The sequence below is a fragment of the Centropristis striata genome, chromosome 21 (genome assembly GCF_030273125.1).
Source record: "Centropristis striata isolate RG_2023a ecotype Rhode Island chromosome 21, C.striata_1.0, whole genome shotgun sequence".
In the NCBI taxonomy this organism is placed as follows: domain Eukaryota; kingdom Metazoa; phylum Chordata; class Actinopteri; order Perciformes; family Serranidae; genus Centropristis; species Centropristis striata.
In genome coordinates this window covers 10,152,026-10,296,204 of record NC_081537.1, presented here as the reverse complement: position 1 = coordinate 10,296,204, position 144,179 = coordinate 10,152,026, and the positions used below count along the sequence as shown (strand labels likewise).

General features: G+C 39.5%; 5 protein-coding genes across 7 annotated transcripts in view; 3 read left to right on the top strand and 2 right to left on the bottom strand.

The window, feature by feature from the left end:
- Positions 1-32,689, top strand: part of mpp2b (MAGUK p55 scaffold protein 2b) — a 52,634-nt gene extending 19,945 nt beyond the window's left edge. For all 3 annotated transcript variants that reach the window (XM_059324874.1, XM_059324873.1, XM_059324872.1), the window contains 11 exons: positions 12,259-12,359; positions 21,333-21,485; positions 21,793-21,948; positions 22,763-22,990; positions 26,162-26,293; positions 26,400-26,502; positions 27,536-27,604; positions 27,685-27,846; positions 28,837-29,039; positions 29,410-29,538; positions 31,211-32,689. In XM_059324874.1, coding sequence (XP_059180857.1) covers positions 12,259-12,359; positions 21,333-21,485; positions 21,793-21,948; positions 22,763-22,990; positions 26,162-26,293; positions 26,400-26,502; positions 27,536-27,604; positions 27,685-27,846; positions 28,837-29,039; positions 29,410-29,538; positions 31,211-31,387 — 1,613 coding nt within the window. In that variant the 3' untranslated portion in view covers positions 31,388-32,689. The remainder of the gene's footprint in view (positions 1-12,258; positions 12,360-21,332; positions 21,486-21,792; positions 21,949-22,762; positions 22,991-26,161; positions 26,294-26,399; positions 26,503-27,535; positions 27,605-27,684; positions 27,847-28,836; positions 29,040-29,409; positions 29,539-31,210) is intronic.
- A 5,056-nt stretch (positions 32,690-37,745) lies between these two features.
- abi3b (ABI family, member 3b) lies at positions 37,746-43,559 on the bottom strand. The gene is made up of 7 exons (XM_059324920.1): positions 43,291-43,559; positions 42,020-42,187; positions 41,705-41,884; positions 41,234-41,304; positions 39,109-40,246; positions 38,178-38,433; positions 37,746-38,043 (listed from the first exon to the last, which is right to left on the bottom strand). Exons 1-5 carry the CDS (start codon positions 43,429-43,431, stop codon positions 39,724-39,726), a joined length of 1,083 nt encoding a protein of 360 aa, XP_059180903.1. The 5' UTR covers positions 43,432-43,559; the 3' UTR covers positions 37,746-38,043; positions 38,178-38,433; positions 39,109-39,723.
- A 7,552-nt stretch (positions 43,560-51,111) lies between these two features.
- On the top strand, positions 51,112-73,435 carry ace (angiotensin I converting enzyme (peptidyl-dipeptidase A) 1). The gene is made up of 25 exons (XM_059325350.1): positions 51,112-51,735; positions 55,681-55,848; positions 55,968-56,055; positions 56,935-57,078; positions 57,265-57,456; positions 58,563-58,660; positions 58,843-59,012; positions 59,120-59,343; positions 59,438-59,582; positions 60,500-60,598; positions 61,245-61,367; positions 61,471-61,676; positions 62,075-62,211; positions 62,375-62,533; positions 63,178-63,265; positions 63,527-63,670; positions 64,089-64,280; positions 64,975-65,072; positions 65,438-65,607; positions 66,683-66,906; positions 69,656-69,800; positions 69,962-70,060; positions 70,290-70,412; positions 71,598-71,782; positions 72,920-73,435. The coding sequence occupies exons 1-25, from the start codon at positions 51,388-51,390 to the stop codon at positions 73,111-73,113; spliced, it is 3,963 nt and encodes a 1,320-aa protein (XP_059181333.1). The 5' UTR covers positions 51,112-51,387; the 3' UTR covers positions 73,114-73,435.
- A 2,238-nt stretch (positions 73,436-75,673) lies between these two features.
- itga3b (integrin, alpha 3b) lies at positions 75,674-114,661 on the bottom strand. Its single transcript, XM_059325229.1, has 26 exons — positions 114,333-114,661; positions 96,372-96,499; positions 94,271-94,353; positions 92,972-93,221; positions 92,663-92,761; positions 91,779-91,980; positions 89,856-90,049; positions 88,879-88,967; positions 88,270-88,406; positions 87,477-87,563; positions 87,320-87,387; positions 87,062-87,207; positions 86,759-86,905; positions 86,577-86,674; positions 84,958-85,129; positions 84,786-84,860; positions 84,613-84,692; positions 83,835-83,912; positions 83,578-83,680; positions 83,090-83,266; positions 80,913-81,044; positions 80,331-80,444; positions 79,120-79,218; positions 78,903-79,028; positions 78,483-78,638; positions 75,674-77,244 (listed from the first exon to the last, which is right to left on the bottom strand). Exons 1-25 carry the CDS (start codon positions 114,521-114,523, stop codon positions 78,528-78,530), a joined length of 3,186 nt encoding a protein of 1,061 aa, XP_059181212.1. The 5' UTR covers positions 114,524-114,661; the 3' UTR covers positions 75,674-77,244; positions 78,483-78,527.
- Positions 114,662-138,206: 23,545 nt separating this feature from the next.
- Positions 138,207-140,773, top strand: dlx3b (distal-less homeobox 3b). The gene is made up of 3 exons (XM_059324948.1): positions 138,207-138,677; positions 139,421-139,605; positions 139,901-140,773. The coding sequence occupies exons 1-3, from the start codon at positions 138,335-138,337 to the stop codon at positions 140,213-140,215; spliced, it is 843 nt and encodes a 280-aa protein (XP_059180931.1). The 5' UTR covers positions 138,207-138,334; the 3' UTR covers positions 140,216-140,773.
- The last annotated feature ends 3,406 nt before the right edge of the window (positions 140,774-144,179 follow it).

Below are 144,179 nucleotides of genomic sequence, written 5' to 3'. Positions count from 1 at the left end.
GTAAAGAAAGTAAAAAGATTTCAAGTGCTATTTTCATTATCGATTCATCTGTCGATTGTTTGCTAGATTATTTGGTCTATAAAATGTCACAAAATAGTGAAATGTCCATCCAAGTTTCTCAAAGTCTAAAGTGATGTCTTGTTTTGTCAGTCCAAAACCACACAATATTTAGTTTAATATGATTATAAAAGAGAAAAGAGAAATCTCCCTATTTGAAAGGCTGAAAACAGATTTTCTGCCATCTTTGCATTAAAAATTACTTTAAAAAAAATATATATATATTGCAACTCTAATAAGAAGCAAGGACCAGTCTGTTTAAAGCAACCATGTATTTGTTGTATTGAATGCTAATGCACGGATACTGTTTGCCCACACAGCATAAGCCACCATACATTCAATTCATTATTGATGTAGATCATTAATAGTGCATGTGTTTGCATACTCCACAGTAATATGGGGTGAGTCTATTTCTATTTATGTTCTTACATCTCTTAGGTGTTGTCGTTTAAAATTAGTTACGGTTAGAAGCATCATTACATCATTACAGAGTCTATTGCATGTCACACAGTACACCATGTTGCAAGATATCCTCTCCTCTGTAATGTAGCTTGACAAGACAACGGTGACAGCCGTAATGAATCACATTTTCTGTCAAACCAGTCGCATCCCGTCTATCAGTTCAGATGAGTGCATACGTGTGTTTGTGAGAGAGAGACAGAGAGAAGAGTAAAGAGAACGAGACCTCCAGTGCATTGTACATTCATAGAGAGTAGGTAGGGGGTCATTCATATGCAACAGTGTTCTGATCAGAGACAGCACGCTTGAAAGTGTCAGACTCGCAACCTTCAAATAACTCTGGCTGTCTCACTTTCACCCCCCCCTCCTCTCTCCACACACACACATTCCCACACACACTCTTCCCAGCGAACCCTCACACTTCCAGAGGAATATTGTGTGTGCTTACTGGACTAATGAAGCCATGTTCAAACACAGATGATGGATCATTGAGTACAGTGTGTTGGTAGGATTAGACTGTCAAAGATAATCGCAGGGTTTCTGGAGAACAGGACAGTTTAATTCTGTTCTGGCTGAGGGTCTTCGATAATGTGGTGACACTGGTAATTATTTCATCCGTATCACACCCTCACAATCTCTGTTTGCTCTTTCATTAACTGCTGCGGGGGAAGTGGATGCACAGGCAAAGTCAAAATGTTTCCTTTCGAAAAAAAACTCCCCTGAAAACTTTGAACATGAACTGATCCCCCGCCCGCACTCTCTGTGGCCAAAATCTGAGGTGTAATGGGAGCTGCTGTCCATTTGCAAAATGTCAACAAATATCACAAGTGTTGTCTCCAGTGGTGACCTTCAGCTGGCTAATAGGGCGATCCAGCCCGTACCCATATCACGCCAGCTTGGAACAAGCATCACCATGGCGATGGGGTGGCCTGAATGGCAGCTTTAAGTCCCTCATCTTGCTGATTTGCTACCCAACAGAGAGAGGAGGTCAGGGTTACAGTGCTTCCCCAGAAGACGTGGCCAAATGATCGATAGTGTGCAGGATTTCTGGTTCCTTTTCACTTTTCCTGGATTAATTAAAGGCCAGGAACATCCAAAGTCGCAGTGATTTCAATTATTTTGGCTGATTAGATGTCTTCTGAGGACTGTGTGGGGGCGGGAACACAATGTAGTTGATTGCCTCTCGCTCACACACTCCTTCGGATTAATCTTTATTGAACCTGTTGGGGCAGGAAAATGACCTTAATCATCAATGCTGTGTTCACATCGTATTATTTAGTGATCACAAGCAACTGATCGGAAAAAAACATTTATCAGCCTCGCATTTGTAGTTTCAAGCTGGAAATATAGAGATGGCAACAATATACAGCATAGTACCCCGATATTTTGCTTGGCAATATTATATATCAAACTGCTCTGATATCACTTTTAAGAGTATACTGGAGATAGTGGTATCATATGAAACTAGAAGATCTGAGGAATCTATAGGCACCATGCGTCAGGATATCGTGTTGGGAAGTTGTCAAAATAATGCTGCAAAGCTTCTTTTTTTTTTGTTCAAAAAAATTCAGAGCAGTGAAGCTTTAATTTGAGGAAAGTTTGAGAAAATGCTGCAGTTGTTGTCATCCATACATGTTTGATATCAGTTAAGTTTGACCTAATACTTTGTTGGTCAGTCTGCTGGTTTGACTTTCATTGTGGAGAAATAAAAAGACTGAAGTGACGTAATTAGACTGAGAATTTTCTCTTATTTGAAAAAACAATTCTTGATTAATTTTGTGGACACAAAATGCAGTAAAACAGTTGAATCACAATATATTGTATCGCAATACTCACCATATCGCAAAATGCTTAAAGTCACAATAGTATTGTGACTCAAGTACAGAGATAAAATCGTATTGTAGGGCCTCTGGGGATTCCCACCTCTACCTGATACCATATTTCGAAGAAAAGGAATATATTGTGTATTGTTCAATCAACACATTTTCTTTTGCCTGCCATGTTTCTTCATAATATGATGTCAAATCAGCAAGTCATGTACCAAAACTTTTGCCAACTTTCTGACTTGAGGGGGCGTACATGTGAATTTTTCCAGTCAGGAACTGATTTTTCCGATTATTCCGACATCCCATGAATGCAGGGTCAGCATTGATTTAGTTTGCCTATGCTAAAATGGTGACATCAGACCCTCGAGTCCTACGTAGCAGCTGTTTATTAACCCATTGACACCTAAACGCATGTAAAACCTCTGGGCGATTTTAAAATAAGCCCCTAACACCTGAAGTTTTTCTGGAAATTCAACAGAAGTGTCAATGCTTCTACTAAATAATAGATTTTTCAGCCTCTGTAGCACATAGAAATGAAATTCAAAAAGTATTGGAGAGCTTATACAAATACTACAAAACAACGTATCCGCGTTCCAGGCTTCAATGGGTTAAACATACGCATCTCTACAGCTACATTTGGACAGTATATAATTAAAAAATTGCATTTTTTCTATAATTCTACTAACCAGATGAGGAGAGCTATCGAAGCATGCACACAAGTACATTACACAATGAGAGTGCCCACACATTGTTCACACATGTTCTCTAAAGCTGTCATGATGGACTTGTCTTTTCAGTGAGCTCCTACACCAGAGCAGTAGTCACATTTTACCTGTAATAGCTGTATTCTGAATGCTCAAAAGAAAAGCTTCCAGCCACATAAAGAATCAAACACATACCGCAAGGACACATTAAAGATACACTTGAGTCATAAATGATTAATCTGTTCTGGTATGCACAACGGAATATTCTCCAATCCCATTTAATTCTCCACCACTGTCTTAGACATTCATCTTTTGCTACCTGAGGGACTGATAGTAATTATATTGTGCTGGAGATCAGGGAGGCAGAATCGAAACTAATAGCAACCTTAAAGTGTTTAATAATGTCTGTCGAGGCCCGGGAGTGTTTTATTACATAGAGGTGACTTTTGGTAATTTAAAATAGTTTCAGTGTCATCCGCAACATTTTTTTTTCTGTCTTTTTGTAATGGAATGACAGAGAAATAAAACTGCAGTAACTTCCAAATGTTTCCAGGAAACAATGAAAATATCAATGAGTTTTTGAGGAGAAGACTGCTCAGAAATCTGTCAGTGTTTTCACAGGACAGAGCAGGTGTTATTACTGCTGCAGAGTGACCATACTATTGAAATTACCCTGCATTATCACCACCAAGGTCTTCACTGTGACTGATTTTCACTGTTCTTCTCTGTGTAATTGTGATCATACAATGAATTTTAAGTCCATTTTCCAGACTGAAATATGTTTTGTTGTAGAAATTCCATGATACATATTAGCTACTTCTGAATACATTGTTCCTCATGGTGCATTGGACAGAATCTAATCCAGAACCTCTAAAATAACCAAAGTCGTATAAACTTGAAGGGCACTAGGAGAGTGCAGACCTCCGCCGAGGCAATGTTAATGTTCTGACTGGAGCCGCTCCAAAATGTAATGTTTTTTTCTTCTTGGCTCATGCTACAACCTTCCATTAAGTTTCATGAAAATCAGGTCTGTAGTTTTTTTGTAATCCTGCAGACAAACAGACAAACTGAAAACATTACCTCCTTGACAGCAAAGCAGATGGTGATGAGAGTGTTGAATAAATGTCCATAAAATCCATTTAAAAAAAAGTGTCTCCTGACCTGAATACGGCCAGTTTATTGTTTAAGATTTTGATTAAACAGATTCTAATAAAGCATGATTTACACACTTCAAGTGTGAGGCTTTTTTGTAGGGAGAAACATTTATATATTGCATATTACAAAGAGTTCTAATATTAAGGTTTGGGCTTGAGCATATTGCAAAGCATAAATATCAAAGTGACTTTAATTGATATTTTTGGAATAATTGTATCAAATGAAAAGATTTACTTACTGAATCTGCAGCTCCCCTCGGTTTTACAGGTTTGTTCTGTAGGGATTTTCAGCCATAGAAATTGAATAGGAGTAGAGCAGACATTAACCTATTTAGGCCTAAAATGCCTGGAAAAAATGCCTGGAAAACCTATGGGCGATTTTGAAAGAACCCCCTAAAACCTGAAGTTTTTCTGGAAATTCAACAGAAGTTTCAACGCCTACTAAATAATAGATTTTTCAGCCTCTGTAGCAGATAGAAATGAAATTCAAAAAGTATTTGAGAGCTTATACCTGTGGCTTTTGAACATGAGAGTTGAAAGAGACAGGAAATGGCAGTGAGAACTATGGTCTTAACACATGGGGCAGATGCTCTGCCAACTGAGCAGCACTATTTTCAATCAAAAATGTAAAAATAAAGTGTCAGTACAATATTTTTTTTTTGGTGTCAGTGCAGCATTATTTTCAATTAAAATGTAAAACATAAAGTGCACTAGTATGACAGTATATGGACTGTAAGCTACTGTTTACAGTTGTATGTGATGATGCCTGAATAAAAATACTATGCATAATATACTATCTATATTGAAATGACATTGGACTGTAAACTACTGTTTATACCTGTATGTGATGATGACTGAATAAAAATCCTATGCATAATACTAATACATGCCTATTAGCAAGATGTAAACATGATATGACCATTGGAAGAAATAGACATAGTTCTCATTAGCCTACTGTAATAAAAATAATAATAATAAAACATTTTATCTATATTGCACTTTTCAGGGTACTCAACGACGTATAAAGTAATATAAGACATAAAAGGTCATGATTTCTTATATCATCACAATCAATTAGTATTATTATTATCTCCAGATGGCCACAAATCTGTCTGTTCTTCTGTGAAAATATGTCGTCTAAAGACATATTCCTCATCCATAAATCCTGGTTGATTGGTTCCGAGGGTTCAAAGTCCAGATCAGCAATAAAATCATCGGCGCTATTTTCATCAAGATCGCTTCCGTCACTTACTTCTGAGCTCCTCCGCTATAGTCGTCCTCCGCCATGATTTCAAAGTTCTGGAATAGTCCCATGTTGCACTGCAACACACCCGCATGTAATCTGATGCATTTCATTGGCCAAGAGACCGAAATAGGTGGAAAAAACTACAAAACGACGTGTCCGCTTTCCCGGCTTTAATGGTAGAATAACGCAACATCGTTCCCGGGTTTAATGGTAGAAATGCGGTAATGCTTTCCCAGCTTAAATGGGTTAAACAGTTTGCGGTGGTCATTTGACGAGTTCAAAGGAAATAGTCCTGCAAGTTGACTCAAGTTAGTCTGCTCCACTGGTCACAGTTCTTTGCAATGGCAGCCATACACATAAAAATGTCCACTGCTCTGCAATGTTCATCCTCCTCTCATTCAATTTTTATGGTTTCAGCTCATTGTTTAAGCTTCCGGCCCACCACTTTACAGCAAAAAGCTGTCTTCTCAACCCCCGTTTTTAAATGTTATCACACAACTGAATGGGTGTTATCAGTGGTTATCACCTTCTCTGATATGATTTAGTAGGGATGGTAGGTTTCTGTTTTGTGACATTTTATTTTCTAAACCTATCCAGTAGTTTTTGGTGCTTAAACCTGACCAAACTGAAATTGAAAAGTACATGATTAGTTTAAGGTACAAACATCATGATTTCGATTAAATACCTTTTTTAACCTTACTTACCTTACATTCAGGATTTCAGGTTTTTTTCCTGTAGCCATTGGCCCTTTATACAATAACAAGCCATCAGTTGCATAGTAGTGTGGTAGGAAATCAATTGCACGTTAATTGGGAATTTACAAATTAAAGGTTGGCACTTAACAGGAAACTTAAATATATTTTAGCATAATCATGGCTAAAACAACCAGATTTACTCTTCATTTTTTCCTTTAACATTTTGAATGGGACTTGTGGGGGATTTTTGAAAGGGTGGGGTCGGAGGGATGAGTGCTATTTTACTCAACATTCATGTTCTTGTTGCTCAAAGAAATAATTGATTTTTCAATAAAGTAATTAAAACTTGATAGTTCTACTTACAAATAAATCTGTTGAAATGTCATGTTGAATATTTTGAATATTTCCAAAATTCTCAAGCTTAACTTCCCATGGAAAGTTTCTGGAAATTTACCAAAAATGTTCCAGCCCTTTGCAACCCTAGTCTTTGATACATGAGGCCCCTGGTCCCTACTAACCCTACCTGTGAAGATGATAACTGCTGATAACGCTCCATCGCGTGATAGCATCCAACCCGGGTGACTAAACAGCAGCACACAGTTAGTGACCAGCAGCTGAATAGTCTCTTGCAAGCTAGTGAAAACCAAACACAGACAACATCTCTTGTTTAGTTTATAGTCTGCCCCTCAACTGTTAATATGCTTCCACCAGTTGCCGTCATTTGTAATTTACTGTATTTTCTATTGTAGGGTTGTCACAATACTAAAATTTTAAACTCGATACCGATACTCAGGAAAATATTCGATACTCGATACCATTTTCGATACCACAAGGATAAAAACAAAGACCCCAAAATTTAACAGAAATATTTTGATTAAAAATAAAAATGCAACATGTAAAAATTAACAGAACCACAGGTTAAATATTCATAATAATTAAAAAAAGTTGTGCAAAAAGAAACTGCAACTATGATAACAAGCTTCAGATACTCGATACTTTTGAAAATGATTATTGTATCCGGATACAATGTTTTAGTATCGATACTTTTGACAACCCTATTCTATTGTAAGACCGTTTATCTTGAAGCTTTTCAGCAGAACAGAATGTTTTGATTAGCAGAAAGAGTCAGCTGCACACTGTACTCCTCTGTGTTTACGTCCCCATGAGGATTCAGCATGGAGAAACACCAACACAATCCCATCTCCCACATCTCTTCGTCCATGCTCCGCCCTCCCCCAGCTCCTCTCTGCATCCTCTCTGTGTTTCCCTAACCTCCGCTCCATAGCAACAGAACAACCTTCACTAAGTGCTGGCTAAGAGGTTCATGTTCCCCCGCCGTGCTCTAACCACAAACAATAACAGCCCAGATTGTTTGGCTGCCTCCATGACATTGAGTTTAATTGTAACTCTCCGTGGAGGTGAAGTCGCGCTCGGATGAGACTTTAAGAGACAAAAGCACCTTTTATTTGGGGTTGCTTGTGATTACATGTCCTCTGCTGTCACCATGACAAGGAAGCTCTTATTCTGCTAACCTTTTGTTAAGAGGTGACGCAGGAAGCCACTACAGTGTGTTATTACTGTAAATGTATAATTGACAAAGGTTTTCTCTAAAGCTGTATTAAAACTGAATGAGTCATTTCTGTTGGCTTCCTTAAATGTCAGTTTTCTTCTTTTGTTATTAACTTGTGTATTCACCATCTCAGCCTCTTGGGGACTTGGTTATTTTTCTCCACTTCTGGGAGTTTCCCCTCTTAAATCCAGTAGACACACTGTAAAAACAAGATTTTGTCAAGCATGAAAAGGGCTTTTAATTTGACAACATTTCCCTGGAAGGGGAACATACAGCTGGTTCAGTCTCTCTGTACACCTGGGCCCCTTTTTGTGCTCTTAAGCCCTCACCTGCTAAATGGAGTTCTCTAATGGCATCAAGTTACAGTGTGTAGAATGGGGAATTTAGATTCACTGGAGCGAAAAATGACTTTCGCCTGAGCTCTCACCTGTAAAGGCTCAGAGGATGAAAAAATAAAAACCACGACTACATTATTACGCAAATGTCTACATGCAATTTTTATGCTGTTATGAGACATGAGCAGAAGAAAGATCAATACTGTTAGGGATAAAAAATGCAGTTTGGTCCTGGCAGTGCAGTTTTATATGAGGTTTATGCAAGGGAGGATGGCTCTGACAGCAGCTGTGTACAACATAAAATACCCCACCTGAATGCTAAAGAGAAAGTTGTTCAAAAGAAAGTTGCAGAAGAATATGAATAATGTGTCTTAGCCAGACATTCAGAGCTCTTCCTGTCTGAACTTTGACCTGCATGACCGACCCTCTGTTGTCTTTGCTTCGGTGCTTGCTCAAGAAAATAAGGGAATCAACCATATTTATCTTTGTGTAGAGAGAAGAAAGGCGGAGCGACCCGAGAAGGAGGACAAGTTGGATTTTTAATGAACTCTATGCATAATAGAAGCACCCCAGGCATACTCGGCACTGGAAAAAATGGCTATTATTCTCCAGTCTCTTTCACACCTTCTCATAAGTCCTCTGTGACTTTCAAGAAATGACGATATCACCGAATATGTAAAGTGGACAAGAATTGGTCAGTTTTATCAGGATTGTTCTGTCTGATTGGGGCTGGAGTCAAGAGGAGGACATTATTTATTAGAGAAAAAAATGAGAAAAAGAAACTAACTCCTCACAAAGCGAAACCGCTTACATCGGGAAAAGTGCCGATGTGGCAACAACGGCGGCGTACAGTTGCGGTGATTAAAGAGAATAATGCAGGACCTGTAAGCCGAGCCTGCTGGTCTGATATTCTTTGCCAGGCGCAAATCTGGCAACACTCCTGCTGGAGCAGGGCCGGCGTTCAAGGGAAAAATAGGAGAAAAACAAGACTTCACTGCGGAAGACTGGTGTAATTATTTATTTAATTTACTCAGCAAATTATTCAGAGAGAGCGGAAGGACTGTATAATCGTCAAGGTCGCCGCCTTTTATGTCTTTTTGTCCTTTTAGTCTGAGTGGAAGCAGAGATGAGGATAGCTGTCTGTCTTTATGATAGCCTGAACATGGGCATATAGTAAATGTGCATGTATAAATACTCCAAAAACACCTCAGAAGAAGACCAAAAATAGTTTTCTATTCAGTCTCAAAATATCTATTACCTCATCACTCCTCTTTAAGCATTTCAACAACAAAATACTCCTCCTGCTCTGCTGAGCAATAGAAACATAAATCATTTGCCAGCTTCTTGACAGTCCAGAGCTGCACACAGAAACACACACCATGAGTTGTGAGTTAACCATGACAGCTACTGAAACTCACAGTCCAAATTGTTTGAATGTACTGCATAAATGGATACACTTTTATTATGTTTTTTTGTCTACCCCAACTTGTTTTCACTCCTCTCTATAGAATATCAATCTGAAACTGTGAGTCTAGTGATCAAAGGGATAATTATAAGGGGATTAGACAATGTCTTCTGTTAGAGATGATAGTGTTTGAGTCCTCAGACTAATGTTGTTGTTTCATTGTCAATAGAGCAGCTTCAGGCTACACATCCATGAATCCACTGACTAAATAAAGTCATCATTGTTTTGTTTTATGATCCCAAATCGTCACAAATCTCATTTTTCACAAGACAAATGTGATTCCTTCCGTTAAGTGAATCTCTGTGGATCATTGAAACTTTAATTACTGGTATGGCTAGATGGAGTGCAGAGGCCAGACTGAAAAATAGCATCTCTGTAGCTGTTGGGGTAGATTGTCATGAAATGCTTCACAGATCATAGACTGGTTCAGACATTCATGGTCCCCAGAGGATGAAGCATGACTTTTCCCAGAGGGTCACCAGCAGGTTGTCATTTGATTCTTTTGTGGTTGTGTGTGAACAACTTTTGGATGTAATGTTAGGAAATTTGGCTTTAATGGTTCAGAAGCACGTGTTCTGCCTAGAAACTATTGTTGTACGCCATCAGCAACATTTAACACAAGCAATGCATGACCTGCCTACTGTCCTACTCTGCCTACTAGCTTACCATGATATTCTTACCGGAACCAATCTCACTCCTCATGACTAAACCTAACCAACACAAACAATGAGTACAACGGGTTATAGCAATCAGAGGCAGAGTAGGGTGGCATGCTTTCTTGACATCCTGCGTAACAAATGACCAGTCCTGGCAGATATGGGTAACTTTTATGCACTGCTCATTCAGGAGCACAACTGAAATATGCAAAAGTTAGGAACTAATAAAGCAGAATCAAAATACACGTCTTGTCAAAACCATGGTTCTTGGAAATGTGGAACCAGTTCTAAATTGGACCAGGTTCCTGACACCAAATCCTACTACTGTTTGTGCAAAAGAAATGTATCGTTTTCCCCCTTTTTTCTTTGTTTTTGGCAATACGTAACATGCACTGAACTGAACCAGGACTTCTGTGTACCATTACACCCCTACCTTCTAAACATTGTCTTTGTGACCATGTTGCCATGCTGCATTTGCCCTGCTGTACCTAAGAACAGCCTCACAGAGCCACTACCATGGCTATAGACTTGTTGTTTATGGGCTTTTGTGCCAGTGGTCACTTTAAATGCATGGCTATCTGTATCAATGGAGCTGGACCCGACCATCAGTCTAATTTTTCCATTAATCGTGCACATGGGACTCATTTTTAAATATGCTAGCTTGCTTGCTCACTTCTATAACTCATTTTACACATTTTATACTGGAATAGACATTGTACCACAGAGTCACTGTAAAGGTTGCATAGTGTGGTGTACTGTATGCAAATCCCCACTTTATACGTACAGAGCTCTCATAAGATGTGTCATACACAGATTGTAATATGTGGCCATTATAGAAGATTAGGTCAATATACTTTACACTACTTGTAGGAAAAATACAAGATAGGCACTTTTTGGGATATATTGCTTTGCATGATCTCTGTCTCATGTTTTATTTATTTCATTTTCCTCTGCAAAGGTGCAACATGTTTTAAACATGGTTCTAGTTAATTGGGAGCAATTGGGACACAGCCTTCTTCCACAAAACTAATTAGCAGCCCTCTAATTGGACCATCCACCTCTTAATGCCCTGTTATGCCCTTATTAGGACATGAGGCCTACAGCATGAAGTGGGTCGTGCAGGATCTGTGGTGGATCACCAATCTGCCTGCTTTGTGAAAATTAAAAGCCAGTGTATATTTAGCTTTGGCAACAAAGACATCAGTGTCTGTTGAGTAAATTGCAGCAGACAAATGTTCCCTGTGAATAAAAATGCCCACTCTTCTGACAGTCACGTCTGCTGTGATTAATGCCTGCTGGTAGGTGATGTCAGTGTGTTTGGTACCTTAATGCGTCATATTCTAAGTAAGCGGTGTTGCTTTGAAGCCCCCCCCCCAACCTTCAGTGAATTGTTGTCGTCGACTTACATCAGCCGATTGATCGATCGCCTTATTGATTGACGTTGATTGAGAAGTTTGACTTTACATCTTTGAGATAGGGCTGTGTGTGCGTGCATGCATTTCCTTTATGGCCTTACTGTCAAAGCTGCTCCACGAACCAGAGGAAATAATGTAAGAAATGCTCTATTGACTCGTGCCATAAAATCTAGTATTATCCAGGTTTTAAAGCAATGCAGCGTAGTGTGGTGCAGGCATACAAAATCCTGAAATTGGATGTTTATTCTCTCAGCAACTTTGTTGATGTTAAGCTGCTGTGCGTGCGTGCGTGCGTGCGTGCGTGCGTGCGTGCGTGCGTGCGTGCGTGCGTGTGTGTGTGTGTATGAACATGCGTAGGAGGGAGGAAGTTGGGAGTTGTGGGAGAAGGATAGAAGGATACTGTCGCTTCTGACAGACATGAGAGGAGGGTGACTGACGGAGGTGAAATTGCTTGGGAAAGGATGTGAGGCAGCTTCCTCCCCCTCGGCCTCCTCCCTCCTGCTCACTTCGCCTACAGCCTCCTCTCGTAGTGTGAACTACTGTAAATCTTCCCTCTCTCCCCCACTCTCTCTCTTTTTCATTGAGGTGGTCTATTTAGTCTATTTCCCATGGGTCCCTGTAGAATATGGAGAGGAGTGGAGTGAAATAAACTCTTTTCATTCCCTTTTCTTTCTAGCCATGCATCAGGCCCTCGACACACTGAGTGACAGCACAAGCTCCACAACTGCCAATGACCTGGACCTCATCTTCCTCAAAGGCATCATGGAGAGCCCGGTGGTGAGAACAACTTCATACTGACATATTACAATATGTGTAACAATATGATATGATGGCACTGTGTCCAGACTTGAAAGGACACATAGGCTACTGATATTAAGTTAGGTGCTGGTTAGTGTATCGTCTGCAAAATGAAGGCTATTTTATGCATGCAAATTTAAAATTTAAATGCATTTTGACTATACAATTTTACATTTTGCCGTCACATTAAACTTTGATTTCAACATAATTTACATGTGCCGTTTCCCTGCATTAACACTGACACAAAATGAATAACAAATCATTGTTTTTACAGAGATTAGCATGCGGTATGAGGAGCTTTATTAAAATGATGTTGCAAAATGGAAACTCACACCCATTATTACATTTAAAATTCAGATTTTGGCTCGCAGTAATTATCCTAAAAAAAAAAAAAAAAAAGGCTTCAATTCATCAAGTGCAATCACATTACCATGTTAATGGTCTTGCTCTATTGTCTTCTCATAAGTTGAAAATGCTAATTAAAGAGAGAAAGTTTATTTTTACTAATGTTATTCTGCACAGGCAGCAAAAATTCTAAAAATGTAAAGAGTCATATAGCATCTTGCCTCATTGCTACTTAGTCCCATTACCAGAACTGTGTTTACCCGACAATAGTGATTTAGTCATTTCATAACTTTGGTTGTTTGATGTGTCTGAAACAGAAAGTTTGGATAGAAAGCTTCAGAAAGCATTACGAGGGTTTTTAAGTTCAAACCTAGTGGGCACAATGGAGGCAAGATGATTGCCATTAAAGATTGCTTGCCCCCTCATCTCTCACTGTTACAGAGAAGGTAGATGAGAACTGACATATTTTTAATAACAGAGCTGCTGATGTTATTGATGATAATGGTCAAACGCAGATAATACACACATCATGAAGCTGCAGCCTGCAGCTTATTGAACCAGCAGGCTTTCTGTGATGGTACTGGTTGGATGGATCAGTTTATTAAATAGTGTGAATATGAGCTTGGATCACTGTAATCCTTAGAAATGGTTTTTATTTTCATACAAAAATACTTAAAATATATTTTTGGCATATAACAATATTAAGCTGAACAACACCGAAGACATCTCTCTTTATAAGGCGCTGCTAACATTTCCATTGTTTCCCAGCTGTCAGTCATTTTAACAAGGCAATACGAAACTTCTATTGCAAATCAGAGCAAAAGATTGAAATAGCAGCCAGTGAGCTGCACAGTTACTCTTGACATGTTTGACAGGTTGACAAGTGCAGGTGGAACGGGATCAATGGAGGATCATGCCAGGAATGAATGGCAGACATTTGGTTTAATACTGTTTGAATGCTGCAGTTGAGGATCTTTACTTGGTTTATAATAACAACACAGAAATAAAACTGACTCAGTGAGACATTATTCAGAAGATTTTGGGTGGAATGTTCCTTTAAAAAGAAAACTATTGTTATGGCCAGCTAGTCAAGTTGCAGTTTACGTCCAACGTGTCCGTCCAGACTCACAAAATAAATGTAGTGGAGACTTTGAAGGAATTTAATAGGCATTATTAAGTGAAACATGAATGATTTGCACACATCTTTTACCCGGTAGCACAGAAGATCTCGACAGTCACCACAGTTTCAAGGTGGGCATCAAAGATTAGTGTGGCCAATTCAGTATCTAACTAGTCTGACTCAGCAGATGTAGACTGATCCAGATGGAATTCTCCTTCCCCCTCCACTGTAATCACTTCATAATTTTATCCTGTTAGACATTTGTGTGAGATTTTGTCCTAATAGTGTAACCTGTGGAGGATACTCTGCGTTGTGTAAAGAAGCCCAGACCAGATCTCTTTTAGAGGCGATCTTTATTCTGACAGATACAGTAATCAACAATACTCGAGTCAATCCTGCCCTCAGCTTCAGCTCCTACGCAAAGGTACAGAAAGTATATTATAATATATTTCAGTATAACGATCATTTAAGATAAGCGAACATGCAGAGAACAATGCAGCTTACCTCTCCCATGAAACACAGTGACAAAAGGGGAGACGCTAGCGAGACGGCCCAATGTATACATACATATACACACAAAGATGTCCGTGGGTTAGAGGAACTTAATATAAAGCATTCCACAAGCTGACTCAGGAGGATAAACATGTCAGATAAGAACTATATATACAGATTTCGGGTAATTATAATACAATAAATCACAACTAAATATTTAACACTCTTATTTGCATTACTGCTATACAATTAGCCTTGTTATAATAGAAAATATACATTCTTGAGTTACAGCCAAAAGTGTTTTTCTGAGCTTTGACCACCGAAATCTAATCCTTTCATGTTGATTCCAAGTTGGTGTTTGGGCAAAATTTAAAGAAATTCCCTCAAAGTTATTCTGAGATATTGCATTCATGAGGATGGGATGGATGCATGATTTCAATCAATGCTTATGTGGCAACAATCTCCTACTAAAACTTGTACACCTACCTATATAGTGGCACTGGTGAATATTTCGGATCAGCTCCACCTTGTAGTTCAACACAGTAATACACACACTAATATACTTGCATTACAGTACTGAAGAGGGATTAAAAGGGTTGCCATAGCACCTAGACATACTTGATAGACCTGCATTGTTATTTTTGTCCACAGCATGTATACTTGTAAAAATGAACAAGATACATTTTCAAATCAATGTTGCATTTGCACAGATTTATCTTGGGCAGGTGCCCAGACGTTGGATTAAAGCTTGTCCGAGATGAAAGCAAATATGTGAAGTTATTCCAAGAGCACTCAGACGTGGCTTGCAACTGCCTTTTGTTGTTTTGACTGGTCTTAAAAATTTCCCCCCAGAATAATAAACACATGTGAAACAGCAACTCTTAATATGATGTAAGAATGGTTTTACACTATTGACCCTTTGCTAGAACTGCCACTGTCTGGTCCTATATGTTAGCGTAACTTGGCATGGGAGGCCTGTCAAGCTTTCAGGTTTTGTCTAATTCTAGCCTATAGATGATTATAGACATTTATTCCTGTGTTTTAAAAGAAAAATGCAGAAACGGAAGTACAACAGCACTCTGAAGCTGCTTTAAAACAGCAGGGATAAGGAGTTGAGCTCTTCTCGCTTTTTTCGTTTCCCTTTTTGATAATGTCACATGTGCTTTAGCATGTTGGATGTGTTTCCTTTCACATAAAGTTACCCTTCAACGGTTGAATAACATCCACACATCATCCTCATCTTTACACAACTCTCTCTCCATTGCTGTTGTAGCATGCAAACCCACTAGCACTAGTTGTGCTAACCTAACAGCGTACAATTAAGAGTTTCTGATGCTATATGGAGTCATAACTTTCATTGTTGTTCCTGCATAAGTTTGTCCTTCATATGACCTGCTAGGACTTGTAGCACCTGATGCTTGCATTGGGACCTGGTGAGCTATTACCTCAGTTTTAATGTCCTCTTCATTTGTGAATATAGCTCCCAAATGCATACTGCCGTCCTCTCTGTCTATTTCTCATTGATATCATAGAACTATTATTCCAGAAAATGCTTTTATTTCCTTTGGCATATCTTTCACTGACATTGTTGTTGCTGTATGAGACAAAACAGAAACATTTGTAACTCTTGTGTAGACATGCATTATTCTGTTAGAGCTGATTTAAACCAGTACAATCAGCTGTTTGTTTTAGGTCTTGCTACAACTTCTGGACTTTGACCTGAAATCTTTTAAATTCTTTGTTGAATTACACTCGAATGGCTCAATAGTGAATAGATCCAAAACAGCGTTCCTAGTTTCATAATTTATGGCAAATAATGTGTGTCTGGAGCAGTGAGCGTACCTTAACAATATCTTCCTTTATACCTAAGATGAACCAAACCATGTTTATTTTATGCTGAAGACAGTGAACTGCTAGACACCACAAAATGTTTTTTTTTTTATATTCTGCATAGAAGCAAGTATTTAAATGAATTTTCTTGGTTCTCCTTATGAAGCCAATCCCAAGTAGTTCTCCATATTCCCTTGAAGGAGGAGAAGGGGAGAGAGATGTGGTTGTTACAGAGTACAGCTTTTTGAAGTGAAGAGAGAAGAGTGAAAGAGCTTAGCAGTGGCAGACAGGCTTTTCAGAGTTTCATCCCACTACGTCTTTCTCTGGTGTCTCCCCCTTCCACTTCTTGCCAAGAGCACAATTTCACATAACTTTTTTAAAAGTGTGGACTTTTTCAAAAGCAACAGGAAGAAAAGGAAAACGCACACTGCTGTGCATTGCAGAAGTACAGAAGGAGATGCTGTTCACGTCGTGTACTGAAATTCATCCTCTGCCTTTCCTTTATGCTGTCAACAGCCATTAGTATGGATTACCACATTTATCTTTCTAACTTTGCACAGTCAGTGCTAGCTGAGTTGCGCTGTGGAGGTTGCCGTTTGTGGCCATGAGGTTTCTCTGTCCAGGGAGATGAATTAGTCTGCAGGGCTCAGAGTCCGACAGAGCCAGAGGTAACGCTGCGCAGTCTCATTCAGTAATTCAGAGGCAGTTCTGTTCAGGAAATTTGGAGATGGACTATCCACAGGGAGCAGTGGGGAGTACTGCATCAAAAGCCTCCTGTATTGCTGAAAGCAGAGCCTCTTCTGCTCCTTTCTGATCCTATTCCTCATGCTGTCTCTTTGTTGATGGTTTCTTTTCACTAAAGACTAATTTATTTCCTGTATCTGTGCATCCCAGCGACACTGGTATTTGTACTGTTTGTCTGAGAGGGTTCGTGATGGTGCTGGCGTATTGACTAGCATTCTCATAAAAGATTAATCTGCTGATGCACAATATGAGTTAAGTCGCCTTGCTTAAGGATGTGGATCCATGTTTATAGATCCACAGTGGATCTATAAATGTGCTGAAAGTGGAAAGGACATGCTAACAGAGGGACCGAGTCAGGGTCTGTGCTGCTGTGCATACTGGATGTTGACTTCATTGTGCTGATTGCACCTCACTCACTACAGAATAATGCAATCAGCACAACGTATAATTCTGTAATGAATCTGAATGATGATTAGGCCACAATGGGCAGATATTGACAACAGGAGCTATCATCATGCAAAAGAGCTTCCACAGTGCTCAATTATTATCAGTTATGAGTGTGGCACTGACTCAATGCTTGGCTCTGACTATTGAGACATTTAAGACGGCTAAATGAGCTGCTTTTAGGGAATTAGGTACGCTATTTAACCTGACTTCCAAACCACCATATTTATCTCTGTTTAGACTGTAAATTGCACTCCAAGGTCTGTGTTAAATAGTGCCATGTAGCCTCCAAAACAATGACTTCTGGTTTTACACATAATAACTTGTGCAAAACAATTTAGTTCGAATGTGACAAGTGGTCAAATCCTTTCGATTATCGGCCCATTTCCTGCCAGCTATTGACATTTAGCTGAAAGAGCGGAAACAGAAATCATGCATAAAAGCTTCACAGCATGCCATAGTACACCTTATCTAATGTAGCACTCAGCACTCACCATGGAATAATAGTCTGCTTTCAGAGAAACGCCTAATGTCCTCAATGCTGAATGATACATCTCAGTCAGAGCCATTCTATTACATTTACATAACTTTTTCTGTATGACACTGACGGTAGACATAAGTAAATGACAATGAAATGGTTCATGGTAGGTAGTGTAACAATTAGTGACCTGACTCAGTGATGTCAGTTGCACAGACATATCTATATAAAGTCTGCTAAAATTAGAGTTAGTCATCATAAGCTACCAGTCATACCAGACCAAAGACTCCAAGATATTTCGGTATTAGGAGCTGCTATTTTGTGCATTTTGAAGCATTTTGAGCATCTGCGCAGTAGTAATCGGGAAAAGACCTGTGATATTGAAGTCCCTCCCACACACCAGATCGATCAAACTCGATTCACGAGTCACGAGTGTCCGTAATGGCGTCACACTCCCACCCTTCATAGCAACAAAAAACTGTGTAACCCTATGAAAACAGACCTCCTGTGAGAAGCATAGGATAAGGTACTTCAAGAAATGTCATGGAAGTGACCGATAAATACCAATTTAAGAACTAGTGGAAATAATTACATTGCGCTGGCACTCTTGCTTGTAAAAAATTGCATATTTCAAAAACAAAAAATTATATGGTTAAAATATCTTGGTGTATTGAGAAATATTTTATTAATGTTTCTATATTTAGAAATATTTTGGGTCAATATTGTATGTGTTTATAAAAACTTGATGAACAAATTTGTCTAAGTTTTTTTTCTTCTGGTTATCGCATAATGTCAATATTTTTATTACTAAGTTGTTATTATTATTATTATATTTAATATTCATTGAATAACATAACCTTTTAACTAAATTTAACAGATTTTGGGGATATGAAGCAGCAAGAAATGACGTATTAATGAAGTACCAATGTAGGTACAAGCAGACTATTTCTACTGCAGAGTTTAAAGGGTTAAAACCAAAAATAAAAACTTGAATTAACAGCATAGAAGTACTAAGAACAAACTAAAATGACAGAATTCCTCTTTGGAAAAAAATGTATTTGAAGTGTGCTTTGATTTTTCTTTGTTTGGCCCATTTTCCATCAGCCAACATAGAGGGGGCTGAAATTATGACCTATACTGTAGCCAGCCACCAGGGGGCATTCATGACGTTTCTGGTTCACCTTTGAGAAGTGTCGTTTTGTTTATATACGGACTATAAACTAGAACAAGTAATGCTGTAGTGGCCAAACCCTCATAGTATATTGAATTGCGCACTGGTGTTTTTTTACTGCTTATAAATGAGGAATGTGTTTTATCATGGATGTCACAAGGTTGCTTTAACTAACCTATTGCTACTATGGACCAATAAATTGATCAATGACAGCACAAGCCACTGAGCTATAGTAATGAGATTTTAAAAGGAGAAAAGAAGGCTGGCTAAGTAAACCATAAATCTATCAAAAAGCATCTCATGGAGATGCAGAGTACAATTAAAACACTGCTTTGTCATTGCGGGCTTGCCTTGAGAACAGCAGTGCTCATTAGCCTTTATAGCTGTCATGTCAAGGTGCAGAAGAGGAAGATTAGTAGTGTCTTTTAATTACAATAAAATGGGAATTTTGAAAGCCACACATTTTCGTACTTGGCAGAGTAATTGCTAAATAATTGGTATCAATGATAGAGTGTATATCAACAACGTGAAAGGCTAATATAGCATACAATGCACGATATAATAGGGCAGAAAGAAAACAGGCTTATATTAGTCATTTTGACATAAATAGTATTTTTTCCCTTCAAATATAACCAAGTAAGTGGCGTCAAAACAGACAGATTCCTCCGAAAATTTCAAAACAAATCATATAGCACAGCATCCGTGCCGGCGTGGCTGACACTGACGGCTCGCTCCATCAGGTTACAAAGAATTCTGCCAAACACCAAATGAGCAAAAGTCCTTCTGCCGCATCACTGAATCACTGTGTGTTTAAGTCCATGTGCAAATAACTTTCTGTGTGGGGGTGTGTGTGCTGTCCTTCTGTGTGTGCAGAATGTACGTATTAGATTAATTGTGCGTGAGGTTGTGTGCACGCGGCATTAGTGAATATCTGTGTATCTGTTTGTTTGTATCCGTGCACCACATCCTGTCTCTCGGCAGGGATTCTTCCTCTCTTCCGCAGCAAACAAACAATGTGGCTGCCAGAGTAGCCGTCGGTCCCACTGGACGAATCCTCTGTGGGATCGCCTGACAATGTGAATCTTCAAATACAAGATTGCTTGGTGTACAGTTGCAAGTTGTGCTACTGTAAATGATAGAAAAACATTGTCTGTAATTAGGTTGTAGTATTTGAAGGATTTATGGAATATCTATTGTTTTTTAGGGGATCACAAGACCTTTTTTGAAAAACTATATACTGTATCACATGAGGAATATCCCAAACCAAAAGCAGGCCCTCGATACAAAATGCACCAGATGGGGATGGATAAAGCCGTTCATTCTTTATCTGTGATCCCGCACCAGAAGGTGTGGAAGCCATATCCAATAACCACCGACTCCTATGTCCACGGCAGCAGTGAAGGGGAAAGTGAAAAATGAATGTTGCTTGAAATATTGATGTTTCGCAGCAACACACCGAAGAAACCTACAGGGCGCAAGATTTGACTCAAGTTTGTGCTTAGTTTTCTTGGGTTTTGTACCTTTCATTGAGGATTTATGAGTGCTGGCTGTGTGTTGCTGTCAGCAGGGGTTAGCTTAAGGTCGCTGTTTTCGTCGTTTGTTATCGTGCCCTTTTTCTGTGCTACTGAATCAAAACAAACAGTCCAGCAGAACTCAGAAAACATTGCACAATAAGTCAGCACGGTGCATTAACTGCTCACTGAGAAGGTGGATTAATGGAACTATATGTCATATTTCTGGAATTTTGTGAAATGTACGTACCAAGGTAGTCACAATAGCAGAAGTTTTAACTTTACAAAACTAATATTGCTTTTTACTGATATTGCGACATGATTCACACTATTAGTGGGAATAATTATGATGTTATATGAATCTGTATCAAACAAAGATTTGTTTTTTTATCCCTGCAGCCGAAAAATACTTGATTCACAATGGTGTATTGGCACTTATTTTGACTAACAATTATTTCGCTACCTGCGATTTTAATATCTCACATCTCCATACTGTGATCTTGATAAAATGTCAATTATTTAGGCAACATATCATAATTCATGGCCAACTTGCAAATATTGAAATGAACGTGTTGTTTGGACACTATATGCAATAAAATACAACATATTGCAGCATCAATGTTGTTTCCACATTAGGACTGAAGCCTCAAAAACACACAAAGCTGGATGAACGACCTCTGAACTTGGGAAATGTGACCATCAGAGGAGCATGTGAATGCACCATTAGCCGTGGAGGAGGTCTGCCCCTCAGAGCGCCATTCAAGTTTTTTACTGTAAAGTCGAAGCTAACATCTGCTTTATATCCATTAAATCCCAGGCCCATGAGCAGTTTGAGGAACACAAGCTGGAGGCTGTGAGGGAGAACAATGTGGAGCTGGTCCAGGACATCCTCAAGGAGCTCAACCCGCTCGCCAACAGGAGCCAGGCGGCCGACGAGCTGGTCCGCATCCTGAAGGAGCCTCACTTCCAGGTCTTGCATCTCACACTAAACTGTAGCTTTTAATTAACATGCACTCAGGCTAAGCCTTTGATTACTCCTCAAAGTGATGTTCACGCTTAATGGTGCATGTTGTGCTAGCATGGATTGGATTGATTTTGAGCTAAAATATGTGTTTCAGTCCATGCAGTGTGTGACAATAGCTCTGCACAGACCAGAGCAAGAACACCTGATGTGCGCAGTATAGCATGATTCTATTATCATCAAGTTCCTGCAGTGGAAAAAGCCTGTTTATCATTGTCATCATCAGTGTTTGTGTCCCCTGCTGTTGTGCTCACAGTCCCTCCTGGAGACCCATGATTCTGTGGCGTCCAAAAACTATGAGACCCCTCCCCCCAGCCCCTGTTCCTTCATGGACGCAGCCCTCAACAACCAGCCCGTTCCCCCAGACGCAGTCAGGATGGTGGGCATCCGCAAGGTGTCTGGAGAGCATCTGGTAAGTCACTTAAGCAGCAGCCCACTGTAATCAATGAGGCAGGAGAAAGCCGCCTGTAAACTGTATACAGATAAAACTCCACAATAAATGGTATGATTTGTGTTTTGGGCGCAGCATATGCACTCAGTATAATGAGAGCCCTTTGTAGCATTGTTAAGAGACACCAGTCAGATATATACTGCCTTCCAGCACAAAAGGGAGGTTTATCTGCAGCATCATGGCATGCCGATTAATAACAAGGATTCAGTGATAACTTCGCCAGATGCTCTTTTATCTCACTTTAAACCCATAAACTCAGTCTGCAGCACAAAATTTTCTAAAGTCTTTTCACGTCACTTTACCATGCAGCAAGTTACTAGTACCACGAAATCCAAATTGTATCGAAGGTGAGGATGCACATGTGGAGCCTAAATGGGACAAATAAGGAGCACAAACAGAGTAATAAAACTGTCAAACAAGCAAAAACACCCTAAAATATATCTTTATTTAGGCCATGATATCTCCCTAATGGAAGAGTTGGAACAGTTCTTGCAGCCAGCATCTGGTGGCCATTACAGTAATTGCACCTTAAGATATTCTGCATTAACTTCACCACTCAGCCATGGGAGTTTCTGCTTGTTCACAACACTTCACCCCTACCGACTTGCCTTTTAAACTGCTGAGCAACGGAGGACACTGTAGGACCGTTAATTATTTAATTGATAGAAGTAATACTGTAATTGCTCTGATGAGTTCATATTTGTGTTTGTGCAAAACATGTTTTGTGCTAATTGAGTCGAGTAAACCCACTTAACAAGTTGTGTTTTGACTGCAGGGAGTGACGTTTCGAGTGGAGAGCGGCGAGCTGGTGATTGCCAGGATCCTCCACGGCGGCATGATTGACCAGCAAGGTCTGCTCCATGTGGGCGACATCATCAAGGAGGTGAACGGCAAGGAGGTGGGCAACGACCCCAAAGTGCTCCAGGAGATGCTGAAGGAGGCGAGCGGCAGCGTGGTGCTGAAGATCCTGCCCAGCTACCAGGAGCCACACACACCGAGACAGGTCAGCAAATCAAATACATACAGTGCTGTAACTCGTAAAATAAATATTGTACAGAAAGTTATGATTAGTTTGAAAGGATACTGCCATTTTCATCAGTCAAGTAAGTACTGAGTGTCCTCCCTGGCACTCTCCCTGCTGCCTGTAACCTTGTCTGCTGTGCCAAGAATCATTTATCTAATTCGATAGCAGGACTTTGTAGATGACATTGGCATCTAGCTGTAATACCTGCTTCATAGTTTTGTCACTTATCCAAATGAGTAATTTTCTTCTCACACATACATAATGTATCAATAATTGAAAAACAAGAAAGACAAAGAGGGATCCCACAGACAGCTGTAGTGACACTGGAGTCTTTTTCATTGTGTCCTTTTCCTCCCATGGTCATAAAGTTCACATCAAATTGAATATTTTAGTTTGTTGGATATCAAATATTTATAGGAAATTACTCAAGGCAGCATGGAAAAATCAGGGTGTAGTCGTGGCTCTTCTTGTCTTATACTAGCAGATGAACACAAGCTTTCTAAGAGCCAGAGGAGGCTATTCATACTGAAAGTGTGACCCAGTTTACAGTGAGGGGAAATAGAAAGGTTACGTTGCCTGGTGATGCCAATAGGATGGAAAGATGGAGCACCTCGTAGGATGCAGCACATTCAGCCTGACATGTGTTAGGCACAGGGATCTGTGACTGATTGCTCTCAGCAGAAGAGAAGAGGAACAGTAGAGCTTGAAGAAGCCGTGCCAAATTAATTCCTTACACTAGACCAAAATATACTAGAACATATTCTACAAGAAAATGATGTAGAGAGGGTTTATGTGCTAGGATTATCAGCACAGATGTACATGTATTTGAAGCCTATTATTGCAGCAGGGTGAAAATATTAGTTAGTTTTCCACTGGATGAAAAACATTTTTTAGCCTCACATACAATGTCAGTCAGTTGGTCAGTCCACCACTTTATCCAGACTAAAATACCTCAACAACTGTTGGATGGACTGCCATGATGGTTTGGACAGACCTCCACAGTGCCCAGAGGATGTCTCCTACTGAATGTAGTGATCCCCTGACTTTTTATCATCTGTGCTTTTGAATGAAAAAACGTCTTAACTGTTGGACAGATTGCCATGAAATTTGATACATTCATCCACAAGTCAACGTGCATTAACTTCAGCTAACTTATCTTAAAAATGATCATTTCTAACAAACCTAACCTAACAAATAGAACATAATGTGATCATTTGCTATGTGATATATATTCAAATGAAAACTGTACAAAAACAATATATACAATCTAGGGCTGGGCAATTATAGAAAAGTAATCAAAACCAACATTTAGAACGTCTAACTGACGCAATCTTGCCCTTGATGATTATTTTAAAATAATCCGTTACATGAAAGCAACAGGAGGAAACTCAAACACTGAGCCAACTGAGTAACTTGAGCGGCTTGTACCCAAGAAATATGCCATGTCTTTGGCTTTAGAAGATGACACAAAACAAATATAAGTCAAATGTAAGCACTGCAGGAAAAACATTTGCAAGACATGCAAGTTTTTGAGAGTGAGAAGTTGATTTCTACTATGACGGTTTCTTTTCAAGCATTTTTTTTTTAAATTTAAATTCAAAATATTCTGTAAATAACCACAGAATAGTTCATCTGTGTGTTTCCTTACTTTCTTTAAAATCACAAAGATTTGCACTCTTTCATTAGAAAAAAAAATATCCCAGCTTTAATAGAGCATATTTACAGTAGAGATCATGTCAGTGTAGTAAGGCAAAGGCAAAAAACAAAATCTATTTGAGGTCATATCGCCCAGCCCTAGTTTGAACAGATGAACCTTTTTGGAATCAGGTTTGTAGCAGGAGAGTGAATGGCAGCTCCAGAGACGAACAAGCTAGGTTGTACTTCTGTCAGGACATAGTGACAGTTCAGCCAATATAACAGCCTACTGAACCTTTAAGTGCAGCCTCACAGAGCTGCTTCTGTGGCTTACACTGTTCTCTCGGCCTTCAATTAGCCTAAGAGTTCAGAGAATTCCCTCAGCTTGCAGAGAAACTGTGTAATCTTTTAAATGAAAAGATGTAAACGAGCAAAACCAGTAGTTGTAAAAAATATATAAATAAAAATCACACTTCCAGCTGTTTTTGTAAGACCTGTGGAAACTGAGGGCAGCAGCCAATTTGGCAGAAATCCACTAAATTGCTTTCATGTAAGAAAACGTAACACCCTCCCATTTCTTTGGGTGATTAACTGAAAAGACTATGTTCTGAGTCACGGCTCTTTGGAACATTTCCTAAAGTGAAGCCTTTTCTGAAAGAAGACATTTCTACAGTATGTCTTCTTAAGACCTTTCACTTTATGAAACCAGAGTATACAAGTGTTTAGTTTTCCTTTCTTGTGCTATCAGCTCTGGATACCAGAGTGCCCACTTGAACACTTAATAGCGGCTGTCAGTCAGAGATATTAAAGAATGATTTGGCTGTGCTAGCTCAGTAAAGTGCTGTGTAGGTGGATGTTGTGCTGTGCAAGGAGTTGTGACGATTCGAGCGAAAGTTCTCTCCGAATGTGATCCAGCTGTCGGCGTTTCACGCGTTGAGCTGTGCCATCGCACGGTGACTCAACTGACGGCTCCCTTTAGCCAACTGAGACTGAGTGTCCATTGTCTGCTTACAGGAGAATGACACACACACGGTACAGTAAGGGCTTGCAGCTTCTTTTTTTATGTTCATGCATCAGTTCAGCACAAGTAAAAGCGTCAAGTGCAATGGGGGAAGGGATGGTTGCCATGGCTACAGATTTTGGCTCTCTCTCTCTTTATTTCCATGTTTCTCTCTCACTCTGTCTGTCTGTCTGTCTGTCTGTCTGTCTCTCAGACTTCTTGTCCTGTCAGTGGGGGTTGGGATACAGGGTTTGGTGTATGAGCTGAATCCTGTAGCCTTGAGATGTCGGGAAAGTGAGCTGAGAGATGGAGTGGACTTTAAGTGCGCAAGGCTGTTTCATAGTGACGGACACTTACTCACACAATCCACCAAGCACACATCATGTACTGCTCGTACACCACACCAGGAGGCATACATCCCCAGCTTGTGTATTCAATAAAATGTGTCTGTTTTGACATCCATTACTGCAATTTAACTGACACTTTTCCCCTTCTCAACATCTTTATCCATTTAGGCCTTTGTAAAGTGTCACTTCGACTACGACCCATCCCACGATAACCTGATTCCCTGTAAAGAAGCGGGGCTTAGCTTCAACAGTGGAGACATTCTGCAGATTTTTAACCAGGAGGATCTCAATTGGTGGCAGGTTAGTGGACATTTCTTTGCAGCAGTTACTTGAACAGAGAATAGATGGTTTTTCATTCACTGGCTTGTTAGCTTGTTTCCTCATTCTTTGTGTGTTTACCTAACAGGCCTGCCACATAGAAGGAGGCAGTGCAGGTCTAATTCCGAGCCAGCTGCTCGAGGAGAAAAGGAAAGCGTTTGTGAAGAGAGATCTGGAGCTCGCAACCACAGGTACACACCTCTCAGCAGCACGCAGCAGAGCAGAGAAGCACTCCTCATTATGCAGATTCGACACAGACTCCTCGCTGCACAAACACACCGGCAACAAAGACAACATCTGTTCCTCTCCATATCATACAAGCATTTCATCTGGCGCTGGCCGCTCATCCTCCTCTCACCTCAACAGTCTGTTAGTCTGTCAGTGAGCACTGAAGGACTGGAAACGAGCACCGGGGCGACTCAGGGCAGCCTGATCCAATCTGCTTGTTATTAAGCCGCGGGGTCTGACATTCGCAAACAGCCCTCCGCGAGAAGGATGATGGAGGAGTGGTGATAAGACCCCCGTAAATACGAAACTGATCAATAATCATCTCTTCTCTTATGAGATGCGGGGTGAAGAGAGGCTCTGCACCTTTTCGATTTATCTGCTCTGTGCAGAGTCCTCAGCAGAGACAAAACAGGTGGTGAGTCACAGCCAGCAGCGTGCCCTTCATTTGTGGAGGAGAGGAAGATGACAGCCCAACTGTAATGCCCTTGGAGCCTGGGAAGGACACATCTGTCTGCTAGCACGCTTTCCACATAGTACACCAACTTAGAGCATGATTTGAATACAAAATAGTTTTTTGGATGGGGAGGTTTGAATTGGGTATCCAATTCATAGATTGATAAATCATAATTTAGCACTCTGGCTGTAGGGTGCACCTCTGACATGATAATGAACAGTTGAGCTCATGTTTGCTTCTATTTTCATCACTGTTCATAAGACATTCTCCCTCTTGGGCAAAATTATCTGCCATATTGAACAGACGGTCAGCAGATCTCATAGTCACAGGTGTTCTCTGGCAGCAGACTGGTTGCAAAGCGTGATCAGTATTGGTGCACAGTGCCACCTGGTGGAACAGTCTCCCTATAACCTAAAGACTTTGGATTTATAACTCAGCGGTGCTTTCAGAGACACTTCACCTTGATAGTGCATCGTTTTGACTTTCAAGTGGCTGCCAGAGACGAGGTTGGAAGTCACACTGTGTGTTTCTGTCCTTCTCAGGTCCTCTATGTGCCGGAATGGGTGGTAAGAAGAAAAAAAAGATGATGTATTTGACCACCAAGAATGCAGGTAACTTACCTCACAGAGTGTTACATCACAGTCTCTTTTTTTTAATATGTACATATTCCTAACTACTGATTTCTGACTAGAATTCGATCGCCACGAGCTGCGGATATATGAAGAAGTTGCCAAGGTCCCACCCTTCAGGAGGAAGACGCTGGTTCTGATTGGTGCGCAGGGGGTCGGCCGTCGCAGCCTGAAAAACAAGCTGCTGGTGTCGGATCCCCAGCGGTACGGCACCACCATCCCCTGTGAGTGCAGCCATTCATCATCACACTAAACCACACAGACAATGATACAAAATCCATCTGTCATTTAGTATGATGGGTTTTTTTTCTGCAGTGCATACTGTGTGAGTGTTGTCATTTTGTGTCTTTTTACTTAAAGGGATAGTTTGCATTTATTCAAGTTGGGTTCTATGAGGTACTTATCCATAGTCTGTGTGTTACCTACAGTAGACGGCGATCGGCATGGCCCAGTTTGCAGTTTGATGCTAAGCAATGTACTGCTGTGGACAGGGGCAGCAGCAGGACACATTTTAGCTCTCAGTATGCACTATATTCAGTGCCAAACTGTTAAGTTGTTATTGAATGTTTTATTGATGGGACATTGTACTATGAGAAAAAGACAATAAATATATTGGGGAAAAAAAAAAAAAAAAGTATGCACTATATTTAGAATATTTTCACCACTTTACCTTGCTGTCTGATAGCCCTGTTTAAGTTTACATCAGCGCTCCGAAGCCATTATTTATGCTCTCTTCAAAGAAATTCTCCTTTGACAAAAGCAATTATTTTACCTCGCAGAATGCAGGAGTTGCTGGTCTGCCGCTGCCTTAATTGGGTAGTTTACTCGTGTTATTGTGTGACTTTGGAGTTTTAAAGGGTTAGTTCACCACACAATAGCACAAACAAACTAACAAGGCAGTGGTAGGCCAACAACTCCTGTGTTCTGTAAGGTATAAATACTGTTTTTGTCAAAGAAGTCTAGTGACTTCTAAACATACATTGCTTAGCTTCTATGTTCTTCTTCTATGGTCCTGCTTTCTTGGTTACTGTAGGTTATACACTGACTTTGGAGAAGTATGTCATACAACCCCACAATAAATCCAAACTATCTCTTTTAAGTTAATTTCTTTCTTTTTCATCGTTCTGTTCCTTTGTGTTAAATTTGAAAATATTTTTTTTTATTGTCATAGTTTCCCCTTCTAAATGTTCTTTTTTGTCTTTGTTGTCCTTCAGTCACCTCCAGAAAACCGAAGGTGGACGAGCGGGATGGCCAAATGTACTCCTTCATGTCCCGCAGCGAAATGGAGTGCGACATAAAAAACGGTCGTTTCTTGGAGCACGGCGAGTATGACGGGAACCTGTATGGCACTAAGATCAACTCAATCCACGAGGTCATAGAAACAGGAAAGATCTGCATCCTGGACGTCAACCCGCAGGTAGAGGAAGCTCTTCTCTGCTTTCATTGCTCGCTCCTGTTCCTTTTACAGCGTAAATGACAAGTATAAAATTTTATGTCCAAACCAATTATGTACAGCTCATTGCTACTGAAGTATTTTCAGGTTAAGCGCATCATAAATATTTATAAAAACCATCTCATAATGATCAGCATTATACGCTGGTAACACTCAGCTAATCTTATTTACACACATTAGCTTGATAAATGTGTTAGATGAAGCTGCTGCAGCTGCATTAGAATCACATTCTCAGCGTTATAATTGCGTGTGCGTTTCAGCTATTCCCTTTGCTTGCTGTGCAGTCATGCAGTGATTGTAAAATGTCTCACATACGTTTGTTTTTCTCCGAAAGGCTCTTAAAGTCCTGCGGACGTCAGAGTTCCTGCCCTATGTCGTGTTCATTGAAGCCCCGGACTTTGAGGTTCTCAAAGCCATGAATAGGTCAGCAATTGAGTCAGGAGTGGTCACGAAACAGTTAATGGTGAGTTTGTGTTCTTTTAAGGGCCTGAAAACCCATTTTCTCATTAATTTTGTACTAGGAATGCAATTCGATATCAATTTACAAATTTATGAATTATGTTAAACTTACAAATAAAAACTAATAAAAAACATGTTACTTGAATGAACTAATAAAAAATAAAGTCCTCATTTAAAATTTGGGAGCTCCCGTCGCGCTATTCAAAAAACAGCTGCAGAGCAGGAACCATGTCCGAGGACAAACTCTGCTGTCACTCCAACTTTATTCGTCCATTAACTGCTGTCGCTAAAATGCGTTTATAGTGAGAGCAGGGGAGTGTGTCTGATTCAGCTCAATGCTTTTGTGTTGATTTTTTTTTAAGCATACACTGTTTAAAAATCAGACGATGTGTCTCCACTTCCTCCCTCTGCACAGTGATGCTCTCTGGTGGAGCTGCAGTATTGAGGTCCCGCCCATACTCATGCCCAATCAATTTCTGGTCAATCACAGCTGTCAGTCATGTTGTTTTACACCCATTTTATGGTAACAAATAAATAATTTAAGCCATACTTATCACAAAAATGAGCATTTGAACATTCATCAGCCCGATAAAAACTACCTAAAAAGAAACAAAATCATCTTTGGGAAACTTTTATTCGATGTGTACCCATTCACTAACAAGGAGGGGGCGTGGCTTATGACGTATACTGCAGCCAGCCACCAGGGGGCGATCAAGATTATTTGGCTTCACTTTTGGGGAGCTGTCAGGCTGTCAATTTTTATATTTATTTATGTATGTATATTTTTTATATACAGTCAATGCTTGGAAGAATGTCAGCTCTTAACCTGCGTAAACTGAGCAGCTTCCTCTGTTCAAGATGCTAGTTCAGCATTAGCCGCAGTTAGCTAAACCACACCAAACAACACCTTCGTGGAATTTCCAAAACTTTATGCTTCAGAATTCATCAACAGGACTGGCTCAGTGAGCAAAGCGAGCCACGTTGCCATTTTTTTCCTTGGAGTGCAGGGAAGTGCGTTTGTTTTATGGTATGTATGGCTTTACATATGCTGCTCACCAAACACACCTGTACCTTAATGTCATAAAATAGTAGAGGCTTCCTCTAGTGGCGCAGCCACATGCTACGCAAATCTACACATTTTCTGACATTTATGCACACAGTTAATATTGGTTAATATGTTAAATTATCAACGGCAATAAAATAAACACAATTATCACTTTTGGTGATTAAGAGATTGCTGCCAATTTTGTCTGTGGTGTGTTCACACTGTTTTGATAATAAATTATGTTTCAAAATTTTCACTTTAATTTAACTTTTTGTCATACATGAGATAAAAAAAGAGCAGAAAAATAAGTTTAAAATCACGTCTTCGGGGACTTTAGAAGTCACTACCTTTTGGAATTAACCAAAAAGTTACATGTTCTACCCTGAAGCGGCATCAGATGAAAGCTCATTGTGTTAGTAATTGGAATACCTAATGTGTTTGATTTACTCAGCATAGCAAACAAGAATGTTGCATTTTTACCATTTAAATTATGTAAACTCATTTGACTTCAGTTGCGCACCAATTTCACTGTTTACTCTGTTCTTCCATCCAAGTAATAGCCTGCTCATTTTATTTATTTTCGCCTAATTGTCCCACTGTCTTGCGGCTCTCCCTGAGATGCTCCCTACAGGACTCTGAATTAAAGAGGACGGTGGACGAGAGCGAGCGCATCAAGCGGGCCTATGGACATTACTTTGACCTCTGCATCGTAAACGACGGCCTGGAAGCGGCGTTCCGAAGTCTACGGTCAGCACTGGAGAAACTGTCGACGGAGCAGCAGTGGGTGCCTGTCAGCTGGGTCTTCTGAAAGTTGCCAAGGGCTCACCGGCACGGTGTCCGGCCCACAGGTCGAAGGTCAGAGGACGGTTTGGTAACTCCAGAGGGGCTGTCTCCATGGTGGTGGAGGGCTGTAGTGAAGGGCCAAGCGTCATGATTCAGTGCAAATGACCAGCCTCATGTAGAGCGTTTTTGTACAAACTTAGTGTTCCTCTGTTGAGCCTAATGTCAAGTTGTACTTTATTTGTCAGAATTGGAATCATTTTCTTGCTATCTGTTGAGAAGGATTTAGAGTTGATTATGAGGTTTAGTGCAATAGTGTGAGTGAGTGTGCGTATGTTCTCATAATCGTGGAAATAGACTTAGAGTAAAGAGTATGTTTGCTCTATTGAAGGTTTTCGTTGAAGGATATTAAACTTTTTAGCCTTTCCTACTTTATGTAGTGTAATGTTTACATTGGATTGGTAGGACAGATTGGTGAAGGAAAGATACCAAATGTCATATTTGTGATTTAAAAAAAGAACTCTATATTTTCCCATTTGATCATACAGTATGAATGTATGTGTTCAGAAATGTGCTTTATATTGTGCGTCTTCACTAATTTGACAAAACGAACAGCAATAGATAATTTTAGACAAAAACATATATGTGCAATACATCTATTCACACTAATGAACACAGACAACGATATAAACATTTTGCGTTTATCCTGCAGTCTTAATTTCTTTTGTTTCCTTTTTAATGTTGATTCCATTGTACATTTCTTGTCCTATGCTGGTAAGGCATGAGAGGACCCAGCGATTGATCACTGTCCGACCACTGACTGCTTGATTCTGTTGGAGTTGTATTTGTAGCACTGAGAACAACAACAAAAAATGAAGGAAAAAAAACAACTGAAGAAGTAGCCTACAATATGCACTGATTGTATAATGAAGGCAAATATTTTACTCAACATTACAGGTTGGACAATTAATGGAAGTTGTCACATTTTTTGTTATTATTAATGTACAAAAAGTAAAAATATTTATCAGTGGTTTTAAATTCATACTTACTTTTTGCCTTAACATGGTTCAAAAGCCAAGGAAACACTATCACTGTACATGTTCCTTCTTAGAAAATGGAGAAAAATAATACTGGCAACTCATTTAATATTTATTTTATTTTCCCTCAAACTTGTAAGTACTGTATTGTAATAAAGAGTATATAGTATAACATAGAGAAACACTTGGTGCTTTATGATTCTGCTGGTTTGTAGATGCAGTTGCACAACTACACTGTAGTTTTGATGTTCATATAAAAATGTATTAAAATTGGAAATGTTGAGAGTACTGCATCACTGTCTACAGTTAATATTATTGCAAATTATTTTTAACTTAAAATTGCAGCATAATATAAATGACAATACTATATTTAAAATACACAAACAACACAAGGTGTGTCAGCATTTGGTGGCAGTTAACTGGATTTTAGCGGCTAGGTGGCTGATGTAACCTCCGTGTCTGTGTGCTGTGATGGGTGCTGGTTGAGGTTGATGGAGTTGGACGTCGAGGTCCTGCTGGTGTCACCCAGTGATGAGGGGCCAGAGGCAGCGTTAGCGGATACATCTCGTATTCAGGTGGGGGGCCCCCTGGCCAGACAACTGTCAGCTTTGGGTCAAACTGCATGGAAGTGAAGAAAGATACTGTTGTAACACTGTTCATTTAAAAATTGTCATAGAAACGGCACAGAATATTTTTGATATTATTTCTTTTTGAAAGCATTCTTATTTTACAGCATTTTTTCGCACCTTCCCAAAACTTTCGCATACATCTTTTAAAGCATTACTTTTTTACCTCTTGCCCGATCAGACAAGTGAATTAATAGATTTACTAGTCCGAAGTGGCATTTGACTTGACCCAGGTAGTCCTTATGGTTGAGCCCTGTTGCATGCATAAAAATAAGTCATAATTGACTTTTGGTTTCCAGCTGCTTCCTGGGTGGAAGTGCTGTGTGTGTTTGTCCCGTTCTTCCACCCTAATCTCCTTGGAATTTGATTAGTAAAGAGCTACAATGACCCCAGTGCAGATAAGCGGTTAAGGATAATTAATGAATAATTAGTAAAGTATATGTGATACATAAAAACAAACAATCTGGTTTCCCTCTAACATAATTGAGAATTCAGTTTAGTTGTAAAGACAGGGCTGGTTGAACAAAATAATTCATTGATATATTTAAATTACTATTTACTGAAGCCAACTATTGACCAACCATTTGGCATTCCTCAGCGGTCAATTATTAGACCACTTTTGTTTGGTTCTATGTTCAGTATACAATCTTTGTCACAAAAGCAAACGAATAACATGATATTTACGGGAATAATTAACTCTGTGAAAAAGGCTTATTGGCTTTCTTGCAACGGTCATTTTTATTTTTGGCTGTTCTTATCATTTTAAAATGTGGCCAATATCAAAAATCAGTGAATTTATGAGCAGATGATGAAGACGACAAGGATGAGGACAAAGACAGTTACATTTAAAATTATGGCTTTTTGTGGAGAAAAAAATTATTGCTGGATGTGAAGTCGGAACCAGGAATGTTGGATTGTGATATGAATGGTTTAACCGAAACAGATTTCATCCACTTTTCAGGATTCCAGCACAGAACTGTTACATGTGAATCAAGAGTGACATAAAAGTTGCATGAATTTCAATATGACTGGTCAGACTAAAGTCACATTGCATAAAAAATCAGGCCTGTATCTGATTTAAGACTACATATGGCCCGAACCAGAATTTAAAGATTACCGGTAAGTTCCATGTGATTTGTGGGGTTCACACTGTTGTGAACACAGTTTCAAGTCAGATATGACTAAAAAATGTTTTGACTATTTTTGGTCTGAACAAGACTGATGCTCATAGGTAAATATAAAGCTACCGCTAGCAGCCACTTAGCAAAAAGACTAAGTGGCTTTGATTTTTGTACAAAGCTAAATAGTTTGCGCTCATCAGCAAGCTTCTCATGTGCAAGTAGGTGATTTTCACAGCCAGGCTTGCCATTCCCCTGTGTGCAGTCTTCATGCATAAGGTAAGTTAGCTGTAGCTTCATATTTAGCCTACATTATAAAAATTTACCAGTCTCAATCATGCTAAGCTAAGCTAGCTTCATATTCAGCATACATTAGAGAGTGGTATCAATCTTACTGATGCTAAGCTAAGCTAGCTCTGGCTAATTAGCGTGCATTAGACAGTTGTATCGGTCTCATTAATGGTAACCTAAACTAAGTTAGCTCTAGCTTCATATTTAGTGTACAAGCATGAGTGGTATCAGTCTCAAATTGAACAATTGTTGATTTTCAGAAACACTAATGGGAGTTAAAAAATATTGATTGGAGAAATATCATCCAGCTACAGAACCATGGCTCTGCCTGGACTACCGAGGTGCTCTTCTATGTTACGATTTTATGTCGACAAGTAGATTAAATTTGTGTTTTGTTTGCAGTGATCCAATGACAGAGCTGACCATAACGCACCAGTGAGTATGGTGGTGGGAGCTCCACAGTGCTGTAGCGAGGCGGCAGTGTGTCATAGTGTCTCGCCTCTCCTGCCTGACCCGGCAAAGGAATTGTATACAGTTCTGAAGATGTGACGTCCTCTTGTGGCGTTGGAGTGGCGAGGTCATACGTTGCTCTTTTCTTTTTCGCGTGCAGATAGAAGCAGCAGAGTACCACAGCTATAGACACCACCAGAGCTGGGAATCTAGGAGCACATTTCCATTATTTCAAGACTTTATTATTTTTGTGGGGAGATTCATTCTTGGCTATATTTCATTACTTACATATATGGAAAGATATTGCCTATCTTGGTCATGGTTCAACCTTCTGACATTACTGTGAGGCGAAAAAATCAGCAACAATACCATTACGTGAAATATGGACTTACTAATCTTTTAAATTAGAATAATGGAATGGTAGATGGAATAATACTTTAAATTCACAATCACAAAAACATCAACATTTTCAGATTTAATACAGTGTATAAGTACAAGAATAATACAAGCAATTCCTTCTGACTGGATATAGAGTCTTTGAACATGTGACTTACAAAAATCTACATGTGGGTGTGAGATGTCATCACAGGATATGATTATGTGTCAACCTTTTACATCCACGAGCCCACTAGAACATTTATTACTGTCCGATCACACTGTTGTGACCTCAAGTGACCCTAGAGCGTTTCAGTAACAGTAATTCCACTTTAAAACCCTTCGAAAACCATTCCGCCATGTACAACTGGAGAGGTTAAATCAAAGTGTTTGAAACATTATGAATGACCTGCGTACTGTTTAACTTTATGCTGTTTGACAGTGGACCTTCATCCTATAAATCCATTGCTCATTACAACTCAAAGTGAAAATGAATTGAACTGACATTTCTAACATGTATTACCTTAATAAACCAGAATTACAAGAAAACTAGATCATGATATAACAGCTGTATGAGTTCTTACCTTATTTATAAATCCAAAACACACAGAAACGGTCCTGCCCTCAGGGTTGCTATCAAAGGATAATGTGTCACTTAGGGAAGTGCACGACCTGAAGAGATTTTATAGCATTATTGTCTTTTTTAAAGACACAGGACTGTGTCTCTGTGTCTTGTCTATTTCTCGTAAATGCCGAACCAACCCTGTCCCGTAAATCCATTCCCATTTAACTAAACTGCATTCTCATTTTTTAAAATTTAAATCCAGGCCCTCCTGGATCCCAATATGGTAGATAAAACATAATAAATATCCTCTATGGTGCCCTTGAAGTAGAGAAAGTGTGATGCAGTGCCCTCTAGGACGCTTTTCTAGTGAAGAAAATGTGCCCTCTGTGGGTGCATGCTAGGAACCTTTCTACGCCCTGAAGCCCCACCACATGCAGCTGTGGGTTTTTTGCCCCTATCATCCATGCACCCCATTACCTAGGGCTGGGTCGTGGGAGCAGCAGGCAAAGTATTTCAATATATACAATACTGTGCAAAAGTCTGAAAAAAATGCCCAGAAGAATTGATGCTGGTTTAAAGGTGGTCACATGTGTTCACTCACTTTGCATTGTTAATTGATAAAAAAAATATATCTAATAGTATTATATGTATATTAAAATATCTTTTTGAAAGCATTGTTATTTTACAGCATTTTTGTTCTTTAAAAGCATTACTTTTTACCTCCTGCCTGATCAGACAAGTGAGTTAATAGATTTACTAGTCTGATGTGGCATTTGACTTGACCCAGGTAGTCCTTATGATTGAGCCCTGTTGCATGCATAAAAATAAGTCATAATTGACTTTTGGTTTCCAGCTGCTTCCTTGGTGAAATTGCTGTGTGTGTGTTTGTCCCCTCGCCGGTTCACCTCCTGCCTGCGGCTCTTCTGTGTGGAGTTTGCATGTTCTCACCAGGTACTCCGGCTTCCTCCCACAGTCCAAAAACACAGTCCTCCCACAGTCCATGCACTTAGGTTTAATTGGTAACTCTAAATTGCCCGTAGGAGTGAATCAGAGTGTGATTGTCTGTCTCTATGTGTCAGCCCTGAGTCTGGCGAGAGGCCAATGAATGATTAGTAAAATATATGTGATACAAACAGTCTGGTTTTCCTCCAACATCATTGAGAATTCAGTTTAGTTGTAAAGACAGGGCTGGTGGAACAAAATCACTCATTAATATAATATATCCCGCAATATATACAGGAGTAAATTACTATTTACTGTAGCCAACTATTGACCAACCATTGGCATTCCTCAGTGGTCAATTATTAGACCACTCTTGTTTGGTTCTGCGTTCAGTATACAATCTTTGTCATAAAAGCAAACAAATAACAAAGTAGTGATAGCTAAATTCCCAGGAATATGCGGCCTGGGAACCCATCTTTATACTTGGCTACAAAAACAAAAAAACAAAACTTGACACTTTTTAACTACACTTTTACACATTGGTTTTATTCAAGTATAAATTGTCTTATTTTGGAAATTATATGTAAAAAAGCAACCACAATATTATTAAAATTAATTTCTTATTATCTTATTGAAATACTTGCAAATTCCAAACTTCAACCCTAGAGAATATTGGAGGATATTACATACAGCCAGAATATGTAAAAAAAAAAAAAACACAAAAAAAACCCATATGAAAATAATATTTTGAGAAAAAAATTTACGAGATTATAGTGGCAAATCTATGAGGAAAAAAATGTGCAGATTTATGAGATTTAAAGTGTTGAATCTGGGGGGAAAAAGCTGCTTTTTCCCCACTTTTTTCTTGTAAATCCGCAACTTTTTTCGCACAGATTTGCCACTTTAAATCTCTTAAATCTGCAACTCTTTTTCTTGTAGATTTGCCACTTTAATCTAGCAAATTTGCAACTTTTTTCTCGAAATATTACCTGAAGTTACCAAATATAGTTATTTGCCTGATAAAGGGTTAAAGCTAAAATTATTTTATTTTTTCTACACATGTACAATCAAACAGGCATTACAAAAGCTGATAACCACCTGTTTTTTCACATTTCAATATCCTATTGACCCTTATTTGATTCCATAGGCCTGCGATCAATAAAGAGTACAGTTGGTTCAGGCTCGAGGGTGTTTGAAGTAGAGGAGGATCAGGGCTGCTGTGAGTAAGCTGGAGGCTCTGTGTATGATGGTGGGGGGTCTGGATAGGGTGGTGGCTCGAGCTGGAAAATACAAGAGGAGACATTTAATTTCTAAGATGATGCAATGTGGTTGAAATCTCTGACATCTTGCAAAACTTTTTGAGCAGGAAAAAAAAAAAATTTAAGCTGCATCCTGATCATAAATATAAATGTACCATATATGGAGGAGGAAGGCTGACACTTCTCGAGCAGTACATGAGAGGGCCTCTGTAGGGAGGTTGAAAATATCGTTCATATATGTCCATTACTTCCTCGTCCTCCTCTTCCACCCGCTCCTCCTCATAGATGGGGATGACGTAGACAGATGGAGAGTTAGTGGGCCTGGGGGGCCAGCCTTCTGCTTCCCTGCGCTTCTTTGCAAGATGGCAACAAAAAATCCACAGAGCGATAACGACACACAACATTGGAATCCTAAAATAAAAGACAGCTTAACTATACATGCAGCATGCATACAATGAGATATACAGCGAATAGCAAATTTATCTTAGTGAATACTTACTCAATCATGGCATAACATATGACCATGGCAGTTTTATTTTCTAAATCAGGTTTCACAGCTGAAATGCAAAAAAGGCCTTGTCATTCAATACAATTCTGGTCTTAAACCTGAAAATTGCATCTCTATTTTATTGTTTGACATGGAATTGAATGTGCAGTTTTGCAATGTATGTCAGTACAAAGGTACCTCTTTATCTTTGTATCCTTAAGTCACACCGACATAAACAGAATGGCTGTCAGGGAGATGTAATTACTGTGAAAGCTGCACAATCCTGGAATGTTGATCCGACACAGTACTAACACAGTAGGTTTTGTTTTTACTCCATAACGCTACAGTTCAAAGTTAAAACTGTACAGCATGTGCAGCTCTATGACATGTTGCTACATAAAAGATTATAGACTTGTATTCGGAGTGATTGAAGTGAAGGTAGGCGTCAGTAAAAGGCAGTAGCAAAAACACTTTCTTTCCATTTTTGAAGAATATATAAGAATGATTAGACCCTTCTGCCAGATTAAAATGTAATACAGCAAAGAAAATTATTTAACAAGTTTGATTAAGCTGTCTTCCATGCTGAAAATAAAGCTTACCTCCAAGTACAAGCCAAGTAGTGCGGGCTAAGTAGAGTGTTGACTTGCAACAGACATTTTTATAGCCTCATTGACCTGTTTAAAGTAGCAGAACTGATCGAGGTTACGAGTGACGTAAACAACTTATCATTCACACTGCTCTCACCACACAGTAGAGTGACAGTGTTGGGCTGAAGGCCACTGACTTTATTTGACTCTTACTGATTAAGATACTTTGTGATAGACACCACAAAGACATATAAGGAAGGGAAATTACATTACAGGAGACTCCCTGTTTCAGCTTGTTGTTGAGGAATGCACACAAGGTGTTGTTGAAACATGTCGGAGGTATCTGCTGCAGCAGAATGTTTCACTTTGAAGGAGGATTTTTGTGCCCCTGAAGAAAATATCATTTGAGGCTCGCACTGTGCCGTTGAACACACATGAAACAGCTCAAGGTTAAAGCACTAGACACACTTTTCCAATCTTTTTATTCATGCTTAACGTTGATCTCACAACAAGGCATGGAAACACTTCCCATGCTGCAAATGATTTACACATCTAATGGCAAAACCCAGCATGCATGCAAGTTAAACAAGACTATGAGAATAGAATCATTCCATAGGTTAATGTTTATTAAAAAGGAGGTAGTGGAGGAGGTGGTGGTACAGAACCAGAGGTGCCAGTTTGTGCAGGTGGAGGAGGAGGAGGAGGAGGCGGGTAGGAGCCACTTCCTGCTGCTGGAGGAGGAGGAGGTGGCGGGTAGGAGCCACTTCCTGCTGCTGGAGGAGGTGGAGGCGGCGGCGGGTAGGAGCCAACTCCTGCTGCTGGAGGAGGTGGAGGTGGCGGGTAGGATCCACTTCCTGCAACTAGAGGAGGTGGTGGGTAGGAGCCATTTGACGGAGAGTATGCTGGCATAGGGGGAGGTGAGGGGAAAGTTGTGGGTGAGGTTAAGGAGGAGGGAGGAGGCGGAGGAGGAGGAGGGGGGATGCTGGTGTCCATGGAGGAAGAAGGAGGTGCTGGTGGAGGAGGAGGAGAGGGCATATTGGGGTCTACATTGGCAGGAGGGGGAGGGGGAGGTGGGCTGTTGTCAGCAGGGTTGGAGATGGTTTGAAAGCTAGGGACTGATGGTGGAGGCACCGCGATGCCAAGACTGGATCTGCACAGAACACACAAAGAAAATAGACTTTTATTCATTCATTTATTTGTTTATTCATTCATTCATCAGTTATGTCATCCTGTTATTTGTATGGTATAAACTAAGGGTATACGATGTGTTAATTAATGAGATTTAAATGATTGGTGTGTTTTTTTTCCCCTTTGGACAGAACCAGGCTAGCTGTTTCCCTTTTTCCAGTCTTAATCCTAAATTAAGCTACACTAACTGGCTGCTGACTGTAGCTTCATATTTAATGAAGCTCAACCTCCGGGTCTGAGTGAAGCCATTGCCGAAGTGACTTAAACCTGCATTCTTTCTAATGGCTATCAGGGGGCGACTACACTGGTTACAAAAAATACTGTATAGAAGTCTATGAGAAAATGACCTTAATTTTCCCTCAATTTGCTACCGCAGTAATAATTTTTCATAATGACTTAATGCTTCTAATTACTTTAATATCTTCTTCAATACAACATGATTTTAATTTTAGAATTTATGGTCCCATTTAGAGTAAAATAGATGAAAAAGCAGGGTATGCTTTAGGTCACCTAAAAATGTCTTGTTCAGCATTCTGTTGTACTAAAAGACACTTTAAGGTGTTGACTGTTTTGCACCTTGCTTAACAAGCTAGCTCACTAATGGTAGCGTTAGCTAATAACTTAGCATCCTCCCCAGCTCCACAATCCCTTCCAAATATGTTCACTTCTGGCACTTCCGTCACTGCTTTCTTCCACTTATTTTATACAGTATTTGTATCTAACAGACAGACAAGAGTGGCATCAACCTTCTCATTTAACCCTCTGCAGAAAAGCGAATGAGCATATTTTCCAAAACTATTACTTGAGTCCATAATGCAGAAACCTTTCAAACATGATCAGATATTGTACAGGTTATTTTATGTCCATATTATAATACATGTGATGTAGATTGACAATAAATAACAAAGTGTTGCTCTAAAAAAGGTAAAGGAAGATTTTGTTAACATACACAGAGAAGTCTGCTGTGCTCTTTATGCTCTCTGTGGTGTCTGCTCTCTTTCTGGGCTGTGACTCGGTGAACTGTGGGGAGAAGATGAATGAAGGTGAAAAACAGCATATTTACACTACAGTCATCCTAGAGATCACACTGGGACTACACTTTGGAACATAGGGAATGCAATATGCTAACCATCCTTAATCTAATGGGAAATAATTAAATATGTGTACACTTAAAGTTCACATATTATTCTTTATTTTATTAAGGTACTATATAACACTGAGAAAATTGACAATCCAAAGAGAATTGCACATAGTATGTATTCAATAATGGCCGTTGGTACTTCTATAAAGTTGTGATCAGAATGGCGTAGACCCAGATACACATAGACCAATCAGAGCAAAACAAACTGTGGGTGAAGACGTATGAGGATATGAGAAACAATGTATGTAAGTATGAACTGTTTTCAAATATCTAATTAACCTGAAAACAGTGTCCGATGGGATCCAAGATGGCGTATGATATTGGCACTCTTGCATAGCACCTCTCCGGCTCTTTGCCTGAAGGCGGTGGAGCCAGAAGCTTGGAGCGAATCCTGTTTTTGGGAGTAGTAAAATTACCAATCTCTCTCCTGGCTATCTTCTCGTGGTGGATAGCTGCAGCCTGGACCAGAGCACAGTGTGAACACAAGAACACCATTTTTTCACTCCAAGTAAGTCAGTAACATTGATTTACTTTTTATCCATTATTCTGTTATTTCATCAAATAAAAAGGGGAATGGTAACAGGTGTTCCTCACCAGTGACAGCAGGTTGATTGAAGACTCCATATCTGAAATCTGCATGGCCTGGGAGTCCAGCAGCCGCACCACGGTGGAGGCCAGACTGTTGATCTGGTAACTCACACTGGCCAGTGCCTGGGCAGCCAAACCCTTGGCCTCTTCTACAGCCTTAGTTCCATCCTCTGCCTGCAAGGTTTATCTCATGCATGAGTTAATGCAAGAACTAAGGTATCTTAATCATGATTTCTGAGTTTCTCATGATGTTCATCTCTTCTTTACAGATCAGTCTGCAGATAAAGGGACAGGCCAAAAAACTGAGCAGTCACAGCAGTGCAAAGATATTCTGTTGAATTCACTGATACACAGTGATTAATAACATGTTGGTTTATTTACCATTTGTTACTTACGAATAAATCATCTTTGTGGCCCTTCTAACAAAGGATTTAACAATATAAACATGGTTCAATTATCTCTTGGGTATCGATGATGTCTTTGCAAATAAATCGTAGCATTACAAGTATTCATAATGCTTTATAACAAATAATCATCACCAGCACAGCCCCCTCTTCCCGCGGTCCAAAGCTCCTTTGTTAGCGGTGTAACCACCTACACTCCCCCGGTACTCCGAGCAGTTCTGGCAGCATGGTTTAACTGACCGCAGCCACCGTGTGCTGTTAGCATTACATTAGCAATAAGATAACGTTAAATTAACCTGACTTCTTTCTGCTGATTGGTACGTATGCGTTTGTTTAAATGCTTGAAAAACTTTGTTGTCTTGGAAATATCAACTAAATATTCTTCTTAAATCACTTGTGAGCGAATGCTATGTGATACATACAACTTTTTCCCTTACTTGTAAATATTATTGATTTATAAACGACAAACAGCACTATAATTATGTTATTTATCAATGTTATCGGCGGAACAGGTCATTACTGTATATTTAAAGGGCCACAAACATGGTAAAGTCATAAGGAAGTCATGTTTGGTAATCGTGATAACAACACTGAACTGCTGTGGCTGCTTTTTTGTTCTGTCCCATTAACTGAACTAACCTATGAAAAGAAGACATGAACGTCATTAATAAATTACTAATTATGATACCTTAATAACGTATTGTTCTTGCATTACATGAGATAGGCTACTAATTATTGCACAATCCGGATAGTTCATGAACTTTACGTGACTTAATTGAAGCCTTTTTCCAGGATTTAATGATAATTCACGTACCTCACAATAAAAAGTTACAGTTTTTCTTTTACAAGGCACTCTTTATGAACATTACTCACCTGAAGATAATTGTTCTCGCAGTAATCTGCGACGCGGAGGAGGTTGCTGTGGTTATCAACAAGACCCTTCCTGGCAGCTGGCGCTTCTTTTAATATCTGAGATATCACTTCAGAAAAGTTCTTTGGCTCCATTTCTCCCATTAGCGCTGCGGACAAAACGTCAAGAAAAAATTTCTTGCACTACTTGGTGAGTATGTAAAAGTTTTTGGGAAGAGCCAGCCGAGGCAGGGAGGTGTTTGGTCGGCGGTGAAGGCGGAATTACCGCAGGGTACAGATTTTCAGAGCAGCTGGTCTCAGGGCAGGGCTCACTGCGTAATGTAGGCTACATATCCACTGAAACTGATGGACAAGTCACATCTGTCTCTGAAGGGACACATAATGGACCCTATTTACTGTTATAATAGTGTGACATTAACAATATAAACTATAAATAGCCTATAATATTATATCAGGTGTATATTATATATCACAAGCCACTTGTGTTATTTTTAAAATCCACTAGAGGGCAGTGCAGTCTAGAGAAAGGCGCCTCTGTTTGTAATCAGATTAGCTGATGCCTTTTGTACTCAGCATTATGGATGATGATGATGATGATGATGTTAAACGACGCCACAGGCAGTATGACCCAAGTTCTAAGAAGCTCAGCTAAATTTCAGCAGTACATTAATAACTCCTCATCAGATGGAATGTATGCTGTTTCACTTCTAAGCTGCTTCATGATTACAAAAGGCTCAGCCAAAGTCATAATACACTGCTGTATTGTTCAGGATATCCTGCATAAACAACCTGAATTCCACAACATCCTTGATTGTACTTGCATGTGTGCAAAAGTTCAAAGTAACTCAATTCCAGTTTTTTTTTTGTTTTTTTTTGGCTTACATGCTTACAGTCCACAGCAATACAGTACATCTGATCAGTGCACGTGTTCTGCCATGTGTCAGTTTATCAGGACACTTTCACACTGTTGGGCACTCACCACATTGAGCCATGTGACAAACCAGAGTAAACCTTTATTTGGATACAAGCCAGGTGTTGATACCTGATTATCAAGTGACTAAAGAACACGTCTGTGCTGTTTGCACGCTGCTGCAGCTCTACAGACTTTGCTCAACTGATATCAACTCCATTATATTTTGGAGATTTTTATGCCTTTGTAAAACAGCTGAGACGACAGGAAGAGAGATTAGGGAATGACTAAGTGGTAAACAAGGGCCCTAAGAAGTGAAGCCAATGAAGAAGTGCCTTAAACCTGCATTATTTTAAATGGCCAGCAGAAGGCGACTCCACTGGTTGCAAAAAGTTATCCGATTGTATGTATGTGAAGTCTACGAGATAATGACCCTTCTTCTGTCTTGATTTATTACTTTAATTTAAAAAAAATCAAATTCTGATCTCAATCTCCAGATTCAAGTCTTCTTAAATACAGCATGATGTTCATTACGAAAATTATGGTCCCATTTAAAGTAAAATAGACAAAGCAGAGTATGCTTTAGGGCGTGGCTATCTTCTGATCTGCAATTAATCAGGTTAGAGGATGGTGGGAGTAATACACTCTCAAGGCCACTTTGTAAGGTACTCATAAATAAAGATATCTAATCAGCCAATCACATGGCAGCTACTCAATGCATTTACGCATGTAGACATGGTGAAGATGAGCTGCTGAAGTTGAAACTGAGCATCAGAATTGCTGATCAACTGGGATCAGCACCAAATCCCACTGATGATGATGATGATGATGATGATGATGATGATGATGTGAAAATGAACACCAAGAAAATTAGTAGCTAATGTTCTGTTTAGGATCTGATATATTTGTTCACATGAGCCGGCATCCACTTTTGAAAGCAATCCAAACTTTTGTCCAAATTGATATGATTAATAGTGTTACAGTGAATGAACTGCAGCAGAAAGTGCTGTTATCAGTTTGTTATCGCCTATATTACAGAATCATCAGGATGCTTGTCTTCTGATAAGTGATTATAGATGACTTTATTTCTTTATTGCACGTTCCTTTTCTCTGTGCTCAGCACAATCTGGAGTCATTATCATGTTATTATAGAAATAATTAAGCTACCATGTTTTTATGGTTCGGAAGAAAGGATTAATTTGCCGTTTACAATCATGGTATGTTATAGTTAAAGCTTTTTGCTGCCTTCTGCTTTAGCTGCACTACATTTATTGAAAAAAACATTCATTAATTCATTATCCTTAACCACTTATCCAAACTCAATATTCATAATTAATTTTGGTAGCTTGCTGTATTTTGCAGCAAAAACTTCTACTGTCTCTGACAATGATTAAAAGCTGTAATTCTGCTCTTGCTTTCTGATTTAATGCAGCTGGAAACAGACTACACACTATACCCAGACAACAGACATAGCCCTAATGATACCATACGCTGCAGAGTCACCTACTGCAGCTGAGGAGAGGAAGAACACTATACTTACCTTCCTGCCCTCTCACTGACCTCAGACATAATGTCATTCTCTTCCTGACCCTCAAATGTCCAACCAAGGTTTTGTAACCCTCAATTACCCGTTCAATCTTTATTCCACACTTACACTGATGATACACTTTTTAATACCCCGGATTCCCAGTACTGGAGAGGTGACATTTGTGTAAAGCCTTCATTAATAAAGAAATGCTGTATGTTTATCCTGGACCTTCTATCAGTGGGCCTCCCCCTGCTGCAGATAAGCTGAAATACAAATCCGACACACATATCAGTCAGGACAGCATGAACAGCACACTGCTGTTTTAAGGTCTTTCTTACAGAGACTTACTGTCCAAGTGTAAAACCAGCTGAAATTGCTAGTAGAGAAATGTGGCGGTAAATGGATCAAAAACCTCCGTCTTAATCACAGACTGTATAAAAGCAATAGATGTAGTCACCGTGATGTCACCCATTGTCTTTGGAGCCTTTTGTTTTGCCGTTTTTGCACTCATAACCTTCAATTTTTTCGCAACTAGTGCATCTGCATAACACATGCGAAGCTGAAATGACGCTACATTATCAGCTAACGTTAGCGCTAGTTAACTAGCTTTGTGAACAAGTGCCACTCGTTATTTGAAATGAACAGCAGACTCCTTGGAGTGTTTTATAGTATTTAATGCAACCAGTAGAGTCTCCCCCTGCTGGTCATTAGAAATAATGCAGCTTTAGTGCACTCCAGCATTGGCCTCACTTTTCAGGCCCGGAAGTTCCCTTAGGTAACATTAAGTTAAAGTGTTGCATTGATTGTGTTTTGAGTTGGAATTGTTATGCAAGTACAAACATTTGGGAATGGTAAGAAAAAAATAGCTGCTAAAGTTAGCTAGCTAGTAGCCTAACGCCAACGGTGTATTTATGTACAGGACATATTGAAGATGAAACAGCAATTAAAAAAAGGCAGTAATTATTAAGCGTATTTACTTAAATAGCTAAAAACAAGACAGTAGTCATTCAATATTTGGTTTCAGAGGTTGTGGACCCAGCCATACATTAAATGTAATTTAGATCTCCAGACTCTGCTTATATCCAGTATGACTTTTTTCTGATGATATCTGCTGCTTTCAGGTTCAAACAACCCTGTTACGTAGCCACTTTCCTCTTTGGATTCATCACTTTCTGCCCTCCATTTGAATTTGTGTACTTGCATGATTGCAAACAGGCTATTATTAATCTTAATCTTTAGAAAATAAAATTATTATTTTCTCCTTTATACCTTAAAGATAGCGACAGAAAAGGAAGCCTCTCACAGTTAGCTTATGGTTTAATGATTAAACCAACACTCAAACAGTAAGGCTACAGGACAGATGTGCACTTAAAATGTCTACCCGTTTTCTAGATTCAACATTGACATTTAATGGTCACCTTACTATTAGAAATTTAATTATTATTTTTAACATAAAGTTATTATATTAAGGCTTTTGCAGAACAGGGCACGTGCATAATGCAGGTTGAATGCAGATTCATTTGTTACTGTGGGCATAAAGTTGAGGTTATTCAAAATGTAGTTGAAATCGAAAAGAGTTAAAATGTCATCTTCCACACTACACAAACGCACACACACACACAAACTGCGCCACAGCATCCATGTCCAATGGTGTGCAACATATGCCTGTTTGTGGAGATTGGATGTTCTGGCTCTATCACAGCCTCTCCACACTTCACAGACTTCCATTAAAGGAAAAGCCAAATTCAATTATTGTGTCGGAGACTGCAGGAAAACTACATTGTCAGGTAACACACGCACACAGCCACACACACACACACACACACACACACACACACACAATATAAGGCAGCAGTTAACACTCTGGACTGACTGTGAACACTGAACTCAATTCCGATTAGTCTCCAGGCACCTGCTGCCCTTTTCTCAAACTTTTTATCAGTTTTGATGATATATGACAATATTTTTGGCATATGACATTTTTCTTGTTCATAGATTTTTATGTTCTGACTTCACGTGATCCCAGACCACAAGTGTGTGAAAAGCCACTGTTAACTTTACACTCCCTTCACTTTTTTTTTATCACTTCATCACAGTGCTCCATCCGTTCCTATCAGCCCAGCTAGGATCTGTCAATAAGTACCAAACCTCCTTCAGGCCGCTCACATGTTGGACGTGTCTCACGTTTCCAAAGATATCAGCACGAAACATTGGAGATATTTTTGAGATAGCTGTTATCTCTTTTAAGATATCTGCTACAGGGTCTGGAGGACAGTGTGGTGTGATTTTAACCCTGTGATCTAAAGCTGAACCCACTGTGACCCTGAACTACTCATGTAATAGCAATCGAGGTCTCATTGTCAAGTCATAATGACTCCCTCTGCCTTGACTTGACAAACACCACTCAGGATTCAACTTCAATCAGTTTTTAAAAAAAAAAAAAGATTTCATCACAGACAACATTTCATTGTTAATTCACTTATTGCACAGGCTACAGTTAACTTTAATAGTTAGTAATCAGTGTTGTAAAGAATTCTCTCAAGTTCATTTACCTCAAAACTTAAATGTCAGCGTCTTTAAAATGCCATCTTTATCTGTTTCAAAGGGAACTAATCACCATTTATTCCACCATTAAAGACATAAAATGATTGATAGAGTTTATAATATTATAACATCACAGGAATTAATTGACTGGAGGCATGTGAATATCAAGCTTGATAGATAACCGTAGTCTTACATAAACCTGTTAAATATGAGACGCATATTTACATTTAACTTTCAAACATTGACATGTTTATTGTTGGGGGGGAAAATGGGATGTAAAAATATGATCCATCCACACTTTAATCCAAACTCTTACAGGAAAAGTAAGAAGAAACTCAGCTATTTGAGTCATTAAGATTTATGATCCCCTCTTTGTGCAATATAAGCTCTCTCTTTTGAACGTTATTGTGTTTTATGGCCTCATTCAGTCACTGCTTCATTCTGAAGGGCCTCATTGAGCAGCTTAAAGACACACTCCCTTGTTTTGTTACAGTGCTCAAAAATCTTCAAATTTCCTCTCAGCTTGCTGTCAGTGTTTTTTTCTACTCAACACAGTTCACATTTGAGATTTGAATATCAACAGTGAGCTGGAAGGACAATTCGAGTTTTGTTTTTGGCTGTAACAAAACCAGAGAGTATAATCTTGAATGCGGGTGGTCTTCTAATTTGAATAGCATTTGCACCATTTATCACAAATCTCTAATACACTGTGAAATAATCAGAAGTTTATGTTGTATATTCTGTTTAATTTGTATATGGCTCAATTCCCCAGAAATATGAGGAAAATGTTACTGAACCATCAAAAACTGCCAAAAAGAAAGAAATCATGCACATATTTTCAGTGGTTTCACAATGGTTTATTTTTGTTCAAAGTGTAACCAGTAAGTACAGTCCGGGTCCATGGTAAAGTGAATGATTAGCTGGTTGGTAGCTGATGGATTTTAACGGTGTCATAAGGAATAAAAGGGATTACAAGGTAAATGTGAAGCTCTGACGGATTTGAATCCTTAAACATTAAGTAATCTAAAACAGCTGTAATTTTTTTTTTTTACATGAACAACAGATGAAATGTCTGTGTTATTATTCAGAACTAGGGTTTCATTTATTCCAAAATTAAACAAGCAGTTTACACATTTAGCAAAAAGGGTCTGAGCCCATAAAACAGGTCATGTAAAAAGAACACAAGGCTATGCTAACCATGCTAACAAAATCCGACCTGACAATGGAACATAAAAAACTACTTCCAATTCATCTCAATATAAATATTTCTGTAACCAAAATTAAATCACTAACAGAATTTTTATTTCAAAATTTTAAATCACATTTCTTTACACATTACTTCCTACAACTGTCCCACAGTGAGGCAGACTTTTGGTACATTCTGATTGGCCACTTCCTGTGTTAAAGCTTTAAAGGTTTTTGCACTTTTTGCAAAAAGAACTTAAGGCAAATTTATCTTTGAGCAATCTAAAATTGGCAATGCTCATGAGGTCAAAAGGTCAACAAAACTCACTGAGAAAATAAACTATAGTGTGTAAACTAAAAGAAAACTTGCGCCATGATGCAGCTTCAAAAAGCTTCACATTTTGCTTGGTAAAGCTAAAACAACAACTAAAAAATTACAAAGAATGTGAATCCCTTATGTGTAGCAATCTGAATCCAATGTAGGAATGGCGGACTCCGTCACTAACAATAAAAATGACTATAGAGAGAGGTAAATACTGAAAGGAAATGCACTGAATGGCTATTTTAGAAGACATTTATTCATTCATTCATTCATTACCCTTAACCACTTAACCAAACTCACGCCATGGGGGCTGGAGCCATTAAAATCTAATTTGTGTTTTGTTCTTGATACTGTACAATGTACTTTGTGAATAGTTATTCATACAGTATAAATTCAATATTCATTAATTAAATCTGCAGTGAACGTTCTGTGAAATATAACCTCATTCAAACTCTCTCATTCCAGTACATAGTGTAACAGCTCAATTTGAAATTTCAGAATAACTCAGTGATTTTGGTTTGTTTATTTAGTAATTACGGCAAGAAAGTGCACACATGTTTCTCATTCCCTCAAATGGAGGAAATAGACAGCTCTGTAGAACATATTCTCCCTTACTTTAACACTCTAGCATTAATCTGAATACATGAGTCCAATACACTGCCACAGAGTGACTGATATGATGAGCCACTTGCACTGACAGTTGCTGTGCAACAGCCAATGAGACGGGGCTTATTACATGCTTCAGTATAGTGGGACTATACACTTAGGATTTTACTATAAAGGTGCCAAGAATGGATACAGCTTAAAAATCTTGAAATCCCTCCACTGCTTGACAGCTGTGAACCTCCTCGAGCTTAAAAAAAAAAAAAGACATGTCAGCTGTCTGCGCTGTCTGTTTTTGGGGGTTGTTGCAGACTTTTAATGACTAAAAAGTGGGAGTTCATTACCACATGATAAGCACACTGTTTCCATTTAAAATAATGCAATATTTTCTTTTCTGTAATTAGGGAGAGAAGGCTGTGCTGTATAAAACTCAGGTTCTATATGAAAGACAGAACTAGAGGTGAGCCCCATTCACCGTTTTGTGCCTCTGTCTCACTTTTCCTGCTAATCTTTTACAGCCTTTTCAAACCTTGGTGTTCAATCCTGTCACCCCCCTCTAGTTTCATTCCCCTATCCCCTCTCTCTTTCATTCCCCCTGTCTTTATAACCCCCTCCCTCTGTTGTCACTATGCTGAAGGAGGGAACTGAGAGCAAAGTATGTGGAGTCCCTCCCAGACGCTCCAGTGCTGGTTATTGAGGATCCGCCACTCTGCAGACAGGCAGACAGGCAAGCACACTGCACTGGTGTGTCATATCTTATCTCTCATCTCGCACAGTTATAGAAACTTGGATCTGATCAAAGATACTGCCATCCATCCGAGCCCTGGCTGACAACAGAAAAAGAAGGGAGGGAGAAAAGATAGTAGGAAGGAGAGGGCTGGGGGAAAATGTGTCCAGTGTTGTAAAGTAAGAGGGAAGGCTGCAGAGAAGTGTGGGCTGGGTCACACTGACACTTAAAAAGAAGCTTTCTTAGGCTTCTGTGCATTTCAGGGAGCAGTGAAGAAGTGGATGAGACAACAGCTCCAGGGGGAAGGTGTACTCTCACTTCATTGGAGCAAGTGTATTTTTAGCTCTTCTTTCCAACTCTTTTCTCCTCCACTTTTTCTTTCGTGGAGGCTAGCCATGGGCACTGGCGTGGACAGGTCTCTGTGGTCAGTGCTGCTGCTGCTGCCAGTCTTGGGACTCTCTCAGGCTCTGCCAGGAGCCTGGATGCCAGGGAATTATCTGAACACCACCGAAGATGCACGACGCTTCCTAACTGACTACAACGACAATGCTGAAATGGTGTTATTTGAAAGTGTCTCCGCCAGCTGGAACTACAACACCGACATCACAGACCACAACTCCCTGCTTCAGGTAGGACAAGTCTGGGTGTCTTGAAATTAGAGGGTGACGTGTTAGCTGAACCTTTCTCACACTGGTATGAAATTGGCCCGTTTAGATTATATCTTGCCAGCACTGGCACCACGTCACCATTAATGCATGCACTGGTCAAGGGTTTCTGTGGAGCTGAGCCCTGCTTGATTTGGATATCACCCCTATTCATCTCTCTCCAGAATGACATGCTTAGTTTCCTCCCAACGCAGCCAACTCAGCTTGTGTGTTACTGGAAATATAAAACACATCTGAATGCCTGTGGTGCAAACGTCTTCAAGTTTTGAATACATTTTCAGGGGGTCTTGCATGCTATTATGCTGGCTATTTATTTGTTTAACCAATATGCAATTTTACACACACTAATAGTATTTATGATCCAGTGTGGCATTGCTTGAAGTAATTAAATGTCTGCAAACATTGGTGTGGTTTTAGTTTCATCTCAACATGTGGAAAGGACACATTTGCATAAACGTTCGAGGTGAGAAAGAGGATACTGGCAATAAAGCAGAAGAGGGGTACAGCAATTAAACTGTAGAGGTGTGATAAAGTGTTTACTTGCCTTCGGGCAGTCGGTGCACTCATATTCATGGCTATGTGCAGGCAATACAAGCTTATTCTGTCAGACACAAACCCGTGAAAGCAACTTGTCGAACTGGATTTTTTTTCCCGTGTGTGCTTGGACAGCTGTCACAACAGGATTTCAGTACACTATCCAGGCTTTGGTCTCCTCACACATTGAACAGGTGTAGATGCGGAGCCCCTCACCCCTGTGTCAACAGGGTCACGCTGCAGAATGTGTTCTGCTCTCCAGAACGTAAGGTGAAAAATGAACGGGCTTGTAGTTGCCGTGTACGAGCATGGACAGTTCAAAGATGGGATCAAAGTGGATCAGAGCGCTGAGCTGCATTTAAACTGGCAGCCAGGAGGGAGCATGACAATCCAACCTGACAGAGAAATGTTCTTGTGTTGGCTTTCCACTTATTCTGCACAGTCAATCTATTACATTACATTGAAATTATTAGAATAAAGATGAAGATTAAATTACAACTTGTGTGCTCTGCTCATGCACACAAAGTAGAGATGCAAATGCAAACACACACACACCCACACACACCGACCTCAGAGGTGAGGGTGATTTGGTCTCTGTGCAAATGGGGCTCACGTTAGACGTGTGGAAGATCAAACAGAATGAGGATCAGTTTGCAAGCTTCTAATCATGCTGAATAAAAACCGATGTGAGTGGATATCAATGGCTGATGTTCTTTGAACCGGTGAATAAAATACCAGCTGGCTTCAAGTTTCACATTAGACCTGAGGCTTTTTTTACTGCATACTGCCAGGTTTTTCCACGTGATTTGAATGTGAAGTTTGAGAACTGCCTTTCATTTTCATTTTGAAATACTAAAACCTATTCCTCACCCAAGCTAAATGTATTATTTCTTTGATACAAGTCAAATCACCCTTTGTCTAAATACTTACCTTACAGCATTGATGCAAGAAAAAAAATGTTGGCACTGTTTGTTTCTGCAAACCACACATAAATTGATATGAAATGTTCTCAGCACCCGGGTTGTTGACATATTAAAACAAGCGTCCGCAGTGGAAGGAAGTTGGGGTGGTTTGATGGGTCAAAGAGACCGGACTCTTGTGTCCTGTGTAAAACCTAAAGTCAATTTTAAGTTACTTTTGTAAAGTTTTAAGTTAACCTTACATTCATCAGTATGTAACATTCTACATAAACTACGTAACTTTGTATACTTACTTTGTAAGTATAAATCCTGCCTCAATTAACCCCATTTTTTTTCTACCTGACGTTTAATCAAATTCACAATGTTAACCACATATTTAAAACTGTGACCCAGTGAAAGGTGTATTGTTTTTTTTACTGCTTGTTTATTTCCACCACAGTAGGGAATGAGAATGGGTTATTGCCATTCAGAAACGTTGGGATTCAATGTACTGTAAGATATTTGTGGTTTCCAGAAACATACAATGCCATTATTTATTTAGACGATTGGGTTGTTGTAGGCTACCTCTATAAATTACAACATTGCAAATTGTGTAAAAGACCTTGATGGAAAGAACATCGGCAAAAAAGGCTTATCTTTATTGTATGTCTTGTGTTGAGAATGATTATCTGGGTGGATGGATGGGTGTAGGCAGGCTGGAAAAAACGATTGAGGAAAAAAAAGACAGAGATGAGAGGAAGAGCACAAAGGTCAGAGTTAATACTTCAACTCACTGTCACCAGTTTTCCCTCCTGCAGCCTGTTATTTTAGAGAAGGCTGTGAGAAAGAGACAGATAAGAAAGGCTTCAATGAAAACATTACTGGAATGAAGCCACTGTTTGGTCAGTTTTATCAGGATGTGGTTACCTCAACATTACTGTGTGTGAAGGTATTTCCTATTTTCAGTGTGGGACTCAGTTTACAGTTTGATTTCTTAACGAAGTGGAAACTTTCCAAGGGATTGAACATTATTTTTTTGGGAATTTACCATGTTAAAAAGCAATGCATCTGACAAATAATACTATTAACTGTTAAACATACAGTGAAATGTGTCATGTGGTGAGTTAGCTAGAACGTTAACAAATGGGGAATGTTTCTTTCCAAACTGTCTAAACTGGATTTAAATTAATAAGAAATGTATCAAACAAATGAAGACAATGAGGAATATATGGAATATATGGAAATACATTAATTAAACCTCCTCAGTTAGCATGCTCAATCAAGCTACATAAAGCAGCATATATGTGTGTGTGTGTGTGTGTGTGTGTGTGTGTGTGTGTGTATAATGTATTCGCTCCAGTAATTTAATCAAAACTCACATGAAATCACATAGTCCTATGGCTGAGACAGAGCTGCAGTACTGTTGGCTGTACATGTGATGGGAGCATGCGCTGTGCATGGACAGGGTTGTAATTTTTTACTGGATTCAATTTAATGGGATGTTATTAGACACCTGTACATGTGATGAAAGAGTGCTACTGAATGCAGTACAAGGTTACAATTAAATTTAATGTGCAGACTTTTAGTCTAACCAAAACAAGACCTTGTATTTCTTTTCATGTGTATCTTCCCCCAGATACATTCACCATCAAAAGGAACACTTGTTAAAAAGAAATTGGGCAACAGGTACAAAATTAACCCTAACTTTAACCTACAATTGGAAATATTACAGCAATTTAGCAGCCATTTCTCAGGCTTCTGCGCCCCTACTTGCAACACAGTAAAAACATTTTTTCCTAGGCCATATAAAATGTCAAAGGTGCAGCATGTGGGACCCATAGTGCTGCAACATTACAGCAGTAGTTCATCATTTTGAATTGGAGGCAAATCAATGTGACACACACTATCCATGCAATGTTCCAGAGCTGACTTGACTCCAGCCATTCTCCCAGCACTGTCATTATATGCTGAAAACAAATATGTCCATGACCTTCCACAGTGCCATAAAGAAAAGCCCCTGAGATTCAAAGAGGCCATATATGACCATACACTTGAGCATTGATGAGGGCATTTTTCAAAAATATTGTCCTTGAGCTAGGGCTGTTTTGCTGTTTTGACCTTGCTCCGAATATACAATATACACTTAATTGATCCCAGAGGAAAGATGTGTTAGTACAGCTGTCAAAGAAAACATCACAGCGCAGGTGAAGGGTCAAGACGTGTTCTAGGTACAGGATGGGGTAGTCCATCTTAACAATTGGTCATTGTTAAGAAAATCAAACTATTAGATAGGTAAACCAAAGTACTGGACAAATTCAGATTTTGGCCTGATGGTGTGGAATTAAACATAAGGGAGTCACCAAAGTGAAGAAATTACTGCACCAAATTGTGATCCACCCAACAAAACCCAAACAAAAGAAGTTGTTGTTTCTGAGTAAATAATATATCTTTATCATTCACTTCCTCTTGTTTATAGGTAAATGCATCCCTTGAAGAGCAGGCCTTCTCCTCAGCGTGGGGATTAAAGGCCAAGCAGGTCTTCTCTGACGAAGTTCTCAACACTCTCAATCCATTTTACAAGAAACTTATGGAGAAGATCAAGATTCTGGGAGTTGCCAACCTGCCTGAGAATGAAAGAGAGGAGGTTTGTTTTATGTTTTCTGATGGAAAATTAGTTGTGAGTCCCCGTAATAAAACATTTTTGTTACTATATTAACCCTGAGTATCAAAAACTGACTTCAAAACTATTTTTCTTGTCTCCAGTATAACACAATTCTCAGCAAAATGGACAATATTTATTCAACAGCCAAGGTGACTCCATCGCCAAATGTAAGCTGGAGCCTTGAACCTGGTAAGTAAATATCGAATAAAAAATGTATAATTATAAAATAAAGAAACCGGATCAGAGCTATGATGATTTAGGAGACACACAACAATGTGCAGGGGAAGTCTAGAAAGAAAAACAGTTGTAAGAGGCTAAGATCTTATCTAAGTCGGCAAAATGACTCGAGAGCGGTCTCCAAAGGAAGTGTAATGGATGTGCCCATGAGTGTTGAGTAAAAAGCTATAGAAACATCATGTCAGTAGCTTTTAACGCTGCCGGCATGTATCGTGAACAATTGGCTCTCTGTTTAGACAGCAATAACTGCCAAAAGTAATTGTGAGAAATGCTTGCCAACACACACAGTATGACAAAAACTATTATTTCTAGTTAAAATTGAAGACTCACAAACATAAATAAACTATGTTACTGTTGTTAAGGTGCAGTCCCCATCATAATTACTGGTTTCTTAGTCTTGGAAACAATCTAAGGTGGAACAGGGTTATCCAAAGTGTGCCGTACATCCCTTTACATAACACATAGTGTCACTGTAAAAATAAATAGACTTTTTTTCCAACATTACAACAATCTGATGTGTTCTTCAACTTTCTCCTTTTCTTCACCTTTATTTCCTATTTCTGACATTTGCAAGATAAATGTTGTTTTGCATGGTGCTTAGAATATCATGGAGCTGTCATAACTCAAAGCTAATCTCTTGGATAATGTGTCTGTTGTGGCTTTTTCCTGCTGAGAGAGCAGGGAGTCATCTAAATGACAATACATCTTGATGATTTTTTTTTTAGTTCTGTTTTTGTCTGTGCACCAGCCAAGATCAGTCATCCTTCCTTTATGTTCAACCATTTTCTTGATGACTGAGGGTGTAATTTTTCATTTTATTTAATTTTGCAGAGCTCACAGAGATCATGGCCACCTCTAGGAGTTATAAGAGGCTGCTGTACGCATGGGAGGGCTGGCACAATGAATCAGGTGTACCTCTCAGAGATTACTACCCCAAGTTTGTGAAGCTCAGCAACAATGCCTCTAAGATGGATGGTAAGAACTCCCCCTTGACCTTTGACATTGAGCACATTGAACGTTCATACAATTACAAATAAGTTTATTTGTTGCGAATAATGTAACAAAAGAATATGGAGAGTAAAGAGGTCGAACTTGCTGATAGACGGAAGGAAATGGCAAGAAAGAAAGAAAGAGAGAACCATAATATTTGTTCCTCTTTAGGGTTTGATGACACTGGAGCGGACTGGCGCTCTTGGTACGAGTCTGAGACCTTTGAACAGGATATAGAGGAACTCTACAGGACCATTGAACCCCTCTACAAGAACCTGCATGCCTTTGTGCGCCGCCAGCTCTACAACCAGTACGGTCCCAAGTACATCAACCTTAAAGGACCCATCCCTGCTCACCTGCTAGGTACAAAATAACATTGTTATGTTGCTAATATGCAGTATTGCCTGACAAGAACTGTGAATATATGCTGCATGACATGAGGGAGTCCACGAAAATTATTAGAGGGAGGTTATGTAAACGAAGGGAGGATAGCTTGGTTTTTTTCATCGTAATACTTAAAAAATGCTTTGTCTGTGCACTAAATGCACTTTACTGGAGGAGTGGTCTATTGTTAAATTTGACTTCATATAAAATCAACCAATATTATAATTATGGATGAATTAACTGTTCATCAAACTTGAAATTAAACGTAAATTAGTTTGCTTATGCACCCCATGGTCCACTGGTCACTACCCCGCTGTCAGACTCATTTTCTGTCACCAGTTTAGCATGAAAGCTTAGTGGAATTAGCAAGCAAGCTAGCTAGCTAGCTAGCTAACAAGTCAGTCGCTAAAATAGTAAATTAAACAACTTAATACTTGACCCACACACTCAACGCAGCGTACAGGAGGAAAGCACATTAAAATTCACACCAAAGTTATAACCGTTCGGCTAATTTTCTGTAACCAATGTAGCATGAAAGCATAGAGCTAACTCGCCAGTCGCTAAATGAGTATGCTGAGGCAACCGGTACTAGCCAATCACAGCACAGTCAACACTGTGTTGAAGTGTTCTTCATAAAGAAATTGCCTTAGCTTAATGTTAACTGGTTTGGAGAATCAATAGAGGTCTTATGGAATCTCAATCTAGTAACAAATCCCTTAATCAAATCAGAATGTCTTTGAGTCCCATATTAAACGTTTTTTGTTTGTTTATCTGGTCTCTTAGTTTTAATTCCAAATTACAGAGATTCTACTGGGTGTAGGACTTTTTATTTATTTATTAATTTAGTCACTCATCCAATCATTTTCATAAACAGTCATTATTTAATAACAGCTTGGAATATTGTCAAAGATGTAATCACACATGCAAGGGACAATACAGTATTAAGATGCAGACATACTATGGCAAGTCATGTTGTGTGCTTATCACATTACTGCGAATGAGGCATTTCCTACAGTACCCCTGAGCATAGTATCCCATAACAAGTCAGAATTGTTGCCTAAGTATGTTTTCTTCCTCACTCTCAGGAAATATGTGGGCCCAGACCTGGAACAATATTTACAATATGATGATCCCATTTCCTGGCAAACCCAACTTGGATGTGACTAAAGAAATGGAGAATCAAGTAAGTATAGCTGAAAGATTCTGTGCCACTGGGATGGATTACAGTAAAAGAAAAAAAAAATTCTGTTGGTCTCCCAGGCAATGACCTCAAAAGAGAAAGTCTAACTCATTCTCTGCTTTGTGGTGATTATAGTTTTGTCAGTAACATTGAGTTTAATTTTGACATGATTGTTTTTCCTTTAGGGCTATAATGCCACGCACATGTTTCGTGTGGCTGAGGAGTTCTTCACATCTCTGAATTTAGAGAAGATGCCTGATGAGTTTTGGGCGAAATCCATGCTGGTGAAGCCTGACGATCGAGAGGTGGTGTGCCATGCGTCTGCCTGGGACTTTTATAACCGCAAAGACTTCAGGTAAAATTTTTACAGCTATTTAGTCAGAAAGAGCTGATTCATTGTCAACCTCATTGTGCATCTTGTTGATAAAACTTGATAATACAAAGTGATTTTATCCCTTCTAGGATCAAGCAGTGCACCACAGTAACAATGGAGCAACTCTTCACTGTACACCATGAGATGGGGCACATTCAGTATTACCTGCAATACAAGAATCTGCCTGTGGGCTACCGTCGCGGAGCCAATCCCGGTTTTCACGAGGCTATTGGCGATGTTTTGTCTCTCTCCGTTTCCACACCCAAACATCTTCACGCCATTGGTCTGCTGGCAAATGTGACCTCTGACCCTGGTAAAGAGACAGAAACAAATATGTTCAAAGGTACTGAAATACGCTCCCATAGAACAGTTACGGATAATTGTGTTTATGCATTCTGTTTCTCCAGACACTGATACCAACTACCTGTTAAAGATGGCTCTGGAGAAGATAGCCTTCCTTCCCTTTGGCTACCTCATCGACCAGTGGAGATGGAATGTGTTCAATGGAAACACACCTCCAGAGCGGTACAATGCTGACTGGTGGCACCTCAGGTATGCGTTAATGCACAGACCATTAAAATAGTTAGATTTTTTTGGAATGTGTAATAATTTACTTTCTTACTGAGAGTAGGATGAGAAGATTGATACCACTCAAGCTACTGCTGGTTAACACTGCACCACCACTGCTCTACATCCAAATGCCAGTATCGTTCGACTTAAAAATGATAAAGTAATGACACCTGGGCACTTTTCTTAGCCAAGATTAGCCCATCCAGCAGTTCATACATTCTTAACGTAATCATTCATTTGGAGTCATGTTTTTTTCCACCTGATGAATGAAAATGTAGTCTTTTAGCTCCATTTTCGGTCCACAACTCCTCCTGATATCTGTTCTGTAGCTGCTAAATGCTCCTGTTTGTTCATGCTGAGCAGGTAGTGTGCTCTTGAGAGAGTTTTACCAGATTTTCCCTAAATCTGCCAAAAACAACTCTTTGAGCGCTGTGAAAGTGAAGTGAAGTATAGTTGTTGGCCAAACAGCTAAAAATTGAGCTGAAATGCTCTGTAAAGCTCTGTAAAGGGGAGCGACCTCTTTCATATTGTTATATCTATACTTGTATCAACAACTTATCAACATACTAGTCTAGCTGCTCTGTAGTAACGGTAGAAGACTGTGGGTATACTGGTTGGCATTCACACTGTGTGTGTGTGTGTGTGTGTGTGTGTGTGTGTGTGTGTGTGTGTGTGTGTGTGTGTGTGTGTGTGTGTGTGTGTTTGTGTTTGTGTTTGTGTGTGTGTGTGTGTGTGTGTGTATAAAGTGAGGTGTTGGTGGGAAAGAGCACACATGCCCATACATGAAACAAATAATGGAAAAAAACATTATTATAAGCTTGTAACTTTCCAGAACTCATGTCTTAGTTATGTAAAGCATGCCAGTGTGTTCTAAATCTTTCTCGTCTTTCAATTTAAAGGACAAAATATCAAGGCATCTGCCCACCCACCAAACGTTCAGAGGACCACTTTGATGCTGGAGCAAAATACCACATCCCTGGAAACACACCATATATCAGGTAGCATCCTGTTCTAGTGGCAAAACTATAGCTATTTTCATGTATTTATATTTTCCTAACTGTCTGATTAGCTGTCCTAATACATAGTGAAAGATTTACTGTAAATCCAACAAAATGGGGCTTTTATGTTGCAGTCATGATGAGTGTTTGTTGTGTACGTGCCTGCACTTACATATGAGCACACCAGGGAAATATGTGAAGGTAAAGTGAATGAACATTCAAGAATGGCTGGTGATTTGGGAATTATGTTATTGTGTGCTGTAATATGGAGTCAATTACTGGCACTTGAGTGTGGTTTTAAAGGGTACAATAACCCTACAATAGCAGGAAGCTTCTAAAAGAAAAGCCTCTGACCCCAGCTGGTTTCTTTAACAATGTGAGGACTGACAGACAGTCAAACACACACTTGCTTAAACAAACACATTAGTGTACTGACTGGTAAAACACACGCTTACAGCATTCTTATCATCTAAACCTTGTTGCCCTTAATAATACAATTTTTTTCTGTAGTTGTTACAAAAAAGTAGCGAATATCTTGTGAATGTGATGTGTGAGCCCTGTTTAACCTTTAAAGCAATGTTTTTAACAAGTATTGGTGTTGTTATAATCCACTGAAGAGATGACAGAAACATTCTTTCCCCTGCAGGTATTTTGTCAGCTTCATTCTGCAGTTCCAGCTTCACGAAAAACTGTGTGAGGCAGCTAATCAAAAGGGTCCCTTGCACACATGTGACATCTACGGCTCCAAAGAAGCAGGAGCCATTTTAAAGTATGCAATCTGATTGGATCTCTATGTTATTTAATCCGCAGAGCATGCATTGTGGATTTAGGTAAGCAGTGATGGTTATGCAATTTTATTTGTCTTCCTGCAGGAAAATTCTCCAGGCTGGCTCTTCCAAACCTTGGACTATTGTGCTCATGGAAGCTATAGGGACCAACAAGTTGGACGCCAACTCACTGATGAAATACTTTCAACCCATTATTACATGGCTGGAAAAGAAAAATGAGGGAGAGACATTGGGATGGCCTGACTTTAACTGGGTCCCTCCAATCCCTGAGGGCTACCCTGAAGATATTGGTAAGAGTACTGCTCAAAATGAAAATATCATAAAAACCGAATATGAAATAATTAACACTATATGGAAGGTGAGGATACAATAAAAGAGTTATAGCTGTGTTCTCAGTAAATTAGTACATCTTACATTTAGGATTAGATGCGGTGCAGTGGTGTATATTGTTTCTTTAGCTTTGGTTAAATGTCTCGCAGTCTGTTCCAAGTTGTCTCTGCATCCATGCACACCAACAGATAAGTGCAGTTTTCTGTAAAGAACAACAAAAAAGCCTATGGTGTTTGCCAATGATAATCACAACTCACACGTCGTAATTAGCTAAAATGTGATAGTACTTTTCAGACTTTATTACATGGATCTCCCTACCGTACTTCAGCTGACTTGACCCTTGTTCTTGTTTACCCAGGAAAGAACACAGATGAGGCTGATGCAAAGAAGTTTCTGGATCAGTACAACAGCACAGCTGAGACGGTGTGGAACGCCTACACCGAGGCCTCCTGGAAGTACAACACCGACATCAATGAAGCCAATAAGCAGGCGATGGTGAGAACCTTCTGACAGACTGACTCCACTAAGATATACACTGTTCAAGCATAATTTATCATTAGACAGGAAGGACTGTTGCATGCTATGTTGAGTCAATTAGTCACATGTATATGTCTATTTAGCTAATTAGCCAAGTACATTATTAATTATTCCTCTCTAGCTTGACAAGAACCTGGAGATGTCGGCCCACACCCTGGATTATGGTCGGAAGGCCCGTCTGTACGACACCACCGACTTCCAGGATGACTCGGTCAAACGCATCATGAAAAAACTCAGCGACATTGAGAGGGCTGCCCTGCCACAGGCAGAACTGGAAGAGGTTTGAAGGACATTTTTTTAAATTTTACAAATATTTATTCAAGACAGAGCTGCTCTGGAGGCATATATTGTTTTGTTGGTTGAGTTCAATCACAGCTGGAAGTTGTTGTTTCTTGACAAAAATAGACAGAAAACTGAGACGTGTTTCCCATAAACAATCACCAATGGGCATGCAACAGGGATCCAGAAAATACACTACCACAATGATAGCTTATGCTTCTTAGATGTATTTGTGACAGGCATCTGTTGCTGTTACTATGAATCACACTCCTTTTCTTGGCAAGACACGCCTTAGGTAACATTAAAGTGCTAGGATTGTTAGATCGTACCATTATCCGTTTTTGTTCAGGTCCTATCCACTGAATAGTGAAAAATAATCAGGAGTGGCCTCTGTGGAGGCGGTTCTGGCCTCCCCATTGTCCATTAACTCCTAATAAAAGACACCTCATCTGGCATTAACCCTTATGTAAATTACATTTTCTGTTCAGTACTTGTCTACTTTTAGAGTTTCTCTTACATGTTCATATTATCATCCCTGCAACTGAGCACCATTCTGAAAGCTGTATTATATATTTACAAATATCAAAACTAGATCATTGCTGATGATTCCAGACGGCTCTAACGCTTGGTGAATTACCTTTTCAGTACAACACTCTCCTATCCAACATGGAGACCAAGTACAGTGTGGCTCAGGTGTGCAGAGATGATGGGACATGCCACCCACTGGATCCAGGTAAGAACAAGAAATATATGCCAATCTCCAAAATATATAAATCAAATAATAAATATGTAGCATGTGAGTAACATATGGCATGGTTAATGGCAAACTTTTGTTTCAATTTGGGTAAATAATCCACAAAATGATCAGATACTGTAATCTTAAGTATTTCACATAAGAAATAAGAAAAACACATAGTAGACATGATTACTCTGCTGCATTGTACAGTGTACAGTGGGTAAAGTGGGTGTCATAAAAGAATGCACTGTGTTTCAGATCTTCAGAAGATCATGGCGGAGTCCAGAGATTATGATGAGCTGCTGTTTGCCTGGAAAGGATGGAGAGATGCTGCTGGCAAAGTGCTTCGGAAGGATTACAAGAGATATGTTGAACTGGCCAACTCAGCTGCAACGCTCAATGGTATGAACTGGTGAAACATAAACAACAAATAGTAGCACATTGGCTTCCCCTTTTAGCAAGAAGATCATTATTTAGGATTAGTTTGCTTTAGAAGCAGCTGCAAAAGTGTCCTGCCTTGCAAAATTAGGCTCTTGCTAAGCCTAGCATCCACATTACTATAGCATTTAGACTGTATCAAAGTAATGGACATAGTCACAGTAATGTCATCTATTGGTTTGTCAAGTTTTTAACTTTTTTTGTGACCAGCACATGTGCAGAACAGATCAGGAGCTGGAATGATAAACTAACGCTAATGCTAGCTAACTTCTAGCTAAATCTCCAGTCTTACTTCTCTTTTTTTATTGTATTATACACAATGTACAATGTAATACAATATCCACCTCACAGATGAATGTTCTATCCCTGGTACTGTCTGTAGGTCACTCTGACAATGGGGCTTTCTGGCGCTCCCTGTATGAAACCCCTACCTTTGAGGAGGACCTGGAGGCTCTGTGGAAGGAGCTGGAGCCTCTCTATCAGAATGTGCACGCCTATGTCCGCAGGGGTCTGTACAAAAAGTATGGTGCAGAGCACATCAACCTAAAGGGACCCATTCCTGCTCATTTGCTGGGTAAGTAAGAAGAAGGAGATTCTGTTCAGAAAGCTACAGAAAGTGTTTAAATGGGTGTGAATGAGTTTCAAGTATAACTTCCACATGAAGCTGCTCATAACAAGGTCTGTGGATTATCTTGAAAATTCAGGTCATGATTGCAGGAAAGACACATTGCTTTTTAAGTTTTCTAAATGTATTATAAGCGCATTTGGCACCACATCCAATGTAGTTGCATTATATTTGAGAAAATGCATCTCTTTGGCCTCAAAACCACAACACTAAAACAATCTGGATGTATAAATAGCGCTACAGGTAAGAGGAGTGAACTGTCCCTTAAAATATGGGGCTTTCCACTGCCTTCAGAAATGACCAGGCTCTCAGAAGTTGAGGCTAAAATCACAGACCAAAACCACACATGAGTCAGTATTTCACTTTGGAATTCAAAGGATTCTAACACTCTAGCCCAAACTCTCCTTTTGTGTGGGAGCATACCCCATTCATATTCTGTCGTTGCCTGTAGTTTCATTTGGATTTAGGCAGGATTTCATTTGCTTTCAGAGGCATCAAGCGTAAGATTGTGTGTGACAGTTCCACACGGTTAGGGATTGGACTGACTGTCACGAATCCTACTTGGTTTAGCTGGCAGAGCAGAGGATGACTTGCCCCATAACTTTGAAAAAAATGAAATAAACGATGTCTTCTGTCATTTCAGGCAACATGTGGGCACAGACCTGGTCTGGCATAATGGATTTAGTCATGCCCTACCCGCATGCCACGCAGGTTGACGCCACCCCTGCTATGGTGTCACAGGTGAATGAACACATGAGCCAGCTGTTGCATAATGATCACTGCAGCACACATGAATACACAAGGACACAAGCAAAGAACACACACTCACACACACCAGCTTGTGGACCACTTTAGAGGTCGAGGATCAGTTTGTTTTTTGGGTGCGGTTCGAAGTGGAGGATCAGGCAGAATGAGGATAAATAGACAGCAGACATTCATAACTGCCATGAAGTGTACATAATACATGAATGCACTGTTTACATATTTTCAGTAATATGTTTCCTTCTATCCTTTCACAACCATAAATTTGTTTACACTTTGTGCATTCATCTCTTCTCTTCATGCAGCAGTTGTTTTTCCCAAACTGACACTCTTTTTCCATTCAGGGCTGGAACGCCATCAAAATGTTCCAGGAATCAGACAGATTTTTCACCTCTTTGGGTCTGCTGCCAATGCCAAAAGAGTTCTGGGACAAATCCATGCTGGAGAAGCCTGATGGACGCCAGGTGGTGTGCCATGCATCTGCATGGGACTTCTATAACCGAAAAGACTTCAGGTTAATTTATTCCCCCATAACCTAACTGACTGTTATACAGTAGGTGGTCTTGCCTAAATTTAATACAGAAACATTAATACACACTCAGAACTTTCAAACTTTAGACTCAAGTACATAAATAAGTGCAGAGGTAAGACACAAAAATCTGTACAGTTTTTATATTGAGTAATAACTATCATTGGTGCAGCAAATGTGTGCTTTATTCTGGTAAAATTCAGACTTATATCTAGCTAATACCAGATATACATACATACAATACCACTGGTGGGGAAGGGGAGTGATTGCCCATATGTTTGAAAAAAAATGCTGCAAAAGAGCTCTTGGATGCCCCCATGGTAGATAACATGTGTCCTCTAGGGTGCCCTTAAATGTAGAAAACTAACTGCCACTGGTTCCCTTTTTACTTTTTTGCCCCTGCCCCTCAGACAGCGTGAACCTGCCACTGTACAATACCATTCAAAGGTTTAGAATTACTGGCCACAAGAGACTGATTCAGTACAGTCAGGTGGCTTGGTGGACTACTCTAAATTTGTGAATGGTCTTTCATGGTTTATACGTTAAGATCAAATTCTACTTATTGTGCCATTGCATACGAATATAACAAATCACTAGTCTTTAGTATTAGAAATTTGCTAAACATTAAAATGTGTGCAGGATGAAATAGGGTCAGGTTGTTGTTTCTGTGTCAAGTGAACAATAAGGCCTATAACAATAGACTACAGAGGGCCAAAAAAAAAAAAACAGGTTCCAGAAATATTTAGAGCCTGTTTGCACCATTGTGGTTCAATACGGATCGAGGGTCACTTCTCTGGACTCTGGAAACAAATTGAAAATTTAGGGTATTTGGGGAAAATTGTTCAAACAGTATTCTCCCCTTTCACGCAAGACTGCAAGGACATCATTAAAATAGAAGTTGAGGTGTCAGAATTTTACTGTTTTAATAAAAAGGAGGAAAACATCAATATATGAGAATGGTGCTGTATGAGATTTAACAACTCCAATTTCAGCCATTAAATGCATGGAAGCCAAGAGGATTCAATAATTGCTGTAATTATGTCCTTGTTTGTGTCTCCAGGATCAAACAGTGCACTGTTGTGACTATGGATGACCTGATCACAGTGCACCATGAGATGGGCCACGTCCAGTACTTTCTGCAGTACAAAGACCAACCCGTGTCCTTCCGCGATGGAGCCAACCCCGGCTTCCATGAGGCCATCGGCGATGTGCTAGCCCTGTCTGTGGCAACGCCAAAACATCTGGAGAAAATCGGCCTGCTGGACAAAGTTGAAACTGACTACGGTGAGTCAACATGAATACTGCATAGTTCTGTAAACGGCTGCGATGTTATAACCAGGCAGCAACCTCCAGGGCTGCTTCTCAATTCCCTTAATTTTCGCCTCCTCTATCCTCTATCCTCGCTTGAACCGGAAGTTCTTTCGCGGGCGCCATCTTTAAGACCGTCCCAAAGCTCTTATTTGTGATCGGAGGATAGAGGATAGAGGATAGAGGAGGCATATCGGAGGAGGCACAAGCGAGGATACACGAGAGAATCCTATGCGGAAGTCTTTTAGCGGTGGCCCCGCCCCCTGACTCGTTGAATAGACGCAGCAGCTGATCGGACTGATGTTATACATCGCAACATCGCTGTAGTTTGATACCGGAGTGAAGACAGATCACAGATTAAACTAAAGTGTGTCACCACAAGTTTTATATTTTATTTATATGATTCACCATGTAATTAAAATCTGTTTTATTGTGACTCTGAACAACAAAAACACCACAAACATATTTCTACATTTATAATAAATTAAGAGAAAGATCGCTCTAGAAGTTTTTTTCCTTTTTCCTTTTTTTCCTTTTTGTGATCTGTTTTTTCCACCGTACAGATTTATTATGCATATTATTAAAGTAAAAAAAAAAAAACAGTAGAGAGTCTGAGAGTCTGTCTGTCAGCAAGAAACACTTTTACATTGTTTGTCATTTTCATCAGTACCACGCGAGGCTGATCATTACTGAGTGACATAATTTACATTTTACCTTCATCATCTAACCTAATAAAATATTGGCCGGTGTTCAGCGGACACAATCATGTTCTGGGATATTAAATAATTAATTTATCACCAGGATCGTCTACTACGACGGCGTATTAGGGCCATATATGAAAAAAATAAATAAATAAATAGGAACCCAGGGGAGAAGGACCCAGCCACCATGGCATGATTAAAAACAGATAACATGAGATGATGGTACTACATCACCACATTTCATTCCTTTCTACCTGCGGGAGAAAGGAATCTTCTCCATCACTCGCTCTGTTTAAGGTGTTTTATCAGAATGATCCAACTGACGCTCCCCTCCTCCTCGCCTTCACACGGAGTGCTGTCTCTCTTTCAGACCTCCTCTGCGTCTTGTTGACAGTTACAGTGTAACGTTCGTCTAAACTTATTTCACAGCAGCAGGTTTATTGTTCCCAGCCTTCATTCCTCACGGTCATCCTCATGTGATGCGTCTTTACGCGTGCCATGGAGCCGGGTTCATGGAATCTTTATTCATCTTTTTGAAGTGTGTGTGTGTGTGTGTGTGTGTGTGTGTGTGTGTCTGTCTGTCTGTCTGTCTGTCTGTGTGTCTGTGTGTGTATGTGTGTGGCACCGGACGGACCCAGTGAGGCATGGACCAGTATTACCCCCCTCCCCCGGGTCCGTATTTTTTTTTCATACTTGGCCCTAATAGTTGTCCTAATACAGCAGCAAATAATAATTAATAAATAATATAAAGGCATTCCCGTGCCCCTGAGCTGGACACAGTTCACAGTATAAATACACGATGGAGGTTGTTATTCATGTGCAGGTGTTTGTTAAACAGAGAAAAACACTTATTATTATTATTATTATTATTAGTGCATGTCTCCAGCTGTTAAAGCGACTGACAGCTGATCCAGCTGTGATCCGCTGCAGCCGTCATTAGAAACGGACGTCGCTTCACGTGACGCTTCGGAGGGAAGGACGTCTCATGTCTCTTAAATCGTTTCCCCTCGCCTCGCTTCCCTCACTTGCGTCTCTCCATGCATCCCTAGTGGGCGGGACTAAGACGCAAGTGAACGGCGCAAGTGAGGGACGCATGGATGCGAAATAGTGGTAATGGGATGCAGCCCAGGTCTGAGCAGGGAGGCAAACCAGGAAATGCCTTAAGCTGCATTCTACCGAAAATTCCAGCAGGGGGCGCTGACAGTGGCTGCAGAAGTATTTCAATTCCATTCCATTCATTTCAGTACAAAATGAGAAAACTTCTCACTTGATTTATTACCTCAGAAATTTTTTTTAGGACAACACTATGGCCTCAATAGCTAGTAAAAAATCTCATTCACAACAATTTGATGTCAATAGTTCAAATAATGCCCCCATTTAGAAGAAAATAGAAGATAAAGAATCATATGATTTGGGGTGTGGCTACCTTTGATTGACAGGTCACTAACAAGGCGAGCCGTCATTAGGAGAGAAGCAGAACAATGCGTATCCACGACAACATGTCAATAAAGTTATATATAATATATTAACATATAAAAAAAGGATGTTTTCCCGGTCTGGTCTCATTTCTTTGACCCTTTCACACTGTATTTTCACTTAATGACAGTTTTATTCAATAAAAATGTCTTGTTCCGCATTTGGTTGGACACTCCAAGGAGTCGCTGTTCAGTTTTCTGAGGTCAGTAACAAACATTTAGTTTTTGTTTTTTGCTAGCTAAAACTAACATCCCAGTTAATGCTCCAGTTAATGCTAACATGAATTAGCAGTGACTTCTCTCAGTCAGGTTGAGGTGTAGAGAGGCTGTAGTCAGTGATCAGATCCCTCTCGCTCCTCCACAGTCCAAATATGGTCTGCTCCCTGTTCATGGAAACAAGATGGCGACACAAGATGGCGACGAGTGTAACGCTGAACTCGATGCTTCCAATGGGCAGTCCACAAACCAATGGGTCACCACGTCCATTATTTATAGAGTCTATGGTTATAACACAACTAATGATCATGTTGTTTCTGTCCTCTTCTCTAGAGAGTGACATCAACTTCCTGATGAGCATAGCGCTTGACAAGATTGCCTTCTTACCTTTTGGCTACCTGATGGATCAGTGGAGATGGAAGGTTTTCGATGGACGCATCCCATCGTCTGAGTACAATAAAGAGTGGTGGAACCTCAGGTAAAGTTCACCAGCGTTACAATTACAAAGTGCAATGTTTATGATGTAGCGGAAAAGTACATTAATTATTAAATAAAGGACGGTTATTAATAACTGTAAGATAGATTGTTTAATAAATTATTAACTTAAATAAAGCTAAGCTATACTTTACTTCAATGCAGAATGAAGTACCAGGGACTGTGTCCACCTGTAACCCGCACTGAGGACGACTTTGACCCGGGTGCAAAGTTCCACATCCCTGCTAACGTGCCCTATGTGAGGTAAAGTTTCCTGAATCTGCTGAACAATCAGGACTCCTGATAATTGAGAACAAACAGATTGATAACACTCTTCAATGCACCATGGAAAGATAAGATAGAAACACTCACATGGCTGAAGGGAAAATCAATCATCTCTAAGCAGGTCTGATGTGACAATGCCAGTTCCTTAAGTTTCCTGTTTGCATCAATGCAAGGTCATGACAGTACATGTTTACTGATCTCCTCTCAGGTACTTTGTCAGCTTCATCATCCAGTTTCAGTTCCACAAGGCTCTGTGTGATGCTGCCAAGCATGTTGGGCCTCTACATACCTGTGATATCTACCAGTCTAAAGAAGCTGGGAAGCTGCTGGGGTTAGTACACACACACACACACACACACACACACACACACATAGATGCACACAGCCATAAGCACCTTCGGCAGATAATAATATGCAACCACTTATAGTGCTTCCATGTAAATTATCTTTATGTATCATCCATTCCCCTTGATGCATTTCCTCCATGAAAGTCCTCACTTTGATGAGAAGTTAAAGGATTTAGGATTTATGGGGATCTAATTGCAGAAAGTGAATCTGATATTCATAATTATGTTTTCTTTAATCTCCAACACAAGAAACAAACTAAGAATAATTGTATTTTCATTAGTTTAGAATGAGCTCTTCATATCTACATAGGGAGTGGGTCCTTCTCCACGGAGCCTTCCATGTTGCACCACTGTATTTCTACAGTAGCCCAGAATGGACAAACCAAACCCTAGAGAGGCCCTTTTGCATTTTTACCATAGACTGTTTAAAAGAAGTGGACCTGATCATCATGACATCCACCACATCCACCACAGTGAGGTGTAGCCATAATTCATGTTAACTGTGATATAAATAGGGATGCTAATTGTAATTCCATTTGTAAGGATTATCTTCTTTATCTTCTATTTTACTCCAAATGGGGCCAACGAACATCATGTTGTATTGAAGAAGACCTGAAAGTAGCAATTGAGAAAATAAATTCATGAGGAAGTTTACTGAGGTAATTAATCAAGTGTTAAGTAGGGTAATTTTGACATCGACTTCTTTACAATCGAACACCGTTTTGTAACCAGTAGAGTCTCCCCCTGCTGGCCATTAGAAGGAATGCAGGTTTAAGGCACTGAAGCCCACTTCTTTTATACAGTTTATTGTTTTGTACGTTACCAGAAGGCCACCGTAGGTTCTCTACATGTTTGGAAAGGGAGGGCTGAGTGTAAGGGTATTCACTTTATTGCAGTCTGCAACATTATTTCTAAATACCATTAATCCTACACACTGGTCCTTTAGGTCAAGTATCTGCAGGCTGCACCATGCAAGAGGGATTCTGTATATGTATGACCAAAAGTGACTAAAATGGATATTGTATTTAATTTGTTCGGAGTATTTCTGAGTGCAGGTAGCTGGTGAAAACATGCTTTACACTAGGTGTGTAATCTCTAGATCACATTCTTGCTACTGGTCCTCCTCCCTCCGACCTCCTCTCTGACCCTCTCTCTGTTGTCATTTGCAGTGATGTGATGAAGCTGGGCTTCAGTAAGCCCTGGCCCGAGGCAATGGCCTTGATCACCGGCCAGCCCAACATGACTGCCCAGCCTCTCATGGAATATTTCAAACCTCTAACTGAATGGCTGGAGAAAGAGAACAACAAGAACAACGAAGTCCGCGGGTGGCCCGAGTACGACTGGAAACCTCCAAGTATGTCAAACACATTCATGCAGCATCCGCATACTTTGAAACTTCCACAGAAACATGAATAAAAGCACACGCGTGTCGGCATGCCTACAAGCCAAGTCTGCTTTGAAACCATTCCCAGAAAAAAAAAAATCTTCACATTGATGCATTGATTTAGTTGTTCTCATCTACTGCGGCTCACGCTGAAATCAATCTCCTGCTCCTCTTGTTTAACTGATGAGATCCTGTTGAAAGGATGTGCACATATGAGATTAATGAGATTCTTAGCAACAGAGATAGTGAGAAAGAGAGAACACAGCTGTTGTTGCTCAGTTCAAGAGAGAATGCAGATTGAATTTGGATACAAAAATGATGTGTTATCCCGCCTTTCACCTTCCTGATTGTTATTATTTGAATGTGGAATTATTACCAACACAGAAATTTGAGACAGATGTTTTGAAAGAGTTATTCCTTATTACAGCGTCGTTTATAAAAAGCACCTTAATATTCTGAATATCTAAAAGATACATAACAGCTGCAGCATTTAACAGATTTAGACACACTGATGAGCACCATCTATAGGTAGAAAGCGTTATACCTTGTCAAATGTTTCTACTTTTCAGCAGGCAGCTTCTTTTTTCAGCTTTTAGATTTTAATGCTGCAATGTATAAGTTTTGTTTAAAAATGTTTATGGTATATTGAACTATAACATTTTAGGAAATGTTAATGTTATACTATACCCTTTTGTATGAATTTTTATTTTTATACAGTATACTATGACATGCTTAAAGATATTTTATGCTACACTATAGTTTGACATTTTCTATAGCATTTTAGATATAATTAATACAACTTTTTTTAAATTTCCTAAATATTTCAAGTCACTTTTCCATTACATTTTTGAAATTGGTTTCACATGCTATACTTCTTTTTTTTTTTAGATTTAACTAAATGTTATATAGTATATTGAACTATGACTTTTTCTCTTCAGCATACTACACTATGAACATTTTAGTTACATTTATTACATTTATTATCACTATTTGTGACAATGTTGATATATTTTTATGACAGACTATATACCATACAATGAAATTCCATTTTTACTGATACAGCCCGAGTATGGCCATAGTATTTACTTGTTATCGTCTGTCTTGCAGCTGATCCTAAGGCCAGTAAAGTGGACTTCCTGGGTCTGAATGTGGAAAGTGCAGCTGCCATAGCCGGCCAGTGGGTCCTGTTGGTCATTGGTGTGGTCCTCTTGCTGGCCACCATCCTGTTGGCCTACAAGTACAGGAAGTCAAAAAAGCCTGAAAAGTCCTTATCCACGATGGAGCTCAAGCAGAAGGACTAGCCATTTGTAATGGCTAACAGTACCGACCTTAATGTGAACATCAGTGTTTTTGTGTACTGTACTGATCTGATCAAATTTGCTTTCCTCTGTTCTGCCTCCTTTATCTAGTCTTGTATATTTATTGTATACACCTGAAGTCAAATAATTTTTGCCTATGCAAAAACACTACAGTTTTGTAATTTATTTACAATATTTGAATGTTTAGGGAGGAAATGTTTAAAATGAATGTTTGTAAAGTCATTAATTGCATTTTTGAATATTTGATTTTGTATCTTTTTTTTGTTGAATCCTCTGCATTTCTACAATAAAGACATTAAATATGTGTTCTGTCTATGTGTTTAAATGATACATTTTTTCAAAAACACACAATGATTATGGTAGCAATTAAAGTAAAAGGTTATGAGAAACAACTTTATAACACTGAAACTGCACAGTAAGAAAACCACACCCAACATTGAATATTGTTCAATATGACGTTTACGACTTTTTTGAAATGCTATACTATGACAAGCAAAAAACATTGACATTATTTGTGGCATACTATGCTATGACATTTTATTACCTTTTTTTGACATCCTTAACTACGGAATTAATGCAACATTTTTTATCATATGCTATACTATGACTTTACAAAAAATCTTAAAAATTTCATTTCTCCATCAAATTACATTATGAAGTTTTTAATGGCATTGTTATGACATGTTTAATTATGAGATTATTTATGAAAGCAAGCGGCAGTACAGATGCAGCAGCAGCATTTGCAGGCAGAGGGAGAGCTGAGGATTACTATCATCTTAAACAGACCGCCAGATTGGATAGAGGTTGTGTTTTGGTGAAGGATGAATGAGGAGTGGGACATGTCATGTGTATGGCAGCACACCTAGAGTTGCCTGCCTGAACTAGCTCCGGGCGTTGCTCCATACTATAGTATGTCAATTTTTGTTAAAAAGGTAAAATTTTAAAATGCCTTAAATGCTTAAATATAATCTGTTGATACATATTAGAGCGTTATATGGCCAGAAATAACAGAAAAACACCATATTATATGATGTCAAAAAATGACCCAGTCAAAGAAAAGTCATACTATAGCATGTCGTTTTTCGTCAAAAAAGGTCAAATTTTAAAATGCCTAAAAATGCTTAAAATGGGTCAATTATAGTCTGTTGATACATATTAGAGCGTTATATGGCCAGAAATAAAAGAAAAACAACATATTATATGATGTCAAAAAATGACCCCGTCAAAAAAGTCATACTATAGCATGTCGTTTTTGGTCAAAAAAGGTGAAATTTTTGAAATGCTTAAAATGGGTCAATTATAGTCTGTTGATACATAATAAAGCATTATATGGCCAGAAATGACAGAGAAACACCATATTATATGATGTCAAAAAATGACCACGTCAAAGAAAAGTCATATTATAGCATGTCGTTTTTCTTCAAAACTGGTGAAATTTCAAAATGCCTTAAAATGGATCAATTATTGTCTGTTGATACATTGTAGAGCATTATATGGCAAGAAATGGAAGAAAAACACCATATTATGCGATGTCCAAAAATGATCTCCTCAAAAAAGTCATACTATAGCATGTCGATTTTTGTAAAAAAAAAAAAAAAAGGTCAAATTTTAAAATGCCTAAAAATGCTTAAAATGGGTCAATTATAGTCTGTTGATACATAATAAAGCATTATATGGCCAGAAATGACAGAGAAACACCATATTATATGATGCCAAAAAATGACACCGTCAAAGAAAAGTCATACTATAGCATGTCGTTTTTCATCAAAACTGGTGAAATTTTAAAATGCCTTAAAATGGGTCAATTATAGTCTGTTAATACATATTAGAGCATAATATGGCCAGAAATTACAGAAAAAACACCATATTTTGGGATGTCCAAAAATGATCCCCTCAAAAATGGGTCTGTACTTTTGTTTTGTTTTTTCAACATACATAATCTGGTTTCCCCAATAATTTTGGACATACTATACTACATTACAATAATGAACATGCTTTTCTATGGTATTTTTGGACAACCTTCACTATGATCGATTTTTGACCGTCTTCTGTATACTCTATAGTTTTAGTTTTACATATTTCTGACTTTTTTTAATAGCTACTATACAATGACCTTTTTTATTTACGACATTTGGTTGACATAGTTCACTGCGACTTTTACTATTGTCTTTTCTAATTGGATTTATTTGCATTTAATTATTCATTTAGTTTCTTTCTTGTTGAATCCTCTGCATTCCTGTAATAAAGACATTCAATATGTATTCTGTCTCTGTTTGAAGGTAATAACACACAATGATGATAGTAGCAATTAAACTGCATAGGTTTTGAAAAAACAATTTAATTACAATGAAACTGCACAATAAAAAAAACATGATAGAGACCGATGTTGTTCATTGGTTTCAGCCCTTCCCTCTTTACTGGCAGAGTCAATAGAGCCTCTGTAAAGCCACTCACAACCTGCGGGCTCTCAGGTATCACAGACTAGAATGGTAACACAACCCTTAGTCCAGAAACTGTTCAGTGACTGTCTTCTCCAGGTCCAGTCTGTTTTCAGTGCTGTAGGTTGACTTTAATGGGGGCTTTAAGTGTCATCTTACTGTCTCATACAAAAAATACAAAGCTTAGGGACAGAGTAACAACAGAGGCCAATGACATAAGCAATCATTCAAATAGTCAATTCACTGTAACTTGTCACTATATACAATTAATAACCTTAAAAAGACTCCAGACATATAGAACATCATGTTGGCCTATTATTAACTCCAGTGTCATGACTCCCTGTTTGTGATATTTTTTAAAGATAGGTTCTTTACTGTAATAACACAAGACAGTGTAATAAATAATTATCAAGTGTGCTCCCATCATCTTATCAACACATGTTGGATAAGGCTGGAGATATACTTGCTTTTTAACCACGCCTTCCCATACACAACTGACTGCATCAGGAAAGGAATTGTTCACGTATGCGCTAATGTACAATGTGATACTGGAGGATTCCACTAGAGGGCGCACCAGGGAACTCAGACTGTACAGAACTACCAGATTTGCATGAGGTAAACAATAAACATGGCAGCATGTAGTTAAAAGCAAGTATATTTTCGGCTTAATTCTACATCCAGCCAAGAAACTATTGCTTTTCAACTTGTTGCTTGGATGACTCTTGCCATGGAATTTAATTAAAACAGGTCCAGCTGGGCCTGTAAAATGTATTATTCACTGATGAATGGCTGTTTTTCTCCATACCTCTGTGTGTTTATTCCCTGAAACCAGGGAAATACTTTGTCAACGTAGCATTAAAAAAAAAAAAAACAGTCACTTTTGTACTTTTCGGAGGTCAGTGCCACAACCATTTGAGATGCAAGTCGACACAATGTCAAACACTGACATGGACATTCACATAAAGTCGCTCATAACAGAGTAAATAATGATCAACGTATTCTAAGTGCAGTTTGAAAATGACCTCCCTACTGACTGATGTAGGTTTTAAACTTTTACATAGCCTACAAACGGCTGACCACAAAGTGATGCCTGGGGACAGAGCAGGGAAAACATACACAATGACAGAGGAGATCAACAGACTCTGATTAGAGAGGAAAACAGACATGGTGGAATAAACATGATGAGTGACCAGCAACTTTGCTTGCATGGATTCAGAAAGAAAAAAAATGGAACATACATGGCAACAATGTAATCAAAACAATTAACTCTTGAATGCAACCGCCGATTCCAACACTGCATTCATGAAAAATACTTAACAAATTACAATCTCTGAAACTGTTCAGTATATTGCACTGAAAATGTTGATGAAATCTATTAAAAGGTAAAAAAAAAAAAAAAAAAAAAAAGCACTATCCACAATTGGTCCATGCATGTGGCCCGACCGAGCCCAGTGTTCTTTGGCCCGTGTCAAACCAGTGAGACGGTGAGGGCTCCAAACTAAAGGCCTCAGTAGTAGTAATGCTGCATCTCTGTCCAGCTGGTGATCCAATACTTTTTCTGTGGCTCCTCAGGCTGAAATCCTAGATTGAACTGATAGCGCTCAGCCTTGCGAATTTTCACCCCCTGGTGCTTTGGCATTATCCGGTAGTAGACGGCTCGCTTGAAGAATCCAAGCTAGTGGGGGGAGAGAGGGAGGGAGAGAGAGGGAGGTGACATTAAAGAGGATACACTCAAACAGCAGGAGAGCTGGGATTAATGACGGGTTGAGAAAGCTGAGGATAATTTAAGTTAAGGAAAAGATAAACCCACGCTGAGTAAGACGGAGAAGAGGGATAAAGAAGTGAAGACAAACATGATATAAAGTGATCAGTTGGAAATGCACAGTATTATAGCCTGGAAGAGAAATAGAAGCAATGTTAGATACAAATAGTTCTTAAGGCTGAACCAAATGTCCTTTTTTTAAACATTTTAAGCATCCATTATTATTCATTTGATAAAAAATGTTGACATTTAAAAAAAAATTGAGATATTATTACATCTATTTTTTTCAAATACATTCTGGACTTTACAAAGCTCTGGAGTTATTGGAAATATTTGAATACTCGAGCCTGAAGAGTGAAGCCAATGCAAAAGTGCCTTAAACCTCCATTCTTTCTAGTGTCCAGCAGGGGGCGACTCCACTGGTTGTAAAAGTAAGCCTGATTGTATAGAAGTCTATGAGAAATAGACCCTACTTCTATCGCGATTCAAAACCTCGGTAAATATTATCCTAATGATTTCATTGTCTCCATCACTAGTTTCAAGTCTTTTCTATAGAGCATGATGTTCAGTTTGTACATTTTCTTTAAAGGAAAATAGATAATAAAGCGGGATATGTTTTAGGTGGGGCTACCGTGTATTACCATGTCACCTTAGAACTCTGACTCTTTGACACTGTGTTTTCAGTTAATTAAAAATAACCATAACAATTTGCTCCATTAAAAATATCTTGTTCAGTGTTTCTGCCCCGTGCTAAACAAGATCGCTAGCTAATGCTAGTTGATAGCATATTGTCCTTCTCACCATCCATTCTGCGTGTTCTACTGGTTGCAGAAAAACAACGTGCCGACAATTAAAAAACCAAATGGAGAATTCTTTTTTCGAATTTTAGGCTTCAAAATCGGAGCCCAGAAACCAGTACTTGACATCACGTTGACTTATAAATAGTATTATACTGATAATATATCTAACTGTGCAGAAATACTGTGTTTAAACACATTAGCTACATTATAAATGAAGCTTCTAACTATTTGGTGCAGCCCTAACAAATAGCAAATAGACAGAAAAGAGAAAGAAAGTTAAGTGATAAGAAACCACACCCCAAGCTTAATTAAAGCTATCCATAGAAAATCCATTTGTAGGGGTGTCGTTACCCAAAAGCCCCACTGGTATGCGCTGTTGGGGGACCCGTGAGGGCCTCAGTAGTCCTCAGTCAGCCTCTCTGTCTCAGAGGGCTGGATCTTCATCTCAGCCTTCTGGGCTTTGGCCTCATACATCTCCCTCCTGCTGGCCCTCTGGAAGAAGCCACACTGGGGGTGGAGGTGGTGGAGGAGGAGGAGGAGGAGGAGGGTGCATGGGGGGGGCAAGTCAAACGTTAGACTAAAGCCTCGATATGGAGATTATAAATCAGTCAAATGAACGGGTCAACGGCTCTTATGTAATCCAGACAGGACAGTTGGTCAATAAAAAACCCCATCAAACATTCAGGATTTTAGGGCAATTCAGGGTCTGTGTCTGCAGAAATGCACCATGTGAAAGAATGTAATCAGTGTAGAAGTGATTGGTGGTCTCACCTTCCATAGTATAATAATGATTATTCCCAGTAGGAGAATTCCTGCTACAGCTGCAGAGATGATGATCCACAGTGGCAGCTCATAGGGTGCCTCCACCCCCTCCAGTGGTTCTATTTCTACTGTGAACTACAAAAAGGTGGAGAGAGAGTCAAGCAAAATCATCATAATCATCCTCATCCTCCTCAACATCACCATCATAATCATCATCATCACACACCATGGTGGTCTGATCGTCCATCTTGATGGTTGGTTTATCTGTGATGAGCTTCAGTGTGGCGTGACCTCTGACTGTAACTCTCAGAGCGTTGGCGTAGTCCTGCAGGAACACACTCAGCATCAGAACATTTTCGAAGGAAGTCAAAGGAAGCATTGGACAATTTCATTAAACATATTAGCAATTAGGGGAGCCACAATCAGATAATAATTTTAGATTATAGAAATTAAAAGCAGGATTGACGTCCCCCCAAAAACAACAACACTTCAATGATGACACACTACTTTTTCAGTAGCCTGCATCCAGAAAACATGGTAAATGGTAAATGGTAAATTGACTGCACTTATATAGCCCTTTTATCCAAAGCGTTAACATGGCCACGACCAGGGTCAAAGACGACAGAAAAACAACAAAAGAACTAGAAATCCTCCTGCTTCACTGAAGTGAATGGTGATTTTTTGCCTTCTCTGTGCGTTATGTAGAGTCTGTTGGCACACTTTGCACTCTGCTGTATTTCTCTGGTCTAATTCTGAAGAGCCCAAATGAAGCTCAGTGTGGGTCTCCACCTAAAGATATATTCTCTTATAAATTATTGTTTGTATGTAAGGCTACTTGTTATTCTTCAAATGTATTTTTGACTGACTCCGTCTTGCTCCTGGCTAATCCAATGCAACAATTATCCTCCTATGATGGCACTTGACTGTCACTCAAAGGCACCATGCCCTTAATTACGCATAACTGAAAACCTTATAATAAACTCCCGTATAGTTGGTATGAACGGGACATCAGCTACAGACTGCTTAAAATAATAGATTTTTTTGTACCAGGCTGAAAAAATGTTTAATTCAGCTGTAAAGTTTATTTAACACGGGGGTCTATGAGGATTACCTCACTTATGAAGTCAGTCTCAAGTGGCCATTCAAGGAATTGCAGCTTTATTCTAACTGGCTGCAAATAGAAGGTTATGTCTAAGCTATAAATAAATATACTTTAATGGACACAAATGTTTTTCAAAATTCAAAATAAAGTCATGATGTGCATTCTAGACAACCAGGCCTTACAATGGCACAGACCTCAATCCTGAAAAAATATATTCTTCACTTAAAAATTGCATTGAACCTAAGAATCAAAACTCTAATCAAATTCTGTATTCGGACAACCATGACACCCCTATTAATAATGTGCATGTGTCTGTGTGTAAATGAAGAGCTGACCTCTAGCATCGTACTGTTCCACAAACGGGAGCGGACATAAATCTTGGCTGAGTTCGTCATGTTGAGCAGCGGACAGGTGAATGTCACACATCGTGCTGTCCCCTTGGAGCATTCCTTCAACACACAATGACAAAGAACAACTATAATACATGTGAACAAACAGACAATAATGAATCATTTTGCAGACTATTTTTCAGGATGCACTCCTAACAATCTCAATAAGGATTTGGCAGTAGAAACTGTATTTCAATGTCTAGGAGCCTTTAAGTTATATTTTTAAAGGAGTGCAAGATTTTGGGAGACAGACAGTACAGCAGAAGAACATTTGATAATGTTCTTTATCAAAAAGTACTGTATATTGAGTGAAAGTAGGTCATTGCTAGGGGTTTCTAGCCTCACTAGGGGTCTATCAAACTGACATATCTCAACCAGCAGGTTGACATTTGTGATAAATAGAGAAAAGTGTTGATGTGTCACCATGCATTATGGTGCAGACAGAATGGTCATTGATAAAATATAACTGATATTTGCTTCAAATGATACGTGGAAACCTTGTGAATGAGAGGCAGATCTGTTTCTTACCAACAGGTAGGTCACTTTGCGAGGGCCGAGCAGTGTGATGGCTGCCTGTGGCTCAATAAAATGTGGCTTTGTTGGATCAGGATCATCTACTACGAGCTGTCGTTTAGTGCGCTTTCGACCACTCTCTGACAACTGGAAGACAAGACAGGGAGGGAGAAGGGAAAATTAAAGAAGGAAGCAGATGAGACGGAGACATGACATCAGAAGGCTTAGAGTAATTACTGGTTTTGATAAAGACATTACTAAATTATTCTTAGAATAGCCCTGTCATTTCTAGTGTCTATATCTGGGCTGCATGCATTATGACTTTCTATTTGGGGCTCTGTGAGGTCTGTACTGGCGACACAGATGTTTTTTTTCCAAAGTGTATTTCTGAACATCTGTGGTTTAGCTTTAAGAACATTTTCACACCCCTTTTCTACCACTGACATTTACTCATGCAGCTCAGGCTGCTTCAGTTCACACTCATGTCAGGAAGAATTACAACTCATGTAACAAGCCTGTAACAGCAAAAAGTAAATTTAGGATGCGTTTTGCTTAGGAAAGTTCCTAACTGAGTGAAATGACCTAGAAGTATCTACGTGGCAGTCATGATAAGAGCTGCTTGAATACGCTGAGGAAAGCTGCAGCAAAGCTTTAAAGGAGACTACACTATATCACAATTTGAAGAGACGCACCATTTGTTGTGCCTATCTTGCATAAATTAAGCAATTACTTTCATAGAATCATCCTCAGAGGGAGGAAACAAAATGGCATATTTTTGTAGGCCAACCCAGAAGTAGCATCATTATGGGGTCTATTGAGAATTCACCTTAGGGATTTTTGCATTGGATTTTGGATCATTGCAGAAATAAAGCTCTGTGGCAAACACACGTTTCTGATGCTAACGTGTTTCATTCAGCAGGATAATTTTCACACAAAAAAACAAAATTTTTATGATGTTTGAAGGGTTTATGCAGCTGACAGAAGTAAAAAGCTAACACTGTGCTATAACAAACTACTCAACAGTCGTATGACTTGAACGTCATAGTCGTTAGCTTCAGACCGTCTCCGACAAGCTAACCAGCTGTTTTGACAAGCTAGCAAAATCATAGCCTAATAAATCCTTTATTAACCTAATCTACAATCTACAAGAGTTTGCAAGAGAACGGACACCGTCGGTGTCAGGCGTGATGACGTTTAATGTACCAGACAACCAGTGTAGTCTTATTTAGCCACTTGTTAGCAACCGCCTTTTTAAGGACACGTAAAAACTCCAAAATTCACAAGTGGGGGTACTTACTAATGTGTTTATGTTGTACAACAAAACATGAACATCTCTTCAGCTTGTGTTAACCACGGACCTTATTTCAGGCATCTAACCAAAAACCCATTTAAAGTCCTCATTGAGTTTGAGAGGACAGACCCCTGGGCGCTAAAATGCTAACTTACTTCCTGGTGAAAGAACTCATTCCTGTGGCGCCCTATAGGGATTCATGAATGGACAGGAGGGGGAGTGTGAGTTTCTCTATGTGGCAACAATTTTGTTTCACTTTTGTGACCAGTCGCCTATATTCCTTTTTTAGTTCAATTCCAACCATGCTAACAAAGTATTATTTTTCACTGGGTTTCCCACATTTATACAGTCTGCATGTGGTAAGAACACACAAGGTGAAGTATCTAAGATGACCTCAGTGGACCCACGCCAATAACATCTGCTGTTTCATAATTATGTAGCCGAGTTCCTAAGTCCTCATGAATTTTCCTTCACACCTTTCCTTGACCTTTTGACATTTTCCATTGAGGTCAAGGAACCTGTTCCGAAGGTCCTATTTTCACAAGATCGTGTGTTCCCCAGCTATAAATAGCACATAAACCTGAAATAGATATTCCCTTGCTATATTTTGACTTATAGGAGCGTTAGGGGTTATGAAGTATTTTAGCTTGAAACAGGTCAAATTTACCGGAACACAATATAACAAATTAATGTGTGTTAACAGGATATTAAATAAGGGAACACGAGGGGAACATAGATATAGTCCCTGTATGTCTTTGGTGTGGAGTAAACTGTAAAAAATGAAAGAACATAAAAGCATTTCCATAGCTGACAGTCGAAAGATTAAATGAGTGAAGTTTGAATATGAACTCAGGATGTTTTTGATGGAAAAGGAGCATATAGTGGCTAAAAAGAACCTTACAGTCATGTTACGCGAGTTGACAACTTCTCCAGCAGGGTTACATTCCACCTCTGATTCCCCTTTAACAACAATCCTGGTCAGGTACAGCAGCCACTTGCCGTTGGTGACCTCATGGGGCCACTCAAACTCCACAGCCAGGGTCCCCATGTCTCCCAGGGGCTGTCCCCTCATGTTGACCTAGTGGGAGCACAACAAGGGAAAAAACTTCAGTAGAAATCAGATGGTGTGAAATAACAATATGCTGTGGAATAGCAGTCAGTGTGACTTCGTAATCCCTAAATAGTATCCACCCCTGGTTGTGCTTACACCACAAACCATAGCTCACATAACAATCCCTTCACCACGCAATATTAAACTTCTGAGGAATGATGAAAGTTTTGGCTTCAAAGACAGGGTGGAGATGAAGGAGACGTGGGTGGCACACATATTATGGATGCAATATACAGTTCTGGAGGTTGAATATAGTCTGAGCGGTGGAGGTGACTCACATTGAAGGTGAACTCCACCAGACTACCCACGTCACTGGTGTTGACCATGGCTGACTCGCCCATCACCGTCCCACTGAATTCTGTTTGCACCAGTGGGTTCTCTCTGCAGGGCGAGAGGTAGAAATGATTGTACACTGTTCAACTAAAAACTGATGTGGAAGATAACGTGATGTGACATAACTACGTTGACGTCTGTGGCCTTTCTGTGCTCTATACTGTATATACAGTATGTCATGGTGTTGGGTAATGAGACTCACATGGAGAAGGAGGGCAGGATGGTGTTTTCAATCAGCAGGGCCACGGGCACAGGCTTCAGGTCATTCTGCTCACTGAGACTGGAGAAACACACCGTAATGCAACATAATGTAACATTTAATGATTGTTAGAGCCACTAGAGCCAAAATTCAACTTTAGATTTTGCCCTTAATTAAAAAAAAATACAAAATTGGGACCATAGCCTCTGATATGATTTCAGATATTTTTTTAACCGGTACATTAGAACGAAGAACCGGGAAAAAAAAGACAACCCCCAAGAACAAAGAGGGAGAGAAAATAAATAAATAATAATCAAAAAATATATATAATGAAATAAATTTAAAAAACAAACAAAAGAATTAATTAGTAGGTGAAGATAAATAGGTACATAAATAAAAGATAAATAAATACAATAAAATAAAATTATAGTAACATAAAGGGAGGTGATAGAGAAGAGAAAAAAATATAATAATAGTAATAATAACATTAGATAAATAAATACAGGATGCCCAGTGTGCTCACAAAAAAAATGATAAACTAAATCAAAATTGGATGCATCAGATCGATTCAGTTGGGGTCCAGAGAGGTGAGGGTGTTTACATAGTGAAACAATTATTATTATTTTTTTTTTACAGAATGAGCTTGCAAACGCATTATAACTGAAAAGATTCCTTTATTTCTCAGATAAAAATACAAAAATTCTGAAGTAGGGTGTAAATGCAAAACACAAACTATCCAATGAATGCATATTTAAAAAAAAACAAATATATAAACACTTACGTGGACAGGAGCAGCTGGGACTCAATCTCTTGTGTGTACAAATCAATCCCTGATGTCTCAAATATGATGGCAAATGTAACCTGATAATTTGAGGCAAAGAGAATGAGATGTTTTAAACAGATTTTAGCTGAAAAAAAGGCAACATCTGTAAGAGAAAATCAATTCAAATGTACCTTTTCGTTGCCTTGAAATGGATTCCCCAGATCACAAATCACCGTGCTGTCCAAGGTGCACACAACATCACGGCCCTAAACACACAAACAGCATTTTAGGAAAATGTACTAATGGATCAAATGTCCATGACAAACATAAATATTTAACAATGTAATGTAACACATAAATTACCTTTGTTGGTCTGACGCCAGAGTAGCTCAGCGCGTCAGGGATGGTGATGTTGAGCATGGCCTGGTGAGCGTCTTCAGCCAGCCTTCCCCGACTAGGAAGGTTGGTCACCTCCACATTCAGCCTTACTACCTTCATATTGCTGTTGAATTGAAGTATCTGGGACTCGCCATGTCTGGACACAGGGAAAAACCTTATTCATTCACTTTTTTTTCTGGCTAATTAATACATTTATGGCCTTATTTGTATCTGGCGAGCATGTAGCAAATACAACAAATCCACAGTGCTAGTGCTAAAGCACAAAGAGAAACAGTTGTGATTATAGGGGGAGGGAGTAGGTCAAGTGGTTTAAACCATCTGAAAGCTGGAAACCTGAAGATTATTTTGAGATGCAGCTGAGCACTGTGTGTCAAGTTGCTCTAGTCGTCAAATAAACATGTGTTTAAGTTAGTTAGACTGCTGTTCCCATGCTTTATTATATCTCAAAAGTTGTTACAGCAATTTTTGTTACACAGATCTGCTGCTTAATCTAACCTAAATTGATAAAAATGGTCAAAAGTCCCTCCCAAATACCACATTAATACATCAAGACCTTGAGGAAGACCATAGAAAAGTCCATGCTGTGACTGTGGTGAGCACTTGTCATTAGCTTAAAGTCAAAGTGAATTTTGAAGATAAATTTTAAAATGTTGCATTAATGAAAATGCAGATTAGGGATGTTTCCATCAACTGGTTTAGAGCGAATAAACAAAGCTGCATAAAACAGTAGATGGCAGTATATTGTAGCCTTAGGCTAATCCGTCAGTAAACAGTAGAAGAAGAAGAGATTGTAAAAGAGAGAAAAAACAACAATAAAAAGAAGTTGCTATTTGTACAACTTGGTCACCCACGAGAGAAAATGGAGAAAAGTCTACAGAATTTGGATTCAATCGGGAAACTTATAGTTGTTCTTTCTTGTCAGCTCGTCTTGACCGGCAGAGCAGAAACAGCTGAACAGTCATGTGAGTTAAAAATATTTGCTATGTCAGAACTAATACAAAAAAAATTGTTGTCATCACCCGTTTAGCACATTAACTATTTTTCGAAAAAAGACAAAAACTACCGTAAAAACTTTTAAGCCCATTTTCCAAAGTTTTATCGAATTTTGGTGCTTCCATCAAGATTTTTCTCAAGTGATTCTTCAAAATGTGCATTGAAATTCATTGATGGAAACACAGCTATTAAATGCACAAGAGTGTCAGATTTTCAGTCATTCCTGATTTATGCAACTCCAGCACTGTTTAGTTGCAGTGTGCAGAAATATTCAAACACAATAATGAATTTGTACTGCATCAGAAAAACAGCGAATCCAAACTACATGTGATTAGCATAAAATGGGCATGTCTGTAAAGGGAGACTCATGGGAAACATGAACCTATTTTCATTCAGATATCTTGATGTCAGAGGCAGAGGGAAGATGGCCATGCTAGTATTTCCCTCCCCAAAATGTAACACATTAAAATAGGGTACCAATGGATTTTTTTAGTATGTCTCGTTTCATATGATACCAGTATCTACACTCTGGCTTTAAAACTGAGCCCCTTTTCAGTCAGAGGGCTTTACTGTTGAGAATCTCATTTCACCTGGGGTAAGGCTTGTCGTGTTCATCAACAAACTGGGCTGTCAGCTGCAGGTTGCTGCTACATTTGTTGTCGGAGCCACAGTCCTTCTGAAAGTGAAACTGCAGAAAACAGAACCCATTACATCACACCTTACAGAGGGACTTTCACACAACCATTATTATAGTGTATGCACGACTACATACGTCATCTTTATTGGTGAGGTCCTGCTCCTGGCTGAAAATCGGGTAGAAGTCCAGGTTCTGGAGGGAACGTTTGGATTTAGGTTTTGGCTGATTTAAGGATATGTTGAGGGAAAAGACCACCGGCTCCAGTTTGTCCCTCACAGGCTCCTGTAGAATCATCAAAGAACATTAAAGTAGTCTTGATAAGCACATGGGCAACAGCACCCTCTCCAATAAAACTATTTAAATGCCCATAGCTGTAAATAAAATCACACTTATCAATTAACATACACACAATATGGTGTATTTGTACTGAAAACTTACCACTGCATACAGTTTGAGAGTATGACACTTTTTTTTGGAAGATGGCAGCGTCATTGAGCCTTCATACGAGTCGGCATTTGTGTCCACAAAACGAACACGATGGCTTTTCCTCCACTCCATGTCGGCCTCCACTGTGTACTTCACCGCTTCACAAAGTCGAAAAACACACAGTACATTATAGTCAACTGCAGCAAGTTCAATTTGAAATAATTCGTTTATCTGTCATTGAAAAAAAGTCAGTAAAGGAAGACTGCTTACTGATATCTTTCTTGAAGTCTTTGTTTCCAGTGCTCAGAGTGAAAGAGAAGCACAGAGTCGCTGAGATGCTGTAAAACACAAAGACACATTAAAACTGTGTTCAAACTGAATCAAATAAGCTAGTTTTAGAATGAGATATTCTGAGGAGACGTCTCACCATGGATTCGTTGATGGACACTGGCTAGGATCCACGATCTTTGGCCCGACAGTGAAGTCCTTGGTTAAGTGGAGGACCGGTCGAGCCCTGAAAACAAATATGATGATAAGAGGAATCAAACAGTACCCAAGCTACAGTATATCATTTTAGTTAGTAGTTCAATAACTACAAGTGTTTTTAAGTTATAATTTTACTTTTATACTATAATTGTACTTGTTTAACAAGAAAGCCTGAATGATTTCCCCCAAAAATACAAGTTTCAGGGCTTTTGAAACATAGTGACCCATTTTTTTTGTCGAAAAACATAATTTTTTTCATGCACTGGTCAAGTTTTGCTGTCAATTATGTTTCCATAATATGCCTTCTTTCATACTATGCTAGTCAAAAACACAAAACAAAAACAAACACATTTACAAGAATTTTGAAAATGGCTTTATCAAATGTTCAAATTTTTGTTCTGGACATTTAAAAAAAATAGCACATTTGAATGAGTGAATGCCTCATTTGCATATTTAAACCTACATTTCAGGAACATGTAATACAAAAAAAAGTTTTTTCTTCATGTCAGTAATCCACTAGGTAATATTCTAGGCCATATCTACTACTAAAAATGTTTTACCCAACATTTTCCATTTCCATTTTTGCTATTATTTATTTATTTTTAATCTAGCACTGACAAGAATGCACTTAATTTCGTTGTACATGCGACAGTGACAATAAAGATATTTCATTCTATCATATTCTATTCTGTTCTATTCTATTCTATTCTGTTTATCCTTTCTCTTATTTCTACCTGAGCAGGGCCACGCGGTCATCCAGAGAGCCAATTAAGATGTCAGGGTAACTGTTGTCATCAACGTCCATCCCTCCATTGATGGAGTAGCCGAAGGTGCGAAATCCCCCATTTCCCACTGACTTACCCTCAATCACCTGCAGAGGGCGACAACGACAGATGGGATATCAACACAATACATATAGATAGATAGATATACTTTATTTATCCCAAGCTGGGAAATTACAGTATAGCAGCAGCATTACACACAGAGACAATAACAACACAATTAAATAAGAACAACCTAGGCATACTTCAAGCAATAAAATATAAAAATATAATAAAAATACAATAAAAAATAAAGTGTCTAAAGAAGGAGTATGTATTAAGGAGTAGAATTCCAGTGCAGAATAAATATGAATATGCAGTATAAAAATGTTGTGCTGTGAAACAAATAAGGTGCAATGAACAGTGAGCATAAAAAACACATGAAGTGCATAGCGACAGTATGTAATGAACCAGACTATTATTTGTTATTGTACAGTGTGATGGCATGTGGAAGGAAAAATGTTTTGTATCTTATATGTGCTCTATCTTAAAGTGCATCCATGGCACCAAGTCAGATGTTACCTGACTGGGCTCCATTGAGATTCCCTCTTTACTCCCCATCCATATATAGAGCATTCCTGTGTCATGGAAAGGAGCTCCCACTGCAAAGTCTGCAGACATAAATAACACAGTGAAAAACTGAACGGAAACATGCAAAGACAGGCTGCTGACAAGAAGCCAAGGTAGGTCTGTGTATGAAATACATTTGAACTCTAGGTGGCGGCAGAGCACTACTTCATTTTGTAGCACTTAATGCACAGTTCAGTACATTACCTGTCTCTGCAGAGATAATAGCTTAGCAACAGTGCATAAAAACAATCATACAAAGTCTTAATGGGGAACTGTATACTTCCTCTGTGCCATATTTTTTTTTTTTTAACAGCAGAACAGTTAATGCATTACCTTTTACTATACAGCAGCATGCACAGGGGTGGACACAATAATAGAAACACTACATAAAATGGATTTTGGCCGAACCAGTATTGTCATTTTACAAAATACATTATTTTTTAAAGCAGTTTAGTTGCAGTTTAAGCATGGATGGATAACTGAATGGGCTTCCAGGGGGCGAAACAGACATGTATCCACCAGGAAGAGACTCAAAATGACCAAAAATAACTGACCAGGCCACAAAAAGACTCACAGCAATTAGAAAAAGGACGAATCAGCCACAAAACACAAAACGACTACAAATTGACACAAAAGAACTACAAAAACAGCAAAATCTCAGGCAAAAAAATGACCCTTATAATAAGACTACATAGAGAGACAAAATGACCACAAAGAGTCACAAAACAACAAACGAAAGAGAATAAACAACTATACATTTTGTGTCTGGTCGGAGAGGTTGTGGGGCCTTTTCCATGTTTGTGCCCAGTGTTTCTTTATGCTATTAATTAGCCTTTTTTGAAGATTTGGAGCTGAGTTCTAAACTTTTCCATGAGATTTATTTATTCCTCCTGTCAGTGTAAAACAAACAGATGTGTTCAGAGTCGTACCTTGAAATCCATCTTGGTTGATATCGCCGATGGCAGCCACTGCAAAGCCAAAGCCAGAGGCCGATGGACCTTTCAGCACCACGCTGGCGGTCTTCTGGAATGATCCATTCTCATTCATGAAGATATATACTGCTCCTCCCTCATCCTTCATACGGTCAAAGTAAAATGGGGCACCCACTATCAGGTCATTCCAGCTGTAAGAGGCAAAGGAAATATCAAAAAAATGTATTTTATACGCAAACAGACACACACATACCTAGTGTGCGTACCTAAGAGGACATCCTAGACATTATATTCCTTTGATCTCAAATGTTTGGTTTCCATAAATCCTTCACTGCACTGCAGGAGACACATGCTTTCACCATGACGTCATGCATGATGAACACCTTATCTCAGCCGCTGAAAGGACAGGTTTTCTTCTCTCATCTCAGCTCAAACATACATCAGTGTCATGCATTCTCTGCATAACAAGGCAGATCATAGCTACGGAGAATTCAAGCGTGAGAAAGCTCAAAAGCACAAGATACAGTGACATACAATCCATTGACACATGGAAATGTAACACTTCTGCTTTTCTACTTCTTCATCTGTGAATTTTGATTATAAGCAGCTTATACTTAAAATATGGCATTAGGTGGAGGGATAATTATTAAGTGAATGGCCAATAGAGTGCTGCAGAAATGAGTTCTTAATCCCAAAACCCCCAGTTTTTTTAACTAACCAAAAACAGGTTTTTGGTTAGATGCCTGCAATAAGTGGTTGTTAATTATTGAGTTTATTTCCTGCAATAATCGAAGCTTTAATGGAAAAATTCCATGCACTTTTTTTCAAGAGAACCCGGGATGACACTAGCTTCCAGATTGGCCTGCGGAAATTATTGTCCCTGCATCATAATACAACCCCAAATCCTCAAAATGTTGTGAAAAATGTTATAAAAGCAGAATGCCATGATTTGTATATCATTCTTGACCTACATTCAATTGAATACAGTACAAAAACAAAACATTCAAGCTAAGGAACGTTTGTTTTTTGTAAATATACACTCACTACACACTACAATTTGGTGCATTCTTTTTTTTTTTTTTTTTTTTTTTTTTACATTTTACACAGGTTGTAAAAGGTCCCCTAATGATTCACAGATTTTTGTTTATTGGAAGACACTGTCTGTTAACTGTTGGCTTCTTTTAACAGACAACATCACATCACCCCGATTTTAGCTTCTTTGCAGTGGCTCCCTGTTTGTTTTAGGATTGATTTTAAGATTTTACTGATCACTTTGAAAGCTCTTTTAGGTCTGGCTCCTAGCGTTCCAAAGTCAAAACTGAAAACCAAAGGTGAGCGGGCTTTCTCCACCAGAGCGCCCCGACTCTGGAACGAGCTGCCCGAGGAGAAAAGCGTGCAGAGTCTGTAACTTCTTTTAAATCACTTCTTAAAACCCACTTTTATAGACTTACTTTTATGTAATGCTTTCTATCTTACCACTCCTTTTTACTTCTTCACTTTTTACTTTTTTACTCCTTTTACCTTTTATTTTCTTTGTATCTGACAATGTCTTGTGATTATTCCTGCTCTGTCTTTTATTATTTTTCTTTTAATGTAAGAATTGTTTTTAGCCTTATGGCATTCTCTTTGTAATGAATTGCTCTCTGTCAAAGCACTTTGTAAGCTGCTGTTTTAAAAGGTGCTATATAAATAAAGTTATTTTTATATTATTATTATTATTTAACTAAAAATGTTGTTAAGGGGTGCCCAGGTAGCTCACCTGGTAGTGTGTGCTCATGTACAAAGGCTGACCCATACCAGCCTGTGGCCATTTGCAGCATTTTATCTCCTATTTCTCTCTCTGTCTGTCACCCCTTTCCTTTCTATCTATACTATCTATTAAAAGCTACAAAATGGGGTGTGTGGTGTTCAGAGACGCACTCATCATTGTTGAGGTCGGCGACAGCCAGGCTGTTCCCAAAGTACGAGCCCACTTGTTCTCCAGGGATAGTATACGATGGATCGAGTTTGACAGCGATAGTCCCAAATGTCACAGAGCCCTTGGACTCGTCCCTGGGAGCCCCTGTCACCACTGTGTACTGGTCATGGATCAGAAGCTTCTTCTCCTCAAGAACTGAGTAACCTGCAGAAGACAGCAGATCCACTGTTAACCCTCTGAACCCAACAACCTGCAGGCAAGTTTGACAAATGCTACCATTTGTCAAAGCCAGACACTGTAAAAACAGTGTTAAAAAAAAAAAAGTTATTGTTGGATTTTAAAGTTTTCAACTGTCCCAGAAAGAATAATATGCGATGATTCCATCAGAAAAAAATCTAAGCTTAAAATAGTAAAAATGTAATCAAAATCAATTAATTCTATATGTCTCTGTTTTACAAAAATTGCCCAAAATAAACAATTGGCAAAAAAACAAACAAGAAACATTAAATCCTGTGCTCCTCAGCGCAACTGGGAATCCGTGAATGACTTGGCTGAAACCAACAGTAAGGTGACAAATATTTTGTGAAATTTGGACTGAACTGCAGGCTGTTTACACAGAGCAGAGAGGAGACTGTGAGTAGAATTTGTAAAACAAAACAAAAATGTTGTACATATAGATTCCATTTTTCATGTCTGTGAAAAATCAAAGAAATTCAACATGCATTTTGTTCTTGATTGTGTTGTTTCCTTACAGCTGCAAGAGTCAAGGCCACAGTGAGTCAATGTGAGCAAAAAAACTGCTTAGGACTCGGTAGAGTTAAGAGAACTCGAAGGCATCAGAAAGTGCATACATTTACATATGGATACGTTGCAAAAACATAGTTACCTAGATAACTGTACTGTCGTTTCATCTGCTTGAAGTCTCTGTCGTCCACCTCCCACACCTTCGCTGGATCTGGATCTCTCGACGTTACATGAACATTTCCTTATAACAAAACAGAATTGGACAACAATGTTATGTCTGCTTTGTGCACAATGGACAGGTTTCCCAGACAGAGAATAATCCCAGTGTTAGACTAACACTAGAATTTAGCAGACTTGCACAGGCTTTAATCCCTGTCTGTGAAAGCAGCCCATTATTTCAGTATTAAGTAAGAAAACACACTCTTTTTGGCGTTAACTCTTCAGTGCCCACCTTGCCACCTGTAGCTGCCTGGAGAGCCAATGTAGACATCAGTCTCTGTCATGCCGCCTGACATGCCCATGTTGCACAAGCCTTCACTTTGAAAGTCTTGGTTTGGGTTGCAGAGCTCGTATTTGTATTCCTGCCAGAAATCGTTGCTGTCGTAGGTCAGGTCGTTGCTCCTGACGTAGCACCTTCCTATCATCCGGTACAGCACATCTGTGCCACTAGGGATGAGTTTCACATAGCGATGTCCGCATGCCTGGACACCAGAGAAGAGTGTGTTATCTGGCATGTTATGCACTGTATAATTACTCTATGTAAACACATTAAATCCCCATGTAATTAAAATAAACTGTGAGAAATGTCCTGATAATTACAGTAGTAGAGATATTGTGTTTTTTTCTAGAAAATAACTTTAACAATATGAGATGTTAGCACAAAGCTCTTTTATTCACCAATATTTTTTACATATATTTTACAGTGTGAATAAAATAATATTTTTTCAACAAAAGAAACGATTTCCGTCTTTGAATTATATATAAAGTGAAAAAATCTCTCTCCTACTTGAATAATATAATAATTTCAAGGCATTTCCAAGAGAGATTATTTCTAAATGAATGGGCAATAATGCACTGCAGAAATGATTCCTTAAACCCGTAACCTCCAGTTTTGTTAATAGGTTTTTGGTTAACTGCAATAAGCAGTTGTTGTCATTGACTTTATTTCCTTCAATAATCAACGCTTCAATTGAAAAAATCACTTTTTTTCTAGGGAACCTGGGGTGAAATTAATAAAATTCATCATCCCTGAATCATACTAAAACCCCAAATCCAAAAATGTGGTGGAAAAACCCCCATAAAAACAGAATGCCATGATTTGTATATCCTTTTTGACCTCCATTCAATTAAATACAGTCCAAAAACAAGATATTCAAACTAAGGAACTTTTAATTTTTTGTAAATGGACACTAAATATACAAATTGATGCATTCTCTTTTTATTTCCTTTTCCATAGGTTGCATTTGCCCCCTACTGATTCACAGATTTTTGTTTATTGGAAGAGATGGTCTTTTAACTAAAACATTTTCTGCATGTGTCATTCTGTTTCAGGTGTGTACATGTTGAGTGTGTCATCCGGTTGCTTTATGGTGCAGTAAATATTTAAACAAGCTGTGTCATCTGTAACACTGAATATAAAAATAGGCTCATATGTCGCCGTGCATCCCCTCAGTGCTGCAGCAAATGTGTACATAATATGCCACCTGTGACACTGACCAATAAAGAGAGAATAACAAAAGTGTAATCTCACCAGCACACGTCCTTCTTGCTTATCTCTCTGACTGGCCACCGTCACACCCAGCCACATACCCTCTACCATCTCAGAGGGACTCGCTGTGGATGGGGCAGATGTGGGAATTACATTCAAATGTTTAAAAAGTTACTATAAAGATTGAATTAAGGTATAAAAACATGTTTCTACGGTTTATTCAGTATCACATTTTCAACAAGGCAGCCATATACAATCACACCTTATAATGGATTAGGTGGAAACATGGTTATGGTGATGATAATCAAAGGAAAACCAACCCAAACAGTAAAGCTCCATTCAGCCTGGATCATGCCCTGACAGATAACAACCACAAAAATGCACCGTGACCGAAGCAACAGTCACTCCAACATCAAAAGTGATGAGGAATCCTTTTATTATGGTTCTTACTTGTAGCCTCCGGGGGGCCTATTCACCTTCAGGTAGTACAGCGGTAAGTCTATAAGTTAATAACCTCCAATTAAGAAAAGACGCGCGTTCAGAGTTTCATATCCTGGAGCTCATCATGTAGGTGCAGCAAATGACGGTGGATGCTACAGGACATGCGGTGGATTAGACTGAGATTGTTTGACGCACTAGTTCTGTTGGTACTGATTATCATTTGCGTGCTTTTTATTTATAGTTCATCAATTTGCAATCAGGGAAATCCTCCACAATGAACTTAGTTGAACCAACATTTTTTTACATAAAGGTCAGTTTTCTCATCATGATCAGCCTGTGAAACTCATCTATGATAATCTTCTGTGGCTCTGAAGGAAGCTTTGGCCTGTCTGAGAAAGTGACCCCCTGATGATGTCATGAGTTACTTCGGCTTGGGCTGAGACCAAACCCTCATTCTCAGTCTCATTCACTTCTCCCTCATCACAATCTAGGTTGTCCTATGTAGAGTACTATATAGTGATGTCAATGGCAAAATGAAACAACACGGTCAGACGGTACTCAGATCATTTTCTCTGCACTGTTTACCCGATCTACATCCACACGCCAGTGTAGTTTTACTACTTATTGAGGATGTAATGATACTTTGTAACAATTAATGTGCGATAATAAAAAAAAGTGACAATTTGTGCCAACAAAATAATCTCCGTCACTAATATTTTTTCTCAATCTCATTTTGTTGAAAAAATGTGAGAAAATCATATTGTGAACAAAGTGTGAATTTGATCGAATCATGAGTTGAGTGTATTGTTACATCTCTACAACTACAAAAAGTGTAGCCCATCTAGTTTTGGCCAAAGGAAATCACTACACAGACACAGGCTAGCTAACCTTAGCTTAGCCACAATTTACAAACTAAACTTCTGCATCAAAGTTAATTCTCTGTCTTTACATTTGGCAAATCAAAATTCCAAGTGCCAATTCAGGGAGCCATTATATCGCTCTGGACACACAATGTCAGACACTTGCATCAATCAGTCCTGTACAATCTCTCCATGAGTGAACAGCTTACTACACTTAGCAATTTTATGAAATAGCACATAACTGGCCTGTGTTAGAGCTTCACTGCAACTGATTGTTGTCATTCCTAACCTGACAGAGGCTTGTTTGATGCAGTAGCAGAGTAGTGTCTTGAATGCACATTATTAAAAGGGAAAGTACTTAAATAGACTGTGGATAATCAATATGTAATGCATGCATTTTGTGTCACACTCAGGGGCTGCACAAAATGTTTCAGAGGGCCGCAGTTGGCCTGTGGACCACGCTTTGAGCAACTTTTTTATCTAACAACACCGTCTGCCTTGAATTAAAATTAAACTAATACTTTGATTTCTACAAAACTAATGACATTCCCATGAGCTTCAGCTGTAGTTTTTGCACAAAGGGAACAAGTTAAACAATATACATATTGAGCTTTAGCATGTTAGCATTGCCATCATGAGCATGATCAAGTGTAGCTAGCATGGCTGTAGACTCCTAGTGTTGTTTTCACATCATTGTTAGACTACGGTCGACTTCCTTCACTGTCAGCCTCAGGCTCACTCAATTCACAAACCAGATTTTTACAAAATCTCAATTATAATACAGCATTCCCCTAAAATACCCAAATGATTAATCGCTTCTGAGAGCTCTGCATCATGCTTACTTGTGGTGACCAGGTCCATTCTGGAGCAGTCGCTGGTGTCTGTTGTGATGGGACAGGAGTAGACGGCACCTGTTTCATTGACATTTCGTAGAGATTGTGCTTTTTCTTTGGGTGCTCCTGTGAGAAGCCTGGATACAGACAAGACAGAAAGACAGGCAGGGACAGATTATTTGATTATATCAAAGCTTTGGCATGATAGAAGATAGACAACACAACACAGACACAACAGCAGCAACAAAAAAAAAGCCGGATGATTTTCCAGTTAATCCTTCTAGTCTAAACACGGAAAATCCTACAGGTTTCAGTTGTGGTAGAACTGAATATGAACATCTTGCTTCTGTCTGTCTGTCTGTCTGTCTGTCTCTCTCTCTTACACATACAAATCCTTGTACTTCTATCTTTGTGAGGGCTCTCATTGGAATAGTGAATTCCCTAGCCCATTAATGCCCAACCCTAACCCTTACATAAACTTAATTGTAACCTTAACCCTAAAACAAAGTCTGAACTCTCAAACAAGCATTTAAAGAATTGAGGACCTGCCGAAATGTCCTCACTTCACAAAAACGTCCTCAATCTGTAGGTTAAAAACATGTTCCGTTCCTCACTATGTAGGAAGTACAAGAACACACACACACACACACACACACACACACACACACACAAAGTGAGCCAATTCACGTGACCTGTGAATTAATAGCGGATAGAGTGGAGCAGTCAGAGCATGACCCGTAACAAGTCTGGGCACCACACGAACTAGCTTCTCAGTGATGGACCTGATGCTTTTGTCCACTCACCCAGACACTCCCTACATCAGCACCTTTTAACACAACACACAACTTTGAAGTAGAGGGATTACTCCCTCTACAAGGCCCTGTGCTGGGACACACTATTTACTGTCAGCACAAGATTTATTAGCTCCACTTTGTGGGCGGAAGGTGCAGACAAGCTTGTTTACAGTGTGTGTGACACATGGCCTGCTCTACTATGTGGGAAACAAAAGCATATAGCTGTGAAGTCAAAGTCTGTTCTTTTTATTCAAACTTTTAAAATGTCTTCATGCGATGCTGGTTTTGCGCTGACATGATGCTGGCAGTGGTGGAAAGTGGAAAGTGGTGAGTCAAGCCGTTAGTCAGGCTTGTGAGCATATAAAGTGAAGGGCAGCTACCCCCCTTACACGCACTGATAAGCAAGAATAAATACAGATAATGGGTGTTCACTAGAAAATACACCTTTACAGTAAAGTCATTGTGTCCTCAAATCAACGTCTCCTATGAGTCAACCAGTCATTGTTCCAACTTGATTATTATGTTCTCAGAGGTAAAACATGACAGAAGGATGAGGCACATTTCTTGATGTCTGAGTAAAAAAGACAATATAATCTTTACTGGCGTTTAGTGATTTCTTCATGCCAGAAATCAACTATGTCAGTCTATCATAGATTTTTTGTAAGATATCGTTTGTGGTGAGCCAGGCCCTCTCACACATTACTCACAGGATATGCGGTGAGTTTTCATGCTATACAAATAGTGAAACTGTGTACCAGGCTCCACCACCCCACCACAGGCTTTGGTATATTCATACCCGCACATAGACAAAATGCCCCCATGCCTACTTGCAATCTAATCATGAGGACGTCTCAAGAGCCCAGACAAAAATATTTTCTCTTTGATGTGTCACCTGAATCTGAACAGCCTCAGAAAGTTTGTCTTTGCATGGAAATAAGTCATGTGAGTTTATTTCCACTGCTGATCTTAGATCAAATTACCCCATTACTGATTTTAAACTTTCTAAACTATCTGGGAAATGCCAACATTTCTAATCTTAGTTCAGGAGTTGTGGCAAAGGTTTTGATCGTATCTAATCTAATTAAAACCTGGCTGAAAAGTTATTTTGACTAGAACTACAGCAAGTCTGCCTCTTCCAATAGCATCCTGCTGCAGAGCTACAGGCTCGGGCTCACCCCCAGCATGAGGAACCATCTCCATCACCAGGACCCATGAAGGGAAATCTTGTGTTATCATTTTTGTAAAGGTTGGAAATTAATTTGTGTTTATTGCACTTCCTTATCAATAAATAACATACACATGCCAGTCTCTTATATTGCGCAGTGATTTGTTTTGTTTTAGTAGCCTCCTGAGTTTATAGTATGTTCTATCACATCTATGCCACTGTTTAAATAGGATTATTATTCACATTTAGGCTACTTGTGCTGTACCTTTCTTAATATATTTATCATATTTTTAGACGTCATTGCAGTGTAGGCTACAGAGAAGATCAACAGGATACGACAGCATGTGTTAGTTTGCCACATGACCTGCACCAATCACAGCAAGATAAACATTACAACCTGAATATTATAATATAACTGTAGCTTCTAAAGTTAGGTAAGGTTTTGTTAAGAAGCAAGCTATGCTAATGATGCTAGCAAACTAATGGAATCATTAGCTGGTTACATTAAGCTTTTTAAAAAATTTTACTGTCCTTGTTTGTGTACATTTTTGTTTTGGTTTCTATCGTTGTCTACAATTTGTAAATCATTGTGTAACATGGCTAGCGTAAGCAGCACTCCATCTCCCAGAAAATATGTTGAGCTCGCTACATATTAATGTAATCATTTCAGCTAGCATTAACATGTTGCTAATGTTAGCAAACTCATAGATTCCTTAGCTAACATTAGCTAACCTTATAAATTACAGTCATATTGACATATTAATGCTGTATTTTTTTTTTTTTGCCTTGGTGCTATTTGTGGAGGTGATGTGGATTATTTAAACCCATGAACGCATGCTATTCTACCCTGATGATCGTCTCTGACTAACATAATTTCAGGTATCAATTCCTTTTCCAAGCATGCCAAGCATCTTTTGCTTCTTAAGTACACTATGCAGACTTTTACACTAATATCTTCCACTGATGCATGAAAAACAGACATCCTCCAGCCATAATTTGAAATAGAAAGACAAAATCATCCCTTCTTTCAGCTACCAGATGGGCATTATCAGCAATGAATCAATTATGTTGCCACAGTGATGACAACCAGCTAGAGCCAAGATGGCCTCTAAGGGCTTGCAGTTTCCAGTGGACTGGGAGGAAGAGGCCTTGGCTCAGGTAATCATTCAGTAATGTAGACAGCATCTGAGATTCCACAGAGCTTTGTAGTAGTTAGTGGGAATGACAGAGTGTGGAGGCCCCTTCTGTAATCTGCAATATGAGCATACATGTGTGTGTACTTCTGTACAACAGAAAACATGAGCACATGACCAAGCAGGTGTGTGTTTTCTACTACGTACTTCCATAGCTGTTAAATAAGAATTCACGGTCCCCCAAAATGTTTTTCAGCTGCACAGTGTCTCAAAACACTTACTTACAAGGTCAGCCATTCTAGTGGGAAAACCAAGCGACATAACCAAAGCATCTAGAAAGAGCATGAAAGAAATTGGGTCAACCCAGAGAATAAGCAAGACTGTAAAACACTTAGAGGCCAGGTTGTGTGAACTTTGTACAAACAGAAAATCCCATGAAGGATTGGGGCACAGAGTCCAGTTGTAATCACACATACTTTAGGGAGGTGTGGGTAACCTTGGCTGGCAGAGAGCTTGTTGCCACCAGAGAATAAGAGTTAGTCTAACCTGACTTTATACACATACTCACTGCCGTCTCACTGTCTCCTCAGAGCTACGTGGGTCACCTGTGTTTGTTGTGGAAATTAAACACTGCTGATTGACGCCATCAGCTTGGGTGAAGACAGTGAAGAGAGCTTTACAACTGGGGAAGTGGTATTTCCATGAAGGTAACGCTTGATTTAAAGGAACAGTTTCACATTTTTGGAAATACACGTATTCATTGTCTTGCAGAGAGTTAGATGAGAACATTAATACAACTCTCAAGTAAGTAGGAAGCTACAGCCAACCCAACTGTTAGCATAGCTTAGCACAGTGACTGGAAACAAGGGGAAACAGCTAGCTTGTGTTCAAAAGTAACATAAGCTAAAGCTCACTAATTGACCATGTGTGAAGTTATATCAACCTCTGTTTTTCTAAAAGGCTATCTATAAAGTTATAAAGAAATTATGGAGGTACCTAGGCTTTGTTATTCAAGATCCTGTCGACCATATAAGGAACTGAGACCTGCCCATGTGACTCCTATGATCCAGCCCTACTGCTACTCTCATCAGTGTTTTGTGCTACCTAAAGTTACTGTTTCAAGGCTGTGTTAAGGTCCCAATACCCTAAAATAACAGCAAAGTTAATAAAACACTGGACTAAGCAGGCCAACAGTCTCGGGGAATCCCTATCTAGTAATCTATCCCTGTTAGCTAGGTATCTAGTTCTGGCATTTCTAATGTCAAAAAAGCAACTCAGGTAGTTCACAGAGGATTTTGTTGTTATATATTCCGCTTCAAACTCAATAACAAGTGTGTGTCACAGAGATGGGGGTGATGTTGGAACTGGGAAGACTTTGCTTTAAAGGCTGCTGGCCCAGATGGTGTCCAAGGCTGCTCAAGGACTGTGCTGCCTCTCTGTGTCACTGTGTCAACCTCTCCACAAGATCGTCAACCTCAGTCTACAGTTGGGGCAAGTGCTGGCACTTTAGAAAATTTTCTGTGTTGTGCCGGTACCAAAAACTTAATGACTACAGACCAGTAGCCCTCACTTCTCACATCATGAAGACCTTGGAGCGGCTGATTCTACGCCTACTGAGAGCTGAAGTCAAAGACAAACTTGACCCCCTGCAGTTTGCATACAAACAACACATCGGAGTGAACAATGCTGTCCTCTACATGCTTCACTGTGCCCTTGCTCATCTGGAGGAAACTCGTGCTTATGTGAGAATCATGTTCTTTGATTTTTCAAGCGCATTCAACACCATCCAACCCAACATACTCAAAAACAAGCTCACAGAGATGGGAGTGGATCTTTCCTCCATCTCCTGGATCACAGATTACCTGACAGGAAGACCACAGTATGTCAGGTTGGGGAACTGTGTTTCTAGGACATTAATGAGCAGCACAGGGGCTCCACAAGGCACTGTTCTGGCTCCATTCCTGTTCACACTGTACACAGGGGACTTCAAATACAACTCTGAGTCCTGCCACATCCAGAAGTACTCAGACGACACTGCTATTGTGGCGTGTATCAGGAATGGACAGGAATCTGAATATTGATAAAAGCCTTCAGTGACTGGAGTCACAAGAACTATCTCCTACTGAACACCTCAAAGACTAAGGGAATGATCATAGATTTCGGCAGGTTCAAGCCCCCTCTTCAGCCAGTGAATACCTGTGGGGTGGACATGGAGGTGGTGGCAAGTTCTAATTATCTAGGTGTATACCTGGATAATAAGTTGGACTGGTCCCTAAACACAGACGCTCTCTACAAAAAGGGGCAGAGGGGCTCTTTTTCTTCTTGAAGCTCAGATCTCTGGACATCTGTAGTAAGATGCTGCAGATGTTTTATCAGTCTGTGGTGGTAGTGTGTTGTTTTATGCTGCAGTCTGCTGGGGAGGCAGCATCAGACACAGAGATGAAGGCGGTTAGACTGGTCTAAAGAGCTGGTTCTGTGGTTGGAGCCAGGTTGGACACACTGGTGGTGGAGCGATGACCTGTCAAGATGTTCAAGGCCATCCTGAAATACCCAGATCATCCGCTACACAAAACCTTAATGGACCAAAAAAACAGCAGTGGACGGTTCCTCTCTCTCCGTTGCAGGACGGAGAGATTAAAAAGATCCTTCGCTCCTACAGCCATCAGGCTGTCTCATTCTAACAGAGATTCTACCAGACTAAATTAATTTCCCCTCGGGGATAAATAAAGTAATTTTGATTTTGATTGATTTTTGATTCCTTATATAACCAAAGCTTTGGACCAGACAAGATAGACTTGGTCTTGCCCAGGTGTAGTAGAAGCCTGTTGTCTGATAGCAGGGTCTCCTTTGCTCTGATATTTCAAGTATTCTATGTTTATGTTCATGTGATACAAATATCACTGAGTCGTTAGCATATAACATTATATATTGTTTGTTCAGCACAAAAACTGTCCTTCATGTCACATTTCTCAGATGAACATGTCTCTCAAAGTGTGAATAAAAAGCTGTTTTTCAGATTGGTCAGGTAATGTGAGGCGATTTGAAATGATTTCCTAAGTCTTCTCAACTCAAAGTTAAATAACCAACGATTGCATTACAAAGAGTTGACTCTGCCATGACAGCACACCTCATATCCTGTCCTGTGTGCTCTCCTCCTATCTCCCGCCCTGCTCATCACCTCCTCATAAACATGCTGTCAAAGGCCCAGGGAAAGGAAGGGAAGGGAGAGGGGAGGGGGGCAACCTGCAGCTGCATTCCAACTCTGAGGACATGTTGAAATTCGCCCCTTCTGCCTCACAAGTGATCGGCTGGCTAAACCAAACATTTACTGTGGCGAACACACCCAGCCAAGGTGAGCGTGGCCTGCATTCTTCACATCTGGAGTTAAGGAAGAAGAAGGGAGTTGGATCTACTACTGTATATTCACATCAGTGGTGCTTGGTTAAACAAACAGGGGTCAGCTTATCTAGTCACTGCCCACCACAGCTCCTGACAGCGCCCACAAACCCAGAAGCGAGGGAGTGATGGAAGAGGAGATAGAGGAGAGCACAAAGTAAACAGACATGTGTCTATAAGAACACAAAACAACACATGTAGCTCTCTGGTAGTTAATTAAAAACTGAGCCATGCCCTCGAAAGCTCCCACCCCCACCTGACTGATCATGACTCATCAGCAGTGAAACCAGGAAACCCAACTTAATTAAAGGTGACTAAAACCTTTTGGATGACATTTTCTCTCCATCTCACAGGCTTTTGCAAGACTAACAAGAAGAGACAATGTGCAGGGCCAGTCAGTTGTGTTTACGGAACAACGGAAATGTCTCATTCATCTTCATCTGGGCCCAGTCTGAACAGGAGTGTGATGAGACACATGATATATGTCTAAAACTGGCACACTACTTTTCACCCGGCTGGCCCTTGCCTTACATGTCTAGCGGTATAAATATTTAAAGAAAGGTAAGTGAGAGAAAGTGGGTGACAAGTAGACCAAGTGTTATAGCTGCTGCAAGTGTGTTTGAGTATGTCAGCCTTACACAAGTGACGGATCACCTGTCCAGATAAGGCTTAGGGCAACCAGTTTGTTGCAGGGTGCGGCTGTGGCCCTCAGGGCATAGAAAATGACAAAAGCTTCAGCATTATGTTAGAGAACCTCAGGCCCTCAGCCATGCAGCTCTTTCAAAGAAACTATGAGGAGTTTTTAAACTTAGTTTTTAAGTTTTTGTTTTTCCACCACTTTCACTCCTTCTACAAAACTATAAGTTACAATATATATTATTACAACACCAAAACTCCAACAAAGTTATGTGAACAAACCATGATTCTGTACTACTACATCATGTAGAGAAGCCAAAGCTTTTCTGTTGTTGAAAATGTGTTGCCTCACACCATTGCTGTCAGGCCCATTGGAAACGAGTAGACACAAGCAGATATTGCCCCTGGTAACAAGGTGTTGTTACATGAGGATACAGTGGGAATGATCAGTGCTGAGGAGATTCAGGGATGTGAGGAGTTTAAGAGAACTGTGAGGGTCAAATGTGTGCTAATGATGTCATCTCCAACACTCTTTATAATTTTTCCAAAATTAATTGTTAGATTGTGCAAAATACTTTTACACTGCTCAAATTAAAAACGAAACACATACCTGCAGGCTTCAAAAGGGTGTACAGGGAGTTACCCAGCCAAAAAAAAAGAACAAAACTATAAATTAAAGCTATTTATTAAACGTTCACCAACCCTCTGTAAATAACCTGCAAATGTATGTGCATAACTAGAATTATTTTTTTAAGTTGCTATTACTGTATTACTTTACCTTATATTATTTTATATATGTATATATATATTTTTATTTTTTATTTTCTATTTTCAATGTTTTTTTATGTTTATATATACACAGTCGCTCATAAAGTTGGAATAAAATATTTTTTACCACTTTCTATGAAATTATTGTGACAATATGATTTATTCTTGACAGATAAAGCAGATATCTTCTCAAAACTTTATTAATCAATCTCTTCCAAACATATCACAATGAAAATTAAACCACAAGTAACAGAGGATTGTGTCTGCAGGGAGTTGTGGATGATGACTGTTGGCGTGAATCAGACATTTTCCTCACTGGCATTACTGTCATAATCGGGAAAAAAGGTGTGTTGTTCCGCGTTATCATCACATGCACACACAGGCTTGCCGAAGAACATAAATGAAAAAAAACAATCAAAATATGAGTCAAAGAGGTCTGTGTAGGTGTGCATCAACCCAAGTGATGGAAACATCACACGTGGGGGACCTGGTTCGAGATCACCAAGGTACCACGTACAAACAAGGAGCAGGCACACAAAATGCTATTAATCCTCACCCTTAATCCTAAATCCACTAGGCACACACACTCACCTATACTGCTCCTTCAGTATTCTTCAGGGTGGTATAAATCTATTGCACTACAGTCATATTGATTCCAAGGAAACATCGCCACTTCGACCCACTAAGCAAATAAATGGAGATAATATTGAATGCAGTGACTCAATTTGCAGATTGAATTAAGCATCAGGACAAGAGCAGACCAGGGCTGAGACCTTTTTATGCTCTTGTAATGATGTAATGACTTCACTGAGGACGGTTGATATGATAGACATGTCTCAGTGTGGTCCGCCATTACTGTGCTGACTGAATGGGGACAAGAGGTCACGTGATGCGGTTTCACTGTATTACAATAGCATTCTGATAAATTCAGTCCTTTGTACTTTCAGGAAACACTCTCACAAAGCTGTAGGTGGGGGCGAGCAGGCACATTGCTATCAGACTATTCACTGTAAGCACGCCTAGTTGTTGACTATGTGAATGAGTGTGCACATACAGAACGTGGCTAACAGATGCGTCCTCTCCGGACAAACAGTGATACATCAACCTGAACTAAAGCCGTTATCTATGCTCTCTTCAAAGCCACCAGACTCTATTAACAAAAACAGTGATTTTACCTCGCAGAACACAGGAGTTTGTGGTCTACCACTGCATTGATAGGTTTGGATTACACTGTAAAAAAAGACAAACAGTAGCTACTGAATAAAATTGAGGCAACAGATTGCACGCAATATTATTTATTAAATCTAACTATGTTACAAGTTGAGTTAATAACAACTAAACAGGAAGTGTTAAGTGTCAATTAAAAACAGACTAATTCTATTGTGTTGGATTCATTCAAAATTCTCTTGATTTAGAATTACATACACATAAAGATTATATTTAATGTGATCAAAATAAGTAGATTCTATCTCAAACATTTTTATATTAAAGCTACTTAAACAACTGCCTCAAAATCAAGGACGCATTTATTTTTAATACATTTTATCAAATATATTAAGTAAAATTAAATGACTACAGAATAATTTATTACAGTGTATTGTGTGACTTCAGTGTTTTAAAGAGTAACAAACACAAAATGAAAATGGTAAGAGGGATTAGACTACAGTGTTGCTCTTATATTGAGACATATCCTCCAGTATAACTGCCAAATGCTGTAAATTATTAACAAAACATGCACAGGGTAAAAGGAAGTTAGTCATGAATTGTGGGCACACCTTCAGTGGCAAACCAGGTGCACACCGCTGAGGCCAATTGTATTAAAACTGAAATTTCACAAAACGGTCCATATTGTGAGATACAATCAGAATACTGATATGTGTTTTTGTTTCCAAAAGTCACAGTTCTCTGAGCTCACTGACTGTCACTCAGTTCAGAGCTAAGAACAAGGGAGCTTTTTTTTTTTTTTACAGCCTGCCCTCTCAGCTCTGTCAAGTCTTCTGAAGCTGTTTTCAGCCTTGTGAGTCTCTCTCACACACAAGAATAAGAATTAGAAAAAAAGGAAATTCTTCCATCATTGTGACGAATGGTCATTTAGCCACAATGGGAAATAATGGAAATGAAAAACAATGTATTCATTCTGTTGATCAAAGGAGCAATGGAACAATTGAATAGAGTAAAATAAAATATCAGTTTCAACCTGTTCTTCACAGACACACACACACACATACTGGTCTAATCTCAGCTGGACAAACATCCTGTTTGAAGACCACCATCTGCCATTGGTGAAACAGTAACAAGAGTGCAAACTCATTTAGACCCAGTGTGACAAATTAAACATGGCAGGTCATCCCCTGATAATAAACTAACTCACTTTTCATTAGCAACGAGTAAAACCTCGTCTGACAAGGACAATGTTATTTTGGCTTAAGTCTGCTAACTATGCCCAGCCAGAGTCTGGTGTCGCTGGATGAGTGATGAGAGCCAGACTGGCGACCCGCAGTGCTGCAGATGCAGACAGCACAACGCTGCTACACACCATTAACACACATGCACAAACATGCAAATCTACCAAACTGCCATGGAGAAAAACATACAAATGCATGCATACAAACAGGACTCCAAGCCTGGACACATGTTTCTAAGTGACCCCACACCAGCAGATACATCATGCAGAATCCACAAGAGACTTGCAGTATCAGTAACAGCATTGCTATTAACATTTTGACCCCAGCTGTATGTAAGTGGGGTGAGGGGGAGTGGGTGGTTTACAGGTGGACTACCTCACAGCTGTAATGGAGTAGACAGAACTGTTAGCGTGTCTGTTGAGTGCCAAGATATTACTCAGCCTATATAAAAGCAGCGCAGGTGTGTGCATGAAACATCTGTTTTTACCTGCTGAAGCTTAGAAAAAGTCCAGAAAACACCACTGGAGCAGACAGCCTTGTCACGATAACTACATCTTGTTTGACGATATATTGTCCAAGAAATAATTTTGATACATTTAATTTTAAGACAATTCAATGCCACTGATATAAAAAAGCAAGAACACCCTATTTAAAGAGCAATGAACTTTGGATTATGTGTGTGTTTTGAGGAGCTGACCCGCCTTCGGTGAAACTTCACAGAGAGCAAAGGAGAGGACAGAAGCAGTGCAACCAGAAGTGACTGCAAAACATTAGTTTTTTCTGTTTAATCGTAGAGAAACCCTGCTTTTTAATGGTATCTTGTTGGCTAAAATGTTGGGACATTGTCATGTACAAAAATCTTATTTTTTACACAACAGCAATATCGTACAATAAATCAATATGACCTCGATCACTTTTGCTGTGCTCGAGAAGTTGATATTGTAGTTACTTTGGCAGGACAAGGAGCAGACATTTGTCTTTATCTAACATATATTTTAAAGTCCCATACTGTAAAAATTGAGGTTTCCATGTTTTTTTCTATGTTAAAGCAGGTGCAATAAATTACTGTTAAAGTATTAAAAGAAGCTGTCTTAAACAAGCTGTCGGGACTCTTGTATGGTTGTGATTTCACAACTATATGAAATATAGATAGGAAGTGCCAATACAGTCATTCACCAGCTGCAATGATGGTGATAGAGGGGATATAAAGATTTAAAGAGATAAGCACTAAAGGGGAGTGTTTCAGACAGAGGTCACATGCTGGTATATTCAGTCAGTATGAGAAAAACAATGTGTTTTTTGAACATTACAGCATGTAAACATGTATGAAACTGAAAATTAGATTAAAAAATCCTCTTTAATTCTATTGTTTTCCTTTGTCAATAAACTATATAACAGGAGACATTTTATAACATATTTTCATTACATTTTTTGTATTTTTCTTAAGGACAGACAACGAGTTACCACATTCACTGACTTCCACATACCAAGTGTAAACCTATACTTCAGGATCACTTCTCCTTCAAAGATGAAAAAAGGCATAAAGAGGGAAAGGTATTGAAGCATATAGTTTTTCTAGCTGCAGGTAGCCCTCATTAGCCCGGAGGCCAGCTACACCAGCTTCTTTTCCAAGCTGTTTGAGGGCATTTGTACAAGCAGGGGAGAAAAGGGGGATCTCTTACAGTTTTGTTAAGATAGAAACAGTCTTCACTGCAGGTATTTCCAATGAAAGCCCCACCATAGAGAATCTCCTCTGTGGAGATTAGCAGGAGGCCCGTTGTCCCGCTGGGATCCATTTCAACATGTTATTAGAAGCCGTCATTCATTCTGCTGCTACACAAAATGCAACCCGTGCCATTACCAACTGATTGGATACAGCTAATAAATACCATACAGATTAGGGCCAGTCACTATGGACACACTTGCACTTAACTTTAGTGAGGTCTTGTACAGTTCCAGTGGCTTGGCTTGGACTCCAACAAATTATAAAGGACTTAAAACCATGTGTAATGTCTGGTTCACAACACCTTCAGAATTTTCTAGTTTAAATAAAGAACCATTATAATGGGCTTAAAAGCTATAACTAATGGGTTCATTAATGTTTAATAAATCATGATTAATGCTCTAAAGATCTCTATAGAATTAACAGTTAGGCAACTAATTTTGGGTTGCCCTAATGTAAAAAGCCCCATTGGCAGGTCTGTATGCTCATGGGTTTCTCTATCAGGTCAAACATTTTGTCTGCATTTGGAAATGTCAATAAGTCTTATAATAAGATTTTTAATAATAGGTAAATCATAAGGTTTTTAATAACCAAGTCTGCAGTCAAAAGTATAAAGGGATACTTTTTTATTTTTGTGAAGAATTTTTTTTTCTCATATGCCTCCATGATGAACAAAGAGTCTAAAAACAGAGCAGTCAGACGAGTAGCTTAATGTACAGTCATGGAGAAAATTATTACACCTTTTTTCTTCAATTTCTTGTTCATTTTAATGCCTGGTACAACTGAAGGTACATTTGTATGGGAAAGTATAATGATAACAACAAAAATAGCTCATAAGAGTTTAATTTAAGAGCTGATATCATGACATTTCCCATGGTTTTCTTGATAATGATTTTGGTTATTATCAAGAAAACCATGGAAAATGTCATGATATCAGCTCTTAAATTAAACTTGTATCAGTTATTTTTGTTGATATCATTATATTTGTCCAAACAAATGTACCTTCAGTTGTATCAGGCATTAATATGAACAAGATATTGAAGAAAACAAGGGTGGTCTAATAAGTTACAAACAAAGTTTATTATATTTATCATGTGACTAAGAAGGGGTGTAGCAATAAATATTACATATACAGTATTTATTTTAGCTCATTATGCATTAACATAGTCAAAACACCATTGTGTTTTTCATGTACTCTAGTTAGCTATAGATAAATCCTTAAAAGAATTAAAAAAAATGATGTGCATCTCTATGGGATAGCACATCCTCAAGAATCAGGAACAACTTTCTGCTGGCTCTCTTGTAATACATGTATGAGGTTATAAAGACAACACAGGATTGTTATCTGGAAATGTTTCACCGTGGCCTGTCACTACTTCTCTGATAGACCCACTTCAGAGACAGAAAGCACTCACACTGCAGTGAGGGGGGACGCTGGAACACAGCCAAGTTGGACATACCCACCTGCATCATTTACATTAGCCTGTGCTACAGCGTGTCATATAGCACAGCGTTCAAGACACTTTATCCAACCGTTCAACACAAGTTTTACATGGAGTTGAATTTTGGGCTAAACAATTAATATGAAGAAAAAAAGTGCAATATCCAATTCACAGACAGGGCAGTATTTGTTAAAGGCAAAATATGTCTGAATGAAGTATTGTTGTGCTTCAGAGATGTCCTGGTCTACATACTGTATTCTAAAAAATAGAATAATGATGAAAAATGATCATTCCCTCCAAAATTGTGAATTTTATCACAATTTTAATATCAGCCAAGAAAATTGCAATGAGTTACATTTTTTTAATCTTCATGTCTTTCCAGGACATTATCTCCTGTATTTAACAAACTAAAGCAAAGTATTTCAGTGCTAGAGGACGACTATGCAGGTTCTGTATAACGCCCCGTCTCCATCTGCTGCGTCATATTGACTTTGTGGAACATGAATTTGATTTTGGATTCAGGTGCTAGTTCATCAAACTCTAGGAGGTTTGAGGGAAAGCAGATTTGTGCATGTTTCAACTAAACATCAGTCTGTGTGTCTTTAAACCTTACAGCAGGTTGACTAGTTTAATCTGTACCTCACAGCAGAAAGGGGAAGGCCCCGTCAAATTAAATGGCTGACTTTCATGGCCTCGGGCCACTACAGTCAGACAGGGATGAGCTGGAAAAGCAAAGCGCACTTCAACTCTGATTAAATATTCATCAGTCAGACGAATTAAATTCTTCCTCTCAGGTCGCAGAGGTTCCCACCCATGAAATGAATGAATCTTTGTCTGCTGAGGGATGAACAGAATAATTCTGGAGGGCTCGAGTGTGTGTTCCCCCAATAGTCCCCAGAATCCCTCACTCCTGTCTTGTCTCAACCTGAAACCTGGCAGGTTGTGACTGTGCAGAGAAGGGTAATACATTCCAAGCATACCATGGGGTCAGGGGACTGGAAGAGCCAATAGGTGGCCAGCTGACTGCCCCGTCCCTCCTCCCTGCTACAGAGAACAAAAAAAGCCCTCTCAGGGAAAATCTCTCGGAGACCTTAAATGGGTGATTCAAAGAGAAGGGGGGAGTGGAGTTGTGAATGCCCCGTACAAATTGGCCTCAGGTAGCTTTAGATAATTCAGGTGCAGCCCTTCCTAAAGAAGAAGCAATACTGGCCAACTAATTGGCTCGTACCCCCCTGAATTGAAAAAAACATTTATTAAATTGCTTCAACCGAGCCAAAATACTTTGCTAGATTCAGACTAATTAGGTAATAGCCTACATCTTAAGAGGTTAAGGAAAAACTTTATTGCAAGACTGGGAGTGGAAACCCCGTTTATCCTGGACTCTGTTTGACTCATACATGCACAAAGAACGGCCACTTTAAACATCGTACATGTCACGTTTATAGGCAGAGTGCCTGCATTTTTCTAATATTCACACTGTAACTCGCTTCAATAATGAGGAAACATGTCACAAAACAGCTCTGTGGTGTGGTGAGACAGATCTAGGGCCACAAAAGAAGCCAGACAGCACAGAGGAAACAGACAGCGCTGTAAAACCAGCCCAAGTCAAACATGGGACGCACCATCAGCACATTGTGATGCGTCTCTACAGAATCACAGAGTATGTACACAGCTACGTTTGATCACTTGAGCACGTCTTCACTCAACAATGGTGGCTCCACTGATTACAAGCTGGCTGTTGACATGAGATACAAAGTAACACTGTAAGGAATATGTATGCTATTATTGGCATTATGTTTTGCTCTATCTGCTTGGCTGATGTCAAGCTAGCACAGACAACAAGATTTATAAAATACATGTGTTTAGGGCTGGGCGATTTGGCAAAAAATTTGGGTAATTTCATATCTTGCTAATGATATATCACTGATTTCTGGTTTTTCAATAACTATTTAGTTTATTAAATGGGGGCAGCAAATGTAATATGGATATAAAACAGCTGATAAATATGGGACTGGCGGCCGACATTAAGGGCCATAATAATTAATACATGTACATCTTGGTTTGAGTCATCTGCATGAAAGATGTACATAGCCTTCATAACCTCACCGATTATAGAATTGGTTATGATGACTATAGATAGTAGATTGTACTGGATTTAGACCTGCTTTGCTTACATTCTGTCACTGCAATGTAAAAGTAAATGACATGTAGAATAATAAAGTTTACCAATCGAAAATATGCCAGCCTATCCGTGTTATCTCGGGGGTGTGCACAGCTTCTGAAGAGATTATTTCATAATCCATTATCCCTTTCATGTTGTACAACAGAGAAACTGTTCCTACATAAGCAGCCACGAACACGAACCTACTTCCAAATAGGCCTACAGTGTGGGAAACTTTGAAGATTGTTTTCTGGTCCATGTCCAACTTTTTGTAGTCAAACCACATCCTAACAACAGAGGTAGCACCCCATTAAGGGACGAGCCCTCCTTGATTTGGTTGGAGTGAGTCTGGGACCTTTTGGTAAAAAAAAATAGATATTAAAATGCAGTTTGCTGACAACTTTATTGTTTCAGCTTCTCAGCATTGGATCGTTGATTGCAAATATTACCATAATGCAGTTCAGCCTTTCGTTTCAAACGATGCGGTCGAAACTATATAGATAATATAGGATGGACATTTGATTCTGTTTTGACGATATATATGGTCATATCGCCCAGCCCTACATGTATTCTCTTTTTAAAGCTACTGTCTAAATGCTAAATATAATGCTAGGTATACTGTGTTATAATTAGCGAGATTAGAGAGTGGTATTGATCTTCTCCACTCAACTCTCTGAAACTTTACCAAAATGTATTACACTAGTCCATTAAACACAATCTAGAGGCCTAAAATGAGTCCTTAATTACCAATTTAAAAACTGCAATATAGAACTAAACCAAAATTAGCTTAAACCTTTTAGTTAGCAGTGGTCTGATGAGACTTTTTACAGCCTCCTTGTCCCCACAGGCCTCCAGTCTCATTACCATGTGGTCCCCTTCTTGGGTTGCAGCCTGTGGACAGTGACTCCATCCCTCTGGGGACAGGGCCAAGATGGCACATCGATCAAATGTCAGCTGGACACTAGTATCCATTCTATGGACTAGGGGGAATTTCTGTAGAAATTAGGCGGATAAACGTAACATTCAGACTCCACTGGTGACAACACAGAGGAAGTGGGCCGTGGTTTGCAATTTTCTTTCCTGCAATACCCATCAAAGCAAAACAAGGACACAGATAAGAGCAAGTTATGGACATGCTGTGTGATCATGGATGCGGAAGGATGAGGGGGGCCACTGTAATTGGCCAAGGGAAATCCTACACTAAACAATGACACAGTTTGAGGAGCTTTCATTAAAGAAGCTACACATAGGGAAATGTGTCACACACATTCTTAAACATCAACTATTCTGAAAACAAAAAGCATCATGTAAATCCTCCCAAACACTGTTAACCCCACATGAGCGTTCGTGTCTTGGTAATAACAACCTACAGTGTTACAGGCCAATGAACACCTTTATTGCGAAACACAAACCCACTTGTGTCTCAGCTGAATGTAATGGCCTCGGGATAGGTGAAAAAGAAAGTAGAGCAGGCTATGTTACGGCTTTCTGTGCATTCCATTATAGATGTGTACCGATATCGGCACAGAAGTGACAAATATGGGAATCCATGGCTGATCCAAAATTACTTTTTTTACCCTCAAGATTCTTAATTTCATGTCACATGCTGTGACCTTAAAAGAGTCAGCATGTGGATTGAACTCCACAGAATAGGAAAGCCCCAGATTGAAGTTGCTGGGCCTGTCTTCACCTGTCCCAGCTGTTTCACCTGCAGCTACATGTTTCATGCAAAAGACAGAAATTATGGCATTTCTAACTTTGTCAATTATGCACTTTGAACCAAAAGATTGAGTCAAAGTTGGAGAATGGCACTTGCAATAATTGGATGACTTAATGCGTTAGACGTACATGACAGCTATAAAATAAAATAAAAATGTAATGTGTGTTTTAAAAATGATAGATACTCATTTCATGTTTTTAACCCCTGCTTTCCAAACTAAAAAGCAAGAAACATTTTTTTCACTCCTGCACGTTCAATTGTTTCATCAAATCTTTCCCACGACAGAGGCAGAAACATGGCAGTGCAATCTAGAAATTGTGTTGAGACTGAAATACATTTCGCAGAACTGTAAACCGCTCCACTGCCTTTTAACAGGTGGTTTCTTTGAGAGGAACTACTTTATGTATGGATAAGGAAGTGTCTGTTCCGAAAGGAAACCTTTTAACAAGTAAGCGCAGTTTATAAACAGGCCACAGGTGCTTCAACGCGGCTTTTGTGCAGTAAGTGGGTGCAAAAAGCGGATAAAATGGTCGTTTTTCCTTGCGCCACCTGGTCTAAAGCAGGTGCGTAGTCTGCGTATTTTAATGGAGTATTTATTTTCTTAGACATGCACAGCTGGTAACTTACATGTACTTTTTGGAGCCATCCAGCAGTTGATGCAGAGCTACTGAGAATCCAAAGAAGCTCCCTTTGGTTTTTCCCTCCTTGATTACAGGAAACCGTTCATCTATGTTAAATCCACTGCAGGTTTGCGTCCCGTGGTACACTGCCAAAACAGCGCAGAGCAATAGTCTGGGAGACATGTTTAGACTGTTCATGCCTCGCAAGTGCAGTGGGTTTCCCGCAGATCCACGATCAGCGTGGGTCCGGAGCGGCAGTCTCCCGAAATGAGCTCCAACAGGTAGGCTGCGCTTCACAGAGAGCTGCCCATTGAGCCGGCTGCTGTCCCCCCTCCTTCACTGTGACTGTCTAGGTGTCGGAGCCTGCCTCCCTCTGCTTCTCTCTGCTGCCCTCCCCTGCTCTCCTTCCTTCCTCCCTGCCCTCCACACCCATATGAAACAAGTGCACTCGCTGCATTCACACTCTGCAGAGTGTGGTTAGCTGTGTGAAACCCCCGTCTCTCGCCTTTTCAGCCCTCCCCGTCTCCGTTTCTCTCTTTCACTCATTTGTTTATCACCTGTTCTTCCGGCCACAATAGTCATTTCAACTTTTCACAAAAAATTACCTGGTATTTTGCAGAATGTGACACCTTCATCATGTGTTTATAAACGTTTTAGAGTTGCTTTAAAATCAGAACATGGTAAATACCATGTTCTGATTTTAAAGCAACTCTAAAACGTTTTCTTCACTACTGTCTCAGTTTAATATTGATACCTCTTTATGAGTTAAGCAAACATCAGCAAGAGTTGGCTGTTTTACTAACAGTATTCCTAATTGGTCACAGGGTCAGATGTCCTGCAAAATCGTGACAGATTGCATATTGGAAGATCCAACAGGTCCTCCAAAATGATCACATTTTTAGTTCCTACCCTCTAATATGACCCACAGGAGCATTTCTTAAACTAGCACCCCTATGACAGGAAAACATATTGTCCTCATACCGAAACGGATTGGTTGAAATTTAAAACATGGTGTTGTCAGACAATCAAACAAACAATCATGGCTTGGTTAAGTTTAGGAAACAAGAGTACATGGTTAGACTTAGGAAAAGATAGTTTGGTGTAAAACAACTACTGCCAGATGTGAGACAGTCACATTAGCTATGGTAGTTACATAGTAGATATAACAGATACACTAGTTACATAATATATGTAACTAAAAATAACAACTTTGATAACAGCTACATAAAGCTCTTTATCATGGTGCTCATGGAAACACTTCCACACTTTTGTCCACAGGGGGCGCCAAAATCAACACAAAAATGAAAGCTCTTGTAGTTGCTTTAATCACATTCTAATGAGTTTATTAATATATTAATTTCAGTAGTTCACCCTTCCAGCATGAAACCCCACAAAGTGCTGCCATTAGCTCCAAATGCACATTAGATTATACATGTAAGTTAGTGATAGTGCACTCTCAACAAACATTACAACTGTGTTACTAATGCTTCTGAAATAATCCTGTCTGCTGTTTTGCACTTATCACCTGCAAGAAAGAGCACACAAATGCCTTTTCAAGCTGGTTAAATGTATAATTGCGTTAGCTAAGTGCAGGATATTTTGCGTTAGAGGGACTACATTATGAGTGGCAGGCCTCTTGTCAAAACTCCTCGAAACAACTTATAGACGCATGGCCCGCCCTCACATGAGCGCTCTTGTGACAGCCACCCCCTTCCTGCCTCGCTCCACTGCCTATACCTCAAACTTATGGCTTCCAATAGGCAATTCATTAAACCCTTAATCCCCTTAGAGAGTTCACAGAACAGGCCAAGGTTTTTTAAAGCATCCTTTCCTTTCCGTGAATCTCCCTCCGCCCCTTTTTTCTCTATCTCTCTCAGGAACCCCCTGGTGACGAGAGACCAGCTGCAGCTCCATCTCCTCCCTGTTTGCTTGTATCTTCACAGCAATGTGCGATCTTTCATCGTGTCTGCGTTATTGGCCGACTCCTGGCTTACATCTGGCATCGCTGACCTCTCCTAATTGATGAACTGAGCTCCCACTCTGCATCTCCTCACGCTCCAGGAGTTTCTCTCACCCCGAGGTAATCTCTCCTCCATTCCCAAGTGGAATAATGCTCGATGGGGAATGTAGTTCACTCGGCACATTCCACAGGCCGACTGAGTGCCGCAAGAAACACTGTCTGTTCTGTATTTTTGACACATTCTGTTCATGTGTTCACAGGTCCGTAGTAAAACCACACACAACTTCCTTTTTGATACCAAGAAACAAGAAGCAAAAGTATGTGTTTAACAAAACAGACAAGACAGATTACTATCATCAGGTTGAGGTTCATTCCCCAAATCGTAATGCAACACAATATTCTTAGCTGAAGGTCACATCTCCGTCTGTCGGTTAAACCCTGGACTCTAACATGTTTCCATAGTTAATCCAGGCTTAAGCTTTGTGTTTGCATTATCTTTTTATCTAGCAAGGGAGTGCTTTTTAGCCCAAAGGTGAGCGCACAACATGCCAGTGTATACAGTATCAACATCCTGTTGTTGCCTTATCAAGACATGCATCTGTTACAGCACTGACATAGAACAGATCCATGCGATCGTCCAAATAAAGACCCAGCTTGACCGCCTTAACTCAACACAAGACAAACGTCCTGAGAGCAACAACAGCCAAGCAATCTGACCTCCCCCGTTATTTTGCTCTATGTGATCAGTTCCCATGTATAAGGGCACCTGATCCTTCACCCCTCTGGGTCTTAGAGCCAGCCTTTTGACATCTGAAAAGTGTCACTCTAGAAAGGTGACAGCTGATACTGACAAACTGCACTCTTGTTAATGGCAGAAAAGGATACACTACTGAATCAGTGTATAAGTGCACCGATGTCCAATTGTTCAAGCTGGAGCAGGCAGGCAGGTTTTTCTTTTCTTTTTTTTGGATGTTGTTGGGCAATAACATAATTACCTTGATGCATATCACAATTCAAGTGGTCTGAAAGACAACTAGACTTCTGCAGCAACTCTATACTCTGTTTTCAGGCTTTGGCCAATCACAGGTCATTTCAGCAAGAAGGCCTTCCGATTGGCTTTTCTATAACCGCAGATGTGCGGCACGTCCCTTCCTTCAGATGGTAAAAGGCCTGATTCAATGGCAGAAAATCCTTCAGAAAACTGCAGACACCAACCAAAAAAATGAAGACAAATTTAACAAAAAGAGAGTTTAAAAAGTAAGGTCTGCAATAAATATAATAAATCCTGCATCAATATTGACAAAGAATTTAAGAGATGGAGAGAAACTAATGATAATAGTTTAGACTTCTGGTAACCTTAGCCAAAGGCTCACGTTTTTTTGTAGCTGTGAGCTTAAGACAAGCTCACAGCTAAGATTAGCAGAAAGCTAACTCATTGGCAACATTTTCTCTCAATTCAGTTTATCCTTCTACTGTGGCCAAGGGCTTAGCTGCAGTCATGGCTACGGTTAGCAGAAGGCTCAACCATTAACATTTTCTCTCTATTGCTGAAATCGAGAAATTTGCTGATGTTGGCACATGTTTTATTTATGTTTTCATGTTTATGTTGCTGGCTAGAGCCGTGAATCACAATAAGTTGTAAATAAATACAATTCCCGCAATATAACAGCATCAGGATCACGATTGCACTGTAGGAAGTGTGTTTGTCTGTATTTGTTTGGTGAGGGCCGAGTGGGAGAGTGTATTTTCTGGAGTTGCATAGTAATGAAAATTTACATTTTGTACAGAAAGCTGTATCTGATAACTTTTCCCACAAGATCAGTGAGTTCACTTTCAGTCCCTGCCCGGCGTTACAGTAGAGAAAGAGAGAAAAAAAGAGTTCCGGCCTTTAAATGTGTATTCCCCAGACCCAGCTGTAAGCCCACACCAGTCTCTGTGAACCACGAGGACAAAGACCCGAATGCAGTTGCTGCTGCCCCCGGAGTCCCTCCAGCCTTAACCCACACAACACACATGGAATGTAATTAGCAATTTATCTCCTAGTTTCCTGTTTTTTTCTTTCTACCAAACCCACCATACTGTTTAAAAAAAAAAAACAGAATTCCCTCCCATTCTCATTATTCCTATGTTTTCCTTTCTGCCTCGTAATATCCATTTAATTGGGAGGGGGTTAAGCCTACATGCTTATAACATCTTCCCGCTCAACTTTCCTGCAGCTTTGTGGCTTGTCGTGTATCCTGAATGGCTCCACAGAATCTTTGAAACAGTGCTGAGGACTGATGGGACGGGCTGGGTGAGTGGGGTGCTGTGTGGAGTTCCTGATGTGAATGTGTGATAACAGAACAGACTGAGTGCATCAGTATGCTCTGTAATAGTCCCATTACACTTATCTCTGGTTAATGTTCTTACTCTATAGGCTCCAGGCACAGGGTTTGATTAGACTGATGAAACCAAGGTAAGAACCACAGAAACAGACTGGGGAAAAAGTCAGTGTCCTAAAAAAACAACTAAATGTCAGCCTGTTGAATTTCCATGAATATTAATCCACATTAGCATGACTGGCGAACATAACATACCGAGCAGGACATTGGTTGAATATGAAACACAGCACGCTCTCACTCCGAGCCCTCGCTGCACGCCGATGACAGAGACGGCTGTTGCCATGGAGCTGGGAGTTGCTATGAAGCCAACATGTTCTGAGCGGTGGTAATGTCCATGGACGAAGACAGTGTGGTCTGTTTAAAGTCCAGCCAGGACTGGCTCCACTGAACCAGGAGTTTACCACAGAAACATACTCACATTTGTGCAGGCGGACACTGCACATGCATACAGTGACACAAATAATATGCAGTTTTGTAATGATGCCAGTGTGAAGACAAGGACTAACTTTCATAAACTGGCTGTTTGTTGGCTAAACTGCAAAATATCAAGTGAACTTTTAGAGAGAAAAGACAATGAACTCCATTTTTTCCTGCAGTAACTCTGTCTGGTATAAAATCTAATTTTGGAACATAACATAAATAATACATGAGAAAAATCTAATTATATGCTATTTTGTTTACTATTCCAAGCTTTTGCTTTAATAATGCTGTCAGCTCTCAGCCTCCATTTCCACAGACAGGGAGTCAGTCAGTCAGTTTTGTTTAATTACAAGACAAGTCCACAGTGAAGGGACACTCATATTAGACATATCTTTCCTAACAGCAACAGCAGGCGCCAGCTAATCTACCAATCAGTTTTGGTATGAAGGGAGGGTTGATACACTGTAAAAATAAATGTGTTATCTCAGTCATCCTCTAATATCAAATTCTGGTATTTCATGACTTATAAATACATTTTTAAACAAATCCCGGGGTTCAGCATGATGTAATACAGGATGGAATTGCCATTACTACAGCCCCCATTGGACCACACATCATGTTCGTACTATATATCTGTTGTGGAAATGCGGAAATTGCCTTTTATGACTTGCTGGGCATTTATTTTCCCCTGGTTAATCTTCATATATTATATATTGTATGTTCACATATGGCTTTGTGTCAGCATCCAGATGTGCGTGCTCTTTGACTGTTTGGTGTATGTGTGGCAGGAAGGAAATGCAGCAGGGGTTTGGGACCCACACAAGGTCTCGCTGCTCCTCAGGTCTCCAGTTCGTGCTAAGTGTAGGAATGTATAGCCTGAGGAGGAGGGCGTGGCTGTGAACACTCTCCCACTGTCCAGTGGCACCTGTTTTTCAGCTTAGCTTTCAGGCAGACAGATAGAGCGATGGGAGACAGCGGGACATATTCCCCATGTTGTGGAAACAAAACAGCTGTTACACAAAACCCATGTCATAAATACAATACTCCAAGCATCACGATGAATCCTCCAGTTTGTCTTTTTTTCATGTTAAAGGAATAATTTGATGTTTTGCTAAATAAGCTTATTTGCTTTCTTGCTGAGAGTGAGATTTGAAGATTACTACCACACCACTATCTGTCTACTAAATATAAAGCTACAGCCAGCCCAGCAGCTGGTTAGCTTAGCTTATCTTACAGAAAGAAGGGAGTAATAACTTATGCTAAATAACCATCTTTGTGGTTAATTAGTTTTTGGAGGTGAATGATGTGAAAAACTTGTGTCATTCCCGTGAAACTGTGTCATAAAATCACAACACAATTCCCTGCATAGCATAGCGTTGATCCGAACTCAGAAAACTAGGCTTTTAAAAAGTTGTTTGCATGTCATCTTGCAGACAGCAAGACAATGCAGGAAAAAAGCAGCCTTTTTACCAGTCCACAACTTGTTGAAGTGGTTATTGTGGCATGCTTTTTTACCCATTTATTGCAATTAAATCACAGGAAAATCAGTTTATTTTGGGTTCATACTGCTTTACTTGCAGAAGTCACCTGGACTCAAAAGGTTATGAACTCATGACAGTGTTTGGTTTCCTGACGTATCTGAGACTACGACAGGTCCACTACAAGTGCAAAGCAGCAATAAGGGTTATTTTTGTCATGTTGATGCCAGAAAAAAAACACTGTTGGTATCTAAACCGGCACATCTCACACGCGTAACGCAAATAAACCCAGTATGGTCCAGTGGCCAAACAAATGCAAGTAATGCATGGTAACATTTTCTTTGCGTTTGGTGTAAACACACCAGAACAAGTGCTGGTAAAGAATGATTTGTTACCTTCTGAAAGACTCAGGCTAGCATTTAGGCTTTATTTTCAGTCTTTATGCTAAGCTATGCTAACTGGCTGCTTGCTGCAGTTTAGCACACAGATATTTTATCTAACTCTCAGCAAGCGTTCGTCTCAAAATCAGTCAGATTTTTACAAATCTTTACAAAGATGTTTGGCTTGAACCAGCTGGTGTAACGCTAATAATTGTATCAGAAGATTTAAAAAATGTTGGAGGTAGGACAAATCTTAATGGAGTTTATAACTTGCTGAAAATGCACTTAGAGCTGAGTATTTGATTTCTAAACCTTTCGGTTGCTGTCTAGAAACGCTGTATTGACTGTGATGGGAATGTGTGATAGAGTTAATGATTTATTAAGGTTGAAAATGAAATTAAAACACCAGCTGTACAATGGTGCACTCTCAGAAATGTTTAATCATTAAAAAGGGAGTCACTCCAAGCAGCATTCCTGTCTCTGCCCGTAGAGACACTTTTGTTCAAAATGAACAATTCTGTGCAGAGGAGTCATAGGTAAAGAAAGAAATGTTTGAGGGGAGGCTGGGTTTGATCTGGCTCTGTGCCCAGAGGACTGATAACCTTGGGCATGAGCTCTCAGTCTGAAAGAAGGAATAAGCACCACAAAAATGCCTTAAACTATACATTTATTATTCATCCAATGCAGCTTATATGTCAGCTAAGAAATACAGAGTGAGGGTGAGTGAAAGAGCTTCTCTAAGGGGAATAACAGCAGCTTGACCTTTAGCCAGAGCTCAATCATAACAGGACTGTGTTTTTACCTCAGACCACACTAGTTATTGGCTGTTGCCTGTGCACAAAAAGGTCAGGAGAGTCTTTCACCTTAGTCGAGATTTTCCCCTCCTCCCATGGGACACATTAACTCAGAACTTGATACTTAACAACCTTGTGAGCCTACACCATCACTTGTCTGCAATGTTTACCAAAGGAGCAGTTATCCGTCTCTGGGACCTAAACAGTCCCGTCTTTCAGAAAGTGCGGCAGTATCTTTATGGATACACAGCAGAAAAAACACACGTGGCCACACTTAATTCTATCTAACTCTTTAGTCTTATCTCTGGAGATTAAATATCTTGAAAGGACGGGCAATATTGGCTTACAATTGCCTCTGAAAGTCACATTGCCACTTTGACAAACTGGATAATTATTTTCCTATCTACATTCACTTAATCCGATTATAAGCAGCCTCGCTATTCTTCACCCTGGATAATAGGTGAATATATAGGGCAGTAAATCTGATGCATGGTGCTGTGACCAGGCCTAATGTAATCTGCTGGACAGACCATTGAATGATGACACAATCTGGAGGGTAACTGCACTAAATCTGACCAGCAAACACAACGCTAGCTTGCTCCCACATAGCTCGTCCTCCCTCCTGTGGTAAAGTGAGTTGCTATGATTTACAGCGCTCCTTATAAAGCCTCCTTCCTGTCTGCGCAGCGTACGGGCTGTCTGGTTGCCCGACCCCATGCAAACTCCACTGGTCATCCCGTGGACCTCCTATAAACACTGAGGATTTCTTTTCCTGTCGTCTTTTGATCAACTGTTTGCAGTGGATCCCCTGTAACCACACGGGGTCGTTTTTGTTTATGGCTGGGTTGCATGACCTGCAAATGAATGTTGGAACATAAAAGGATGGTTTATATTGGACGCATATGTGTTGGTTTTCGTCAGCCAAGCCTGTGGTCCGTGTTTGTTGTGAGTGTGCCGAGGTTGGCAGATGTCAGATCTGATTGGTGGTGAAACAGCTGTCATCTTAATAAACTCATGAGATTGTAATTATAAAAGTCTGTGTGTTTAAGTAATTGAGTCTTCAGGAGATAGTAATTGTGGATTCTGTTATATGTACAATGATTCACATTAGCCAGTAACCATCATATGTTGGCATCATATGCTTTTACCAAACCACAGATACGGTGAATCTCATTTTTTAATCACAAATATGGTGAACATGAATGTTTCTGAAACAAGCCATTTTCATTGAGACACATGTCGACTGCAACACATTGTAAATGTGACAAACGCTGTTTAAGATAATTTTTAAAAAATCCATTTGGTTAAGGTTAGGCACCAAAACAACTTCAGTGCATAACTTCCAACAACAGGTCACAAAAACACCATATCAGTGCATAACTTTCAACAATGGGACACAAAAAACACTATTTCAGTACATAACTTCCAACTACGTGACACAAAAACACTATTTCAGTGCATAACTTCCAACGAACCAACTAACAAGGTGCCTCCATCTCACCTTCTACTAACCCATTGGCCGCCCTACATGATTTTTAAAATCATATTGCTTAATATATGGACAAAAAACAAAACTTTTTGTTTGCAGGAACCAATATTGTTTTTACTGGCAACTTGGGTGATAAGCTAGACTTTTTGGCCGGTAGAGTTGTTGAGAAGTCGTGCATGTCACCCTTCACCCTTGTTATTAAAAAAATCTTAATAACAACACATAAGGGATTTGTGCTAAAGAGAAAACTGCCGTGCACGCCTTGTGTGTGTTTAGTCTCCTCTCAAGGGCAGTGTGTGAATCTACTCTGTCCGTCTCTCCTGTGTGTGTGAATACAGACCCGAGCCCTTTGTCTCCTATAACAAGTGGAGCTGTACTCTACAGACCTGCACATTTTCCACTCAATTGAATGGCCCTCTCAGATCATTAAATGTCCATTCATTAGCAAGGGACACTGGCAGGGACTCGGCAGTAAGGCAAACACAGAGAGGCCTGTCTGGGGGTCCCGTCCCTCACACTGTGGCCTGCGGCACTGTGGGTGGTAGTAGCCTTCAGTTTAGCACCTGAGATGACCATTGTCAAGATGAAAAAGTGCTCAAAGGTAGCTGAGATTTTCATGTGAACATGCGCAATCCATCAACATTTTTTGTAAATTGACTAATATCTATTGAAAGATGCTCTAGGGTGGTGGTTTCCAATCTTTTTTTTGTCAGACAAAACCCACTCAGCCTGGTCAGAGGAACTCGAGTGCCCCTCGTGGTTTTCATTTCATTCACTCATTCGATTCAGCTATTTCAACAATTTACTTCTCACTATTTCAGCAGTTTCCCTGCGTATCTTCCAGCAGCATGTGGCTGAATCAGGTGCCTCTCAGCTCAAGGACAGAAAACGTTCAAAGGGAAATAACGGACCGGAGCACACTGTGTAATTTGCATTTTTGTTTTTGTCCTCTTTATATCACGTGAAGACACAATAAAGGCTGCAAATTAATCAGTGTTATGGAGTCCTCTCTTTTCCTTTGGTATTTCAGTGGTTGTCATTGAAAAACAAATATAGCAAGGTGAAAGTTCACACACAAAGCTCATTCCAATGTAAGAGTCTGGGGTTTGCCTTTACCCGCTGGCCACCACTGGAGATGATAGTAGGGATAAAGATTAAGGGAATTAGCTTAGTTAGCTAGCCAAAGATCTACCAGGTTTCTGTTACTACCAATATAACGGAAGAAGCCAACTTTGAATGTTGTGTTTACAAATATATATTACAAATCCTTCTCATTCTGCCTTTAAGTTTACTCAGTTAACAATTTAACTGTTTGTCCATTCATTTTTGCTAACCATTTCAACTTTGTATGTATATGTGGATATTTTCTTTATTGAAGACCTAATTTCTATTTTTTCAAATCAGTCAAGCTGCTTCACAATCTGTCAATGTACCCCAAGCAACCACAGAAGTACCCCTGGAGGTACAAGTTCTCCTGGCTGGAATTTACTGCCGAGCAGTCAGTAAACTGGACAGGATTTTGTGTTGTCATCACTTCCCCTGAGGACATCTGAGCCAGAACAAAACCTGTACAGGAGACAAGGGAGACGAGGTAGGAGGGAGGGCACTCATCCCCTGGGGCCAAATATTTATGCAGAAACTTACTCATGGTCAGGTGGATTAGAGCGGCTGTAGACTGATGCACTTTGTTTCAACCTGTCTTAATAAGCTGACTCAAACTGCCATGTTTGATTTAGGGGCTATGACTGCAAGTTTATAAGATGAAGATGAGAAACCATGGTGGATTTTTTTGTGCAAGCTGAGGAGGAAAAGGGGGCAGAACGGGAACTCCCGAAATCTGCCGTGCTCAGGCATGCCTAGAAAAATGACAGCTTTCTACTCTGTGTTAACAAGCCCACCAAATGACTAGGTGGATGTCTTACACAAGACTTTTCTGTGATTTTCCTTCCTACAAAAGATTTCCACTCAAAGGCATTTGAGTACATTTGTTCTTGGCATTTGAATTTGGTTTAAGAGAAATGTATACGCAAACTTGCTGGACGTTCTTTACATGGACCTCTGGATGAAGTGGCAGTTAAAACATTTTTAATTTAATTTTTCACAACAAACATAAACATCTGAAATCAGCATTCCTGTAGTACACAGTTGGTTAAAGCAAATTGTCTTGACTGTGACCATTTAGACAAGACTTTGATGAGTCTGAACTGCTGAAGCCTTCATAGAAAGCAGCAGAAACTTTGCTAGAAACACCAGGAAATGCATTTGATTATGTCGAGATGAGAACTGGTGTCATCCTGCCTGCAGATTTAGTCGAGATAATCAGCAGATAGAAGGGAGCAGCTTCATGTAGTCCTCCGTGCGTTTCAATCTGAGCCAAAACAAACATGCTTGGATCAGGGTGGAGCTTCCTGTGAGAATCCTGGGAGAGGGCATCTCAACCCAGCAGACTCAAGGAGAGTGTAGCTGTAACCAAGGCTACATATTCACTCGTCAGTGATAAGCACCAAAAGAGACTGTCACAAAGGGGTGAGGGGCCGAGATGAGTTGTGGGGCAGTGGGGACTTAGAGTCATGAGAGACTGAGACCTTGGCAAACATTATAGTTTAAATATGTATTATTGGGAAGTGATGTTTGGATTTGTGCTGCAGCAGATGGCTTCAAAATGTCAATGGATACAAATATAGTCTTACTCCAATAAGTAAGTAAGAGTAAGAGTATTGCCTCGTGCATTCCCTTGGCTTGTGGCCCACTCAGAGAGTGGCCTTAGTGAATACGTAAGTTTGAGTAGAGGGCGAACAAAGAGGTAGTAATCAAAGAAGTCTCCCTCTTTCTTTTGATCACTCCCTGAACAGCTGTTTCTACAGGCTCGCTCTCACTCATCCACTCTTGGCAAAGTGGAGCCGCAGAATAGACGCATTCTTGTCTTGGAGGCAAGGGTTGCCAGGACGGGGACACTTATACGGATGCCTCTGTGCAGCGTCTGGTGCATGTGCCAGCTGAATGGAAAAGATGGAGAGGAGTAGTTGGAGGTGATGGACTGAGTGAGGAGTGCAGAGGAGACACAAAGATGTCGTATAACTCAAAACCCAACAAAGATAGAAAAGATAGAGGAAGTCAATTTTTACAAGGACATCTTGTCTTTCTATTTATATAAAAGAACAGAAATACCTGCTAATGGCTTGTCAGGATGCCATTCTCCAGTCTCCTGCGTCTGGCTCTGCTCACAGCCGAGTTGGACCCGACCGCTCAATTAGCACAGTGCACTGTTGCACATGCTGATTGACATGGAATGCTGTCCGGGTCAGAGGCCTGTCTGCAGACCGGGAGCTTGTTTGTTTACATCCCTGAATTCAAACATACAACAGACTACTGTTAAGTACTTGTTGAATTATGAGCACACTGGGATGCCTGATTACAAAAGATTCATATAAGACTCTGAGATACAGCGGAAATTTAGATCACACAGTTAATACAAATATTTTCTGATATACATCATGATATGGCAAATGGAGGCAAAGTCCTAAAGAAAATCTACACTGATGATGAAGACTATTTATAAAACTAAAGAATGAACTTTTTCACCATCAATTACTGAGCTAATTGTTTTAATGGATATTTTAGCTATGAGTATTTCAGTTGTTTATCCATTATGTTTAGCTTCCTCACCATTATACACCTCATTATTTATCTAATTATTTCAGCTCTTTATCCTTTTAGCTTCTTCACAATATTTTTTTAAGCTAACTCTTGCACATTTTACCCAGTCAGCCAGTCCTTACAGCTATTTACCATTTAGCATTTCTGTAAGCTAATTCCTTCAACTGTTTATTCATTTTAGCAAATTATTTCAGCTGGTTCTCCATTTATCAAATTTTTCCGCATCTATAATTTATTAAAGCTTACTCTTCCAAATTTTGCTAAACGTTTCAGTTCTTTACGCATTACTTTTAGTTTTTTCGCCATTTATCATCTTTTAGCTAATTACTTCAACTGTTTAGCCATTCCCGCTAATTATTTTAGCTGTTTATCAATTACTTTTATCTCTCTACCTGTTTATCCATCACTTTACAGCTAATTACTGTTTACCATTACCTTTAGCTAGCTTATTTGAACTATTTAGCCATTAGTCTTTTCAACAATTTATCCATTACTTTAAGCTAACTGTTATAATTTCTCTGCTTGCTAGCTAGCTAGTTTTCATGCACTCCCAACACATAACTATTATATATTGCATCATATGAAACATTTCCTACTTATTTTCTTAGGTCATAGTTACATTTTGCTTTGAATCTGAATTGTGTAATAGCACAATATATAGTACAACGTGATCTCTGTCATGAAACAATTATAACGAGAAGTAACAGACCATATCTCTAAGATCTAACTTCCCTAAACTACTAATTTTTACTTTGGAGGGATGGGAGCGCCAAGCTTTTGGCCAGTTACAGTGGAAGCCAATTACTGACGTTTTATGACACGTTTGACTCTGTGCTATTATACTGTACATTTGTACTCTGGATAATACATTTTGCAGATTGTGCACCTAATAGGTATCTGGAAACATTTGGAGGAGATACAATAGTACAACGTGATCATATTGTCATGAAGCAATTACAATGAGAAGTAACAGACCATATCTCTAAGATCTAACTTCCCTAAACTATTAATTTCTCTGTTCCGTTTTATATAATAGGGTGTAGAAATTAGTGCATGTTTTCATAATGTGTGAGATGCAACTTGTTTAGCTCAAAGAACAACAACCGGAGCAATTAAATCAAAGAATTAACGACTCACATTAAATGATTTCCTGTACATGTAACAGAGTGAAGGAAGCGTGTTAACTGCTGTGTGACTACAGAGAGACAAGTGTCATTAGTGCTCCCTTAAAAGTGGCAGATGGCCAGCTCACAGGAGAGCCAGTGTGGGAGGAAGCAGCCCTGCGGGGGGCCAATCCTCTCAGAAGGTGTTTTGGATATGTTTTGGTGCATGTGCGTGTATTTGGGGAAAAGGGCATGCCCTTTAACATCAGGCCACATGTGTCTTCTAATAGCCTTTTGACCCCTGGCAGCTGTGGACCCCTGGGAACACATTACTAAGGCCCTACCTGGGCTGCTTCATTTGGTCCCCTTGAGTGAACACACACACACACACACACACACACACACACACACACCCTCTGCACACTGCACTATGAAGCAGCCTGAGAACAGCAAGGCCTCGATTCCATGTAGCTGAGCCAACTTACAACACCGCTGGGACACTGGAATGATCATTTGTTCCAGAGAAATCCCAGATCAAGTTGATTATTTTTAGTTTGGAGGGATGGGAGCGCCAAGCTTTTGGCCAGTTACATTGGAAGCCAATTACTGTCGTTTTATGACAGGTTTGACTCTGTGCTATTATACTGTACATTTGTACTCTGGATAATACATTTGGCAGATTGTGCACCTAATGGGTATCTGGAAACATTTGGAGGCGAGAGTGACAAGAGTTTACTCAGGAAAGAGGAGTAGAAGTTAAAAAGCATCAGGTGATTTTCCCTGTCTGGACACACTGATCTACATTACGCAGATGGCTCAAAGTCCTTGACTCATTGCCATTTTCTCTTTTTATCTCTAATCAGGACTGAGAAAGGAGGTAGAGCGAGAGAGAGGCAACGAAAAGAGAGAGTTAGCAGTTAATAGACTTTCAGTTCTACTTATGAGAGTGCTTTGACTCCCTGAGCGAGCCGACCGTTCAATCAGATCAGCACAAACTAGCCGGTGGTGCTTCATTACCTCAAGGAGCTCCGTGCTGCTGCCTTGAAGTTTTCAAAGGGAGATGAAATTGTGTTGATGGTTGCTGGGGCGTAGGAAGCAATGAGCGGCGTTTGTTTTTGTGCTATCACCGTCCCCCTCATAATTTAAGTCTAAACATCCTCTGCAGTGTAGGTGTATGATTGTGGGATTATGTGCACATTACTGCACTGATGGGGATCCTTTTTAGTTTTGTGTGTTGGGGGACAAATATAGCACTCAGTGTTGCTGTAGAAGTCCTTACAGTGGAAATAGATTGCAAGTGTAAACATAAATATGTGTTTCCTCTTATTAGTCAAACAAATGCATGGCATTTCTGCATGCATGTTCAAGCCCAGAACAATCAGTTCTCTAAACCGTCTATATGAGACTGTCTTCCTCCCAAAAAAACCCCCATGGATTGTTTGTACAAGCAGCTTTCTGCAACCAATATTTACGTTATTTGTGGCAGCAACCTCTAGTGGCCCTGACAGCGAAAGAAGAGGAAGTGAGATGATGTAGTATATAGAACAGGGAGGAAGTCAGGGTTGACATATGGGTCAAATAAAAACAGCACAACTTATTTTAACTCACGCATGTAAGTTAAAATCCAAATAGAATAAAAAGTATTTACGTAAAGTAAGTATGTCACGTTCTGCGTCAAGTTCCCAGCTAAGTCACATTCATAATTGAAATTACACAACAAACATGATTATCTTAACCCATGATCTTTTCCTAAACCTAACCAAGTGATTTTGGTGCCTAAACCAACCAAATGGTGACCAATTCACAAATTTAACCATTTTGGTATGAGAACATGTTGATCTCCTGCCATCGGTCAGGCTGACCTCATGATTTCCTACAAATGTGATGCTCTGAATTTTGTAGGTATGCCAGATATTTTTTCAGGTGGCTGGTGTTCATCTTGTTAATAGAAGTTGTGTCTGAAAGTCTAGCTTTTTTTAAGCCTAACCTTAGGATGGTGGTTTTGGTGCCGAACCTGAAGGAAGGTGTTTTGTTGCCTAAACCGAACCCTTGTACAGCACTAACAACATCTTTGAAACATCGATTTTGATGTTGAGTAGAACAACAGTCCTTGTGGACTAAATATTTCAGCTAGTTATCCATTTCTTTCACTTTTTTGCATTTATCATTTCTTTAGGCCTACTTTTTCAACTGTTTGTCCAATTTGCTAAACGTTTCAGTTCTTTATGCGTTACTTTTAGTTTTTTCACCATTTTAGCATTTAAGCTAACTATTTCAAACAGCTTAGCCAATTCCGCTAATTATTTTAGTTGTTTATAAATTACTTTTATCTTTCTACCTGTTAATTCATCACTTTACAGCTAATTATTTCAACTGATTACCATTACCTTTAGCTAGCGCTTAGAACTCTTTATCCAGTATCAATATTTTTTCAGTGAGAAAGCAACTTAATTTTAAAAGAAACTGATGTCAGCTGCCTAATTTTAAAAAACAACAACCACACACGGATGTGGATTGTATTACAGGGTGGGAATAAACAACCAACATAGTCATGGTATGGGTTGGAGGACTTTTTGTGGTATATGTCAGAACTAGTTTCTTATCTCACATGCCCTCAGAAACACTTGAACACAGAAAAACAGAACACACATTATTTGGTTTGAGGCCTTCATAATACTGCATCAAAGTCTGAGGAAGAATCAATTCAGTCTGGAATGCCGAAGCCGGCATCTCAAAATTGTAAAAACATGAAAAGAGCTGCGAGGAGAGATACAGAGAGCGCTGGTACATCTTGTACTTGAAGGGAAACTTTGATAACTACAGCCACTGTCATCCTATCAAGGTCCTGAGAAAACTGCTAGACTTGCATGTCTCTCGCATCATGTCTGAGGGTCACTAACAGGGCTCCCTTAATCACACTGGAAGATTTGAGGGGCTGAAATGGGAAGAAAATTACTTTCTCTGAGGTAAAATGGCTTCATTTGTAATGTACAGTACAAAAGGTGCGCTTCTTTTTTTTCTGTACTTTGACAGCGATCAGACCGAACCCTAGTTAGCCAGTAATTATGGTGGTTTCTCTGGGCAAGGTCTGAGCTTTTGTCCTGTGTTGGAACCGAGCCAGCTGTTCCACTTTTACACACTGCATTAGAAAAGTACAAAACATGGCCCTGAAAGCTGTCTCATGTTACCGTGTTGTGAGGGTTTGATTGGCTGTCTCACAGAGAAATGGAGAGAGTTCATTTGACTGTGTGCAGGGTAGATTTTCACAGAAAAAAGCCAAGGACTATGAGTTTAAGCACACAGGGAGCAACTGGGGATTCTCCTCACTGTCTGGTGTCTGGGATGACATTTGTGGATCAAAGACAAACACCAAGTTCTCAGATTAGGGGGTCTGGTCTCTGCAATTTCATGCTTTTTGCAGGTGTAACCTCACAGCAAACAACTTTAACTGTAATTCATAGCAATTTTCTAAACATAGCCTACTTGATAGTTTATCTAGAATGGAATCCTGCATTTTGTAATAAAACGCAGACAATGAAATCTCATAATAAACGCTACTAGCAAGTAAATGTCTAGTATACTGCCACTAAGGACGTTGCATCAGAAGTTTAGGACCTATAATGAACCCTCTCAGAAGAAAAGATTCTTAACACAATAACAAAAAGTGCATTCTCAGTAAAAAGTCCAGTATTTGATCTTCAAATGCCTGGTGTTGGTACCATCATGTTGTTGCTTCAAGAAATGCATGCACAAAACATCAGAATATAATAACACAAAACCTACATTAAAAACTCATCATTGCAACTGCATAAGTTCTGTCATTTTTTAAAATATATTTTCACCATATTTTATGGCTTGTGTGTGCAAGGACAGTCTTTCCATGTTTCACCGCCACTTTAAAATTTAACACATATGCGCCATCTACTGGATGTTTTGTGATATTACAATATTGTGACCATATCCTAAAGAAACAGCAACTTATCTGCTCTTTATAGTCTTTTAAGACCATGAGGAGAGAGAATAGTTTGGTGATATCTTTTTTGACTTTCTTGCAGTTTTAAATATGTAAAGTTCTTTGTTATAGGACATGTTTTGTTCTCTGACATGTTTAAAAGTTCACTCTATGTGGGTTTATTCTGCTCATTGCTTTTCTGTGATCAATGCGAACCTGATCTTGATGTTCATGTGCAGAAGAGGGGTGTGTGTTTCTTCTTTTATACTGACTGAAGGTACCTCTATTTACTCTTGTTTCTAAAATCATAAAATCAACATTATAATCTACACAGCTGTTTGAGAACCAAATGATGAAACCACAGATTCCCAAAAAAATAACATCTTGAGACATGATTAAATATGATAAATAGGTTCTGCTTTGAAAAAAAAATTACCATTACAAAAATATTTTCTTGGATCAACATGTTCAAAAACTGCCTTATATGACATGGATCACATTGTATTCTTGCCACAGAAAAGATAAAAGTCATAGAGTCAGATTTCTGTCTGTTTTACAACATGAAACTACTGCTACTGATCATGAACCGATAAATTCCTCACAATAGCTCAAAAACAGGAGTAAATCTGGGTTGTCCATTGAAACAGCGGAGCTGTAATGTAAAACTGTAGTTAATTGTAAGGAATGGTGGAATGTAACAATGTACATTTACTAAGTACTGTACTTGCAAAATTACCATAAAGACACATAAAAAATAAAATAACTACAGAGACACAAAGAGACAAAGACCAAACCAAAACAACAACAAAGAGTCACAAAATGACTACAAAGAGACTCACAATGAAATGCACAATAATATGTTGTTTGGTTAAAAATGTAACATATACAAATACAGCTGGATGATTAGTCAGTAAATCAACTGGGCTAGTTGATTGTCAGAAAATTAATTGGCAACTATTTTTATGACATTTCATGCTTCCACCTTCACAAATGTGCAGATTTCATCACAGCCAGTGGCGGGTGATGTAGAAAGAGCTGATGAACTCAACCAGTTCTTCAACAGATTCAATACAGCAGCCTCACACAATCCTCCTCCTCCTCCTCCTCCTCCTCCTCCTCCTCCTCCTCCTCCTCCTCCTCCTCCTCCTCCTCCTCCTCCTCCTCCTCCTCCTCCTCCTCCTCCTCCTCCTCCTCCTCCTCCTCCTCCTCCTCCTCCTCCTCCTCCTCCTCCTCCTCCTCCTCCTCAACATGTGTACATCTCCAAAGCAGCATCCACCCCCCCTCTTACACCTGAGCCTCCACCCTTGTCTGTCACAGAGATGGGGGTGATGTTGGAACTGGGAAGACTTTGCTCTAAAGGCTGCTGGCCCAGATGGTGTGTGTCCAAGGCTGCTCAAGGATTGTGCTGCCCAACTGTGTCAACCTCTTCACAAGATCTTCAAACTCAGTCTACAGTTGGGGCGAGTGCCAGCACTGTGGAAAATTTTCTGTGTTGTGCCGGTACCAAAAATAAAATGTGGTGAAGGTGAACTCAAAGACAAACTCGACCGCCCACAGGTTGCATACAAACAACACATCGGAGTGAACGATGCTGTTGCTCATCTGGAGGAAACTGGTGCTTATGTGAGAATCATCTTCTTTGATTTTTCAAGCCCATTCAACACCATCCAACCCAACATTCTTAAAAACAAGCTCACAGAGATGGGAGTGGATCTTTCCTCCATCTCCTGGATCACAAATTACCTGACAGGAAGACCACAGTATGTCAGGTTTGGGAACTGTGTTTCTGGGACATTAATGAGCAGCACAGGGGCTCCACAAGGCACTGTTCTGGCTCCATTCCTGTTCACACTGTACACAGGGGACTTCAAATACAACTCTGAGTCCTGCCACATCCAGAAGTACTCCGACGACACTGCTACTGTGGCGTGTATCAGGAATGGACAGGAATCTGAATATAGGGATCTGATAAAAGCCTTCAGTGACTGGAGTCACAATAACTATCTCCTCCTGAACACTTCTAAGACTAAGGAAATGATCATAGATTTCCACAGGTTCAAGCCCCCCCTTCAGCCAGTGAATACCTGTGGGGTGGACATGGAGGTGGTGGCAAGTTCTAAGTATCTAGGTGTATACCTGGATAATGAGTTGGACTGGTCCCTAAACACAGACGCTCTCTACAGAAAGGGGCAGAGCCGCCTCTTTTTCTTCTTGAAGCTCAGATCTCTGGACATCTGTAGTAAGATGCTGCAGATGTTTTATCAGTCTGTGGTGGTAGTGTGTTGTTTTATGCTGCAGTCTGCTGGGGAGGCAGCATCAGACACAGAGATGAAGGCGGTTGGACAGACTGGTCTAAAGAGCTGGTTCTGTGGTTGGAGCCAGGTTGGACACACTGGAGGAGGTGGTGGAGAGATGACCTGTCAAGATGTTCCAGGCCATCCTGAAATACCCAGATCATCTGCTACACAAAACCTTTATGGACCAAAAAAACAGCAGTGGACGACTCCTCTCTCTCTGTTGCAGGACGGAGAGATACAAAAGATCCTTCACTCCTACAGCCATCAGGCTGTCTCATTCTAACAGAGATTCTACCAGACTAAATTAATTTCCCCTCTGGGATAAATAAAGCAATTTTGATTGATTTTTTGATTTGATTTTCTGCTTTTCTGCTTCTCCTTTTAATAATTGTATGTTTGTACTACTTTTAACTAACCAATTACTTGATTAATAGAGAAAATAATAATCAGATTAATCCATAATGAAAAAATGAAAATAGTTGCAGCCTGATATGGAATAGTCCATAAGCTCCACCTCAACCAGCCATCACAGTCGGATCCTGCTTTTACATTGATGCACAAGTAATAATCAATTGATATATATTATATAACAGTCACAGAGGACTTTTTTTCCACTAAGGACTTATATTTTAGGTGCATTTTCCTCTACATAATTAAGCAGAATTTTCAATGCAGGACTTCTTCTAACAAAGTGTTTTTTTTATAATTTTTTATAATTAGTATTTTTACTTCAGTAAATGATCTGAATACTTCCTCTTCCACTGATGTAAGATAACACACAGCCCATAACAAACTGCTCAAAAAGCCTTTCACTATATTGAGATTATTTTAAGGCTAAATTTCAAATAACAGAAAAATGGTTGAAAAACAAAGAAGCATCACTTCTCTTTGGGTCTTTTGTGCTAAAACTGGACAATTCAACTTTGTAAGTTGGCGCCCTCTAACGGCGCCAGAGGAAACTTCCTCAACTTCAGAGATCATGTGACTCAGCAGGTCCTGGAGAGCTTTAACATGCTGAACACAGGAGAGGTTCATGTCTCACTTGTGTTTGGAGTTATATATCTTATGATTCATGCTATTAAGCTTTGATTTGCATTTGCAGTGGAATGAAACATGTTGAAAAGAGGGCAGACTTTAATTTGAGCAAGTAGAGCAATAGAAGATTAGTGAGCTACAAGTAATTTAACTAGTAGTTTCATTACATTTTGCAGCAGCTTGCTGGTAGTTGAGCTACATTTATATTTGTGCAGTGAAACAAGTAGTTGAATTACTTTTTGCCATTTTTGTAGTTAAACTAATGAAACTACAAAGTACAACTTGGGCCATAAAAGGAAAGGAATTTTTTTATGACTAGCGCAGTGCCCTTAGGAAGTACGTATGTATTCGTACATAAAATGCAGACCACTACAACGTCTGCAACTCCATAAAACACTTACTTTTCATAAGGTACGCGGACCAAACAGCACATACACATTGAACAGTGATATTCGCTGGAAACTATTTGAATATTATAGGAGAATCGAACCTAGCGCACTTTAAAACTCTGAAAGATAGGTAGGCTAAATAGACTTACAGATGAAATGAGTCAGGGTGGAAATCCAGAGTGAATTGTGTTACTGACCAGGTGTAGGCCTATCACACAATGTGGCGGAGCTCCCCTAAAAGGCGTCAGATCGGAAACAGTACAATGCTGCAACACGTCCTACGTAAATAATGATATTTTGAAAAATTAATTCAAAAATCTTCAAAATCGAGGATGCACACCTTCGTGCCATGCGCAAGCCACATATGAAATCTGAGGTCAGTCTGACTAACGGTCAGCGAAATATGCCCTAGACACACATACACACACACACAGACGCTTCTTGCTTTATAGATAGATTATCATTATTTTGCCATTGCTTTACTACTGTAATTGAACCCTCTTTGACTGCCCCCATCCCCTTTTTCTTTCATCCTGACCGTCCATGCCCAGGCATCCATCAGACAGCTACAACCACACACTGGACTTGAACTTTGTGTAATGTTTTTCCTAGATCAAATGTTAAATATCTTTATATAGATATATATCTTTACTCTTTTTGTTGTGGTCAGATAATACAAAAGACAGATTTGTTTACAAAAATGCTGTAAGAATAAACCCTTTTATTTCAAAAAGTAGGTTTGTAAATAAAGTAAAAAACATTTTTATATCTGAAAATCTTTTTTTCTAGTTCTAAATGAGATTTTTTGGTGGAGATGAATCTGGCAGCAACAGATTAGCATGATTTGTGGTAAGGAAATTCATGACTGACTTACACACACACACACTGTAAATACAACCTACTAGATGGCATGCTATAGGTATAGAAACAATTATCTCAATATATAATCTGACATCAGCATCTGTAGTCAAGTACGATGATGTCACTTCCTTTTTCTGCTGTTCTACTGATAATAAGCACAAAAACATTCTGAACTTTTTATTCTGTATAAATATTAGGCAGTATGAGCTTTGAGGTATATGTACATTGTCAATTTGATCTTTTTTTACTAAATAGTTTGAACAACTTTTCAAAGTAGCTTTAGTTGAGCAAACTAGCTTTCTCCCTGGAGTAGCTTTACTGGAGTTCAACTTCTTCTAGCGTGAAGACATAGGTAACAGGTCTGTTTTTTAATATACAGATTCAGATTTTTTTAAAGGCAAAAACTCTCACAGATTTGAGTGTGTGGGTGGCCTTTTAACTGGGTGAAAAACATTTACATTTGGGTGAACTGGCCATTTAAAACTTCACACTTGCACTGAAGAAACGCACCAAAAGAGGGCGCTCGTTTATCAGAAATGGGTGGCTGCAGATGAAACTCATATCATATCAGAGGTGCCATTTACATACTTCGCATTGTTGTTGGTGAAAAATGTTGATTTAACAATAGAAAATATCAGCAGAAGCCGTTAAAACCCAGTTTGTAAATCTGCATCAGAGCGAAGCTGCTTTTTTCTACTTTGCATGCAGAAAACTAAAGTTCTATTTGTGGTTGAAGACAGCAGGGGGCGCTGTGCACCGTGATTTCAGCTCACGGAGAATGAGCTGCAGAAAAAAACGAGTTAAAATTGTTTCGTTTAATTAGAAGGGAGCCAATATTTTAGTTGTTTTCTTCAGCAAAACATCCCTCAAAATAAATCAAAATTAGACTTTCTTCAGTGGACTGTTTCACCTTTAATATAGTTTGCTGTGAAGGAACACAATTCATTTTTTTAAACAGTGATCCAATTTGCATTTTCACACACACACACACACACACACACACACACACACACACACACACACACACACACACACACACACACAAACACACACACACACACACAGGGGACAGTGTAGAAGAATTCACCCGGAGGCAGTGTGAGTTGGACGAGTCTTTTACCTATCTCTTCCATCTTTTTCACGTAAAGTTCACTGTCCGCCTGCTCCTCTGAATGACAATAGGAGTCAGCAGGAGGCCTGCTGGCAGCCATTCAATGGGCTCAATAAAGTGTGATCTCTAGGCACTGTTAAGAAAACATTGCATAAAAACATTAAGGAGACGGTCTGGCTGCAGGATTAGGCTCTGCTGCTATTGTGCTGGATCATGTTTAGTGCCAGTCTGTAAATAATGCAGGGGTAAAAAAGTGCACCTAGTTGTGTTTTTTCACTGACAGTCCTTGAAGGCCTCCGGAGCTGCATGTTCACCAACAGGTACATGCAAATCTAAAGAAGTAGCAGATAAAAAAAAAGTCAGGGCACGGAGGTATGCGTGCATAGGCGCTCTTGGCTCAAGGCTGGGTTTCACCACGACTTCGCCTCGAGCGCATGAGGAGGAGAGGGAGGGGGGCGGCAGTGTAGCCAATGGGAAGGCAGCTTCCAGCCCAGCTCTCTATAACTCTGTGTCCCAGGAGCCGAGCGGTGCCACAACCAAGTTCCAGCAGCTGGGAGAGTTTCAGTGGACTATAAGCTCTCCGAAGGCGCGCACACACCACTTCTTTTATTGCGATTTTTCTTGCTTTGCCCACTCCAAAACAACAACAAGAAGAATCCACAAGTGGACTTTTTGTTTACTCAGGAGGGGGCTGCTTCCACAATGAGCGCCGGACAGACGTATGAGAAGAAAATCGCGAGTATTTTGACCGATCTGCCAGGATCTATGAGTTGCCACCCGAGCTCCAAGGACTCTCCTACTCTGCCCGAGTCTTCTGTGACGGACATGGGCTACTACAGCGGGCAGACTGGACCGAGCCATCACGAATATTATCAGAGTCAAGCGTACGGACAGCCCATGAACTCTTACCACCATCAGTTTAATCTGAACGGAATGGGAGCCGCTGGAGCGTACGCCACCAAATCTGAATACCCCTACACGAATAGCTACAGACAGTTCGGACATTACAACAGAGATCACCTGCAGGCCTCACCTCCGAGCTCAGGTAAATGTTCTGATAATCATCGCTTATTTTTATGCAAATGTGTTGTCTCCAGTGCGTAAAACGCCATCCACGCGTAAAGGTCAAGTCACGCGTTAGAGCTGTCTTTTTAAAAAGCCCTGACTGCATTTAAAATAATATTTAACGAGCCATTTTAATTAAACTTAAAAATAAATATTTAGTTTTTGGAAAAATATTTCTGAAAATTATATATAATACATATACAGTGCTGACTTAAAATCACATGCTTTCACGGGGCCTGCGTAAAATTCACATTCGTATTTGATTTATTATGTATTTGCAGGTGAAAACTAACACTTACTTAGTAGTACCGACTGGTGTTTTAACAGAGTGCCTGGGAATGAGCCAGCCATTAACAGCTGGCCATAAAACAATGATGGCTTAAATAAAACTAATAATATTCACTCCATCAATTTTTATATATTGCCAATGGCGTGCCAAATTGGAAATTTGACAAACTTAAATTATTGTTTGATTAATTTACTTTAGTTTTTTGTGTGTTTGAAGTTGCCATAGTTTAACTTTAAAGCATTTCCACAATAAATATGACAAACATATTTGTTATTATAAAAAGCTTTTTTCCGCACATAATTGCCATCCCATTTTCTACGCTGTGATGGTTACATTTTTATTTCATTATACTCATTTTTAAAAAACACATTATGGATGTTATTTGTTATATCATAATGACTTATTTAATCATAGTATTCTGTTGTATTTTTTAGTGAAAGAAGAGCCAGAGCCTGAGGTCCGCATGGTGAATGGAAAACCGAAAAAGATCCGCAAGCCGAGGACGATCTACTCCAGCTACCAGCTCGCTGCTCTGCAGAGGCGCTTCCAGAAGGCGCAGTACCTCGCGCTGCCGGAGAGAGCGGAGCTCGCGGCTCAGCTGGGCCTCACTCAGACACAGGTAAGCTGCCAGACCCGGTGAACACCTGGAATATTATAATTCACCAATACTTGTAAAGTCACGTGAGTCAGGGCTTCCTAAATATGTTGAAAATGTTGCTCTGCAATTATCCATCCATGCGTAATTACGCAGAGCAGACGCAGGATTACACTTAATTTAGATCAAAGTTAAATTAATAAAATGCTTGTCATCTCTCAGTAAAATATTGCAAACTCATTTGCATGCGAGGTAACACTTCTTTTAATTTATTGTTGCATAATAATAATAATTAATGTTCCAACCTTTGTTTTCCTAGGTCAAGATCTGGTTCCAGAACAGGAGATCCAAGTTCAAGAAACTGTACAAAAACGGCGAGGTTCCCCTGGAGCACAGTCCCAACGCCAGCGACTCCATGGCCTGCAACTCCCCGCCCTCCCCCGCAGTGTGGGAGAACAGCACCCCTCAGAACACCCCGATCAGCAGACCTCAGGTCCCGCAGCCGACGCACAGCTCATCGCCGCCATACCTGGAGGATTATAACAACCACTGGTACCAGCAGGGATCACACCTACAGCACCCGGGCACCGTGCACCACCCAGTCCCGCAGCAAAGCGTGGGAGCTGTTTATTAACTAAAGACTCAAGAGACGTGGTCTCTCCATAATGACTCTGCAGAGCAAGGACTGGACCGGGAGCAGGCCTCGAGTGAAACATTATTTTTGGATGTTTCAGAACTGGGGTTTCCATTCACAAAGCACATGAGGGATTTCTGATCACTTGTGGCAGCATATTTAACGGACATCTGGCGTGGTTTTTTAAATTATTTATCGCTTCTGTTGTATTTCTTTCACTCCCTTTTTTGTAAATGAATATGCAATCATTATTGTTTTTTTTGTTTTTTTTTACAAATAGTCTAACCACAAACAGAATATTGACAAAAACTGTGCAGTTGATCCATGCTGCATTCAAATCCTGCATGTGGGCGTCAGAGAAAAGAGAACTCAGGTCATATTTATATGGATTTGTATAAAAACGTCGAAGGCTGTAAATATGTGTTTATATGCAGAACCACTATGATGATATTTGTTTGAAACGGAACGACTGCACTGTGGTGCTTCCAGAACCATCCGCATATCCATGTAATTAGTCCACTTGTTGCCTTCTTGTCAATTGAATAAAGGTGTTAATTGCAGGTTGTGTGTCTGAGCCCCTTTATAAACAGACTGCAGTCGCCTTTTTTGGAGACGCAGGGCAGAAAAAGAAATATAGGCTCTACAAACCTGATTCCAAAAAAGTTGGGACGCTCTGTGAAAGGTACATAAAAAAGAATGTGGTCATTTGCTATTACTTTGTGACATATATTCAATTTAAAACTGTAAAATTGTATATTCAAACTGGTAAGCTTTTATTTTGAAAATATACTCTGAATTAGATGCATTCTGTTTTTATTTACCTTTTATATTTTCAATATAAAAGCTTATCAGTTTGAACACACCATTTTTCAGGATCGGCAAATGATCACATTCTATTTTATTTATTTTTTAGACACGTCCCAACTTTTTGTGAATTAGTGCTGTATGAGGTGCCTCATTGTAAAAAAAAACCAAAAAACTGGAGGATATTTTTCTGAAAGGAGAATCAACATTTAACATGTTTTTATATATTAAATCACCGTGATCCACCGCTCACTTTGCATTACGTGGTTGAAAATGTGCACTGAAAATAGGGTAATTCATAATTCACAAAACACTATTACAATGGATATTAAATTATAATTCTCTTCTTAACTGCACACTATAAATAATCTTGTGCATTATCACACTGTGCAGAAGATTATAGTGGCAGTGTTTAGGAGAAGTTGTATCCAAGCCTTCAACAATTAGAACCAATTGTTACAATTAAGTCTAAGTGGAAACCAAATGGTTACATAACCAAAACCAATGCATCTTAATCTGCTTTGCCTTTGCAAAACATATTGTTGTCAAGCTCATTATGAAAAATGTTATTTATATAGTTAGCATAGAGGGCTGAGAGGGCTGAGTGAGCTGCGTGCAAAGCGCTGCAGGAGGAGGCGACGTACATGCAGACATGTTGGAGTCACTCGGTTTTATTACTATTCTGCTGCCAGATAACAACAGAGGATTCAGCGCGTTACACACACACACACACACACACACACACACACACACACACACACACACACACACACACACAAAGGTGGGGGTGCGTGGGTGAAGCAAGTCTACTGCCGGAGGGAAGATCGTGCGCGCGCACACGCACACACGCGTGGGATGGATTAACAACGCTGCCAAATATTGAAGGTATAAAAAAAACAAAAAAAGAGTTCTCATGAAAAAGTATCTGCTGATAATCAGGTTTTGAGTTTGGGGGCCATTCACGCATTAATATTTAATGAAATGTTGAATTTAGAAGAAATCTACAGTCGGGAATGGACAAAGTGAAGTCAAATAAACAAATGTGTTTTTTAAGATTTTTTTCCTTTACACTAGTGTGAAGAAGACATATTATGGAAGCAAAATCTAAAAAAGAAAATAATAAAAGTGAAAAGGTGATCCCTGGTGATGAACAGCCTAATGGGAGCGTCTGTGTCACGTGTGAAACCTGGAATACCTTCATATTAATTATGTGAGATGTTAGATAAACATGACTCTGATAATGACAGTTACTATAATGACAGTCAGAGAAACAAATCGTTGTGTAATAATAATACTCATATAATAACCTCAGCGTGGCCGCATAAATCAGGGATTATTAATTACATGATTGAGAAGGCGCTAATGGCGATATCATCCACATGGACCACCGAGGCGACTTTACACACAGAGGAGAAACGTACCAGCGGTGTTTTAAAAGCTGTTATTCCGCTTTTAGTAAGCAGAATGGTATGCGCAGAGAGTGGAGGTGTTACTGTATCACACTTTACTGCAGCACTGTGTCACTGGAATCACTTCAGAGCATTACAGCTCCAAGACTCAGTGTGCCTTAAAATGGATTTCTCACACTGGATTGTTTTCCATTTAATTGCTTTAAAGAAAAAGGTTGTATATGTTGGATCAAGGCTTATTACTTAAAAAAGAAAATAATATATTGACCATTAGTAAATTGTTCTAGGGAAAGATTCAGATTAGAATAAGAATAAAGATAACTGCATAAATAAATGTAAATTATACTTAATTAAATATATATTTATATGCATAAATAATTTATTTGGGATTTTTTTTAACATCTGAACTGACTAAAGCCTGTTCTGTGCTGTTTTGATTTTTTGTAAATATATGAGCACTATTTGTGTGTGTGTGTGTGTGTGTGTGTGTGTGTGTGTGTGTGTCTGTGTGTGTGTGAGTATTATATATTACATTATACAATTCATATTAATTTATATTAAATATTATTTTCAATCATCTATCTCAATTACAATATAATAATAATAATAATAATAATAATCCCTTGTTTTATTCATTGTTTTCATAATTTAATTTAAATATAATTGAAGTGTTATTGAACTGTAATTATTATTTTATATTTTTTTAAAAGGACCTCTGGATCAAAATTATTATTTTTAATCCCCCCCCCCTTTTTATTATTGTTTTATTTATGCCCTTTACCATACAGCTTTTTAGTGAACTTCTTACTTTCTTTGACACCTGTGATATTGAATAAATAAATAAAAATACTCTACATGTATCTACCAATCTTCACACACTTTCTTTCAACATTTGGCAAAAAAAAAAAAAAAAAATCCAATTCCCCTCATGTGTTGCCTTTTCTTTATGTCCCTGAACCCAACACCAGTTGTCTACAGCCTCACTCATCGTCTCCGAGCACTGTGCTGACTTGACAAAAGCAGCATGAGCTCTATTGCCTTTTAATATCAATGAAATCTCATCAAGAGTACATGTGACCTCCCCTCGGTGGCTCCCTCAGCGTGTGTGGCCCTGGGCTCTGGTTGTCAGGGGAAACATTTGTGCCGAAGACAAACGTGTGTTCGCTACAGGCCGCGCTTGTGTGTGTGGGCTGTCAGGACGTGTCCATATATGTCATCTCTAAACATTAACAAGTGTAAGTAGCCACAGAGGTGGTGGTGAACTGTTGAACTTGAATGTGATCCTGCATGGCACAACATCACAGCACCCTAAATAGAGCTGGTGCCCAGGCCCCTGTGAGCTCTCCTCCTCCTCCCTCCACTACAACAGTCAACACAGTGGTGTCGGCACTTGTCTCTGGGGTGCACTGATATGGGTTGAGTAGGAGGTCGGTAACTGAAATGCATCCATGGAAAGACTCGCAGCAGCTGTCCAACACTTAGTCTGGGCCCGGGCCGAGCCTCGGCTGCATTAGGATCACTCACTCTCTCCATTTTGCTGTAAACTGGGATGAAATGAAGGGAGAAAGGCATCTTTGACAGCTGTGGACTCGTGAACCCTGGCTGACCTCAGACCAGGGCCTGGACTGGGTGACTGTGCTGCTGATGCTTCACAGCCATCTTATCCTGATACAGCCATCCCAACAGTGAGGGTTCATCATGTTCAGGCTTCATTTGACCTACAAACTGTAAATGTTGCCTCCTCGCACGAG

Coding starts and splice junctions, on each gene's coding strand:
- itga3b (XM_059325229.1), bottom strand. CDS start 114,523: ATGAACAGTCTAAACATGTCTCCCAGACTATTGCTCTGCGCTGTTTTG. Junction 88,968..89,855: donor CAACCAAGATGGATTTCAAG/GTACGACTCTGA, acceptor TTATGTCTGCAG/ACTTTGCAGTGGGAGCTCCT. Junction 78,639..78,902: donor TCATTATTATACTATGGAAG/GTGAGACCACCA, acceptor CTCCACCCCCAG/TGTGGCTTCTTCCAGAGGGC.
- abi3b (XM_059324920.1), bottom strand. CDS start 43,431: ATGGGAGAAATGGAGCCAAAGAACTTTTCTGAAGTGATATCTCAGATA. Junction 41,885..42,019: donor CAATCAACCTGCTGTCACTG/GTGAGGAACACC, acceptor GCTCTGGTCCAG/GCTGCAGCTATCCACCACGA. Junction 40,247..41,233: donor AGCACAGCAGACTTCTCTGT/GTATGTTAACAA, acceptor TGTTCTGTGCAG/ATCCAGTCTTGGCATCGCGG.
- ace (XM_059325350.1), top strand. CDS start 51,388: ATGAGACAACAGCTCCAGGGGGAAGGTGTACTCTCACTTCATTGGAGC. Junction 61,368..61,470: donor GAAGCAGGAGCCATTTTAAA/GTATGCAATCTG, acceptor GTCTTCCTGCAG/GAAAATTCTCCAGGCTGGCT. Junction 62,212..62,374: donor AAGCCAATAAGCAGGCGATG/GTGAGAACCTTC, acceptor ATTCCTCTCTAG/CTTGACAAGAACCTGGAGAT.
- dlx3b (XM_059324948.1), top strand. CDS start 138,335: ATGAGCGCCGGACAGACGTATGAGAAGAAAATCGCGAGTATTTTGACC. Junction 138,678..139,420: donor GGCCTCACCTCCGAGCTCAG/GTAAATGTTCTG, acceptor TGTATTTTTTAG/TGAAAGAAGAGCCAGAGCCT. Junction 139,606..139,900: donor TGGGCCTCACTCAGACACAG/GTAAGCTGCCAG, acceptor TTGTTTTCCTAG/GTCAAGATCTGGTTCCAGAA.